Source organism: Staurois parvus, unplaced genomic scaffold, assembly GCF_062004578.1.
Source record: "Staurois parvus isolate SC_StPar_1 unplaced genomic scaffold, SC_StPar_1.0 ptg000175l, whole genome shotgun sequence".
Lineage (NCBI taxonomy): Eukaryota > Metazoa > Chordata > Amphibia > Anura > Ranidae > Staurois > Staurois parvus.
This window is the reverse complement of record NW_028317971.1, coordinates 12278990-12423168: the sequence shown is the minus strand read 5'-3', so window position 1 is coordinate 12423168 and position 144179 is coordinate 12278990.

Sequence of the window (144179 nt, the reverse complement as noted above, 5' to 3'; positions counted from 1 at the left end):
AACAATTCTGTCTGTCCCTGAGTAAAAATTCTGTGGCCCTAATAACGTTTCTGTGGCCCTAAGTAACAATTCTCTGGCACTGAGTGAAAATTCTGTCTGTCCCTGAGTATGAATTCTGTGGCCCTAACTAGCGTTTCTTTGTCCCTAAATAACGATTCTGTGGCCCTCATTAACAAGTCTGTGTCCCTGAGTAATGGTTCTCTGTCCCTAAGTAACTTCTCTCTGTCCCCAATTCTCGTTTCTGTGGCCCTAACTCTGTCCCTGTCCCTAGTACAGAGCGGTCTGCCTCTGTTCAATGACTGCAGGCAAATGAAGATTTCCAAAATGGCCGCTATATATACCTCGACCATTACACAGTGCTGGCTGGCTGGCTGCTGATTGGCTGATGCGATCACATGTCATTGAGGAATGCATTATGGGGCAGCGCGCCTTGTCTGCGCGCCTTCCCCGACATCCCCGCTCCGTCGCCGCACATGTCAGCCGCCATTTTCGGAAAAATTTCGATTTCCGCGTCCGAATTAGGCTGTTTTTCGGATTCGGCACGAATCGAAATTTTTCCGATATTCGACTCGAATTCCACTTCGGATACTTCGATTCGCTCATCTCTAGATATGATCAACATGTATAAATACAACAGTGGTTCATATAGTGAACTCGGTGTAGAGTTATTCACCCTGAGGTCATCACAGAGGACAAGGGGGCACACTTTACGTCTGAAGGAAAATAATTTTAATCTCCAAACACGGAAAGGTTTCTTCACAGTGAGAGCTGTGAAAACGTGGAATAGACTCCCTCAAGAGTTGGTTCTGGCCAGATCAGTGGATTGCTTCAAAAAAAGCCTGGATTGTTTCTTAGATACAGAGAATATAACTGGATGCTAACATTTATAGGTAAAGTTGATCCAGGGAATATCCGATTACGTCTCGGAGGATCAGGAAGGAAATGTTTTTTCAAGCAGGAGCAAATTGGATCATGCTTTGCTGGTTTTTTTTTGCCTTCCTCTGGATCAACTGTGGGTATAGGATTATAACTTTTTTTTATGCTATGGTTGAAATGGATGGACTTTTGTCTTTTTTCAGCCAGACTAACTATGTAACTATGTATGTAAACAATACAGATCTCTCCCCTGCCAGCTCCTGCACACTGCGTTGTATTGTTCTGCATAGCAGAGCAATACAAAGCAATGTGCTTACAGTGAACCACACACAGCAGACAATGAAACAGCACACAGTTAACCCTTTGATCGCCCCAGATGTTAACCCCTTCCTGTCCAGGGTCATTAGGACAGTGTCAGTACTTTTTATTAGCACTGATCACTGTATTAGTGTCACTGGGAATGTCAGTGACAGTTAGTCAGTTCCCACCCAGTGTCAGAATGCCTGCTGCAGTCCCGTAGTCCCACAATAAGTCACTGATCACCATCCAGTATATATATACCACCATTTGTAAACGCTATAACTTTCACGTAAACCAATTAATTTACACATATTGGGATTTTTTTTTTTAGCAAAGACATGTAGTAGAATACGTTTTGGCCTAAGTTTATGATAAAATTTGATTTTTAAAATTTTTTTACTGGACATATTTAACCACTTGCCTACCGGGCACTTTTACCCACTTCGTGCCCAGGCCAATTTTCAGCTTTCAGTGCTCTCACACTTTGAATGACAATTGCGCAGTCATGAAACATTGCACCCATATGAAATGTTTATCATTTTTTTCACATAAATAGAGCTTTCTTTTGGTGGTATTTAATCACCACTGGGTGTTTTATTTTTTGCGCTATAAACAAAAAAGAGCAAAAACTTTGAAAAAAAAGTTTTTCTTTGTTTCTATTATAAAATTTTTCTCCTTCATTGATGTGTGTTGATGAGGCTGCACTGGTACACAGCACTGATGGGCACTGATGAGGTGGCTCGGATAGGCAGCACTGATGGGAACTGATAGGCTGCACTGATTAGGTGGCATTGATGAGGTGGCACTGATGGGCGCAACTGTTGGGCAGCACTGCTGGTCATGGAGATCGCTGGGTGCGCACCGCTGGGGGGTGCGCAGGAGGGCACGTTCTGGGAGGACGTGATATGACGTCCTCCCAGAACTGGACATCTGCGCTGTAGCCATCATTCGTGGTTAATAGCAAAAAGTAAAAAATAAAGATTTTTTTTTATAGCACAAAAAATAAAAACGCAGAAGCAATCAAATACCAGCAAAACAAAGCTCCTTTTGTGGGAAAAAAGGGACATACATTTCATTTGGGTGCAGTGTTGTATGACAGCGCAATTGTCAGTTAAATAACACAGTGCCGTAACGCAAAAAATGGACTAGTTGGGGGGGGGGTAAATCCTCTAGAGGGCAAGTGGTTAAGGATGTTTATTTATGTTTAGCATATAATACATAAAAAGAAACAGAAGCACAAATCAGCTCAATTGAACCTGAAAAAGGATATAAGAGGGGACATTTAGTAACCAATATTGTATGACAGGTATCAGCACTACAAAGCTCCAAAAATAAACAAAACAAAGAAAACAGACACAAATATATCCAACCTCGTTTGCACATGTTCTCTCCCTCCCCCCATAACCGCATCATGAGATAATGAGCAATAAAGACAATGACCCTAATCACAAGGCCCAGTTGACCCTACAGTGGTTACAGCAGAAAAAGGTGAAGGTTCTGGAGCGGCCATCACAGTCTCCTGACCTTAATATCATCAAACCACTCTGGAGAGATCTCAAACATGCAGACGACCAAAGACTTTGCATGGCCTGGAGGCATTTTACCAAGATGAATGGGCAACTATACTACATGCAAAAATTTTGGGCCTCATAGACAACATTTTTACACTAGTACAAAAGACCGCATGCTGTCATTGATGTTAAAGGGGTCACTACACAGTATTAAGTACTAAGGGTATGCAGACTTTTGAAAATTTCCTTTGAACAAATTAAATTAATTTTGGTCATTTCATTTGTTTACTTGTTGCCATGTTTTGTTTTATGATTGTGCCATTCTGTTAAGACCAACAGTTGAATATGAATCCCATAAAAAATCAAAGAAATGTGTTTTGCCTGCTCACTTGTGTTTTTTTTTTAAATTAAGTACAAAATTTGCTAAGGGTATGCAAACGTTTGAGCATAATTGTATACTGTATGTTCATGAGAGGTATACAATCCTCTGGGCAAACCTTGTGGTAGATTTTTGGTGTACATGGGCCACCTACACCAAATGCATAACAGACTTTTAAGGCCAGGCTCCCCCTAAAGTTTGGAATATGTCAAAATTGCAATCACCCTTCCAGCAGGTTTGTTTAAAATAGGCCACAGATGGATCAAAATTTGGTTTAGCAGGGACTGACTGAATTTCAATCTATATGTGGCCATGACTTTTCACCATAAGTTGATCATTACATCGACTTCTGTCAAACAGGAATGTTGGAAAACTTTTGTTTATCAGCGACTGCAGCCAATGTGGAGCCTATAATAGGGCAATCGCTTCCCCAAGTAGCCCACTGCAGTGGACAAGTCAGTTCCCCTCAGGGTTTCCTTTAGTGCACAGAGTACAGCAATGACCATATCACTAGTCTCTTCTTTGTGTAACAATGGATCGCCAGGACACAGTCCTACCCAACATCACTTGGAAGTGCATCTTGGGGAGGCAGACGGCGGCAAAAGAGCCCCACCCTGCTACAGGTATAGTGGTTCAAAAGTAAGATCTATGTCAGTCATTTTAGTAAGTTTTTATATTTTAATTGCTCAGCGCTCAAGAAAGAGACGCTGGGTATACCCCCAAACAGCACAACTTCTTAACCGCAGCTTTTGTAGCTTTAACCCCTTCATTGTCAGAGCCATTTTTCCCCTTTTTCACACATATACTGTATATTGATTTAGGGATTCTAAAAGCAGGAGGGCCTATAGAATAAAATATTTTTGAAAGATCATGAGCACAGTCCCCACTGGATAGAAGTCCAGAAGAGAAAGAATTCCAGAACACATACCTCTGGGCAGAATCCCAATGGATAAAAAACACTCTAGAATATTTCCCCAAATATGAGTATTTATCCACTTCCCCAACTCGCATCACTAGGCCAACCCTCAATGACCTGCTGGGATGATAAATATTAATAATTCAGATCATCATTAAGCTCTCTCACTCAGACTACCGGAACCAATGCTACAGTAACTGCCTGAAACAATTAATAACCTGAACTTGGAAACCTTTAGAAAAAATGGAGACATTGGAAAGAAAACTTTGGCCTATTACAGCCCGACTATTCACTGCACACACAGAATGTGTGAACCCTGCTGCTTAAGGCAGGATCCTTCCATATTTATACATTATTTAAATTGTATTTGCTTTTTCTTTATCCTTGATAGTGCACCTTTCACTTTTGAAATCTTGAGGTCTTTTAACAGTACAATATTTACTGGTAAAGCCAAATTGTGTTAGTCAGCTTTAGGGCATGTTAGGATTCCATGCCCAAATCTTGGGTGAACGTTATCTGAATCTTGTGTAAAAATAGTTCTAAAAACACCCCTTAGGCTCTTTATTATTTGGGTCAGATCCTGTAAAACGTTTATTACTTCTCATGACACATCACTCCAAAATCTATATGCCAGTAGTAGGTCAAGTGAGGATTTGTAGCTTTGAAGGTTTTCTGCAACTGACCTATGCATTTATCTGTAATTGTGGTTTGGACTGTTTGTCTGGGCATGTGACATTTTGTTTGTTGTGCTGCTTTCCATATTGAACATTCTACTTGCCTACTGCTCTATAGTAGATATACTGCTGCAGGGTGGCCACTCTGTGCAAAATCACATATATATGCTTCCATTGGTTGCAGCGGATGCCAATCACCGGATCACGGGCAGCGATTCTCGGCCAGCACTCAGTGATCGCTGCTAAAGCTGAGAAGGGAGATATCTGTGTGTAAACAACATAGATCTCTCACCTGTCAGCATGGACATGCAGAGAGAGGGAAAGCAGCATGTCTCCCTAGTAAAACAGCACACAGCAGTGTCAGCACAACACAGTTAACCCTTTGATCACCCCAAATGTTAACCCCTTCCTGACCAGTGTAATTAGTACAGTGTCAGTGCTTTTTATTAGCAAAGATAATTGTATTAGTGTCACTGGAGATGTCAGTGGCCATTAGACAGTTCCCACCTAGTTTTAGAATGCCTGCCGCAGTCCCGCAGAGCCAATATAAGTCGCTGATCAAAACCATTACTAGTATAAGAAAAAAAATAAATACACAATTCCGGTATGTATACTGCCATTTGTAGATGCTATAACATTCACGCAAACCAATTAATTTACACATATAAGGTTTTTTTTTCAGCAAAGACAAAATTGACAGTCTCTTTTTGTTTATAGCACAAAAAAAAACGCAGAGATGATCAAATACCACCGAAAAAAAAAGCTCTATTTGTGGAGGAAAAAAATTACATAAATTTCATTTATGTACAGCATTGTATGACCACGCAATTGTCATTTAAAATAATGCAGCGCCGTATCTCAAAAAATGGCCTGGTCAGAAAGGGGGTTAATCCTCTTGAGGGCAAGTAGTCATGCGGTCCATGTGTTCTGTATTCCGTGTAATGATTGCATTTTGACCATACTACTATTGCTTTGCATTTTGCTGCGTGCAGGTTCCTTTCTGCATTGTTGTTCATCTATGTCCTTGTTTTTTAATAGATCTACTAACAGTTTGGCCTCAGGACTAATCTCCAGGGTGTTAATAAGAACACTGTATGAATCAGGTAAACTGTGCTACAGCAATGCCAGCATGTTGCTGTCTTTTATATTGTCTCTGATTTCCTGGCGTTGCACAACAATCTATAGCATTGAGTGTTTGACAAAATTCTACTTGTTTTTGATAAAATTCATCTTGTATGGTTTCCTTAACCAGTAGCTTTTTTAGCTAGATGTTGATGCAGTGTTTGCAATGAATCCACCATGGCCTTTCCTTATATGTTACATGAATAAGCCGGTAATCATCCTTGTCTAACAAATGTATAGTTGTCCATGCTTTTTTATTATCATGTCCAATTATTAAAGAAACCCTTTCCTCAATTTTACTCCAAAAAAAAGAAACGGAAAAAGAACATGTTTTATGCTCTTACGTCCCACATTTTTAGCAAAATCTTAACATGGAGTACACTACTGGGAGTGTAGGATTCTCCTCCCCTCATCCACCACCTTCATGTGCTGCAGTTTCCTCTGCCAGCCATTACAACACTACTATGTTTCGTAGTGATGTAGGGAGAAGCAGATGTAAGCACAGCACATAGCAGGAAACCAGGTTTCTGACAATTCTGTAAGTGTGTCAGATGTTAAAAATCTGCTGGAGGCTGTAGTTCTTGAACAGCGATGTGCTCCAGGTTTGGACTGAATTTGGAGGATTTGGAGAAACTGAATGGGTGTCCAGCTGTGTTGAACCTCTGGCTGCAGTGGGATATGATATGTTTAGCAGGAATATTACTAACACTGCTAAATGTGACAGCTTCCTGCCCAGGGCTCTGGGTTGTTAGGTAGCCAGTGGCAACTAACAATCAATTATATATCTACAGTATGCCCAGTCCATTCAGCTGTCCGCTGGATAAGAGGCAAGTGTGGGCCCCCCAAAAATTCAGACCAGACTCTTTAAGTGTATTTGAGGGGGAAACCCTTGCAAAAACAGCATGGTTGTGGAGGTCTGTGTGTTGGGTTGGTGCAGTGGCAGTAACCACACCAAGGCCCGGGAAGCAGTAAATTATGCATTGCAGAACTAGGAAACAGTACAACAGCAAGGCGAAGAAGGTCACCCTACAGGGAACTTACAACAATTGGAGCAGAGAGTCAGCGATGAGTAGACACGAACTGATGACAGTGCTTGTAAAGGGGGGCAGAATGCCGCTTGGCTGGTCCAACCCAAAGAGGAGCGTTCTGAAGATAAAGAAGCAGGCCCTAACCTTTCCTTACTCCTCTGGAACCTCTACCTGCCTCTAGTGCTTTCCCTGACAGATGTGTATGTTGTCCTTACACTAGCCACTGCTCAAATGCACATCAAAACCTGGGGCAGGTTTGGCCACCAGGGTCACAATGGGAACGCTGCCCCAGGGGACTGGGGGAATCATAGAGAAACCCAGTTTCTCTTCACTTCCTCCTCCAGCTGCATTGCCATTCTGGATGAGCACAACCTGCAGTGGAACTTGTTGTTAATAAAAAAATGTAACATGTCCCTAGACTCTTGTAGCATTTCTTGCACTATGTCTGCAGACTCTGACCATGTTCCATAGTATCTTTCTTCTGTGACTGTTGGCTGTAGTATTACATACACTGCTCATTATGTGCAACCCTTCGTGAATTTAGGGATAGCACTTAAAGTGTTTCTAAAGGCAGAACATTTTTTACCTTAATGCATTCTCTGCATTAAGATAAACAAATTCACAATATTTGTACTGCTTCCTCACCTCCGTAAATACTTACCTTTCTCAATCCAGTGGTATGCCCAGGTGCATCAGCACTGCTCTCTCTTCATAGGACTATAAAAGCACACAGCCCTGCAAGTGTGCCCCCATAAGAAGTGGCTTCCTATGGTGGCCCACCAAGAAGAAGAAGAGCCTAGAGCACCGGCAGCGGACCCTAGAAGAGGCAGTTCAGGCTTACTATTGCATAGAGCAACTATAACAGGTAACTATAACATCTGTCATTTTAGAAAAAAAAATTAAGCTTTACAACTACTTTAGGTCTCTCTATATAAAGTAAGTTGACCACCAGTTTTTCTAATGTGCAGCTATGTAGAAGTCTGTGAACCGGTCCTAAGTATATTGGCTATGGCAGGATTAGCTGAAGAGAAGATAAAGAGTGCATGAACAGCATTGGAAAGGTAAGTGGCTGCTTATGAGCAGCACTGTAAAGCAAAAGTAGCTGCTCTGCACACTTAAGGAGGAGGAAAGGGTGGTATTAGTCATGTTAAAAAATGCCTGCTATTAACTCTTGAGGAGGAGGAGGAAAATTGTGCATTAGTAGACTAAAACAAATGGCCGCTGTTTACTTTTTGAGGAGGAGGAAAAGGATGCATCAGCAGGCCCAAAAATGGCTGATATGTGCCCTTCAGGAGCAGGAAAAGGAAAATGGTGCATTAACAGGCCAAAACGAATGTGTGGGAGTAAGTACAGCAAAGAGAACTTGGCCAAATAAAAAATAGCTGTTACGTGTTCTTCAGGATATGGAGGAGGAGGAAGGGGTGCATAACCAGCACTTCTAGGCAAGTGGCTGCATTGTACTTGTGAGGAGCATGAAGAGCAGAACTTTGTCAGCCACCTCACTACCTCCTGGGGGGCAATACGAATGCTAGCACGTTTTACCTTAATGCAGGGAATGCATTAAGGTAAAAAATGTCATGCTTTTACAATCACTTTCACTTGATTCAATAAAATCATAGCACCTACTTTATCAAGTGCTACTAATGAGAAAGTAAGGAAATAGACTTCACAGGATGGTAAATAAATAACATAAAATATGGATAAAACAAATGCTAGCACAGACTTGCAAATATGCATGTATACACTATATTTAACTTGGATTTTCAAATTGCTTGCATTTAAAAAATATACTTAAAACAGAACTAAATGCTCTCAATCAACATTCAATATTTGTGTCTCTGGTAACATTAATAAATAAAGGAAGGTATATCATATTTACTTTTTTTATCCTTTAAATTCAGTTGCTTCCTGGTTTCTGTCCTAGGCCAAAATGATGTCATAAATCCCATGACTCTTCATGGGCATTTCTTTTTCATCTTGAGGAGGGGCTTTTTCAGCTAAGCCCACTTTCCTGCCTGTATGCCTAAGTGAAGGGCAGATGGATTCCAGAAAGTAAATGCTTCATGAATCATCGACACCTATTCAAGATGGCCGTGGCTAGAAATGCTAGGGGAGTGTTTTTCAAAGTTATATCTCAACAAAATAAAACAAGGAGACAAGGATAGATGGGTGAGTTTGTTTTGAATACTAAAAAATTAATAAAATAGAGTTTTCAATTTGTGGTGCTCAGATACAGTTTTCATCTGATTTAACTTCTGCTTTAAGTATAAAATAAAATAATGATATGTTTATGTGTAATGTTGTATACAATGAAGAATAGTTTTATAACTGTCTTTAATAGTTCAAAAAGATTGTGCAAATGCAACAGTAGCTACCTTGCTATTTTGCTTGAAGTAGTTGTATCCATAATACTGTTCTTGCAACAAAAACAATGGACACTGACCCTGATACTTTTCTTACCTTCACTAACAACTGAATTCTCAGGACAAGCTTTTGGGGTGTACCCCCTTCTTCAAGGTCTTGTTGAAACTTTTCTTTGCTCAATACAGCTGGAATAATGTTTATAGTGCATTCACGGTCATTCCCTCCTGTATTGTATCTTGTGAAAATATTAGAGTGTCCCTTAGCTTCAAAACTATTCCTGTAGAAAGACTGTCTATGCCACCTCTGGAGTCTGCTCACCAGCTGATAAAACCCATTCTCAGGTCACATCAGCTCATGTTGGTGTCCCTCTTCGAATCCACTTCTGCACACACAGGCACCAGGCAACTAAGTTCCATGACCACTAAACTGTTAATTCTTCTGTCAGTCAGACCAATATGAAAAATGCTGGAGACTTGCAATTGCAGACAGCATTAGATCTGAAGGCAGCTATCATACCCACAGTGGATATGGCTTCATATTTTCTCTCCTTTAAAGCATTTCCCTCTGTACTTTGATGTAATATTTAGAAAATTTGATTAACACAGAGAGCTTGCAGAAAAGATCCAAGTGCCTTTAAAATCACAGCAATAATAAATAATAATAATACAATTTATTTTATATAGCGCCTTTATATAGCTTCTCCAAGCGCTCTACAAAGAAAACACAAGAAATACACAGGAGAAAACAAAGGGAACAAAGGATAATTAAGTGAAAGCTTGTCTAAAGAAAAAAGGTTTTAGGTTTGATTTGAATGAGTTTAGAGAAGATGACTCTCTGATGTTTCTAGGATGTGAATTCCAGAGTTTTGGAGCATAGCAGGAGAAGGTTATGTCTCCCATCAAGTGTAGATGAGTAGGGGGATACACAGAAGACCAGAATTTGAGGAGTGGAGGTTACGGGGGGGAGAAAGCAGATAACAGTTCAGTCAGATAATGGGGTGCCAAGCCATGAAGAGCCTTATAAGTGAGCAAGAGGATCTTAAAGTCAACATGAAACCTGATGGGTAGCCAGTGCAAGGACTCCAGGACAGCGGTAATATGGTCACGACCTAGTGAGGATTCTGGCTGAAGAATTTGGTACATATTGTAGTAGATTAATAGTGGATTTAGGTACACCAGTGAGTAGAGCATTGTAGTAGTCAGGTCGGGAGAACACAAATGTATGGATCACCTTTTCAGCTCCAGAGTATGATAGCAAAGGACGCAGCCGAGCAATGTTTCTCAAGCAGGTAGCTTAAGGTAGCCTATTTACTTCCTGAACCATCTTTTTTTATATAAGATCACACTTTCATAGATCACACTTGATCCCAGGTAAGCATAATTTAATACTTGGATTCGGCCCAGAGTCAAGAGTTATTCCATAGCCAGTACAAGACTCATTCCCGAGAATCACAAGTCTTGTTCCACCTCTCAATTTATATTGTCAAGCAGAGTCTGATCTCAGAAAACATTGACAGACAGGTTTCTCTTCCCCTTGTACAGCCAACAGTACTTCAGATGTTCCCATGCACAGGCTAGTATACCAATTTGTGTAGCAAAACATCATTTTAGTAGGTGAGCAGCTCTTAGCATATGACAATAAAAACTTTAACTCTCTTTTTGGAAAAGATAGGTTGTAAATTTATGCACAATTGTTAGAGAGCTGTATTTGAACACTGCGGGGCAAAAAGAAATGTTAAAATATGGTGACTATAACAGGAACATATAGATTACAGTTATATAGTATATAAAATACTACAAAGTAATAGGTGATAATAATGATTATTATCACAGATAGCTGCATGACCCTCCCCCATCCCCAGGATAAATAAATATAGTAAAGGTTGTAGATAATGAAGAACTGTACAGCTAGAAACCAGACAACAGCTAAAGATGATCAAGTCAGGTAAATTATGTATCGTTTTTATTTTGCTTACAGAAATCAGGTAGTTTAGCAATGCCAAGCAACCTTGAGTGACAAATGATTATATTCAGACTTTAAAAATCTGCATGCATATGTTAAGAAAAAGAAAAAAAAATCAATGCACAGTTTTGGCAGTTTGCCTGGTTCTCTAACTGGTTTGCTCATCACTAGCAACATTTTGTACCCCTCAGACATCTCCTTGAAAATCATTATGAAACCATTCTATACTAGGATTACCCTAACATAATAGTGGGGTCCTACCCAGTACAAGAAGATAACAGACTCAGGACATAAGGCTTACAAATGCTAAATTATGCAAATTTTCTTATGTGAGCTGATTGACATGATTGATTGAGTTTACTAGATTATATTCACCCAATTTAATTCAATATCCCTTCCACATAGTTTGATTAGTCCTTACGTTGCTTTATTATATCTACTCAATTCCACTATCCCGATTTTGTGCTTAAAGCAAATAAATTGGCTGTTACAGAATATCAAAGAATAGTGTCCTATCTTTGACAGTTGAATAGTACAACAGAAAACTTAAAAGAACCCGGTGAACTAAAGATTATTCATATTACAATACCCAATATGGTTATCAGAATTTTACAGCAAGATTACATAACTGCAGTTAGCGGCATCCTGGGAAGGAACGGAAACAGACGGATTTTATACATAAATAATACATCTGCAAAAGACTGCTGTTTTTTATATTTTTAACATCACTCCATATGCCCGAGGAATAAAAAAAAGGAATATAATTAGAGATGATATTATCCTAATATGAAACTGCAATGGGCATGGTATATATAAAATGTGTAACATTAATACAAAAAAGTCTAATATAGAACATAAGATCTACTTTTGTGAACTAATCAAAAAATTTAAAGACTATAATTGAATTCATGTTTTTTAATATCAGGCCAGACAAAGGGTTCTTTTGTGTATAAACAAGTCCATATACACTTAATCTTTGAGATTAAACAGGACGAATAGATCTTACATTCTACACCACAATTTTTATTAATGCTATGCAACATTTGATATACGCCATGCCCCTTGCAGTTTCATATTAGGATAATATCATCTCTAATTAAATTCCTTTTTTTTATTCCTCAGACATATGGAGTGATGTTGAAAATATAAAAAACAGCAGTAGCAATAGCCCAGGGCTGCCTGTCTGTATCTAAGGGTGTCAAGTCCCAGACACCTCCAACTTTCCTTTGGAGCCTAGACCTCTATAAAAATAAAATCTGTCCTATTAAAAAGTCAACCTAAGTGGATAGGTGATTGGGCTATTGGAACAATGCAATTTCTTCTCTCTTTCATTGTTTTTGTGCAAAAGAGAGATTTCTCTAGCTGGGAGAACTGAACTTTGTGCTCCCTACTTTTGTCTGCAAAATAAAAAGAGGGATTAAGAGAGGATACAGAACACTAGCGGATGTACTAAAAGAATATAACTGCTTCATATAGTTAAAGTGGTCCATTTGTATTGATTTTAGCCATGTTCTTTTACATGGTTTTCCAGGTAATTAAAAAATGGCAATACCCCTTGGGTCACATAGTAATATACTTACATAATTTCAGATGTATATGATTTACAAAATGCAGGAGCCTGCTAAAGATATTCAATGAAAAAACAGATTTCTTTTTTATTGTTGTTCAGGATGACTTCTTATGTGGCCTAAACTTATCTCAATTGTTCCATCACTATGCTGTCTTTTATTATATCACATATTCACACCTGGTGCTAGTACATTAACACAGATACTAGCGCCACCCAGCCATACAGTAAGTACAATGCTACACTTCCAGCTGTTATGGTAGGCTACAAAACATAGCTCTGTGCCTGCTGTTACCAACCAGCGTTCACCTGGGATGTGATCGCATTCCGTTTTCTCCTCCATGAACTCTTCTCTTGCCCTAAAGAAAAGCCTGTGTCTAAAAATGTGGCCCAGTTCAGATTCTTTGGCTTACTGTAAAACTAAACGCAAAATTAATTATACACAGGAGTATATTGTAGATAGTGGCCCTTTCTGCTTGCCAGATATTAGGCAGAAAATGAGCTACAAGCACCACAGGACATCAAAGAACCAATGTGAGCTTTAATAGAACTAGCTAGCTCCATCATGAAAAAATGAGAATTTCCTTCCTCAATTGGCCACTAAAATATAAACATACATCATGTTTAAATAATTAGTACTTAACATAAATCAAATAGAGGCTTGATAGGTTAAGATCTTCTCTTCTTTTCATTACAAGTTCTCGTGCCATCTGATATTAGCATGCAGAGCGCATTCTGCTCAAAGTGATGGAATGAAATCACATCAAGTGACTGTGCCACAGAATTCTGATACAGCTCCTGTTTGCTCTGCATCCACTTTGTCTGCACATGTAATCAGGAATAAAGCTTTGAGATTGCAACCTAAGAAGTAAACATTCAGTGATGATATTAATGTAGGTCTCTATTATCTAAAATTATTTTGTGTGCTGATATGGGGGCTCAAGCTTGGCTTCCTACTGTGGATAATTAACTTTCTGTCTGACTGGTGTTCAATTAATTTTTCGTTGGGAGGTTTGTGTGAGCATATTGCATTATTTGGTAAATAAGAATAATAGAGCTTGTCACTGTATTTAGCATATTCCTTTAACGTGGCTGAAAGAAGAAACATACAAGCTTAGAAATATGGATGATAATATTAGAAACACAAAATGGTGCCATCCATGTTTGAACAATGACATCTTTGCTTTTTTTCCAAATAAGGAAAATGCATTGATCAGCAGTTTTAAACTAGCACATGAAGAGTATTAAGCTTTCAATACAAATATGAAATGCTATTCACCACACAAAATAATAACAATGGATTTGTGCGTTATTAAAGAACTAACAAATGTATGATTATTATTTGGTAAATCATAAGGCAATTCTGTTGGTAAATCACAAGCACAATATGTCAGTATGTGATCTATGATTATTGTAGTGTTTCATGAACTCAGCATTTCCCTGTTAGAGAGCCCAATATGATCAACATGTCCCTGGCAGAATATATAATTTGTTCAGCATTTCCTTGAGATAGTGTCCAATGTAGTCAGCCTGTGCCTTACAAAATGCTTTTTGCGCTCAGTGTGTCCCTAGGAAACGGTTCATTATGTTTATTACAGTGCCTATAAAACATTTTCACCCTCTTGAAAATTTTTATATTTTATTGTATTAATACAAGAGAACAGTCACCATGCTTTTCCTCACAGATACCCACTTGTCTAGCTGCCAAAGACTCTTTCCTGCTTTTTCTTCCTACTTATTTAAAGGAGAAGTAGGACCAAAGCTCTTTTAGCCCTATTTCTCCTATGGATCACAGGAGTACTCTTTGTTCTTTAGTGCTCACTGAAGACCAAGAACCAAGCGGTCTTTGATCGTTCAGTTCTCAATCTTTGAGATGGTGAGGGACACATGCAGCATCAGACCAATGCTGCATCCACTCAGGTGAGTATGACTGTTTTATCTCAAACTTATCTTTTAAGTGCACATTCAGCGTCACCTAAAACTCTACCTCCTCCTCTTTTCTTCTTTCTGTAGAGATCTCATAAGGCTTTGTCCTTGGACCTCTTATAATATCTATCTACCCCTCTCAAAGACGTGATCCAGGAGAAATGACAACCCAGAAAATTCTTAGAACTTTTTGGCTTCTCAATTACTACACCCCATGGGTTGGGATCTGGAAGATCCTTACCCCTCAGTAAATGCACTACGCATATATCTACTTGGAGGCCATAGTTTGTTGCAGTCACTAGAATCCTTCTTATACACCAAGACCTTTTTGCAATATGCTATCCTAATGGGAAATTCTAGGATACCTTCAAGCATATATCGTGCATTGCAGACCCTACAGGATTTGCCCCATTTGAGAAATTGACCTGTTACAAAAGCTAGCCAAACTTCAGGGTTTCACAACTCTACATAGCTTGACAATTCAAATAATTTCTGTTATTATAATCCAATTTCCATTTAGCCTCACTCCAAAAAAATAACAGTATCTACAACTTTGCCACATAATAAAGGTTTGATTGGGACCATCTGCTCCGCTTCTTGATAATATCTCATTTTGCCTCACTCTAAAGGTACTGAGGGGCTAATATTTTCCTTCTACACATACCTAATACATAAATAATTCAAGAATATTTAATTACACGGTACGTAAAACATGGAAACAGATTTGGGAAGCAATACTGCAAACTGTCTCACTCACTCTAACATTGGTTTTCATCTCCCACAGGCTCTATAGCATAGAAGTAAAACAATACCTCCTGTTACAACAAATGGGGTACAGATCAAGGAGATCATCTTCTGCAGAGATGTCCAAAACTTGTGTATACTGGGACTCTGATTTGCTAAAATTGTTAGTGTTTTTGGTATGCTCAATATCAACTCCTCTCTCACTTTTATTTTGGGTTGCTTGGAATAACCCAACTTAGATCCACACACTACGCTAAGAGCGAAAAGATCACTGTTAGTAGCTTGCAGAACAGTAGTATTAAGATGGGTTTACATGGGCGAGTGGGTTACGGAAAACACCAAGTTTTGTTCCCACCCCTCATTATTTTCAACCTGTATCTGAGAGGACACCATTTTCAAACAGGACAACTTTGTATCATTATATCATTATGTATCATTGTATCATTATTTTTGTCATAAAATGTGTTATATACAGTATATACAGGGTGGGAAGGACAACATACAAGGTATATTTTTCTCTCCATAGGCGGATAACTAAATGTTTTTATATACTGCACTGTTAAACTTTATATAATAATTTGTTTGGTTTTCATCTTGATTGTATTTGCACATGTTTTCTCCTGTATAGTGCATAGCACCCTTAACCACTTGCCCTCCTGAGGATTTACCCTCCTTTCTCACCAGGCCATTTTTTGCATCATGGTACTGCATTACTTTAACTGACAATTGAGTGGTTATGCAACGATGCACCCAAATGAAATTTACGTCCTTTTTTCCTGCAAGCAGAGCTTTCTTCTGGTGGTATTTGATCGTCTGTGTGTTTTTTATTTTTTGTGCTATAAAAAAAAGGGCAGACAACTTTTAGAAAAAAACAATATTTTTTACTTCTTGCTATTAAACATGTCCAGTAAAAAAATTTAAAAAATCAAAATTCATCATAAATTTTGGCAAAAATGTCCTTCTGCATGTCTTTGCAAAAAAAAAATCCCAATACATGTAAAGTAATACATGAAAGTGATAGGATTTACAAATGGTGGTAAAGATACTGGAATTTTTTTTTTTACTAGTAATGGCGGCGAGCAGTGACTTATAGCGGGTTTGCAGGACTGCAGCGGGCATTCTGACAGTGTGGGGGGGGGGGAATGACGTGTTGTCACTGACATCCCCAGTGACACCAATACAGTGATCAGTGCTAATAAAAAGCACTGACACTGTACTAATGGCACTGGGCAGGAAGGTGTTAACATGTGGGGTGATCAAAGGGTTAACTGTGTGCTGTTTCACAGTAAGCTGTGTCTGTGCTTTCAGCTGTAAGCATGCTGCTTTGTATGGCTCTGCTATGCAAGAGCTAAGTAGTGTGCTGGAGCCAACAGGGGAGAGAACTGTATTGTTTACATACAGTGCTCTTTTCCAGTGATCGTCGGTAATATTCGGCGATCACTGGGTGCTGGCGAGTAATCACCGGCCAGGACCTGGTGATTGACAGCCAAGGCCAGAACTGCAAAATCCTACCTGGAAATGCAAAATCATGTATATATACGTAATTTTGCACACCCCTGCCACCCTGTAGCAGTATTTCTGCTATAGGGCATCGTTAAAAGGCCCATACTCCACTTTAAAGTTTGTAGTTATTGGCGTACATAGTACCGCTACTCATTCACATTTCATAAAAAGTAAATAAAAACACACACAAGTACATTATTTAAAAAAAAAGTCCCAGAATGTAAATCCACCATCAATCACTTCACCCAGTGATGCAGGTTTATGTTATCACAATGAGCCAGCTTGGTGACCTTCAAAAAAAAACAAACAAAAAAAAACATTAAAGGACTTGTCGAAAACTGTGTTGGTATTTAGCTTTTCCTTTTTTTTGTGAATGAGTAGGGGTACTCATCCACATATGGGAGACAGTATCTAGGTGCCCCCTTACTTTTAAAAGGGCCCTCCCAGATCAGGGTTGTCCTCAGCAAGGATGTACACTCGACCCCCCCCCCCCCACACACACACACACACATTTTTTCTTGATTTTTGCATTTGGTTGCCTATTAAAATCAATATCAGACATGAAGGGGTCACCAATTAACATCTACTGTATATCAGAACCTTATTTAGAATAAGGATCTGGTATATATGATTTTTCGGTTTGGCACATGCCCAGCAACCCATGTAATTTGCTTAACAATACCTTGCCCATTAGCCTAGAAATTGGCAAGAATTTACTTTTTAGTACTCAGCTTCCACCGACTACAGTAGGGTTCAGTTTGGCACCTGAACTTCTGTAATGTTCACTGAACCTTCCTCAAATGACTGATACACTGATGATCGCCACAATAAAATATGAAACAATAGTGATAGTTAGTGAAGATTAATGAAACATCTTGTAGCTTGGAATAGAATATATGTATGCGCTGATGAGACATAGGGGGAGATGTACTGAAAATGAGAGTGCAAAACCTGGTGCAGCTCTGTATAGAAACCAGTCATCTTCCAGGTTTTATTGTCAAAACTAGAGATGAGCGAAGTATTCAAAAATTCGATTCGGCTGATTTGGCGAATTCGCGGAATAAATTCGATTCGAGTCGAATATATTCGCTGCGAATTTAACTTATAAAAAGGGTGTTTCTAGGCTTCAGAGAGCCTTTATATTAGTGCAGAACACTGTACCTTTAATTTAAATGCCCTTGGAGTCTGCTGGGGAAGAGAAATAATACTGTCAGTCAGTATGACATGCAGATGAGTGCCGTCGATCTTAGAATCACCGCACACTTCACTCATTTGGGCAGTCACGGGGCCAAAACCAGAGTGTGGAGCCAGAGTGTGGCGGTGGAGGCAGCAGCAATGGGAGGCCACACAGCACCCTATGACAAAATGGAACCCACCAGCAGTGTGAGGAGACCTGAAAGTGGCACATGGCAGAGTGTGGCGATGGAGACAGCAGCAATGGGAGGCCGTACAGGGACCCATGACACACTCTGGACCTGGCAGCAGCATGAGGAGGCGGTACAGGGGCCCATGACAGATTACGGGCCTGGCAGCAGCATGAGGAGTCGGTACGGGGGCCCATGGCAGATTACGGGCCTGGCAGCAGCAATGGGAGGCCAGTAATCTGCCAGCACCCTATGACAAAATGGAACCCACCAGCAGTGTGAGGAGACCTGAAAGTGGCACATGGCAGAGTGTGGCGATGGAGACAGCAGCAATGGGAGGCCATACAGGGACCCATGAGACACTCTGGACCTGGCAGCAGCATGAGGAGGCGGTACAGGGGCCCATGACAGATTACGGGCCTGGCAGCAGCATGAGGAGTCGGTACGGGGGCCCATGGCAGATTACGGGCCTGGCAGCAGCAATGGGAGGCCCGTAATCTGCCAGCACCCTATGACAAAATGGAACCCACCAGCAGTGTGAGGAGACCTGAAAGTGGCACATGGCAGAGTATGGTGATGGAGACAGCAGCAATGGGAGGCCGTACAGGGACCCATGAGACACTCTGGACCTGGCAGCAGCATGAGGAGGCGGTACAGGGGCCCATGACAGATTACGGGCCTGGCAGCAGCATGAGGAGTCGGTACGGGGGCCCATGGCAGATTACGGGCCTGGCAGCAGCAATGGGAGGCCCGTAATCTGCCAGCACCCTATGACAAAATGAAACCCACCAGCAGTGTGAGGAGACCTGAAAGTGGCACATGGCAGAGTGTGGCGATGGAGACAGCAGCAATGGGAGGCCGTACAGGGACCCATGACACACTCTGGACCTGGCAGCAGCATGAGGAGGCGGTACAGGGGCCCATGACAGATTACGGGCCTGGCAGCAGCAATGGGAGGCCCGTAATCTGCCAGCACCCTATGACAAAATGGAACCCACCAGCAGTGTGAGGAGACCTGAAAGTGGCACATGGCAGAGTGTGGCGATGGAGACAGCAGCAATGGGAGGCCGTACAGGGACCCATGACACACTCTGGACCTGGCAGCAGCATGAGGAGGCGGTACAGGGGCCCATGACAGATTACGGGCCTGGCAGCAGCAATGGGAGGCCCGTAATCTGCCAGCACCCTATGACAAAATGGAACCCACCAGCAGTGTGAGGAGACCTGAAAGTGGCACATGGCAGAGTGTGGCGATGGAGACAGCAGCAATGGGAGGCCGTACAGGGACCCATGACACACTCTGGACCTGGCAGCAGCATGAGGAGGCGGTACAGGGACCCATGACAGATTACGGGCCTGGCAGCAGCAATGGGAGGCCCGTAATCTGCCAGCACCCTATGACAAAATGGAACCCACCAGCAGTGTGAGGAGACCTGAAAGTGGCACATGGCAGAGTGTGGCGATGGAGACAGCAGCAATGGGAGGCCGTACAGGGACCCATGACACACTCTGGACCTGGCAGCAGCATGAGGAGGCGGTACAGGGGCCCATGACAGATTACGGGCCTGGCAGCAGCAATGGGAGGCCCGTAATCTGCCAGCACCCTATGACAAAATGGAACCCACCAGCAGTGTGAGGAGACCTGAAAGTGGCACATGGCAGAGTGTGGCGATGGAGACAGCAGCAATGGGAGGCCGTACAGGGACCCATGACACACTCTGGACCTGGCAGCAGCATGAGGAGGCGGTACAGGGGCCCATGACAGATTACGGGCCTGGCAGCAGCAATGGGAGGCCCGTAATCTGCCAGCACCCTATGACAAAATGGAACCCACCAGCAGTGTGAGGAGACCTGAAAGTGGCACATGGCAGAGTGTGGCGATGGAGACAGCAGCAATGGGAGGCCGTACAGGGACCCATGACACACTCTGGACCTGGCAGCAGCATGAGGAGGCGGTACAGGGGCCCATGACAGATTACGGGCCTGGCAGCAGCAATGGGAGGCCCGTAATCTGCCAGCACCCTATGACAAAATGGAACCCACCAGCAGTGTGAGGAGACCTGAAAGTGGCACATGGCAGAGTGTGGCGATGGAGACAGCAGCAATGGGAGGCCGTACAGGGACCCATGACACACTCTGGACCTGGCAGCAGCATGAGGAGGCGGTACAGGGGCCATGACAGATTACGGGCCTGGCAGCAGCAATGGGAGGCCCGTAATCTGCCAGCACCCTATGACAAAATGGAACCCACCAGCGGTGTGAGGAGACCTGAAAGTGGCACATGGCAGAGTGTGGCGATGGAGACAGCAGCAATGGGAGGCCGTACAGGGACCCATGACACACTCTGGACCTGGCAGCAGCATGAGGAGGCGGTACAGGGGCCCATGACAGATTACGGGCCTGGCAGCAGCAATGGGAGGCCCGTAATCTGCCAGCACCCTATGACAAAATGGAACCCACCAGCGGTGTGAGGAGACCTGAAAGTGGCACATGGCAGAGTGTGGCGATGGAGACAGCAGCAATGGGAGGCCGTACAGGGACCCATGACACACTCTGGACCTGGCAGCAGCATGAGGAGGCGGTACAGGGGCCCATGACAGATTATGGGCCTGGCAGCAGCAATGGGAGGCCCGTAATCTGCCAGCACCCTATGACAAAATGGAACCCACCAGCAGTGTGAGGAGACCTGAAAGTGGCACATGGCAGAGTGTGGCGATGGAGACAGCAGCAATGGGAGGCCGTACAGGGACCCATGACACACTCTGGACCTGGCAGCAGCATGAGGAGGCGGTACAGGGGCCCATGACAGATTACGGGCCTGGCAGCAGCATGAGGAGTCGGTACGGGGGCCCATGGCAGATTACGGGCCTGGCAGCAGCAATGGGAGGCCCGTAATCTGCCAGCACCCTATGACAAAATCAAACCCACCAGCAGTGTGAGGAGACCTGAAAGTGGCACATGGCAGAGTGTGGCGATGGAGACAGCAGCAATGGGAGGCCGTACAGGGACCCATGACACACTCTGGACCTGGCAGCAGCATGAGGAGGCGGTACAGGGGCCCATGACAGATTACGGGCCTGGCAGCAGCAATGGGAGGCCCGTAATCTGCCAGCACCCTATGACAAAATGGAACCCACCAGCAGTGTGAGGAGACCTGAAAGTGGCACATGGCAGAGTGTGGCGATGGAGACAGCAGCAATGGGAGGCCGTACAGGGACCCATGACACACTCTGGACCTGGCAGCAGCATGAGGAGGCGGTACAGGGGCCCATGACAGATTACGGGCCTGGCAGCAGCAATGGGAGGCCCGTAATCTGCCAGCACCCTATGACAAAATGGAACCCACCAGCAGTGTGAGGAGACCTGAAAGTGGCACATGGCAGAGTGTGGCGATGGAGACAGCAGCAATGGGAGGCCGTACAGGGACCCATGACACACTCTGGACCTGGCAGCAGCATGAGGAGGCGGTACAGGGGCCCATGACAGATTACGGGCCTGGCAGCAGCAATGGGAGGCCCGTAATCTGCCAGCACCCTATGACAAAATGGAACCCACCAGCAGTGTGAGGAGACCTGAAAGTGGCACATGGCAGAGTGTGGCGATGGAGACAGCAGCAATGGGAGGCCGTACAGGGACCCATGACACACTCTGGACCTGGCAGCAGCATGAGGAGGCGGTACAGGGGCCCATGACAGATTACGGGCCTGGCAGCAGCAATGGGAGGCCCGTAATCTGCCAGCACCCTATGACAAAATGGAACCCACCAGCGGTGTGAGGAGACCTGAAAGTGGCACATGGCAGAGTGTGGCGATGGAGACAGCAGCAATGGGAGGCTGTACAGGGACCCATGACACACTCTGGACCTGGCAGCAGCATGAGGAGGCGGTACAGGGGCCCATGACAGATTATGGGCCTGGCAGCAGCAATGGGAGGCCCGTAATCTGCCAGCACCCTATGACAAAATGGAACCCACCAGCAGTGTGAGGAGACCTGAAAGTGGCACATGGCAGAGTGTGGCGATGGAGACAGCAGCAATGGGAGGCCGTACAGGGACCCATGACACACTCTGGACCTGGCAGCAGCATGAGGAGGCGGTACAGGGGCCCATGACAGATTACGGGCCTGGCAGCAGCATGAGGAGTCGGTACGGGGGCCCATGGCAGATTACGGGCCTGGCAGATGACGACGAGGCTGCCAAGTGCGATCAGCCTCATCATCATCAATTAGGGTCTCCGCCTCACTACTAGCCCCCTTGGCTGCGTGTGGGTCAGGAGACAGACCTGTCTCTAGACCGGCTACCGAGCCACTATCCTCGCCAGTGCTTCTTCGCCTGGCTGCTGAAGAGGCGGATGTCTCCCCCCGTTCCTGACCGCCCTCTGTTAGCTCTTCCTCACTGTACAGTGGGGCTGAGCCCACAGCATGCGATACTTCGCTTGGTGAGGGAGCACCAAAGGACAGGGGCAGGTAGAGGACACGTGATTTCAGTGGGCTTGCTCTCGGGCCATGCCAACTAACGGTTGTGTCTGACGTACCCACCGACCGTTGGCTGTAGGTGTCAGAGGTGACCTGGGAAGAGGAAGACGACCGAGCCAACCAATCGATGACGGCAGGGTTGTTGGTGGAGACAACCGCTGGATGACACCGGGAGCACTGGCCTCTGGCTGCGACTAGTGCTGCCTCGACCCCTTCCTCTGCTGCCACGTCTGCTCGCTCCTGAAACATTGCCTCCTCTGCCACTCCTCTGCATGTTGTCTGACATACTCTTTAATTCAACGATTCTGTGTCCCTGCGTAACAATTCTGTGTCCCTGAGTAACAATTCTGTGTCCCTCAGTAACGATTCTGTGTCCCTCAGTAACAATTCTGTGTCCCTGAGTAACAATTCTGTGTCCCTGAGTAACAATTCTGTGTCCCTCAGTAACGATTCTGTGTCCCTCAGTAACAATTCTGTGTCCCTGAGTAACAATTCTGTGTCCCTGAGTAACAATTCAGTGTCTGTCCCTGAGTAACAATTCTGTTCCCTTAGTAACAATTCTGTGTCCCTGAGTAACAATTCTGTGTCTGTCCCTGAGTAACAATTCTGTGTCCCTGAGTAACAATTCTGTGTCCCTCAGTAACAATTCTGTGTCCCTGAGTAACAATTCTGTGTCTGTCCCTCAGTAACAATTCTGTGTCCCTGAGTAACAATTCTGTGTCTGTCCCTGAGTAACAATTCTGTGTCCCTCAGTAACAATTCTGTGTCCCTGAGTAACAATTCTGTGTCCCTGAGTAACAATTCTGTGTCCCTGAGTAACAATTCTGTGTCTGTCCCTGAGTAACAATTCTGTGTCCCTCAGTAACAATTCTGTGTCCCTGAGTAACAATTCTGTGTCCCTGAGTAACAATTCTGTGTCTGTCCCTGAGTAACAATTCTGTGTCTGTCCCTGAGTAACAATTCTGTGTCCCTGAGTAACAATTCTGTGTCCCTCAGTAACAATTCTGTGTCCCTGAGTAACAATTCTGTGTCTGTCCCTGAGTAACAATTCTGTGTCCCTGAGTAACAATTCTGTGTCCCTGAGTAACAATTCTGTGTCTGTCCCTGAGTAACAATTCTGTGTCCCTGAGTAACAATTCTGTGTCCCTCAGTAACAATTCTGTGTACCTGAGTAACAATTCTGTGTCTCTGAGTAACAATTCTGTGTCTGTCCCTGAGTAACAATTCTGTGTCCCTGAGTAACAATTCAGTGTCCCTCAGTTACAATTCTGTGTCCCTGAGTAACAATTCTGTGTCCCTGAGTAACAATTCTGTTTACCTGAGTAACAATTCTGTGTCCCTCAGTAACAATTCTGTGTCTGTCCCTGAGTAACAATTCTGTGTCCCTGAGTAACAATTCTGTGCCCCTGAGTAACAATTCTGTGTCCCTCAGTAACAATTCTGTGTCCCTCAGTAACAATTCTGTGTCTGTCCCTGAGTAACAATTCTGTGTCCCTGAGTAACAATTCTGTGTCCCTGAGTAACAATTCTGTGTCCCTCAGTAACAATTCTGTGTCCCTCAGTAACAATTCTGTGTCTGTCCCTGAGTAACAATTCTGTGTCCCTGAGTAACAATTCTGTGTCCCTGAGTAACAATTCTGTGTCCCTCAGTAACAATTCTGTGTCCCTCAGTAACAATTCTGTGTCTGTCCCTCAGTAACAATTCTGTGTCCCTCAGTAACAATTCTGTGTCTGTCCCTGAGTAACAATTCTGTGTCCCTGTGTAACAATTCTGTTTCCCTCAGTAACAATTCTGTGTCTGTCCCTGAGTAACAATTCTGTGTCCCTGAGTAACAATTCTGTGTCCCTGAGTAACAATTCTATGTCCCTGAGTAACAATTCTGTGTCCCTCAGTAACAATTCTGTGTCCCTCAGTAACAATTCTGTGTCTGTCCCTGAGTAACAATTCTTTGTCCCTGAGTAACAATTCTGTGTCCCTGAGTAACAATTCTGTGTCCCTCAGTAACAATTCTGTGTCCCTCAGTAACAATTCTGTGTCTGTCCCTGAGTAACAATTCTGTGTCCCTGAGTAACAATTCTGTGTCCCTGAGTAACAGTTCTGTGTCCCTGAGTAACAATTCTGTGTCCCTGAGTAACAATTCTGTGTCCCTGAGTAACAATTCTGTGTCCCTCAGTAACAATTCGGTGTCTGTCCCTGAGTAACAATTCTGTGTCCCTGAGTAACGATTCTGTGTCCCTAAGTAACGATTCTGTGTCCCTAAGTAACGATTCTGTGGCCCTAAAGTCTCTCTGGCCCTAACTCTGTCCCTAATACAGACAGGTCTGTCTCTCTTGAATGACCGGAGGCTAATGGAGAATTGAAAGATGGCCACAATTTATAGCTCCACCATTACACAGTGCTGGCTGGCTGGCTGCTGATTGGCTAATGCGATCACATGTCATGAATGAATGCATTATGGGTCAGCGCGCCTTCCCAGAGATCCCCGCTCCGTCGCCACACATGTCACCGCCATTTTTGGGAAAATTCGATTAGTGCATCCGAAGTTGGCTTATTTTCGGATTCGGCGCGAATCGAATATTTCCCAATATTCGAAACGAATTCCACTTCGCCATGTTCGATTCGCTCATCTCTAGTCAAAACTAAACTGAACAAGCTGAAGTTAGAAGCTGATTGGCCACCGTGAATAACTGCACCAGATTCTGAGTGCTCCAGTTTTGGTAAACCTCCCCCATACTGTCTTTTTAGAATGACTTGGAGAATAACCTGGAATGACTTGGAGAATAACCTGGAGACCTCTGAGGTTGTAGAACATTGCTGCACCCGTAAGCATAGGTTTAAAAAAGAGTCCTTGAAAGATTCAAGAAAGACAGATTTTTATAGATTCCTTTTCAGGAGTGCATGCCATAGTCCCAAGGAAAACATAAACATCATGAACTTTGTCATTTGCAGCACTTATGGCAGCGGATAATATCGTAATCATTTTGGAGAAATAATTCAAGACAAGTATATGCACATAATAAATTACAGACTTTGGCCCAATCCGTTTGTCAGAGAAGTAAATACAGAGAAATAGAGGAGATCACACTGGTTGCAAGTCACTGAACTTATTCTTTGTAGTGCTGCATTTATGTTATTGGAACGCCTTTGTTTAATCCAGAGGTGAAAGAGGTTACATTGTACCATAGTTTTCCTGTTGAATTTGGCCACATCCAAAAGTATTTAGTAATTGACACATATTTCTGATAATCTGCTACTGTCTAAGATCATAGAAGTATGTGTTCTCTGATTTACTGCAGAAGTGCAACATGTAGTTGCTAATCTCTATTCTTTGTAGAGGCAGTAGAACATTTGCAGGACAGAATTTATTGTAGGGTAATGTTTCTGATCAGCTCATAAAAGGAAGGTTGTTTCAACACACAGAACAGCATTTGAGTGGCTAAGTATAAAATATTTTTACTATATATTCTTTGAGGATATTAGTTGTAAATCCTGAGGTGCAACACTTATTATTTCAATTAGTCCTAAACTGGAACTCTGTGATAGCTGTGGGGTAAAGCCATTAGGTAAAGTTGTGCCCTTGCTTTTGTTTTCCAACCCACAGTCCACCCTCTCATAGGTGGCAATATGTGCTTTGTTTTCAACCTATTATACAGTGCTCTTCTGTCTCAACTGACACTTTATGTACTGACATACCTCTGTAGAGCTCCATCTGTTTGGTCAGTATGCTCACATGCTGATTCAGCAGCCCCCCCCCCCAAACAGCTTAACTATAAAATAAGACAAAGTTGAATTTTACATCTCAAGTGCAGTAAAGAGGATGTTTTGAAGTGTAAAAGTGTAAAAAAGCAAGGACTTTCCCAGCATAGTGTGTGCTATGATATACTAATATTGGAGACAAAGAAGGGATCTATCAAAAGTCTAGATTACTTAGCACTAACTGGGGGGGTCAAAGGGACATACCAAGTACACAAAATATTAAGTTTTTGTGTTGTTAACAAGCAATGGATGTCAGCAGGTATGCAATTCTAATATTACAATGTAATCCAATGCAAAAGCAAAAAATACACAATAGGTGAGACACAACAAGTGAAGTGTAACAGCAATAAGTAGAGTCCTCTACCCAAACAAAATAATTCACACTATGGTCTGAAAACTCTTGCAGCCAAAGCTAGTTTTAACTGAAGTATCATTCGATTTTTAGACTGATCATTTCTTTGTGAGTGAGCAAACATTCAAAATCAGCAGGGGATCAAATACTTATTTCCTTCACTGTTCATCCACCTTGTAACATTTTTAAAAACTGTATAATAATAATTACACACAGAGGATGAAATTGCTGCCTCACAGATTTATGATACAGATGCTTGATTATGACAACTCCAAGAAACACTATTTGCCCCAGTAGAATGGGCAGTGACCAAAAAGCAGGAATCCTTATCCTTAGCATCATAAAACTGAGTTATGTTCTTCTGAATCCAGCAAGATATAGTGAAAGAAGTGAAAGAAGAGGACACCATTCTTTTGTAGGCACTATCCGTGACAAAGAGCCCGCCTTCCTATAGGATCAGGTGATATTTAGGTACACATTAATAGTCCTAAGTACATCCAGCATGTGTAAAGCAATGTCCTTAGAATAGACCAGGGCTGCACAAAAGGAAGAAAGCACAATCCTGCATTGAGGTTGAAAGAGGAGACCACCTTAGGTAGGAAAGAAAACCTCACCTGCAGAACCACCTTATCCTTATGCAGGATTAGAAAATGAGGCTTGCACGATAAGTCCACCAACTCAGAGATACTTCTTGCTAAGGTAATTACCACAGAAAGCAACTTTCTTGACAATGTTCGCAAAGTAATCTCGATATTGCTTTTAAACAGCAGTTTCTGTATAACTGCAAGCACTGCATTGAGATTCTACAGAATGAGAGTGTACAGCGCTGAGCAAACCTTTTGGCGCTATATAAATAATGTATAATAATAATAATGAGAGGAGGCCTGAGAAAAGCTGCTGCATGAGTATTTCCTTGTATAAAGGTAGAAACTAAGCAGTTATTACCCAGTGGATGTTTCCTTTTTAAATTTTTTTCCTTTATTTTCACCAGGTGATTTTGTCAGTGACACACTTTTAGTCCTAGAATGACTACACTCACTTACCGTACTATATATATTATTATTATTTAGGATTTATATAGTGCCAACAGTTTGCTCTGCACTTTACAGTATAAAGGAAAACAATACAGCAATGATACTGTTTAATACAAGAGGGTAAGGAGGGCCCTGCTCCTGGGAGCTTGCAATCTAATAGGGAGGGGCTAGTGGTACAAGAGGTAATAACTGTGGGGGATGGACTGATGGGAGAAATAGAAGATTCGGTTATTAGATGAAGGCAGGATAGGCTTCCCTGAAGAGGTTTTTGGGGATCGCCTGAAAGTGGGCAGAGTAGGTGCTAGTCTGACAGATTGGGGTAGAGAGTTCCATAGGATGGGGAGGCTCTGAAGAAGTCCAGGAGACAAGTATGTGAGGTGGAGACAAGGGAGCTAAAGAGCAGGAGGTCTTGGGAGGAGCAGAGAGGAAGGTTTGGGATATATTTATATATATCACCCAAATAAATATGAATCCAAAAACTGGTTTAGAAGCACTCACAGGTCTTGCAGAGGAGGGAGATCAAAAACAGTTTTGTTTTTGATCTTCTTCCTCTGCAAGACTCATGAGTGCCTCTAAACCAGTTTAGGATTTAGAGATTTCTTTGTGGGTGAGCACATAAAGTTCCATGGCTACCTTTGAACTGTTTATATATATAAAGAGAGAGAGAGAGAGAGAGAGAGAGAGAGAGAGAGAGAGAGAGAGAGAGAGAGAGAGAAGCAGCATTGTGACCCTAGGCTTCTCTCTTTAATAGGACTACAACACCCCCCCACACACACACATAGGGAAGAAGGGTTGTTTAGTTTGTAGATCTTGCAAGACTGTTAACATTGTTTGAGATTTCAGTTCAATACACAGGACGTTACAAGGATACTGGACTTTTTTTTTTATCAGGATAAACAGGTATTTCTGTGCTTGCAAAAAATATACTGGAAAAACCTAATACAGCTACCACATTTAAGGACTGGTAAGCTAAAATACACTACATTTTTGTTCTAGGGTTTAAATACACCAGTGGCTGATAAACAGGGGGGAAAAAATGGACTTTGTTAAATAAGGTCTGTTTGAGGTCAGGTAGAAGCTAAAGAGGGTCTGTATGTGTACCAAACCCTTCAGGTCCATTTGTCAGTATGAGAGTTATTGGAATGCCTTCCAGCCTGGTCCTACATAGCGGTACGGGTAGAAGTCTCACCACTGTATAGGCATAGATCAGTTTGTACCAGTCCCATGGAGCTACCAGAGCATCCATTGCTTCCTTCTGTGGTTTCAGTGTTCTTAAAAGAAACCTGCCAAAATCGTCATTCTCCACCTGTGGCAGATCTGTTGGAACACTTCCTGGCATAGGAAACATTCCCCCAGTTGAGCTTCTGAAGGCTGAGATAGTCTTCCTGCCAACTGCCCACTCTTGGGATGTACACCACACACTGAGCTGAAACACTTCCTGTTTCACCATTCATGTCTGTCTTTAAAATTTCACTGAAAGGGGAAGAATGAACTTTCTGTATTTTAACATCTGAAACCTCAGCTTCCAGATCAGAGATAGCACTCACTTATCCACTAAGAATATCCCTGCCCAGAGATAACATGGATTTGTCCCATTTGCTGCAGAAATTCAGTGTGGACTTGGACATACAAGAACACTTTGAAGGTGGATCAGTTCCAGGACCCTGAACCACAAACCAAAGACATATGAGTAATCCACATATGTCAATCCTCATTGTACAGTAAACAGGAAACAGGTTGGATACTGGATATTCATAGACCCTGGGTTATAGGCTGCTACTTTTAGGTGCTGGAAAAGCTTTTGGACACATACCCCTATAACCATACTCCACTCCATGAGATCTCTTTTTTGCTGGTGTCCTTAGGTAATAGACCTTTTAGCACCTATGGAGACATTTTTCTATGCCTACCCAGTTTCCAGATTGGCTGGAAGATGTAGGTCTAGTCACAAGTCACAGAAGCTGACAACCACCCTGGGGCTCTGGGTGGCGAAAGTCAGTGCCAGACAAGTGCTTTAATTCACATGCACTAGACTGCAAGCTACACTATGCACATGAGCAGATCCTTAGGTATATCCATACACTTAATTTTCCTGAAACAGAATATAACACATAGCAAAGGGTACAAAGTATGCTGCTCAGAAGTATGTTATGTTACATATTACTTGTGTATAAAACGTGCAGCGCTATAAACGCATGAACATAAAAATATAATGCTATAATCATGCAAATAAATAAAGTCCAAACGTACGTGCAGTTGTGCAACTGAGTTAATCAATAAATGTCCATGATGACAATATAAATCAAACAGCGAGCAATAAACGATAATAGTCCTCAAATTAATTGCAATATATCCAAGTGAAGAAGTGCAAATGTGCAAATATCCATGAAGGGAATCCATCACCTTGGACGGATGTACACTCACCAAAAAACAAACATCAAGAATGGGCGTACCCCTGAAGATGTGCTGTTGCGTTGGGTGGAGCCTACATTGCTGACGTCACGCTGCCACTGCCGAGGAATGGAGCTGCGGCCATCTTGGTATTTGATTTTACACTCATTTTACTCCACGTGGGCATTTTTATTGTTCTGTGATTTCCATAATAAATACTACACTATGTAAGCACTTTCTGGCTCCTGTGGTCGAGCTGATTTTCCCCAGGATAAAGGAGACCTGCCCCACTTGTGTATGGATGGAGCTGTAAGATTAACCCCTGAGCTTCCTCTACACCGTTGCACCTCCAGATGAGAAAGAATTTAAACAGATGCGCATTAATGTTTGTTTTCTGGTGAGTGTACATCTGTCCAAGGTAGTGGATTCCCTTCGCGGATACTTGCACATTTGCACTTCTTCACTTGGATATATTGCAATTAATTTGAGGACTATTATCGTTTATTGCTCGCTGTTTGATTTATATTGTCATCATGGACATTTATTGATTCACTCAGTTGCCCAACTGCACGTACTTTTGCACTTTATTTATTTGCATGATTATTGCATTCATTTTTTATGTTCATGCGTTTATAGCGCTGCACGTTTTATACACACGTTTACATTGGGTCTGTTACCTATATCTTGAGTGCCAGCAGCTACTATAATAATCATTTACATGTATATAATTAATTATTCATGTCTGTTTTCAATTAGCGCTCGCTAACATATTCTTTTGTATAATGTTACATACTACTGACTGCTGAACTCTATTATGTGCTGTATGTTAAATACTCCTGAGCGCTGTATTCCCAGTGTACAGAGTGCAGTGAATGAAAACAAAAAGAAAGCGCACCAACCTTGCGCATTACCTCAATAAAAAGCTGTAATTTTGTTAAAATGAGATGTATGCTCACAAACAAGGCAGTATAAAAGGCATATAAAATCCTAGATGGAACATTGAAGTACAAGACCCGTGTGAATTCCACCGAGAGGGGAACCCTCAGAGCTCAGCTGATGTGCTTCAAAGGGAGATAATATTTTAATATTTTTACAATGTTGTTAAATTGTTCCAAATTATTTTACTTTGTTTAGCATGTTTTTCTGATACCTATGCCCCACTTTTCTTGTTGGGACTGCCCAGCCCATTTGGGAGGGCTTATTCTTAGTTCTATGATATATATATATATAGAAGAGGGCACTCATGGTTTTGTTAGTTCTGAAGAAGAAGGGATCTCTCTTCGAAACACATCAGCTGAACTCGGAGAAGTCTCCCCTCTTGGTGAGATTTGCATGGGTCTCGCACTTCAATGTTCCTTCTAGGATTTTATATGCCTTTTATACTGCCTGTGAGTATACATCTCATATTTATAAAATTACAGCTTTTTATTGAGGTAATGCGTTAGGTTGGTGCGCTTTCTTTTTTGTTTTCATTTGAAGTACTGTTTGGGCTTCCCCAGCCTTGTTAAGAGCTGCACAACCTTTGATCCATTGGAGAATGAACTTCCTTAGTGGTTGATCCATCCACCCACTTCTGATCTGGGTCCCTAAGTGCAGGAGGTGTTGTTTCTGTTTTTACAGAGTGCAGTGGTTAGGCGTATTTAACCCACAGCACAGAGGGTAGAATTTAGACATACTGTATGTATTGTATAACACTGTGCACAAAGTGCAGAAGTCAAGTACTCCCCTACCTCCATTTATCCAAACCTCCAAGCAAACCCTCAGAAACATAGTAGTACTCAATGAAGAGTGAGAGGATATCCTCCCATGCTTCCCTTCAGCTTTCATCATGTTACAAGTTAGGGCTGAGGAGGAGTCTTGGAGATTAATGAAAATAAATAATCAATAGTGGTTTTCTTACTTCACTGTTGTTTGCCAGACACACAGGTTCTTGAAAAAAAAATTAAAAGACTTTTGGGAGAATTTAGTTTTCATCATTATTATTATTATTATTATTATTATTATTAAATAACTGTGATATTTAAGTACTATGATATGTGTGACCCCAATTGACAATGAACCATCTTTTTACAGCAGAACTCTGGTATATGCCAAAATGCTAAATGTATAATGCCATTGATTGCTTATATACTGTATGTGTTGTGAAAGTGAACATTTAATTTTAATTGCTGTTTGTTTATAACCTTACCGACTCAAAGTATGCTAACCAAAATATTGTCTTAAGCATATGAATATATGATAACTACAATATATGCAAAATAACAATGCAAATCCCAAAGTAGAGTGTTGTAATGTTAACCAGCTTACATTTCAGTCCAGCCACCATTATTGTGGAAATAAAGAAAATGTTTAGTGAAAAAAACACACATTTCTATAATCTTCACAGCCATTGTGAGGGTCTTTTTAAAATGCTATATTTTACTGCACAATTTCACAGGTATAGTCAGTCTTTAACTTGAGTTAGGCTAGACCCACACTAAATATATCACATAATGGAAATCTAATTTGGGTTCAGCTCTAGAAGTCCATGGAAGATAATTCAGCTATGAGCACAATAGATGCTTTGCAGACTTCATACAATATATATTCTAGATTAAATACATAATCTAAAGGGGTGATCCTCACTTTTCTGCCACTTGATGTAAATTGTGAATTGCACTCTATTAAGTTCATCATTACCACTTCTGAGCTGCATTAGCAATAGCCAGTAACAGTAAAACGTATCAATGTATAAATTGTGCAAGAAATGCTGAGTCATTTTTAGCATAAGCTGTGGTAGTATTATCATATTGTATACCTGATAAGATGCTGAAGTGAAGAGAGGGCTTCCATTATGGCGCTAGTCCAAACATCTCTGTAATGGTAACAGAGAAAAAAGGGCACAACGTGGCAAAGGTGCCAAGAGACCTGTTCGCATGAGGTCAGTTCTGGTAGGACACTAGGTGTTGCCACTGGGTAACAAGGTGATGATCCTACAGAAGAACAGACTAGAACAACCGGTGACAGGAACAGCAGAACTCACAACATGCCTCGGCAGTATCTAATGCAGCCAGTGGCGTCTCCAAGGCAGGACAGAAGGCAGAGGCATGGTCAGGTGGTAAGCAATGGATAATCATCAGGATCACGATTAGCGATGACTCAATGGTTCGGTCTGCTCAGCCCCAAGTTCTTTGGGAGTCAAACAGAATATATAGGAGCAATAGTTCTACCTCTTTATATATGACCACTTTCTCGCTGTCAGTGGTTTTTAAGGAAGCAGCATGTGCTTTCAGCTGTTGCATCCCTAACATTTTAACATGTTCCCACCCGGCCTATAGCAGATTGATGGCTGGGCGGGACACTTGCCGTTGTGACTGGGAGTCATATGACGTCCTGTCAAAACGGCAGCGTGATCTGTCACCAGCTGTGTCCACAGGACACAGTTGATGACATATCACTACACTCGTTGCCAGTGTCATGTGACCGCTGTGACCAATCACAGCAGATCACATGTCAATTGTATACAATGGATGGCTTCCTGCCATGACATTCCTTGTATACAACTATGTTGTTAGCTGTGACTGGTCAAGGCAGTCACATGATACAGAAAGGGCCAATCACAGCCCATCTGTATCATGTGATCAGCTTTGCCAAATCACAGCTAATCACAACAAAAGACTGAATGAATCAGTTTAATTCAGTAGCAATGATTGCAAATATCAATGAAATACATTAGTATTAGTAATCATAATGTGTTAAAAAAAAAAACCTGATCACTTGCCCAGTGTTCCAGAGTAGTTCAGTGTTACTATGGTAACATTGTATTGCTTTGATCACAGTGTGCTGAAAAATAAAATAGTAAAAAAAAGAAAAAATGTAATAAACAATACAAAAAAAACAGAAACATTTGAAAAAAAATACAAATTCAATTATTATTATTTTCAGCAAACAAATGTAGAAGAATACATTTTGACCTAAATTTATGAAGAAATTTATTTATTTGCAAAATTTTATAACAGATACGAAGAAAAGTGAGTTTTTTTCAAAAGTTTCAGGTGTTTTTTGTTTTATTTAGCAAAAATAAAAAACTCAGTGGTGATTAAATACCACCAAAAGAAAGCTCTTGTTGTGTGGAAAAAAATGATAACAATTTCATATGTGTACAGTGTTGCATGACCGCGCAATTGTCATTCAAAATACGACAGCGCTAAAAGCTGACAATTGACCTGGGCAGGAAGGGGGTATAAGTGCCCTGTATTGAAGTGGTTAAATGCAACCCTGCACTATGGAGGCTGCTTCCTTTATGCTTTGTCATTTGGCTACATTACCTTACACTGAGAAGAGTGGAGGACATTTTTTGTATCATGATTTCTGATCTCTAGTACATACCATTCTCAGCTCTTTTGACCACTCATGTATTTGGGTCATCTACTTCTCATAAGCAGGTTTGCTGATTGTGTAGAGTGGGATTTTATCACTTCTAAATGTCCCTCTGGATACACTAGAAATTCTGAAGGGCTTTCTGCACACTGGTATATATCCTTTTCTAGCAGACTTTGAAATACAAAAATAGGGATATTTGGTTCACTCATATTGCAATACATGTTTAAGCTGGTCAACTGTGTCATAATAATCCCACTATGGCCAGTCCTACTCTGCTCTGCCTACACAACTGCTACTGTGGACACAATGCCAATATAGGGGAAAAGACAAAGTGGGGGAGAGCTACTAGGTTTAGGTCTGGCTACTGACCCACAATACAACAGCACAGTGGCTAAATGGTTAGCACTTCCACCTGGCAGTAGTAGGGCCGTTGGTTTTAATCCCAGCCATGGCACCTGTCTAGAGTTTGCGTGTTCTCCCTGTGCCTTTCGGGCAAAAATGTGAATGTCCTTGATCGTCTCAAATATATCTACATTCTCATCTGGCCAAAAACTCAAACCTTTTGAGAGGTCGTTACTTTAAAAGGTGGATAGTTGATATGAAGATAAATGTATTATATTCATTTCTCTTTTTCATCATGCATGTCTCTATTTTTTTGTGTCCTTTGTGTATTTGTGTGTTGTAATTGTGATGTAAAAAAGCTGAAGCGTTATTGTGATGTGGCTGTAGGGATGTATCCACATTTCTACTGTACATTTCACTGGGTTCATAAGAATATCCATCACCATGTATATTCTCCAAAGAGGAGGAAATAGCTAAAGGCCCACCACCATGTATGTTACCTGTCAAAGAAGCATTTGGGCACCCATGTGCATTATTACCCATCTCAAAGTGCATAGAGTCCTCCAACGTGGGTTTCTTAGAAAATTTGTCAAGTGACCCATCACCATTTCTTTGTTGTTTGAAACGCCAATTTCCTTTATGTTTGAGAGGCACCTGAGAAGAAACAGAAGCAGAAGACAAACTGGACGTAATTGTGAAACATTGGGATAATACGTATTGGTTCTAGACATATTATGATGTTGTGTCCCCAAGACTTGTTATGCCCCTTATTCCACTTGTATGCCTTTCCTTCTTGGAACAAAGTTTTATCCCTTAGGAACTTCCTTTCCTTGTTAATCAAAATATTTTTATTGAGTTTACTCAAATGTTCCTTTAGTTTTTTATCCTTTTCTGCATATGACGCATGTGTTTTAAGGGGCACTAGTTGTGCATTCAGTTGATCTAATTTCCTGTCCAAGTTGTAAAACTTTTGGTACATATTTGTATATGTATTGATTACAAAGCTACCTGTTGTCTCCCTGTGATAACATGGCTTACTAAAACACACTAAATAATGTACATGGACAAAACAATTTTACTTTTTATGTGAAATAATACACTCTTATTTTGGTTTCTTGAATGAAACCTACCTGGTGTCTTGCGATTTTTCTGTGGCCTACTAAAGATGCTTACATAGTGCTCATTGAGTTTGTCAAATATTTCTTGAATTTTTATTTGGAATAATGCACTCTGATTTCTGTATTTCTTAATTATAAACCTGTTTAGTTTCTCCCTCTTACATTGTAAAAGTGCTTGAACTCTGTGGAATGCATCTGCACAATTCTCCTTGCTGTTGTCTTTGAAATAATCAACTGTAACTTTTATTTACATGCTGTAATTAATTTTTTCTATGTCATTTTTTATTATTATTATTTAAAGTATAACCCTTAGCTTTGTGCTTAAGAAATCTCATCTGGAAATTGTTGCTGACAGTCTGTGCAAAAGTTACCTTTATTGTCTCTGCATCACACTGCACTCTTTGAGGCCAATAATAAAAACACTCTGCACTAAAAAAAACTGTGCACTCTCACCCCAGTCACAAAATCACCCTACTGCATTGAAGGTCTTCTCTGACATTACACTTGTAGCTGGGTAGGCTAGTATTTAAAACATATGTTGTGCCACTTCCAGCCAGCTGGCAAGCATGGACACTTATTAGTTCATGAATGTGTACTCTTATATGAGTTTTAATTATGGTCCTGCTGCCTTTGGCTAACATAAAACAAATTATAATAAAAATAAAATTATTTTCCCTGATACCTTGGACTGGGGCACGTTGTGGGGCATGATTTTTCCCTTTCATTAGGAGGAGGTGAAACGTCCTCTGTGAAGCCACCTCAAATTTCTTTTTACTCACCACCAGCACCACAATGTTCTTTCTCACCAAAGGTAAGTGGTTCAGGTTTGGGGATAGCATCCTGAAATTCTGCCAAATGCTCATAGCCAATTGGTGTAAAACTGGGAATATAGCAGAATTAGCTGAAGGAGAGAAGGAGAAGGAAAATACCAGATTAGCAGTACATACAAATGGTTTCAAGCTGAAACCTAAAAATTCTCCCTTGCCTTGGGGCTGTACCCACACTGCAAGGTATACCTGCTCATTTCTGTATAAGGGATTTGGAAACGCATATTTAAATATGCAATCCTCTGCTCTCTCAGGGCCATCAGCACTGCTAGACAAGTCCCTGCAGCTTTTTCTCCCCCATGTTTCAGTGGTCTAAGATGTTCTGACATTATCATGTCCTTTGCAGACACCATAGCCCTGCTCTGGATGTGAGGATGCCAAGAGAAAGACCACCCATAAAGCATGGGGAGTGCTGTCTGCTGGGGAGTAAAGGATCAGGTATGTAAAATTGCAACCTCACCGCAAGGAAGCTGGCTTTAGGTGGCTGCTATGAACTTTTGAGGATTAAGAAGCACGCAACCTCTTACAGCCAACTTGTCATATTGAGGTGCACCTGATTCATGTGTTTCCTCATGCACTTGTTACCCAAATGGCTGTTAGTTTTACCACAGCTCCTACTCTGCACACTGTGCTTCCATTTCATCCTCAAAGTTGCATAAAAGGAGAACCCTCTCCCCATTGAACAGTACTTTGCAAAATCATTTTTTTTGTATTTGCATATGTCTTGCAAGGTGGTGCCCAGCTCCCCAAACCTTTTGTTTGACAATTTCTTGGCTATTAGCCTAGAAAATGGACAGAATTGATTTTCCAGACTCTCTCCCCCCTCATGGAATTCAGTCAGGTTGGATGTAAGCTTGCAATGTTCGAGATTTATGATGGGTTCGATAAACAGCTTGCGAACTGAATCCAACTACATTCGCTCATCCTTAATGATCTTCTGGTATTTGACAGCACTGTTGAGGAGAACATAATAATAATATATAAAAGTCATGCTTGAAAGATTCAGAGAAAAAGAAGTTAAATATTATGAAGAAAAATGCTTACTGAGAATAGCTGAGTATTTTGACTTTTTTTTTAATTCTAAGTCTTAAATAAAATAAAATTTCAGAAACCTCTTTTGAGATTACCTAGCTCAATCCAGAAACCATTTCTGGAGCAGCCCATTATTTATCAAGTCTTTTAGGGGGTAACTCCACAAAAATATTTGATATAATAAATCAACCTTTTATTACATACCAGTATACTACAACATGTAAAATGTACCATTCAGGTACAAACCTCCAAACACTTTCAGTTGCATTACCGCAGTAATGGAAGCCAAGCGTATATTCTTCTACATCACTGAGGCAGACAGAGATTGCCTCTGCAATAGATAAATGCCAAAGTTTTTGCATGTGAATATTTTCACCTATATATATATAGGGCACAACTATCCATAGAATCAGATTCAAGCCTTGGAAATAATCATGAATTAGTGTCTCGCATCTTCTCCAGCTAGGTGACAAAGGGTAATTCTATGCTTGCAAAAATATGATCCTTATCAGGCTGTCACTCACATGGGCACTGCAGATAAAGCATTTAAGACTCAAGTCCATTCAATTACTTCCAGTTTTCCATTTCAGACAAGGAAATGAGACAAATAAAAGATCATACAGCAAATGACCTTCAAATGCTAGCATTGAAACATGCCATATTAAATTCCAGGTCAAGGGCAACAGCAGTGGCAGAGTTTTGGAACTTTTATAAAGAACTGGTTATTATGTATAATCTTATTTGCAAAAATAAAAGTCTTTCTGGTCCTAAATGGTTTAAAATGTAATCGATAAAAGAAATATGCAACAATTTTTAGGAATGTGTAACTCCATTTTTGTTTAGAAAAAAACAAAACAATTCCCACTGGGTGACCTATAAACATTACAAGGATTTTCTGTTCTGAAGAAATTGCTGTTTGTTTCACCGTGTCTTTTCTAGATTGCTTTCTGAATGGGAGGGTCTGGTTTGTTAAAATGACCTGGTACACTTTCAGTGTTCTGATGAGGGAAGCTACTGTGTCTGCATTCTTTTAGAAGTAGTTAGCCCATAGGGAATATTTCTCCAAAACTGTTAGGGGATACCTAAAATGTTACTCATATCTTAGGACAGACATGGTGGAGAGAACATGTCAGGGGGTGTGGTTTGTGGAGAAGCATAGACTGAGGCCGTTCTTTATCTTTATCTCCCATGGGCTACCTTTTGTATCACTCAGCCCTTCCTCTTTTGTAAGCTCTAACTAGCAGGCCCCTCTGTTTCCTCTTGTACCAAATTGTATTGTAACTGTAACATTTACCTTCATTTTGTAAAGCGCTGTGCAAACTGTTGGCGCTATATGGGAGAGTGGCGTCTTTTTCACTTCATGGTTGCCATTTTCTGTATGTGAATGGCAAGACCCTGGCACCTGGTCTCCTAAGATAAAGGGATGAATCTCCTCTATGACTTGGAGCAGCGCTCCATGTTTTTAACTGTGATCTAAGAAAATCAGTTAGCCAATCGCATAGGCAGGAAATTACATTTTTGAGGGGCTTCCATATACCAACAGTGTACAGGACATCTCCAGGTTGCCATATCACATTGACTTTTTTAAAAGTTACAGTATGTGCATATTGAAATGGGAAGGTCATTTTTAATTATATTAAATGACATAATGGCTTAAGTAGCAATTGTAAGAGCTATATTTGTTTAATCACAATTTATTTTATTGATATTATTATATTTCTTTTTAATTAAAGGTGGAATTCTCCTTTAAGCCTAGCCTGAACATGGAAACAGTTTTGTTTTTGCCTATTGATATTAACTGCACTATGCATCTTGGGCATTTTTTGCCATAGTCTGAAGTAAGAACTGTTTTCAATCCCCATCACACCCCATCAGACCCCCTCATTCACCCAGTGAATGGGAGAATAATGGAAACTGTTTTTTTTAGGAAACAGTGTCATTTGTTCATGCACTTTGATAAATAAGGCCTTCTGTTTTGTAATGGGTTAAAGAGGACCTTTTTAAAAATGTTTATACATTATATATTCATACAAAAATAAACCTAAGATTCTAGTACCACTGTTTCAGTTCAGGATTATATGACCTGCAATTTATTCTGGAATTGCAATATTGGAATAGCCAAAGATTCAAGATGGTTTCCTGCTTCATCCTTCTCCTTCTAGGCTGTGAAATCTCATTTGACTTTACACACATAGGACCTGATCCAATAAAGTGTGAAACTACATGACATGCAGTGAAGAAACATACACTGATGTTCAATTCACACTTCCTGTTGGTTTGTTTGCACACTATTAGATATTTGACATAAATTTAGAGATGACCCCAATGTCCCTGCGTTTGGTTTGAGGCAGGTTCGTTGAACATTACAGAAACATGGTTGCCAAGACCAAACTCCATTGAAGTCAATGGGAGCTGAGTGTTAAAAATCAGATCTGACTATTTTCTAGGCTAATAGGCAAGGGATTGTCAAACATATGACATGGGATGCTGTACAATGCCCCGGGGGACATGTGCCAAAGCAGAAGCAGTGGTTTTAATACTGCTTAAAGTGAAACATTTCTTTAAATAACATGCCTTGGGGATGTCCTTAACCTGCATGTGAAGTGGCTCATTTATACAATGAATACAACCTACTGTGACAAAGCTGATATTTACAAAGTTATAAAATGCTGTTTAAATTGCTGGCAATTTACGCCACATTAGGGATTTTCTTAATCTATAATAAACCTTTATCCTAGATAAGGTTCTTATATAGATGTTAATCAGGGACTCCACAAAAAAAGGCATGTGTTTCCCCCCATTTTTCACAACAGGCCCTTCTGGTTTGGTATAAATTTTAAGGGGCAACCCCATGCAAAAAGCAATAAAAAAACTTGGGGTCTCCTCCATAATCTACACCAGACCCTTATTGGAGAATGCAACCTAGCAGGCCAGGAAAGGAGGGAGATGAGAGTGTGCCCCCCCTTCTGAGCCATATCAGGTCACGTGCCCTTAACATCTCAACCCTGATATAGTGGTTGTGATGGTCTGCAGGGTAGGTGGCTTAGCAGAAATTGAAAGCCCCCTTTAACTATAAGGGGGTACTCAGATATCTTCTCAATGTGAATGAGTAAGGGGTACATAGTAACCCTACTCATTCACATACACAAAAAAAAGCAACGAATAAAAACACAATTTTGACAAGTCCTTTATATAAAAAATATCCCTTGTACATCCATCATTAATCACATCATCCAGTGATACAGATTCATGTCAATCATGATGAATGATGCATGCTTGCCAGCTTGCCAAAATAACCCTGATGACTGCTCTGACAATTTGGCCTGCCATAAATACCAGCTCCAATGCATGACAGCTATGTATAAACAAATGCATTCCCGAGATATCATTGTCCAAATACTGTCATGTCCATTTTTGGTCAATGAAGTCACCAGCGAGACCCTGTGCCTTTGTTTATACATAGGAGAGCAGACATCAGGATTAAATGTGTCAGCGGTTGACGATTTATTTTCTTTCAGAGGATCAGCAGGTAATGATCATTATGACTGATGTGATTCTTCAACTCTGGATAATGTGTTTGATTGTGGATTTACATTTGTTTATTTTTTTAATTAAAGGACTTGTCAAAAACTGTTTGTGTTTTATTGTTAAAGGGAGCTTTCAGATTTTGCCCACAGAGCCCAACAACCACTGGACCAGAGCTGTAGGGAAGAGGCCCTTGTCCTCATCAATATGGGGACAAGGTGGTTTGCTAAGGGGTTCCCCACTGGCAAGGTTGGCATGAGGGCATGTGGTCTGGCATGGTTTAGCAGGAGGGGCACATGCTCAATCCCCACCTTTCATAGCATGCCAGGCTGCATGCCCAGGTAAGCTTCCAGTGTGAATTCTTGGGGTGGACCCCACACGTTTTTTCATGATTTTTGTGTGCTGTTCTCCCCTAAAATCCATGCCAGGCCCAAAGCATCTAGTATGGAATTTCAAGGGGACTCCACGCTATTTTCTTTCATTCTTTTGCATAGGGTCCCCTTTAAAATTCACACTAGACCTGCCTTATAGAGCCTAATATGAATCATGGGGGAAACTCTATGATTTTTTTTTTATTATTCTGTCCACTTTGTTTTTATGGCCAGGGGTTGCCAGCCTGAAAGTTCATCATTTAGATGCATGCCCATACAAGTAAAGTTCAGTCAGAACCTGTGTGCAGACCAAAAGGGAACTCATCTCTATTGGAGAGGAGGGGTGTACATCCAATATCCCATGATGACCAGCAAAGCGTATACTCTGTAGATTTACTAAAATTCGGGAGTGCAAAATCTGGTGTAGCTCTGAATAGACACCGATCAGCTTACAGGTTTTTTCTTTTGTGCTCAAAGCTTAATTGAACAAGTTGAAGCTAGAAGCTGCTTGGCCAGAATGCACAGCTGCACCAGATTCTGGGTGCTTCAGTTTTAGTAAATCTCTCCCTACAAATTTAGTGAATGTGCAAAAAAGTAGTCACCAGAAGACCCTTGTTCTGATGACAACTGTCTAAGAGGGCATTTCTCTGACTTTGGGAAGCTATCTTTCCACTTCATGTTAATTCTACCAGACAGGAAATGAAGAGAAATATCTAAAATGAGATACTGATAGCAAATAAACCTGACAAGGGTTTTAACCATTTTCGACTCTATTCAAAAGAAAAAATGGCTTTATATAAACTGTGTAAAAGACAATTTGACTGCACTATGGCAATTATGTTCAATACTACAAAATATAAATGAATAAAAAATAATAAAGAAATCTGGAACCATAAACTCTCCAAGTGATTCAGATTAGCCTTGCTACTGATCTTTAAGTGCAGCTCATAAATATCCACCAATTACATGCAATCACATTAAAGTTACAATTATACACATCCTTCACCACACCTAAACACATTTCAGCTCGCCCAGAGCATCCTTCGGAAGTGAAATGCAGTCAGGAGTGGTGAGAGGTCATCTGTGTCACTTCCAGTGATGTCACTTCCCAAGTTTGGAGCACACACTGGTCCCGGTCATCGGAACAGTGACAATTCCTAGATTTGAAGCACTTTCCAAATGAAAACAACTCAGGTAATTGGCGCTGAGAGAAGACAATAAACACTGTAACATAAGATTGCAATATCAGAAAACATATATTAAAAAGTCCATAGAGTCCATGGCATAAGCACTATATAGTGGCAGCTCCCCATAGAGTGAAGCAAAACTCTGTGGAAATATGAAAGGAAACACAAGGGGGCACCAGCCTAAGTGCAGTATAAAATACAAGTTTATTAAAAATAGCCAAATAACTACTCACAACTGAGGTAAGTATATGGGCATTTATAGGGTCCCTAAGGAACATATGCAGGGGCCGGTGTGTGTCCACTGGAGCCTGGGCACTAAGGGTCTGGTGTAAACGTGGGCCATCAGTCGGGAACGCCGTAACCACTGTGGAATGCACGGAAGACCAAGCCGGAGGCAACATCCAATAGGAATGTAGGGATGAGTCAGGTAATGAGTCAGGTGATGAGTCAGGTGATGCGTTTCAAAGCTTCCGCTTTTTCTTCAGACCTCTGAAGACCTGACAGGTCTGAAGAAAAAATGGAAGCTTTCAAATGCATCACCTGACTCATCACCTGACTCATTCCTGCATTCCTATTGGATGTTGCCTCCGGCCCGGTCTTTCGTGCGTTTCACTGTGGTTATGTTTACACCAGACCCTCTGTGCCTGGGCTCCTGTGGACACACTGCGGCCCCTGCATATGGACCTTTGGGACCCGATAAATGCCCGTAGACTTACCTCAGTTGTGAGTAGTTATTTGGCTATTTTTAATAAAGTTGTATTTTATACTGTACTTAGGCTGGCGGCCCCTTGTGTTTTCTTTCACTTTCCAAATGAGTGGACAGTTTATGTGCATTTTAAATGGAGATGTGTTTTTATTTTTAATAAATGTTGGCATGCAATCATGCTTCTGTTGCAGCTTTTTTAAACATATCCTTGAGCTGGTGGATATGGAAGTAGTGGAGTGGAGAAGCGTAGGATCAGAGTAGTGATGGAGAATGGAATATGAAGATTTCTTACTACAAAAGCACATGTTGACCCTTCTTGCCCCTCAGGGTGAAATACAGCCAGTGAGTTTTTTGAGCTATAGGGGGTCATGTGGCACTTGGAGCACTGGAGTTTGGTTGTGGAGCATAGTATTGTGTATTTAGCACGTACACAGTGACAGGAGCACATAAACAACACTGGACTGTAATTTATCACTTTGATGTGATTTCATGTAATTATTGGACATTTATAAACTGCACTTAAGGATCTGCAACAAGACTGAGCTGAATCACTTGGAGTGTTTACTGTTGTAGATTTCTTTAATATTATTTATTCATTTATATTTTGTAGTATCACACATAATTGCCATAGCGCTGTCCATTTGTCTTTTACACATTGGTATTCAAGTTCACTATACAAGCACATTATAGGAAAGCTAGCTCAGGATACACAATTTACATGTTTATAAAATATTTTTATTATTATAAATACCTTAACATGGTTAAAATTTATTTTACCCACACTTTGTAGATCTGGTGGAGTAATGACGATTATACTGTTTTCAAATATAAAGGTAGTTTTGTTCTACTGTCACAACTGGACATATGTTGACTAATTTAGGATATATTTTGATATCATAATAAATATTACATATTTTTTCCTTTTTTTATTTTAATGATTCCTACAAATTTTTTCCTACCTAGCTGGAAATAAAATGGCTTATAAGCATAGAGATCAAAAGTAATGCTGAGTATGCATACAATTTTATCAGCAATGGTCTGCACAGTAAAAATGTCTAAATGTATCTTCATACACCTGAGAATGGAATCTTCTGGAGTGCTAACACACCAAATGCATTTTATCTATAATGAGAAGAAAGGGAAAAATATACGTATATTTCTGTCTCTGCTTTGGATAGAACGTTTTTGACAAAATACTGACAAAGTAGATTGCTTTGAGCATTTATTTGTTTGTCTGCATTTAAGCGTCAAAATATTTTTATTGTTCTTGGACTGAAATGTTCTAGAATCACTGATATATTAAAAGTAACATTCTTACATGCTATGTACTGCAGAGGCAAACAAAAGAGCGAATACATCAGGAAAAATACTCTGCTGAATTGTTCTGTAACCCCTACAGCAGAGAAAAGGGCCTAAAATTATTTTACACAATGTATGATACAAGCTAAATGTATTACATTATATAATTGCTGACTAGTTGTCTCTTGGGGTGAGGAGTATTCCAATGTTTAAGCTGCTTATCACAAATGGTATTCAGAAGGATAGCAAACTGAGGAAAGTTTTGAATGTTTAATCACTTTATGGAAACAGCAACTGTATTATGTTTTATCATTGTTAATGTTTTTTATGGAAAGAATAGTGGAATTAGTAGTGCATGTGATATTAATTCATAGTACTTCTAAAGGACTTTGTACTATTCCCATAGTACCCTGGGGTGTATGTAGAACTGGTAGACAAGCATTGCACTGACATACTGCATCTGAGTTGCTGAATAACTCTTCACGTTCATATAAGTAATAAAGTATTTCCAAAATGATGTACTGCAGGCCAGTTTAAAATAATATGCTATACGAAAAAATAATGCCCAGCACATTCACTGCCAAATGTTTTATCTAGAAGATTTGTCGTCCCAATATTCACTGGCATTTGTCTGACACATTACCTTATTATAAAGATAGATAAATATTAGGGCAACAGCAGCTCTAAACACCTAGTACCAGCTAGAGCTGTCCATAGTGCTGAAGCATTGGGGGTTGTTTACTAAAACTGCTTGGTGCAAAATCTGGTACAGTTCTGCATAGGAAGCAATCAGCTTCCAGGTTTTATTGTCAAAGGTTAATTGAACAAGCTGAAGTTAGAAGCTGATTGGCTACCATACACAGCTGCACCAGATTCTGAGTGCTCTAGTTTTAATAAATCTTTCCCAGTATTTATAAATGTAAAGTTTTTGAATGTCATTAAAAACTGTTGACACCTTAAAAGCCCCATAAACTACACCTAGCCTTTTCTATTGTTTATTATAACAATAATTACTATTGTATCATATAACAGCTATAAATAACAAAGACATGTCTTAACTACATATATATATATATATATATATATATATATATATTTTTTTTTTTAATATATATACAAATATATATATATTTAGTTATACCAACAACACTTTGTAATTGTAATTGTTTTTTGTGTGGGTAGCCCAATTATTGGGGACATTGTAATGAAGGATAGGGGTTTCTTTTCTTCTTTTCTGTTGGTTTTCTTTTTGTAAACCATGTCAAATTTACAATAAAAACTATATGATTCAAAATTCATCTGTTTTTATTTTGCTCAGAAGAGACCATATGCCATCTGCCATTATTTTGCACAGAAGGCAATCCCAGCCCTTCTCCTGTATGTGGAATGACATGAGGCATCAATAGGAAGAACAATAATAAAAGGAAGAGGAGGTTTGGGGTTCAAGGCTTAAAAAAACCTAAAAATTGTTTTTCTTAATTACACCTATTTCTATCAACCTAATAGATGAAAATCTACCAGTGCAGTTAGACAGATATATGATGGCTGTTTTCATATGGATATGTTATATTGAAAACTTTTCATGATAGATGAAAAATGCAGGATAATGCACAGCCCGAATTGTCCAAAAATATTCAAAGAGTACAGGCAGGTGTTTTACTACAAGAAATAGTAGGCAGCAAATGACACAACACTGTAAAACTGGACAGCAACAGAACAATCTTAGTTAGCAACTGGGCAGTAACAGAATAATCTTAGATAGCAAGGCTTGGCCCATGTTACTAGTGGGTGTATACAACTTTTTGCACCTTTTATTATCTACATATTTTCATTTTTTTTCATTCCATTTTATATTTTTTGTTTTCTCTTCTAAGGCAGCTTATGCCCTGGCAAAGCAAACAGGGGAAGAGATGGCAATGCAAACTTTGGTTACTAACTTTGGCTGCTACCTAACAAAACAGAAGTCCCAGGCCTTTACACCTCCTTATTCCTGTGCAAAAATAAAAAAACAGCTGCCCTGTCTTTCACAAGACAGGGGAAAGGCAGGTAGCAGAAGGTAGATGGAGGAAATTATATGGTAAGGGTAAAAAGCAGTCAGCAGCAAAAAGATAACCATAGAATCCTATTGTGAAAACAAGCCTGTCCTTCCTCAAATCTTCCCATGAGAGGATGAAACAAATTAAAGGTGGTCTGGATCCTGACATCAGCAGACATACTCTGTATGTGTTGTGTTCGTGTCAGGTTCCCGTATTTACAAAAAGTATTACACTTTTTATTTATATTTTACATTTTTCGTGCTCATTATAAGGTTGTCCCTGTTCCAGTGCATATGAGAAAATGGCACTACAATTCAAAGAACTCAAGGATAGATTAAAGTTGAGCTCTAGAAGGTTTTACCCCCTTCATTACCAGGGTATTTTTTTTTTCTGTTCAGTACTGTGCTACTTTAACTGGCACATCTATACCCAGATGAAATTTATATAAATTGATTTCACAAATAGAGCTTTCTTTTGGTGGTATATGATCACTACTTGGTTTTTTTTCCAGTAAAAAAATAAAAATAATCCAATTTCTTCCTAACTTTAGGCCAAAATGTATTCTGCTGCATGTCTTCTGGAAAACCAAAAAAATCCCAATAAGTTTATATTGATTGGTTTATGTGAATGTTATAATGTCTACAAACCATGATATACATATTTGAAAATTGATCAATCCTGATGTACTGACGGGGACAGGCTGTGAAAAAAATCAATTGCAGCTAACACAACATTGGAAATATGCCACATGGAAAAACACATGCAGCCTGCTATGACTGTAAATTTATGTGAAGAGGCTGTAAAGAGCTGCAGGGCACACATCAACAGCAATAAAATGTAAAAATTATCCACTCCTCACACCCCCAAAATCCCAAAGACACAGCATTTTGCTCCCTTAACCTCAATGACCTGGTGGTATCATTATTTCAGATTTTTGGTGCTGAAAGCGGTACCATTATTTTGCATGAAAATTTGGCGTTTTATATTGTAGGCCTGTAGATCTTAGGAATAACTCACTGAAATCTGTCCGAACAAGAGTCTAGTAAACATCCCGGGTAGGATAAAACTTGAAACTTGAAACACGAAATCATAAATTATAATTTAATAAATAATCATAAAAAATAATAATATAATAATACATTTAATAATATAATCAAACCAAAAACACTGAAATTTGAAGTATAGCGCCAAGTTTGCACATCACTAAACAAAGTCGCAAAATTGTTTTCAGTGTCTGATGATGAATTTCCCCACGAATCATTATCACTCAATTCTGCAAGTGGTTCTGATTTACTATCGCTGTTCTCTAGCTGGTCTAAAACCGCTTTTGACCTAAAGGGACGCTTTTTGGACGCCATGGACATTTCTCAGTTTTCAAGTAGAAAGAACAGTAAAAATGTAGGCAGGGCACAGGACAAAGCACTAGGGACAAAATGTATGTGAAATGGTTTGGTGCAGTAATGTTTTACTATGTGATTTTAGTAATTTTTGTCAATGTCACTTTTTGTCATTTTCAAATTTCCCGCTGTTCCGTCTCCCCGTATGTCCCAACGCTCGCAGAGGACGGAACCCAGATGACAGATGCCGGCATCCGACCGGATTACATTGCCAGGGAAACTGCAGGAGGGACATCGAGGGAGTGCAGGACAAGGTAAGTGACCGAGGGATCGCGGAGCAGCACCTCATGGTAAGCCCGAGTGTAGCTTAGGGTTACCGCTTGTGGTACTGAAACTTTACCCCGAGCTACACTCGGGAATACCGCCAGGGAGGCTATGTATGTTCAGTAAGGGTTTACATCCACTTTAGGTGCCTACAGGCCCTATGCTAATCTGTCTCTATACACCTTATCTACAGCACTTTGTATCCTTTTTGCTGCTGGGAACACAAATTTTTATGGTGAGGGGTTTAACTTATGTCATTATTCCCTCATTTGCCCTTCTAAGATATCTGACCAAAGTTCAAAGTCTAGGAAGTACATTATTGGTAGCTGGTTGGTATGGTGACCAATGGCTGCAGTAGTTTGCTGTTTTTTTGTGAATAGGTTGGGTTTGCCTTCAACCCACACTCAACATAAGCCTCATCCCTATAGCCCAACAGACTCTAAAAGCCAAATCAAAAACAATGGCTGGGATATATCAGAGCAGACAAGGCACATTAGGTTACTGTGCTGCTGACTTGCAGCTTGACTAGAAAAAACAGCTATCACATCCAGCAATATTTCTCCGGAGTAGTGTTTATGTTGTCACACATTTATGAAGTCTTTCTACCTAGTGCCGCAAGTAATGAATCATTGTTCATTAGACTGAAAGCTAGAACCTTTTCTATGAGGTGAGTCACCAATTTTGTGCATGACTAATAGCTTGTGCGAACCTCTTTAGAGCTCAAAGGGGCTTGCAAAGCAATTTGTGTATCCTGTATCAATTGTGAGAACAAATGTACGAAAAGGCTAGGGAAAAAAATACATTTATGTATTTCATAAAGCGGATTGAGTACTGAGAAAGGGTTAAGCTGTCTCTCGTCTGCCTTCGGTGTTCTTTTTTTTATTTCCCTTTTTATCAAGGAAAACTTTTCTTTGCCTTGATACATAGTCTATAAAGACACATCAGCTACATTTTATGAAACTAAAGCAAAATAATCTTGAGCTAACTGCAAAACCAAGTGATATTTCATACCTACAGGAGATGCTTCCTACAGCTGGTAAAAAAAAAAATCTAGAAAGCTGCAATATAAATAGTTCTCCTACACTAGAGGGTATCCAGTAATCTGAGATCCAGACAACGAGAGGAGCAGAGGTGGCAGAGGTACAATAGGCAATTTATCTACGTACAAGAGGCTGGAGAGAAAGTCTAAATGAATTAGTTATTGCATCTCCCTCCTTAATCGTTGTAATAGGTAGAGCGCTGTAGCTCAGAGATGGAGATCGGTCTTTTGTGCAACGTTCACAAGGAGCTTTGTGTTTCAAATATCCTTATTTAAGCCGTTGTAATGAACAGACAAAGACCTGCTCACATTTCTGACAACAGCAAAAGTAATCTGTTAAGGTGGAGAATGTAGATAAGGATCATCATTTTGTTTGACCAGCCTGTGTATACATAGCTTCCTGGGAAATTACATTGATTTTCCATGTTAAATGGAAAATCTTGTAGCATGGATTTAGACCACTCTGTGAAGTCATAAGTGGAGTCGATCATACCTTTAACCAAGCAACAATAAAACTCTTAACCGCTGTTATTTCCATTGCTAGGGGGATTAAAGTGCTAGGGGGATTAAAGTGTGACACCAAGCAAATAATCGTATACATAATCATATAATTACAAAATTGTAAATTCTTAAAAAGTACATGAAAAATCAGGGAAATGGAATACCTTACAGCTCTAGTGGGTGAACACTCTCACTTTCACTCTATTTGGGAGCTATGGGATCATTCTCCCTTTTGTAGACGTCCTTCCTCTCCCCCCCCCCCCCTTATATAGTCCAGACACTTTTCCAGGTAACATGCCTTTAACAAATAATGTAATCCAATGATGTGCAGGTTTATGTTGATTTATGTTTTTGAATTGTGTAGATTACCATGCATATTTCTCCTGATTTTGTTTTCTTTTATACTAATGATGGTTTTCTTTCATTGCAACATTTACACCTAAAGTGTTGTTGTAACTATGTTGTTTTAAAAAATGGGCACTGGCAGTTAATAAAAATTTACAATATTAAAAAAAAAAAGTACATGAAATACGTGTAAACTGCTTTGCCTGACAAAATATTGGTATTTCTGTTCTCTTGTTATTCACATATTACTACACCATAAAGTAGAAATGGGCGAAATTGAGAATTTTGATTTCCCAAAAATACTGGAGGAAATGAGTTCTGAAAAATGTTGCTATTTTGTCAAAATGCATTACCGTCAATAGACAAGGCAAAAGTAAGTTTTTTTAAATAATTTGTAAGGGAGCAAAGGACTTTAAAAAGCTCCTGAGGATTACAGAAGCTCCTTCAAACAAACCTGAATCTGTTCGTGTCAGTGGCAGTTAGTCAGTTCCCCCTCAGTGTCAGAATGCCTGCTGCAGTCCCGCAATAAGTCGCTGGTCACCGCCATTACTAGTATAAAACATTTTCTTTTAAATTCCAGTATATATACTGTCATTTGTAGACGCTATAACTTTCACGTAAACCAATCAATTTACATGTATTCGGTTTTATTTTAGCAAAGACATGTAGCAGAATACATTGTGGCCTAAATTTATGAAAAATTTGAGTTTTAAAATTTTTTTACTGGATACATTTTATAGTAAAAAGTCAATATTGTTTTTTGTTTTTTTTAAATTGTCCGTCTTTTTTTGTTTCTAGCGCAAAAAATAAAAACCGCAGAGGTGATCAAATACCACCGAAAGAAAGCTAAATTTGTGAGAAAAAAGGACATAAATTTCATAACAGCATTGTATGACCATGCATTTGTCAGTTAAAGTAATGCAGAGCCGTATCACAAAATATGGCCTGGTCAGCAAGGGGGGTAAATCCTCTGGAGTGCAAGTGTTTAAACTCCCATTTGAACAATGAACATGCATTCCCTGCAGTTGGCAAGGTTTTGAGGATGGTGTTCCCTGTGACATTAGTGCCCATTTTTGGACTTAGACTGTTTACACACATTTTCAGCACCATGGAGAGCTAGTGCTGGCCTATTAGAATGCAAACTATCCAAATCTTCACTGTTACTATGTATGTGAGTTTCAGTCTTCACGGGCAACTGTATTCACCTGTTATTGTTCACCATTCACCATTGATAAATACACCTCTAAATGGCATAAACTGTTTAATGTCAACAAACTGACAGGGACGAAAGACCATATTGTGAAAGATGATATCACCCATGATCGCCCGACCGCTTTGGTTATGATCAGAAGCAGGGGAAGAACTTAATTTAGTGTTGTTAGTTTTTTTTCGAATGTTACTGTTGCATAACATTATAACAACATTCAACATAAATGTTGAATAACATTTTTTTCAAATGTTAATTTTGCAGTTGTACATCCTACAAGTGTGTCACTACACATGTAGGTTAAAGGCATTTCTCAACAATGTTCTTTAAAGCTTTCACTGACACAGACATATAAACTATTTTGTCAATATCAGTGGGGGATGTTAAACAGTGTGGGTATATCTGACAAGCCAACTGCCCGCTGTCAGCTTGGCAGCTGCCCAATCACTTCCAAATCCCCCAGTAATGGCTGTCCCCCCCACGAGTGCACCCCGTCATGTATGCTGGTATCCGTTTGCCCATCGGTGCACCCAGGGCTGACATGGCAGGTGCCACTGGGTAGAGGTGAGGGAGAAGAGTGGATATCCCCTTTTTCTCACCAACCCAGAAGCAACATGCAAAGCGTCACTTCCGGTTCCCCCTTTTATTTTGCCCAGTCTGCATGACTGGGGCAGAAGCTGATGGAATGTGATTTGCATTCCATGAGCCTCATTGGAGTACAGGTGAAACACCAGGGGTCTTTTAGACACTTTGTCTCTCATTAAAGAGAATGTGTCACCATTTCTGTCTCCTATGTGATGAAAAAAAAGTTAAGTAAAAAAAAAAAAATACAATTGTAAAAATTAAAGTTTCACATAAGCATTTAACTTCCCCTCCCCCCAAAAATTTCACTTCCACATAAACACACGTGTGAACATAAATGCATGCAATTAATAAGTACAAAAATGTAGATTGCCCTACACGTTACAAAGTGCTGCCAGAGTAATAGCAATAATTCTTATATCAGAGCTCCTGGGTAACTCTAAACTGATGACCTGTAGGAACTTTTAAAGGGTCACCTATGGAAAATATAGGGTACCAAAGTTTGTTGCCATTTCACAGGCACATGCAATTTTAAGGTTTGACATACTTATTGTCTATTTACTCGTTTACTCAACACAACCTCATCTTTTATACTTTATCAAGAAATTGTGAAATACATTGTGAATTTATGCACTAATATGTCTCTAAAGTGTCTGCTTTCTGATAATATATAATTTCAGGGAATTTTATGTAATCTAGGCTAAAATGATTTTCTGAAAATGTAAATGTACAAAAACCACAAAAACAGCGCAGGCAGTGAAAGGGTTAAAGGATTTGTGTGTGTCTGTGTTTTAATGTTGCCCTTTAAGTTGCAATAAACAATCCACTCCCTACTTAACAGTATTTTAAAAAAATATTTTTTGCATTTGCCCTTGTCCCCTATGACAAGCTACCCATTAACATTTTTTTTTTTACACAAAACTTGAAAATTGGTCTTAAAGTGTTACTAAACCAAGAAGCCTGCATTCACTATATCCAGTCTCCCACAGTACACAGAACATGGAAGTGCAAGTATTTTAGTAAATATAAACTGCTAAATACCTTTTCTCAACAGCAGTTAGAGCAGTCTTGTGACTTCTGTCAGTGTCCAGCCGAGCACTGGTTAAAGCTTGTAGGAGGAGTTTTAATTGTGCTCTAGGAGGACCCCTGACCTCTGTCTTGACAGTGCTGCTGATTGGCCCTGTACTGATCACATACACTCTGCAAGGACACAAAAAAATAACCCTCTCTAGCAATACATACCAAACTGAGAATATGCAGAGTGACTCCATGCAATATGTCTTAGCAGGAGATAAGAAGGGGACACTGGAAGAAGGGGAGGGTCTGAGAAGTCAGGATCAAACAGAATTTTTACACAATGCAGAGGATTAACCCCTTAGGTTCCACAGTGAGTATAACAAGCATGCTTTACTCTATATACAACATATTTTTACTGTTGTGTGTTTAGTAACACTTTAAAAAGTACCAGAAAAATGTTTAGCTCTATTTGTCTTTAATGGAATTTGGGTACCATGTTCTGGGTTTTCAGGTTTTTTTGTTTGGTAACTGTCCAGCAAACTGAACTACTTCGCTCATCAGTAGCTAACATACAGCCAGACATACAGCCAGAGATTTCAGAATCATAGTCACTAGTCATTGTTCCACTTTGCAGACTGGGAAGTAGGAAGAATTTGTTTAGATTCATTAGTAGTATAGATTTATTGCTCTCAAAGCCTCTGGTCATTCTGGCCAGCACTGAAATAAACCCAGTCTCAGGGTGTAAAAATTCCAGAGCATGACCTCACCTAAAACTGATATTTTAAAAAGGTTTATACTGGGGTTATAGAGTAATTGTGTGTAGGAGTACTAACAATTATGACATAATATAAAATACTGTGATGGTCATTATTATTGCTATTACAACTCTTGTTTTGATTTCTTTTTACTGGCTACTATACACTATATACTACACTCTTTCACCTGCGGTTCACATCTATGCGGCCGTGCGAGCCACGTTTTGCACAGGCACGAGAGACCATTCATTTAAATGGACTCCCATGCCCGCGACACACAAGGAAGAAGTCCCTGCACTTCTTTGGAAAACGCAGCCCGCACAGGAACCTCGGTTCCCAGTACGGTTGCATTTTCCAGTGCGGGTGGCGTTCCATTAGAACTAATGGCATCCGCCCGCGGGTCCTCATTTCTCTGGGCGGGTGAGGCGGGTGTAGCGATACCCCCGAAGGGGCTGCTTAAATTTGTTCACTCTGCCACTCTGCCTCTCAACCCCAAGAACTGTCTCAGCCCCAACTGACACACCTGGCAATAATGTAAGTGCAAGGACCAATGAAAAGCACACACTTTATAATAAAACACAGAGATCAGCTTTACTGTAAGACCTCTATGGGAAGTAATAAACATTAACAACAGGTATTCGTTAGGTGAATCAAGAGAACAGCAAATACTGTGACCAAAAGCAATATAGCTCACTTTTACACTCAGGCTGCTTTCAGGGGATTCCAACCATGAATAACCCCAAGATCAGAGCCAAACACTTAAATGGCAACCTCAAAGTGGGTCTAAACCCCTTTAAATACATTTGGCTCTATGATGTCCAAGCAGGAGGAGAGCAGAAGAATAACTCTCTGTTGTGCCAGACTTCTCCCTTCTAACCCCAACACCACAAGCCCAATAGGCAAACACTGTACCCAACTGATGCTTAATAGCTACTTCCCAAGGTAAAGCTATTCCCTCACACACCATGCCATATAGAGGCCTGAATACGCATGCGCGTGCCTGTATGGCACCAGTAACTTCAGTCTCTTGGTAACAGGATGAATCTTGGGATCTTCAGCTAGCCACTTTCCTTGGTGCACTTAAACTCCTATAGTAAAGTATAATTGTAATCCCGTGGCAGTATTTGTATAGCAAAGCGAATACTGTGTCTGTTTAGCAGAGCCATCTACGCAACCCAGTGCCTGGTGAGTATGGGCAAAGTGTGATGTCTCTGTATGTGTGCAGCGTTCCTGTCATCTGCCAGTGGGCAAAATCCCTCTCACCAGATCCTGTGACTAAGGCCCAAACGATCGTCCTGGAAATGACAGGCTCCTCTGGTCACCTCACGATGAGCGCTTCTGTATTGTAGGTCCTCATCTCTCAGTTTGGATGTTCCCCCGACTGATGCAGATAACTCCGCATGCTGTGAACTGACCCTAAGCACTTCTCTGCTAGGTCCTGTTACCTTGCCACATGCAGACTGCCTTCCCCAGGAAACACAAGATGGAGTCCTTCATTCTGCTCTCAGTAAGTATGATGGCCTTTGAAGTTCTATTTCTTTATCAGCCTATCAGGCTGTTTCTGTTCAAGACTGCATATTCCACAATGCTTTGCAGCTGCACCTCCTGCTTGAGAAAGTCCCTGTCATTGGCTCCTTTAATGGCTCTTCTGATTGGCTCTCTCTCTATTACAGTCTGAGAGGAGAAGGGGGGCTGAAATCTCTCACTGCCTTGTCTGTGTCCAGTCCAAGTTTCAGGTTACAGTGGAGATGCCAGTCAGCAGATTACAGCAGTCAGAGATAGGATTCATTTCCCCTACTACACGGGTGATGCGGCTGCATGGATTTTCATGTGGATCCGCAGCGGCACCACCAGCACAGATGTGAACCTAGGGTCAGTGTTTGCTTGCTGTGGCAATGGAAGGGGTAGGAGGACACAGAATATATAATAAGGTTGAGATGCTGTAAAAGACTGTTGAGCTACTGAAACAGAGTGGTTAGCTGGAAAATTAATTTTAAAAGCTAATTCCCTGAATGATACCCCCTCTTTTCCTAACAACTACTGTCCATAGTACTGTTTCCTAGTAGTGTACTTATGAAGCTAACAGCTCTCCTATTAGCTGTCATTGATTTAGACATATTTTATGTTATAGTAAACCTCTGCAGACTTTCCACCTTGGAAAGCAACATGTTGGGTTTTGGACCCACCCACATTGCATGGCAAGGATCAGTGAGTCAGCATGTAGGGATCAGTGAGACCTTCTGGGAGTCTAGTCTACAGCAGCTTTTTTTATTTTTACTATACGTGCGTTATTTTAGATTTTGTTATGTGAGTATGTTTCTATGTATCTCTGTTTTAATAAAAATACAGCGGAGAGCATTAGATTTGTCTTTTTTGTGTTTAACCTCCTTAGCGGTATTCCCAAGTGTAGTTTGGGGTAAAATTTGAGTACCAAGAGCGGTAACCCCGAGCTACACTCGGGCTTACCATGCGGCGTTGCTCAGGGGGTCCCTGCAGCACTTACCTTGTCCTTTGCTCCCGCGATGTGTCCCCTGCAGCATCCCCGGCCATCTCCTCTGGCCGATGCCGGCATCCGGCTTCTGTGTTCCGGTCCCTGTGACATCGGGATGTACGTGAAATTTGAAATTTTTAAAAAATTTTATTTTTGCTGTCATTGCTGTTTCAATGCATTTCACATATATTTTGTCCCTACTGCTTTGTCCTGTGCCCTGCCTGCATTTTGACTGTTCTTTCTGCCTGGAAACTTAGAAAAGTCCATGGCGTCCAAAAAGCGTCCCTTTACGTCAAAAGTGGTTTTAGAACAGCGATAGTAAATCAGAACCACTTGCAGAATTGAGTGATAATGATTCGTGGAGAAATTCGTCATCAGACACTGAAAACGATTTTGCGACTTTGCTCAGCGATGTGTGAATTTGCCTCTGTATTTCAAATTTCAGTGTTTTTGGTTTGATTATATTATTGAATTAAATTTATTATTATTATATTATTATTTTTTATGATTATTTATTAAATTATAATTTATGATTTCGTGTTTCAAGTTTTATCATATCCGGAATGTTTACTAGACTCTTGTTCGGACAGATTTCAGTGAGTTATTCCTAAAAATTACAGCCTACAATAAAAAAACTACATATTTCCATGCAAAAAAATGGTACCGCTTTCAGCACAAAAAATCTGAAAGAATCATAACGCCGAGGAGGTTAACTGAAGGATAACCAATTCCCTCTGGGGAAATCCTTTTGACCTGGAATTTCATTTGGGAATGGTTGGGATCTAAATGTTGGAGGATTTTGAAGATTGTGTATGCCTAGTTATTTCATTCGAGAAACCATGTGAAGTTAGAGCTCTGATGACCTCCTATAGCAAAGATGTCAATGTTTCTTTAGGCAGATCCTAAGAGCACAGGGGTTTATTTACTAAAGCTGGAGAGTGCAAAATCAGCATCACTTCTGCATAGAGATCAATCAGCTTCCAGGTTTTATTGCCAAAGCTTAATTGAACAAGCTGAGGTTAGAAGCGTATTGGTTTTTATGAAGAAGTGAGCCTGATTCTGCACTCTCCATCTTTAGTAAATAAACCCCACAGTGTAGACGTGGATGGAGTGGGAGAATCAGCTTGTTGCTTCACAATTGTTTTCACTGGAGGAATGATTATGTTTTTTTTTTTGTTTGTCACATTGGAATTTATGGTGGATGGTCTAATTTTGTTACTTATCCATTATTGAACACTGTTTTTTTTTATTATATGAAGCTAATTAACAGTTAACTTTTATGTACTTTTGGGACGTATTTTGAGTTAATTTGATCAAAGAGACAATTCATGTGTTTCGAGCTCTGCGCTTTTCACATTTTAATTTTTTTATATATTTTATGTGAGTGAAACACATATACAGGGGAGATTTACTAACACTGGAGCACTCAGTATCTGATGCAGCTGTGTGTGGTATCCAATCAGCTTCTAACTTAAGCTTGTTCAATTAGGCTTTGACAATAAAACTTGGAAGCTGATTGGTTTTTATTTAGAGCTGCACCAGATTTTGCATCATGAATTTCTAATAAATAACCCCCACAGTGCTAGCTGGCTCTTTATTTTTGAAGGAGAATACTGCGCAGTGACTCTGATTTGCAAATCTAAATTGCAGCATTAATTCACCATGTCTGTGAACTGCAAACATCGATTTGCATCAAACCTAACCTTGACCAGAAACACAAAGCTCATCCCTAGATTGTACTTGGACCTGGCATTTTCTCACTCAGGCACCAAAAACTGCAAGTTACTGGAGGAGAGGAGAGGAGAGGAAAGGAAAGGAAAGGTAAGGAAAGTAGAGGAGAGGAAAGGAAAGGAAAAGGAAAGGAAAGGAAAGGAAAAGGAAAGGAGAGGATAGGAAAGGAAAGGAAAGGAAAGGAAAGGAAAGGAGAGGAAAGGAAAGGAGAGGAAAGGAAAGGAAAAGGAAAGGAAAGGAAAAGGAAAGGAGAGGAGAGGAGAGGAAAAGAAAAGAGAGGAAAGAAAAGGAGAGGAGAGGAAAGGAAAGGAAAGGAAAGGAAAAGAGAGGAAAGGAAAGGACAGGAAAGGACAGGAAAGGAAAGGAAAGGACAGGACAGGAAAGGAAAGGAAAGGAAAGGAGAGGAGAGAAGAGGAGAGGAAAGGAAAAGCAAAGAGAGGAAAGGAAAGGAGAGGAAAGGAAAGGAGAGGAAAGGAAAGGAAAAGGAAAGGAAAAGAAAAGAGAGGAAAGGAAAGGAGAGGAAAGGAGAGGAGAGGAGAGAAGAGGAGAGTAAAGGAAAAGCAAAGAGAGGAAAGGAAAGGAGAGGAAAGGAAAGGAAAGGAGAGGAGAGGAAAGGAAAGGAAAGGAGAGGAGAGAAGAGGAGAGGAAAGGAAAAGCAAAGAGAGGAAAGGAAAGGAGAGGAAAGGAAATGAAAGGAAAGGAAAGGAAAAGGAAAGGAAAAGAAAAGAGAGGAAAGGAAAGGAGAGGAAAGGAGAGGAGAGGAAAGGAAAGGAGAGGAGAGGAGAGGTTACCATGCATATTGTGGAGCGAACCTGTCACTTTGACCTGAATTGGCAGGGAGCAGATTTATATATACTATACCATACATAGAAAGCATAACAGACAAATGTATCATTAGTGATCAAGTCCGAGCTCACTTTTATAAAGTTTTTACTAGATATATTAAATTATTTTATATTATAGCCTCCATGCTCTCACATCCTTCACAGACATTGTCAGATTTGGTCTTACACAAGTTTATGAAAACTCTATAATCTTTTTTTGTCCCTTCTGACATATGCTGCAGCATTCCAACATACCCACTCACATTTTGCTTTAAAGTGGGTTTCCTGTTACACCCACTATAACATAATCCTTGTCAGTCATCATCAGTTCCAGTTTATTGATTTTTTTGGGAAGATTGTATGCATTTGCCAACCTATACAGTACATCAGTCCTTACTGTCCTATTATTTTTGCAGCAGTTGAAGTTTTATGAGCCTCATTTTACTTTTGGTAACTCTACCCTGCTATATTCTTATTAAAGTGGTATTAGACCCAAAACCAAAAATGTAATATAATGCAACTTAACAATAATTAGAAGTGGTGTCTTCATCAATTTTATTTTCTTTGGCTTTTTTCCCTCTGCTTTCACTTGACGATCTGGCCAGTAACACGCCTTCTATATTAAAGTACCACCACTCTGGATGAAGGGGCACAGAAGGCACAGTAGACAGCAGCATTGTCAGTCTGGAGGGAATAGGAGTGGTAAATGTATTAGATTTTAATTCAATAACAAATTCAAGCCAAACTTCGGCTCAAATTTTATTATCAGTTAAAGCAACATTTTTTTTCTTTTAGGATAAAGCTTTTACATGAATAAATAAAAGCTGATTTTTATTTTAATTTCAATCACCCCTGCCACCTGCCAGTGGTAAATGGATGGTCTCATCCATGTAAACTGACACGTTCTACTCAAATGTAAGTGTAGCGCTAAAGCATAAATGACAAATGCAATCATAGAGTACTTATGTAAATAGAAGTGTTCATACAATAAAAATGTCTCAGATCATATAAAATCATAGAATCATAAAAAACTCTACAAATCTGAACATAAACAGTGAATATATATAGTCTCTGGCACTACAGGTCACAGAAGTGCCAAGTGATACGTGTGTGCTTTTTAGCAATATTAGTGATTATACATAGTCCATGGCACTACAGGTCACAGCAATGCCCGGTGATCGTGGAACTACAAGGTGCAGCAATACCATCTGGGATGCTTGAGAATGCTCATGATCCAACATGGGAATCCACCACCTTATATGGATGTGCACTCATCAGAAAGCTACTTGAATAATGGTGTTAATGCTGATCCTTATGGGGGGTCTCAGGAAGCCATAAATAGGGACCAGACTTCTCCAGGGTCAGGGCTATGCAAAACCAACAAAGGATCCTCCTAGGGGGAGAAGCTCACCACAGGAGCCGAAGGTATGGCAATATAGTGTAGTATTTATTGTAAATATATAAAAAATAATCCACGTAGATACAGCAAAGAGTTAAATGCATAAAAGCATACTAAGATGGCCCCTGGACTGAACTCAGGCTGTGGCGGCGAGTGACCTTTGGTCACCCTTTGATGTGTTGAACTTTGCATGCATCTGTTTGGGACACTATTAATTCTGAGGGATATTCCTTAAAGGAGATCTCCTCATCCCTTCATTATTAATTGCTTTGGGGATCTTTTACAGATACCTTCACTTGAAGGATGAGTTAAATTTAAAAGGCCCTACTGCCGGCAGATTTATTGCAGATCTACCCACAGGCCAGTGGTTAGCAAAGGTCTAGTTGATTGTAGTTAGGGCCCAATAGTTATCTGCATTCTTCTTACTTCATATCAATAAGTTTCATTGTTTGTTTATTATTATTACTTGCAGAGGTGTTCTTCATGAGCCCAGTGCATTGAGTCAAAGCCCCTCATGGGTGGTAAAGAAGATGAACACCAGTTCTTTTCACATCATTGTACCATCAAATTATTCTGTTGTTATTGATTTGCTGCTTTTACTATTTTTGAATTTGTTTAACCAAAACGTTTCCTCAGGGCTTATTTTTGTTCTAATAAAGCCCATAATATATCCATCAGTTTTTTGGAGTATTGTTGTGCCCAGTTCAGGGCTGGTCCCACAAGGGAACAGTAAGAAAACCTATCATATGCTATAGCGGCTACTTGTCTTTTTTAAATCTGCAGCTTTTATTAAAATAATACCTAGTGATCCTGCCATGTAGCTTCTTTTTCAGATACTTTTTATTACAGGGTGACGACTGTCTTGCAGTTGTTTTCCTGCTTTGTCACCCTGTCACAAATACCCTTGAGGGAGGCTATAAAAAAATTTACTGACATACATTGAGCAGATAGGGTTGCCACTATCCAGAGCAAAATGTGCAACTGGAACACATGCATTGTAACAGGGAGTGGCTGAAAGAGTCTGGAGATCAGCAGCTCTGAGATGGGAAGAAGGCAAAAACAGGATTTAACCCTTTCGCTGCCAGGTCCGTACACCGTACAGAACTGACAGCAGGTGGGTTTATACACAATTCGGTGGCTGCAGCCACCAAGATTGTGCATAAAACTGATAGGCAGACTCCTGCCTGTTAGGAGGAAGCAGTTACAGTAGGTGGCTCCACTACTGCCCGCAGATGCGCTCCCGCCATGTATCTGGGCTCCGTTTGTCCATCTGTGGGCCCGGGGAGAGCCATGGTGGGTGCCGGCAGGTGAAGTGGAGAGAGGAGAGTGGTTGAGCTCCCGTTCCCCTTCCCTTCTTTGTGTGACCTGAAAGGCGACATCCATGACGTTACTTCCAAGTCACGGCTGTCACTTTCCCGGCTAAAATACCCAGGGAAAGATGTATGCAATGCGGTTTGCATTGCAATTCATCTAATGGAGCCCAGAGAAGACATGCAGTACCCTGCATGTCTCAATAAAGAGAGCCTGTCACCAAAAATCATCACATAGGGGACTTTGTATCCCCTATGTGATAAAAAAAAAAGTTCTGTAAAAAAAAAAAAAATTTTTTTTGCAAAAAAAATAAAGCTACACCCAAGCACATAACTTCTCCCACCCCCCCCCCCCAAGAAAATTGAGCCCCCCCACATATACACACATATGAGCATAAAAATGTACACGTCGGGGCACCTATGCATGAAACAGTTGATTGCGATACACATGATACATATCACTGCGCATGTTGGAGTGAGAACAATAATTCTAGCACCAGACCTACTCCCTAACACTAAACTGATTACCTATATGGGGCTTTTGAAGCATCATCTATAGAAAATATAGGGTACTGAAGTTTGACACAATTTCATAGGTGCATGCAAATTTAATGTTTGGCATGTTGGGTATACATTTACTCAGCACAACCTCATCTTTTATATTTTATCAAAAATGTGGTTAATTTATTGGGTTTGTTTGCCAAAAAGTTCACTTTTGAGTGATTTTTACTGAAATTTTGCATTTCATACACCTTTGCAATAATATTGTGTGACATAAAAAATTGGAACTACCAATATTTTTTCTCTAGGGTATCTGCTTTCAGAAAATAAATAATGTTTGGGGAGTTTGTGTAATTCTCAGGCCTAAAATGATTTTTTAAAACATGTGAGCAAAAAAATGCAAAAACTGCTTGGCAGCGAAAGGGTTAAAAAAAAGTGTTTATCATATATAGCGGGGAAATAAAAATAGATGACACCCAGGTATGGTTTAAATCTACTTTAATTCGGTAGCTTTGGTGCAATGTCCAAACTGCTAGATATTTTACTACTTGGTCATCATCACACTAAGCAATTAATGATGCACATGATGCACAAATGCGGTACACTCAAGGATTTAATAAGGCAAGCAATGCACATATGGTAACTAAGCACTGCTCTGAAGGGAAATCTTTTTTTCAAGTTTGCTTACTGTGCCTGGAAGGGTCTCAAGCAGGGTTTTATTTTCTCATTCAGAGTGAAAAACTCTTTTAATGTGCGACTACTAATTCTTAAGGGAAGCTTGTTGTGGGGGAAACACATGGACTACCATTGATAAACTCTTTCTAATGCACTAGTTGCCTTACTGTTATGATAATGCCCTAGCTTTGGCAATTTTAGAGTCACTAACCCACAGTAAGGGGGCTGCAGATTGGGAGTTGTGATTTTACTCTGGCTGATGTTGCTGCACATTTTTTCCAGGTCAGTAACTCAGAAATCGGTGAACACCAATGAACAACTAAACCAGAGCTCACAGAAGGTGCTCAGTCATGGCAGGCTAAATAATTTTCTTTTGTAACTTTTTTATAAAATGCAAATCATTACAACCAAGTGAAGGCACATTAGCACCAACTGCCATAGACCCTCAACTGTCCCTCATTTAGAAGGGATTTTACTCTTTCGGAAAACCAATCCCTCTGTCCCTCTTTCCTTCTCAGTTTTCTATTTTTTTGGTCTGATGTATAGACATATTTAATAAAATTTACTTTTTATATACCAGAAGTATTATATTGCACTACATCTTCAATTTAGTTTTGGACACCAGTTCATAAAAAAGATATTGGAGAAAGTGCAGAGAAGGGCAACCAAACTGATAAGGGGCATGGAGGAGCACAGCTATGAGGAAAGATTGTCTGCACTGAATATTTTCTCTCTCGAGAAGAGGCGATAAAGGGGCATATTATTACCATGCATAAATACACAGGTGGTCCATATAGTAAACTTGGAGCAGAGCTTTTCACTTTAAGGTCATTGCAGAGGACAAAGGGGCATGCTTTACATTTGGAGCAAAAGAGATTTAACCTCCAAATATGAAATGGCTTCTTCACAGTATGAGTTGTGAAAATGTGAAAAAGACTACCTCCAGAAGTAGTTCTAGCCAGCTCAGTAGATTGCTTTTTTTAAAGAAAAGTGCTGGATGCATTTATAAATGCACAAAATATAACTAGATATTAATAATACAGGTTATTGTTTCAGGGAATAACCAATTACTTTTTGGGAGATCAGGAAGGAATTTATTTTTTCCCCACTGGAGCAAATTAAATCATGCTTTAAAAAGTTATTTTGTCTTCCTCTGTCAACTGTGGGTATAGGATTCTGTATATGGAGATTTTACATTTATTTCTTCTATTTATTTAATTTTCCTATTAGTTGAACAAGATGACTTTTCTCAATATCACTAACCATTTAACTAGGTAACCCAAAAAAGTATTACATTTGCTATTTTGAAAGTCCATATAAACAAAACATAGTGGTGAAAAAAGCTTGTTGGAGATTGTGGGGATTTTTTTGCTATTTTTAAAATTTTCAACCCTGACCCCCACCCCTCCATTCCACTCAAGGCCAGAATAATGTGTAGCTGATCCTGCAGCTCCCTGGGATACTTACATTGCATCTCCCAAAAATCAGCACATGGAGTGGCCAGGGGCGGTCTGGAGGGCAGTCTGGGGGAGAGTCTAGCACATCATCAGAGCTGGCTGCCTGCACTCAGAAGAAACAGCGGGCTAAAGAAGCCGAATTAGTGGTGCAGTGCCCACTGTGTGGCACCCAAATAGCAGTTTGCAGAGGGACAACACTGGATCTGCTCTGCAGGTGAGTATGAGTTTTGTAGAGCACTTCAGCACTGCAGGTAATGATAGAGAGCGAGGAAGGGGGCAGTAAATATGTCAATTACTGGCCCCCTTACTTGTCTAACTGGACAGCTAGTGATCAGTGATGTACAGAGCTATTCCTGTCCATTCACTCTGTGCATCTGAGACTGCAGAGACGGAGATTGAGGGCTATATCCTCCATCTCCTTTCTTTATCTCAAAGGTGAGATGTCTGTTTAGACCCCTGATATCTCATCAAAGCCCATCATGGGGGCTCCTAAAAAAGTTTAAGAAAATAAAAAATAAAATTGTAAAAACTAAAATAAAGTAAAACGGTAAAAAATAATAAAAAAAAGTGAAAAAACTATTGACACCAGTGGAAGAAATACCAGGGTCACAAAGGTCACACTTGCGACCGAGCCCTGTTGTTCCACCACCGGGCTCCAAGGGAAGGGCCCTTGGGCTTGGGATTGCTCAGTCTAAAATGCCCATGCCTATTTTTTGTACCATTCTGGGCCTGGCCTCTAGCACATCCCTATGCTGATCTTTGATAATACAACTGTAGGTGGATACTTTGTTTTTACTGATTAAAGAGAGCTAGATATTAAGGCATCCATATGCCCAAGCTGTTTTCTTTTATGTGCCTGATGCTGGTGGATTTTCCCTGATCCCAAGTGTGAGTTGCAGCAGAAAGCCTTAACCCTTTGAGTTTCAGATGTCCATCACCTCTTGACTTCCTTTGGAGTCAACTTCATTAAGTGATATTTGTTTTTTGGGGGGCTTTGTAATATAATTGGAACATCTACAATATATTTTCCTCTCCTGTTGTGAACATTTTGGAGCCCCACATCTTTTGTCATTTCAGTGCAACATATCTGGCTGTATAGACTATTCATATATGCTGGATAAAAAAAGAAATCGTTGAAGGGCCTAATCATCTCCAAACAATACAGAAATTCTGAAATGTGATTAACATGATTTATGTTGCTGTTAGAAGCTGTATATATGAAGAAAGAAGTAAATGGGTTAATGATATACAAGACCAGAAGTTATTTTCTATCACTCCCCTCTGCAAGTGTTCCATGCACCCCTAGCCGCAGTCCTCCCTCCAAGTACTTTCACTCCAGCTGCCTCGCCGAAATGATGATTTAGCTTCATGCTGACGTCCCTGCAAACAATAGTCGCAGATGGGAGGCGGGAACCGGACACACCAACCAAAATGCCTATTATGTCAGGAAGCCGTTTCTTGCTCTTCCTTTTTCATCGGCTCTTTATGGCTATTAATATTTTCTGCTCTGTACTGAATTATCCTGAAGGTGCCTTTGTTAACCATATTGTAGCCACAAGCTCCATTTTATTTTTTTGCCCTGTTAATTGTGTTGTGAAAATACAGAGGTCAGTCATAACATTGCACAGCAGCTCAGGAAATGCATTAATTATCACCGCAATTGCAGTCGTTCTAAAAGCGTGTAAAGCGTCACATAGAGCAAGCGTAATCGTCTACGGTTTGCTGTGTTACAATTATGCTGTGAAAGGTCAGTGGCATTCATTTACAGGCATGTTTACACATACAGATTTTCCTTTAGATGCTGTGTGTGAATTTGCCGTACGATGAAGTAATATCAGCTGGTAATAAAAGAGATTTTAACAACCACACAGCACGAATGGAGAATTAAAGCAGGACTGGGACAAATCCCGGCTGACTCCAGTCAGTTTAGCTTCTAGAAACTGTAAGTAACAACCCACAGTGAAGTAAAAAATTAACCCATTATTTCACTTACACTGTAATAATGCTGAAAACTAGGTAAAAAAAATTAGCAAAGCAGACGGATGAATGACAGGATCCCCTCCCTAATTCCGAGAACACGTTGCCTTCTTGGAACAAAATACAAGGAGTCTCGTGAATGGAGGAGTAGACAGGAAGGGAAGGGCTACTGTCAGGACCCCCTCAATGTTAGACGTGAGGCAGTTAACCCATTGAGCACTGGAAGTTCAGCACTGTGAAAAAGACCTGGCTCTATTGAAGTGAAGAATTCTATAGTAAGAAGTTAGCAGGATGTGGGATACATGTCATTACAGGCAAGTTATGACACTTAATCTGTACCCCAAAACATTTTTAAACTAAACTTCAGCTTTAAAATTGAATAGAGAGAGGAAGGGATATAATACGCAAAGTGCCAACATCCCTAACGAATACAATGGGGGGAAAAGTCCTCTTTTTTGGTGGGACGGCACAATTTACTTGTATGATAAATTTCAACAATTCAAAAGAGATTTTTTATAAAAACAGTATGAAATTTTATTTTTACAATCTTAAAAAATAAATATAAAGGTGCAAAACATATTGCGGCGGTGTCATCAGAGATGGTATTTCAAATCTAATCATGGATCATGCCGGGTTCGCACTTGACGCGTGCAGCCATCAAGTATGCTTCTTGGGATAGACCTGGTATATTGCCCCATATTGGGCTGTCTTTCACATCTCAATCCTGATTTTTATCAGGTCATCAACACTTTCTCACGCAATATCCTTGTGGTCATCGCTTCACACTCATAGTAGCACAGCCCTATCAGTACCAACCAGCAGGTAATCTTGTTGACGGTGCATTTGGATGGGGCCCCTTCAGAAGGTGTTTGGGTGGCATTTTTCATGCACTGGTCTCAGTTTTTTCTTTATTTAATTTTTTTTTCATCATTTTTGCCTAATATATATGAGAAATCCGTAGCTGTGTTCACAAAACAATTTGTTTTTAATATCTCCTGGTGGTTTTTACCTCATATGGAATCATATGTCATGCCTTCTTGAGCACTTCTGTAGAAGAGATTTTTGTTGATCTCGAAACGTGTCAAGTGCGAACCATGCTTGATCCAAGATTAGATTTGCAATACCATCTCTGATGACACCACCGCAATATGCACTATTGTAGCTTTATATTTATTTTTGAAGATTGTAAAAATAAAATTTCATACTGTTTTTATAAAAAAATCTCTTTTGAATTGTTGAAATTTATCATACAAGTAAATTGTGCCGTTAAAGTCCCACCAAAAAATAGGATTTTTCCCCCCCACTTTAAAATTGAAGGTCATCATATTCCTGGTTTAAAAAACATAATTACCTGTTTATATTGGTTCTGTATTTACTGGTTTTAGATGATGTACACCCAAAACAGTAAGACTGGATTCACACTGTTTTGTTGCAGCTGGTACCCAAAACACCTTGCCAAAGCACCTGCTTTGCAGCATGCCACAGCACACAATAAGGCCTCATTCACACAGGCATACCAGTCCCATACCTACTAGTGTGACGGATCATCTTCACCTGCGTAGGATGCATAGGTGTTCCCTGCAGCTACACGCAGTCTGCCCAAATCAATGACAGACAGGCAGCTGCAGGGACCAGTTAGGAACCTGTACAGTCAGGAATGAGCCTGGACCTCTGTGCAGGCTGTGTACACGTGGCTGCATGGAATTCCTGAGAACCCCATGCAGCTGAGGATGGCCCTTTGCACAGGTGGATCAGTACGTCCATGTGAATGAGGCCTCATGGCATACCATGGGTTATGTTGTACTGTGTTGCTAAAAATTAAACACACCAATCAAATGTAAATGGTCACTTTCGAGTGAGGTCCTACAACGTTCAGACATACTTATAAGTAAGTTGCACTTAAGACCCCTATCCATGCGTGGAGCTATATTTCTATTATGTACAGTATTTCCATGAAGCAAGTGTCTTGGGTAGGAGGGTATGAGGAACTTAGAAGCAAAGTACACCTTAGTTCATGTTTTTTTTATATTAGATATTGTAAACCTTAGCTCATTTTTTTTTATATTAGGTATTGTGTAAATAATTCTCCATATTTGTGGGTATATTCTCCCATGGTACCAAATAAAGGTGGAGAGGATGCTTAGAAGTCACAAAGCTTGCTGCAGCTCATCTATAAACCATCCATAATTTGTGCTTGTTACAAATGCCAGCATTACACATAATGCATGAAAAATTCTGTTTCAGTTGTCAAGGTAAAAATTAATGCTGTATATAATTGGTTTAGTGACAAAAGAGATAGAATATGTTTAAAAGGTCATCATTATTTGCATGGTGAGGAAAAACATATGCACTTTAAGGCCGACCACATTAAGCTGAAGGTCAAATATTCATATTTCAATCTTCATATATATACTTACTGATGAAAGAAACCATTGTTACTTGATAAATGGCCTTGTAAGCTTTTGAGAGCCATCGTTACTATTATCAAGCCCTGGAGTCACATTCGTTGATTGCATGTATAACATCTATCTATAATACAAACGTTGACAACATTGCATATGCACGTTTTCCACTCAGCACATAAACACAGGTAGTGTGTGAACCAACACATACTTGCAGACTATTCACATAAATATTAAAAGTGGCATGTTCCATATAGTGAAGGTCATTCGAAGATGCTGAAGAATTCTATTTAAAGCAGATCTTTACTCACAATAGTTTCAGAACAATCATTGTTCCATAGCAACACAACATACATTCTGAATTAATAATTATGATCATTAAGCTACTAAAATTATTGTGGGCTTTAAATTGCTTATAGTATTGCTCCTGTTTCTTCTTGCTGGTGGCCACCATTTTGAAGAAGCCCAGAACAGTTACTTCTTTATTGGAAACTCTCCCCCTCTCCTTGGTCTCAACACCTTTATGTAGCTTTTTCAATTAAAATATGTACATTTCCAGCCTTGATTGTATGTCTTGGCTCAGACAGCTAAGAAGGCTGACAGAAGCTTTACAGTGCAGAGGCTAATAGGCTGCTGATGAGGAAGAAAGAAGAGGACTTATCAGGGCAATAGATAAAACATTATCCTTGTAAGTTTAACTCTTTTGTGTCTTCCTAGCTTCAGAGTTTGTACTGTCACCTCACCTTTTCTTGTCTCCCTCCCTAATCTGTGTTCCCTCAGCACAGTCTATGTCATTCCTGTTGCTTTCTTCTCCATTCGGTAAAGGTAAATCTTCAAGCTGTCAGCTGATTGGTCTCCAGTGACTCTGATTTTAGGCACAATACCGAGAATAGAGAGCAACTCACCTGTACACAGCAGGGTAAGGCAGTGTATTACTGGATTTTAATCAGTATAGGCACTTATTTTTAATGTTTTACATAGCTGTCCCTGCACAAGTGGCCACTCTGAAGTAATCTAAAGGACTCACCTTGTTTTTCTCCAAAATCCAGCTCCTGCACAGGTGCACATATGCACGTAGCATTAAACCCAGAGCCAGATTCAAGGGATGAGATGTAAAGACTTCCAACCCATGATAATCAAAGTGAGTCATATGCTTTGACAAAACCACTTACAAGAGATTTATAGAACTGAGAACCTAAATGTGACTAATAAAGGTTGTTGAGTGGGGGTGTTGGAATACATTGTTCATGTATTTTGTGCAACAACTACCTATTCAGTAGAGATATATTCTTCAACCAGTAGATGACAGTGTTTACAAGTTTGTAACAGCATCTATGATAAAACTCTATGTATTTTCTCTATAATAAAGTTTATGTTAGCAGAGAAGCAGTAGATAAACATATGTGGACTGTGCACTGACTGTTCTATAGGGCTATATACAGAATTTTAGCATTTAAAAATACATAGAAAAGCAGTTAGCAATCCAAAGCAAGATTTTAAACTTTTAAAGTCTATTTAATTTTAAGTACATACACTTCTGTTTTTGTATTTAATTAAATGTTTTTATTATTAGAATTGTCTTCTGTTGGGGTTGTATGATATGTCGGGCTATGTACCTTCAGGTTACATCAGTGGCAGGAGGCATTGGGAGGAAACTAACCTATTTTCTGCATTTGAGTCTAAATTGTTACTTATTTTTCAGAAATTAGTAAATGAAGGTTTTTTTAGCAGTGGAGGTCAGAAGAAGTGAAGTGTTTCTGGCTTCACATGATATGCTTCACTGGGCCTCTCTTAGTTCACCACTCCATTTTCACAGACGGGTTAATCCCAGTTGCTGCCGCCTCTCACAAGTTAGGAAAGCTACTGACTAGCTGATAAGCGAGTGAGAAATAATATAAGAGGACCTTTAGTAGCATGATAGGTCTGAATTAATTAATTGCTGATATGTCACTATATAGAGCAACAGTTTAAAGGAATATAAAGCCCAAAGACCAAATGTGTTATATTGCAGCTTACAAATCCTTAAATGTGGTGGCTGCTAATGTTTTCTTTTTTCATTTTTTCCCTTGTTTTCACCTGGTGATCTGGGCAGTAACACACTCCCAGGTGTCTCTGCTTTAGATGCAGGAGCATTGGAGAGACAACATTGTCAATCTGGAAAGAGGGTAGTGTTAGGTGCACTAGGAAGGTTTATATGCACTTGATTAACAAATTACAGTTGAACTCCAGCTAACATTTTTAACCAGTTAGACCAACAGTTTTTGATTCCTTTTGGGATATACTATACATAAATGAATAAAAGCTGACCACTGAAAGCGCCCCTATCAGTGTGAAATGGTTTCTCTCAACCTTCTAACTGCTACTTTTGTTGGACAGCTTTGACTGTTAGAGTAAGCTGAAGAATAACAGACTTACCAGATCATCAGATGAAAATTTAAAAAAAAGGAAGAAAACTAATGCATTCACTGCATCCAGGGCCATCGCCAGCATATAGGTGACTCAGGCAGCTGCCTTAGGGTGCTAAGATTAAAGGGGTTGGTAAAATCCAAAACCCCAGTCCTGGGAAAGGGTAGAGGGGTGGTGCCGAAGGTGGATAATCCCACATCTCGGCAGAAAGGAAGGGGCTGTCCGATGTGCTAGGCAAGCATGCCATATTGTTTACCAGTGCAGCATGGGAGTTGTATGAGTGGTCCCCCTCCTTCCCTCGGTCCCTCTGGGATCTCCGCTGTATTTTCTTCCTGGTGAGGCTGCTACCAGCTCCTGTAGTGGAGGACAGACAGCATGACCTGCTCGGTGCTGCAGCCCAGTCTGAAAAAGCTAGCAGACAAACTCGTCATCCTCAATGACTGGGGGTTCAGCAGAAGGTAAACCATGCGTGCAGGGACCGTGACAGGTACGGGGGTTTGGTGGCTGTGATCTGCACACACAGGGGGCTGCTGACAGAGAGGAGGACATTCAGATCGGGGGGAACAGGATGCACAGGGGTGCAGGATGAGAAGCTCAGCTGCAGGGAGGAGGAAATCCTCCAATATTGTACTAATCACTCACCACTGATCTACCATCCCCAATCACTGGCGAGGCATGGAGTACACTGAGAGGAGGGGTCCAAGGGTCTGTCCTGTCCATCCTACTCACTGATTGCTGTCATAGACAGCCCCAGGCCTCACACACTGGACTCAGCCCCAGTTCACACTAGAACACGGTGTGTGAAACCTGCCATTTGTGTGCATTTCCCACACTGCATTTAAATTGCAGTGCACTTGCGATCTGCAGCGGGTGTCAGTGCAATGTAAATGACACCCCAAAAGCCGGTCAAAAACACACTTTTTGCCTACAATGGAACACTAGGTACAAAACAACCCTGCAATCCAGTTGCAGTGCAGCTCCAAAACTGATGCATGCACAACTTTGGTACGATGTGATGCAATTTGAACCCATTCACAATGAATCGCACCTCACTGGATCACATGTAAACTGTACAAGAATGTGGTACGGGTCCTGTGCAATTCATATATGCTTCAGAGTGTGAACTGAGACTGAGCCCAGGATCACACGTGTCCGGGAAACACTGTGATCCCTATGTGTTTCCTGCACTGCACTGCCAACGCACTGTTTTGCAATCTGCTGCGGGTGTTCAATTCAAAGTTAACGACACCCCAAAAGCGGGTTGTAAATGTAGTGCAGTGTTTACCTGAACCAGATTCCATGGTATAAAGTGAGCAGACGATCTGGTCCCAGTGCGGCTCAAAAAAAATTCTGCTTGCACTTTTTTGCTGCAGTGTAATTTAAGCCCATTCAAATGTACTCAAATAGCACTGCACAGAATCACATGTGAATTGCACAGGAATGTGGTGCGCAGGGGTGGTGGGGAAAGCACCTTCGCCTGAGTAGACAAAAATCCTTGCACTGGCCCTGACTACATCTAAGGATTGGCAAGCTACACTATACCAATTTGAGTTTTTGGGTTTAATATTGCTTTGATTTATCAAATAAGAGCTATCTTTTATCATTAAAAAGCAATCCTTGAGGTACAGAAAAGTACCTTTGTAGGCTGATCTGTGTACTACATTTATAAACTCAGCCAAGAACTGTACAGGCACCATGATTTTCATGACGGCTCCATCCTTCTGGAGGGAAAAACACATGAAGGCCAGTAATGTGAAAGACTGAGCAGTGATTTATAAAATTATTCCTAGCACTGAAATAGTACAAATAGGTTATTTTACACTTAGCTTTATCTTACAGGCATAAAAGTAACAAGATTAATTTTCATATGACCTTTTCTAAATGAGTCCTTTCATCAGTGAGAAGCCCTGCAAATACTCCTTAATGTATAATTTAGGAATAAACTATTATAGCAACAGATTGTTTCTAGCACTTTTGTCAAAAAAGAAAACCCACACATGTATACCAGAGAAAAATCTATCTCTGCATGAAACAGGTGGGTGCCATGGGAACAGGGTGTCAGGTATAATTTTTATCTTAATAGTCAATTGAAATATCCTAGTCTGCAATGCTGAAAGCACTCTATGTCTATAGCTGAAATGAACTAGTGAGGTGTGTAAGGTTGTATGACATATACTTTTGCTTCTCAATCCCAATATGCAATCTCCACCTTGCATACTTTCAGCAGTTTTGGTTTTCACATCATAGCATATAGCTTTCGATCTCCTCCTTTTAATTTGTACTAACTTACCAAAGTCATTTTTTAATGATAGAGTGACTATAATAAGGTGCGAGACACATACAGGCAAGAAGGAATAGGTATAAAAGTTGGGTAAGCTGTTTTTCTAAATAGTTGTTGGCAAAGCTTAGCTACCATGAATCACATGACCAACATATAATAGAGATTACCCATATATCTACAACCTTCCCATCCTCCTCCAACTCCACTCCCCTATATTCCTAAAAGAAAGGCATTATTCTAAAGTGGAGCTAAAATGGACATAATGCCCCATTATTATCAAATATCATACAAATTTAAATAAAAAACATAAAATTATAAATCAAATGAGCTTGCAGGTCCTTGAAGGTACTATATAACTATTCCCAGCTGACTTCAGACACATACTGGTCTGTGACTGAGTTGACCAGACCAACTAGAGGACACTATATTGAAGATCGGTCCCTACTACATGCAATATCCAAAACCACAAACTTCTACTATGACCCAAATTCAAATCATCATAAACCAACAATTAGGACAAGATGGAAGAAAGTTCATTTGTCGACTTCTGATCTTCCTTACTCCTCCAACAGACTATCCTCCCATGCAGTCATATACCTGGTTGTAGAACCTGATATGATGAGGGAGGCCTCTCTTACAGCTCCTGCTCTGGGACTACTGGTAGTGAGACAGTAGCTGCAAGAGCAGAGTGAGGTATGAGTGCCTGTAAGGTGTCCAACAGACTGTGCAGGTAGGTGGCAGCAGGTGTAGTCAACCCTGAACTTGGCAGACGACAGGCTGGCAGATGACTGTCCTTGGGTGCTGGACAGACTGGCGGGCACTAGCTGGCAGATGACCAGCAGGGACCAGGTAAGTAGTGTACTGATCAGGAGATGCTGAGCAGACGAATAAGACAGAATGCGTGGTCATGTGAGCCGGGTCAATAACAGACGATCAGATCAGGCATAGACAGCAGACAAGAGAGTGGTCAAGATACAAGCCAAGGTCAGTATCAGCAGCAGAGACAGATGAGCAGGAGAGAAAAAATGGATCCAGAGACAAGCTGAGGCCAGGGCAGGAGGCATTCAAGCATGGTCAAGAAAAACCAGGACAATCGCAGAAGTCAAGTACAGGAACTGGCTCAGGAACACAAAGAATGCTCTAGATCAGGTAACAACTGACTAGTACTGGCTGCTACACTTAAATCATTTATTTGGCACCAGTATTAGTGGCAGTGCTGTTGCTCTCCTATCTTACACAGATTGGAGAGCAGGAGGCACAGCGGGAGTGGGAGCTTCAAGTCCCTTCCTTGAAGGTTGATTTACAATCTTCATCTGCCTAAGGCTAAGTTCGCATCTATGCAGGTTTGCGTTCGATGTGTTTTTTACGTGTTTGAACATGCATTTCTTATGCTTTTTTATGTGTTTTGAATTTTTTTTGGCTAATAAGAAAGTATGAGAGTTTTGTTCATTTAGTGGGACTTTGAAGCGACTTTGATGCAACTTTACATTCTCTGACACTCAAGTAGCATCAAAGTTGCATCAAAGTAGTGCAGGAACCTTTATGTGTCCAAAGTCACGTGTTAGGGTTAGGATTAGGGCTAGAGATAGGGTTAAGGGTTAGGATTATGGTTAAATGTTAGGGTTAGAGTTAAGAGCTAGGATTAGGGTTAAATGTTAGGATTAGGGTTAAGGGCTACCATTTAACCCTAACCCTAGCTCTTAACCCTAACCCTAGCTCTTAACTCTAATCCTAACATTTAACCCTAACCCTAGCCATTAACCCTAACCATAGCCCTTAGCCCTAACACTACCACCTACCTCTAACCCTAGTCCTTAACACTAACATTTAACCCTAGCTCTTAACCCTAATATGCGACTTTGCGACAAGGTTCCTGCACTACTGTGATATGACTTTGATGCTACTTTGATGCTACTTGAGTTGCACAGAGTGTAAAGTTGCATCAAAGTCACATCAAACTTGCACTACATGAACAGAACTGTCGTACTTCCCTATTAGCAAAAACCCCCCATAAAATTAAAAAAACCCGCAACACTTGTATTTTTGGTGCAGGTCAATTGAAGTCTATTACACACAAAGCACAATCTGCTGTGGGAACAAAGTCCCTGGCCCGTTCCAAAAAAACACACCAGCTCAAAGCACACAGATATAAACTAGATCCATAGGAAACCACGTTAAGGCCTCTTACTCACAGTACTGATTTTTGAGCATCTGATTTTTTTAACGTACTTTCTGGTGCTTGTTTTGCGTGTATTCGTGCGTATTTAAAAACGCACATTTTGCACACACAATATATTCTCAGGGAAAAAGGGCCCTACTCCTTGGAGTTTACAATCTAGGAGGGAGGGGCTAGTGGTACAAAAGGTAGTAACTGTGGGGGATGGACTGGTTGGAAGAGTAGAAGATTCCATTATTAGCTGAGGGCAGGATAGGCTTCCCTGAAGAGATAGGTTTTCAGAGATCGCCTAAAAGTGAGCAGAGTAGGCAATAGTCTGATAAATAGGGGTAGAGGGTTCCATAGGATGGGGGAAGCTCTGTAAACGTCCTAGAGATGAGCATGGGAGGAGGAGACAAGGGAGCTAGAGAGCAGAAGGTCTTGCGAGGAGCGGAGTGTACGGTTTGGGTGATGTTTGAAGACAAGATTGGTGATGTAATTTGGGGCAGAGTTATAAATGGCTTTATATGTTATTGTTAATGTTTTGAATTTTATCTGTTGGGCAATGGGAAGCCAGTAGAGGGATTGGCAGAGAGTGGTGGCAGATAAAGAACGGTTAGTAAGTGGATACGTCTGGCAGCAGCATTCATGATAGACTGAAGAGGGGATAGCCTGCGATTTGGTAGGCCAATGAGGAGGGAGTTACAATAGTGAAGGCGAGATATAACAAGGGAGTGAATAAGTTGCTTAGTGGTTTCCGAGGTTAAGAACAGGCGTATCTTGGAGATGTTGCGGAGGTGAAGTCTACAAGATTTGGACAGTGATTGGATTTGGGGGTGAAAGGACAGATGGGAGTCTAGGATTACACCTAGCACCCTGGCATGAGGGGAGGAACTGATGGTTGTGTTATTGATCTTGATGGAGAAGTCATGGGAGGGGGCACAGGCTGGAGAGAATACTAAGAGTTCAGTTTTGGAAAGATTGAATTTGAGGAAGTGGAGTGACATCCATGCCGATATGTCACTTAGTAGGTTAGTAATGTGAGAGGAGACTGAAGGGGTGAGGAGAAGGGTAGAAAGATAGATTTGTGTGTCATCAGCATAGATATGGTAGTTAAAGCCATGGGAGTTTATCAAGTGACCAAGGGAGGAGGTGTAGATGGAGAAGAGAAGGGGTCCAAGGACAGAACCTTGAGGGACCCCTACAGAAGAGGGAGCAAAGAGGAGGAGGCAGCGTTATAGGTAACGCTGACGGAGCACTGCGATAGGTAGGAGGAGAACCAGTAGAGACAAGAGTCTCTGAGACCAAGAGAGTGGAGTTTTTTGAGGAGGAGGGGATGGTCAACAGTATCAAAAGCTGCAGAGAGGTCAAGTAGTAAGTGTACGGAGTAGTGGCCATTGGTTTTAGCTGTTAGTATATCATTAGTGAGTTTTAGTAGGACAGTTTCAGTGGAGTGTAGAGAGCGACAACCAGACTGTAAAGGGTCAAGAAGGTTGTTGTCAGTGAGGTGGGAGCTCAGGCGATTGCAGACTAAGCATTCTAGGAGTTTAGAGGTAAATGGCAGCAGGGAGATGGGTCATAAGTTGTTCAGGTTGGTGGGGTCCAGGGAGGGCTTTTTAAGTATGGGAGTGATGTGCGCATGCTTTAGAGGGGAGGGGAAGGCACCAGTAGAGAGGGAAAGATTGAAGATGTGAGTGAGGGATCATAGGATGGAAGAAGAGGGTGACCGTAGTAGTTGTGAGGGGACAGGATCCAGGGGGCAGGTAGTGAGACGGGCTTCTGAGAAAACCTTAGTGACCTCTTCGGTAGTAGCAAGGTCAAAAGAGGAAAGTGTTGAGGGAAGTGTAGTATAAGGTATGCTAAGTGGGATGGATGTCTGTACAGTGGTGATGCCCCTATGAATTGCATCAGTCTTGTTTTTGAAATGATTTGCAATCTCGTGAGCAGTGAGTGAGGTACTCGGTGGAGGTGGTGGTGGAGAAAGTAGAGAGTTAAAAGTAGAGAAGAGACGACGAGGACTGGATGACAAGCTATTGATGAGAGAGACAAAGTAGGCTTGTTTGGCAGCATGAAGGGAGGAATTGTAAATGTTAAGAAAGCAGATTTATATCGCATGAATGCTTGCTGGGATTTGGTTTTACGGCACAATCGTTCCAGCGCACGACTATGTCGTTTAAGATTTCTGGTGTTGTCAGTCTGCCAAGGTTGTAATGGTCGGGGCCTGATGCTTCGTGTTGTTAGAGGAGCAAGTGAGTCTAATGCGGATGAAAGAGAACTGTTGTAGACAGCAGTGGCCAGGTCAGGACAGGGGAGAGATTCTGTCATAGAATTGGTCAGTTGCAGAGTGGAAAGGAGAAGGGTTCAAGTTGTGAAGGTTTCTGCGGGTAATTGTTTGCTGCTTGGAGGGATAGGTGTTTGAAGATGAGGAGACTGTGGAGGTGATGAGATTGTGATCAGAGAGAGGAAAGGGGGTGTTTGTGAGGTTGTAGGGAGTGCAAAGATGGGAGAAAACAAGGTCTAATGTATTCCCATCAGAGTGAGTGGAGGACTGTATACACTGTGCTAATGCAAAAGATGAGGTTAGGTTGAAGAGTTAGGATGTAGCCGGGTTGTTGACATTAATAAGGATATTAAAATCTCTGAGAATGATAGTGGGTAGTTCAGAGGAGAGAAAGTAGAGATCCAGGCGGAGAAATCATCAAGAAAGCGGGACACCAGTCCAGGAGGCCGATAGATCACTGCAGTCCTCCGGATGCAGTGAGTCTCGAAAGAAGAGAAGGATAGAGAGGGAGGGTTAAGGAGGACTTGAAAGGTGCTCAGTGGGGATAGAAGCAAACCAACCCCACCACCTTTCCGACCACTGGGTCTGGGTGAGTGGGTTAAGATGAGGCCTCCATAGGAAAGTGCTGCGGGAGAAGCAGAATCTGCTGCTTGGAGCAAAGTTTCTGTAATTGCTAGTAGGTTAAGGGAGCGGGACACAAAAAGGTCATGGACAGAGGTGAGCCTATTACAGACAGAGCGGGCATTCCAGAGCGCACATGAAAAAGGGAGGGTGGTTTTTGGGAGCACGGGGATTGATGTTAAATTGAGGGGATTGCGGCTATTCCCAGAAGAAAGAGGATGCCTGGTGTGGGGGTGAAATACTGGAGGACCAGGGTTTGGGGAGATATCCCCAGAGGTTAGGAGAAGAAGAAGGGTGAGGAAAGTGAGGGATGTCAATCACTGGGTCCCGGCACCCGGCACCCGGCAATCACCGTGTAAAGCTGACAGGGGAGACACCTGTGTGTAAACAACACATGTCTCTCTCCTGCCAGCAAGGACATTCTGCTTTGTATTTCTCTGCACAGCAGAGAAATACAAAGCAGTATGTCTCTTTAGTACAGGGGTGTCCAAACTTTTTTCAAAGAGGGCCAGATTGGATGAAGTGAACATGGTGGAGGGCCGAACATTTTTCCGAACATTCTTTGAACCATTACAATTAAATGCAAATAAATTATTTTATGCCAAGTTAATTGCAATCGACATACTTTTCATTTCATAACATTAAGATCAACTGACAGCTGAGTTTTCACAATCTACTGAAAATAAATAAAAAAAAACTTACCTGCACTAATGTGAAGGGTGAAAAAGGTAGCTGGAGCTGAAGTCTCTGCTCGGCAGCCGGGAGGGGAAGAGAAACACACTTCACGCTGGAAGCCCGGCCCTGACGTCACCGCCCTCTGTCGCTCCCAGCGCGGCGCAGTCACGCATGCGCACTGCTCTCAAGCAGAAGACTGTCTGCCACAGAAGGGAGGGCCGTGCGACAGCCGCATTTACACAGACCAGGGAGAACGCGTCGCAGTCAGGCATGCGCACTGCCCTCTGCTCTCAAGCAGAAGACTGTCTGCCATAGAAGGGAGGGCCGTGGGAGGGCCACATTACACAGAGCAGGGAGGGCTGTTGGAGGGCCGTATTAAACCGACCCCCGGGCCGTAAATGGCCCGTGGGCCGGACTTTGGACATGCCTGCTTTAGTAAAACAGCACACAGCACACATAGTAAAACACACACAGCACACAGTTAACCCTTTGACACCCTGGGGATGTTAGTGGCAGTTAGTCAGTTCTCACCCAGTGTCAGAATGATTGCCACATTACTGGTATAAAAAAAAAAAAATTTCAGTGTATATATATCACCATTTGTAAATGCTATAACCGTCACATAAACCAATTAATTTACACATATTGGGATTTTTTTTGCAAAGACATGTAGCGGAATACATTTTGGCCTGAATTTTTTACACTTTTTTTTGTCGGATATGTTTTATAGCAAAAAGACAAAAATATTGTTTTTTTTTAAAAAATAAAAAATGCAGAGGTAATCAAATACCACCAAAAAAAGCTCCATTTGTGGGGGGAAAAAAGAACACAAATACAGCGTTGCATGACCGCACAATTGTCAGTTAAAGTAACATAGCGCCATATCGTAACAAACGGCCTGGTTAGGAAGGGGGGTAAATCCTCTGGAGGGCAAGTGGTTAATGGACTGTGGAACATTTCTGCAAACTGGAAAATGCACTGAAATCTGCATAAGTGTGAATCAAAGGTCATACAAGTCGATCTGAAATTTTCGGTTCCAGGAGGTATATTTTAGTTCATATCAAGTTCCATGAATTTCAGTTTGTTTTTCAACTGTAACTGTATTTTCCTTGCTTTCCTTTGACATATATCATGCCTGGATTTAAATTTGTCCAGAACCAAATGAGTCACTCAGTACAGGTTTTGCGGCAACTTCTGCAGTAAGAATTAGTAGCTTCCGCTTGTCACCTAAAATTGCTCTTTAAAAAAGAATGATTTCTGGAATGATTTCTATGATACAACCATCACACTTTAGCTTCAATGACGTCATCATGGTATCAAGGCTAATAAGAATAGTGTTACATTTCTGAAGATAACACCTAGCCTGTTGCTAGATCACCATGTGCGTGAACATAAACCACAAAATTGTATCCAGCATATGCATTCCCATTAGGAAAACACAATTACGCAAAAAGAAAAAAACTGAGATTACTTTTCTTCTAATAAAGGGGATGTCTTCAGGTCTTGCTCCCTAAATCCTATGATAAACCATATTTAAGACTTCAATAACCATCAGAGCTGAACAGCATGTGGAAATAAATGGCAAACTGCATCTGTGCACATGGAAACACAAATTGTTTCTTGTTCCCATGACAACTGCCTCTGATGCTTCTAAATGAACAATCTTTTGTATCTTATCACAGAAATCATATTTCTACCATGACGCCACCCTTTCACAGTATTTTAGTAAACACTGATTCCTTATTACTTTTTTTTTTCTTATTGACATAACAATTTAATGGCATCTGTATGACATGTTTAGACTGTAGCAGACAGAACAAACTATAAGGATTGTAAAGTAGTGGCTCTATCAGCAGGTCCTCTAAGTATGCTTTGTGTTCATTTACATACTATTAGTGCTCAGTGGAGTTGAGACACAATGTAAAAAGTTCTCATTAAAGGACAGCTGTACTTTTACCCAAGTGAGAAGTTCCAAAATAGTGATTAGAGATGAGCGAATCGAACCAGGCGAACCGGAATTCGAGTCGTATTTCAGGAAATATTCGATTCGCGTCGAATCCGAAATTTTGCCTACTTCGGGTGCGCGAATCGAATATTTCCCGATCAGCCGGCAAAAGTGTCCCTGCAGTGAGCTCCGCTATTTCTGACAGTTCTCTGACAGAAGGAACACATGTTTAGCGGTTGAAACATTGTATCTATTAGTTTACATTTAGGATACAGATGTTTCAACCGCTGTACATGTGAAGAAGCTGTCAGAGAACTGTCAGAAATAGAGGAACTCTGCACATACACTTTTTGCCGGCTTGGAATTATTGTTATTTTCATCCTACTTCTTCTTCTTCTTCTTCATCCTCATCCTCAGAAGAAGAAGAAGAGGATGAGGATGAAGAAGAAGAAGAAGTAGGATGAAAATAAGAATAATTCCAAGCCGGCAAAAAGTGTATGTGCAGAGTTCCTCTATTCTGCAGATACACTTAGAGGAGCTCTGCACATACACTTAGAGGAGCTCTGCACATACACTTTTTGCAGGCTTGGAATTAATCTTATTTTCATCCTACTTCTTCTTCATCCTCATCCTCATCCTCAGAAGAAGAAGAAGAGGATGAGGATGAAGAAGAAGAAGTAGGATGAAAATAAGAATAATTCCAAGCCGGCAAAAAGTGTATGTGCAGAGTTCCTCTATTCTGCAGATACACTTAGAGGAGCTCTGCACATACACTTTTTGCCGGCTTGGAATTAATCTTATTTTCATCCTACTTCTTCTTCTTCTTCTTCATCCTCATCCTCAGAAGAAGAAGAAGAAGAGGATGAGGATGAAGAAGAAGAAGAAGAAGAAGAAGTAGGATGAAAATAAGAATAATTCCAAGCCGGCAAAAAGTGTATGTGCAGAGTTCCTCTATTCTGCAGATACACTTAGAGGAGCTCTGCACATACACTTAGAGGAGCTCTGCACATACACTTTTTGCCGGCTTGGAATTAATCTTATTTTCATCCTACTTCTTCTTCTTCTTCTTCTTCATCCTCATCCTCAGAAGAAGAAGAAGAGGATGAGGATGAAGAAGAAGAAGAAGAAGAAGAAGTAGGATGAAAATAAGAATAATTCCAAGCCGGCAAAAAGTGTATGTGCAGAGCTCCTCTAAGTGTATCTGCAGAGCTCCTCTAAGTGTATCTGCAGAATAGAGGAACTCTGCACATACACTTTTTGCTGGAAACCGCTGTATGGAGGGAATGTCCCAGAACTGTCAGAAATAGACTATTTCTGACAGTTCTGGGACATTCCCTCCATACAGCGGTTGAAACATTGTATCTATTTGTTTCCATAAATGGATCATTTATGGAAACAAATAGATACAATGTTTCAACCGCTGTATGGAAGGAATGTCCCAGAACTGTCATAAATAGTCTATTTCTGACAGTTCTATGACATTCCCTCCATACAGCGGTTGAAACCGCTGTATGGAGTGAATGTCCCAGAACTGTCATAAATAGTCTATTTCTGACAGTTCTGGGACATTCACTCCATACAGCGGTTTCAACCGCTGTATGGAGGGAATGTCATAGAACTGTCAGAAATAGACTATTTATGACAGTTCTGGGACATTCCTTCCATACAGCGGTTGAAACATTGTATCTATTTGTTTCCATAAATGACATTCTGCAAATACACTTAGAGGAGCGCTGCAGATACACTTTTTGCCAGCTTGGAATTAATCTTATTTTCATGCTACTTCTTCTTCATCTTCTTCTTCTTCATTCTCATCCTCATAAGAAGAAGAAGAGGATGAGGATGAAGAAGAAGAAGAAGAAGAAGAAGTAGGATGAAAATAAGAATAATTCCAAGCCGGCAAAAAGTGTATCTGCAGCGCTCCTCTAAGTGTATCTGCAGAATGTCATTTATGGAAAAAAATAGATACAATGTTTCAACCGCTGTATGGAGTGAATGTTCCATAACTGTCAGAAATAGACTATTTATGACAGTTCTGGGACATTCACTCCATACAGCGGTTGAAACCGCTGTATGGAGGGAATGTCATAGAACTGTCAGAAATAGACTATTTATGACAGTTCTGGGACACTCACTCCATACAGCGGTTGAAACATTGTATCTATTTGTTTCCATAAATGGATCCATTTATGGAAACAAATAGATACAATGTTTCAACCGCTGTATGGAGTGAGTGTCCCAGAACTGTTAGAAATAGTCTATTTCTGACAGTTCTATGACATTCCCTCCATACAGCGGTTGAAACCGCTGTATGGAGTGAATGTCCCAGAACTGTCAGAAATAGACTATTTATGACAGTTCTGGGACATTCACTCCATACAGCGGTTGAAACATTGTATCTATTTTTTTCCATAAATGACATTCTGCAAATACACTTAGAGGAGCGCTGCAGATACACTTTTTGCCAGCTTGGAATTAATCTTATTTTCATCCTACTTCTTCTTCTTCTTCTTCATCCTCATCCTCATAAGAAGAAGAAGAGGATGAGGATGAAGAAGAAGAAGAAGAAGTAGGATGAAAATAAGAATAATTCCAAGCCGGCAAAAAGTGTATCTGCAGCGCTCCTCTAAGTGTATTTGCAGAATGTCATTTATGGAAAAAAATAGATACAATGTTTCAACCGCTGTATGGAGTGAATGTCCCATAACTGTCAGAAATAGACTATTTATGACAGTTCTGGGACATTCACTCCATACAGCGGTTGAAACCGCTGTATGGAGGGAATGTCATAGAACTGTCAGAAATAGACTATTTATGACAGTTCTGGGACACTCACTCCATACAGCGGTTGAAACATTGTATCTATTTGTTTCCATAAATGGATCCATTTATGGAAACAAATAGATACAATGTTTCAACCGCTGTATGGAGTGAGTGTCCCAGAACTGTTAGAAATAGTCTATTTCTGACAGTTCTATGACATTCCCTCCATACAGCGGTTGAAACCGCTGTATGGAGTGAATGTCCCATAACTGTCAGAAATAGACTATTTATGACAGTTCTGGGACATTCACTCCATACAGCGGTTGAAACATTGTATCTATTTGTTTCCATAAATGGATCCATTTATGGAAACAAATAGATACAATGTTTCAACCGCTGTATGGAGTGAATGTCCCAGAACTGTCTGAAATAGTCTATTTCTGACAGTTCTATGACATTCCCTCCATACAGCGGTTGAAACCGCTGTATGGAGTGAATGTCCCAGAACTGTCAGAAATAGACAGAAACTGTCACAGAACTGTCCTTCTTCTCATCCTTCTTTTCATCCTTCTTCTCATCCTTCTCCTTCTTCTCATCCTTCTCCTTCTTCTCATCCTTCTCCTTCTCCATCTTCTCATCCTTCTCCTTCTCCTTCTTCTCATCCTTCTCCTTCTCCTTCTCTTTCTTCTCATCCTTCTCCTTCTTCTCATCCTTCTCCTTCTTCTCATCCTTCTCCTTCTCCTTCTTCTCATCCTTCTCCTTCTCCTTCTTCTCATCCTTCTCCTTCTCCTTCTTCTCATCCTTCTCCTTCTTCTCATCCTTCTCCTTCTCCTTCTTCTCATCCTTCTCCTTCTTCTCATCCTTCTTCTCATCCTTCTCCTTCTTCTCATCCTTCTTCTCATCCTTCTCCTTCTTCTCATCCTTCTCCTTCTTCTCATCCTTCTCCTTCTCCTTCTTCTCATCCTTCTCCTTCTTCTCATCCTTCTCCTTCTCCTTCTTCTCATCCTTCTTCTCATCCTTCTCCTTCTCCATCTTCTCATCCTTCTCCTTCTCCTTCTTCTCATCCTTCTCCTTCTCCTTCTCCTTCTTCTCATCCTTCTCCTTCTTCTCATCCTTCTCCTTCTCCTTCTTCTCATCCTTCTCCTTCTCCTTCTTCTCATCCTTCTCCTTCTCCTTCTTCTCATCCTTCTCCTTCTCCTTCTCCTTCCTCATCTCCAAGGGCATTTAAATTAAAAATACAGTGTTCTGCACTAATTTAAAGGTTCTCTGAAGCCTAGAAACCCTTTTAATAAGTTAACTTCGTAGCGAATTAATTCGCATCGAATCGAATTTCATACTGGAATTCGCCGAATCAGCCGAATCGAATTTTTGAGAAATTCGCTCATCTCTAATAGTGATCAAAACAAATCCCTAATAACACTGTGTATGCAGTTTTACAGCTAGCAATTCTATTTAGGTTTTGGACCTTTATTATGGCTCCTGAAGCCTTTGCTTATGTCTGTCTTTGATTTCAAGTTGGGAGATGCGGAGGGGGACTCTGTACTACTCCTCTTCGCAGTGGCTTCCCTTCATTCCCAGCAGTATTTTATACTTTTTTTTGTACCTTTTCTGATGTGTTCTACATGGTCAGGTGACATGCTGGGTCCTTTTTGTTTTTGGTATTTTCCTGGTGGTATGCAGTTTTAAATGATGCAGTGAGCCCTTTGCATCAACACACTATGAGTACAGGTTGCTGCAAAACAGATGAGGCCATGACACCCTACACTCAATTCTCTCCTTAAAGGTTGTAAACTCTTACATATACCCAGTGAAGTGGCTACACAAAGATTATTATTTTCATTATTATACAGTATTTATATAGCGCCAAAAGTTTGCTCAGCGCTGTACATTATAATGGGAGACAGTACACGAGAGAGTACAGTAACAATACAATGCGATACACGAGGGGTTCGAGGGCCCTGCTCCTTGGAGCTTACAATCTAGGAGGGAGGGGAGAGTGATACAGGAGGAAAAAGCTGTGGGGGATGGAGTGGTTGGTGGAGGAGGTCAGCAATTAGGTGAGGGCTGGGTAGGCTTCTCTGAAGAGATGGGTTTTCAGGGTGCGCCTAACAGTGAGGAGGGAAGGTGACAGTCTGATGGATTGGGGTAGTGAGTTCCAGAGGATGGGGGAGGCCCTGGAGAAGTCCTGGAGACGGGCATGGGAAAAGGAGACCAGGGAACTGGAGAGTAGGAGGTCTTGTGAGGAGCGGAGAGTGAGTTTTGGGTGGTAGATGGATATCAGGTCGGTGATGTAGTTTGGGGCAGTGTTATGGATAGCTTTGTATGTCAATGTTAATATTTTGAGTTTTATGCGTTGGGCAATCGGAAGCCAGTGGAGGGATTGGCAGAGGGGGGAGGCGGATACGGAGCGGTTGGTGAGGTGGATGAGTCTGGCCGCAGAATTCAGGATAGACTGAAGCGGGGATAGCCTGTGTTGGGGTAGGCCGGCAAGGAGGGAGTTACAGTAGTCAAGTCGTGATATGATAAGGGAGTGAATGATTCGCCTTGTAGTTTCAGGAGTTAGGAACGTACATATTTTGGAGATGTTGCGGAGGTGGAGTCTGCATGAATTTGTCAACGATTGGATCTGGGGCTGGAAAGACAGATTGGAGTCTAGAATGACACCTAGTACTTTGGCTTGTGGGGTGGGGCTGATGGTGGCGTTGTTGGTCGTGATGGAGAGGTCAGGGGGGGGGTGCAGGCTTGGGGGAAAACTAGGAGTTTTAGCAAGGTTTAGTTTGAGGAAGAGATGAAACAGTTCTTCTTATATAAGTTGAAGATTTCTTTATCTGTAGCCCTCCCTCTCTCAATTTTACACAGCTTGTCTGAACTTTCAGAAAGCAGGGGGTGCAATGTTGAAGTTACACTCTTCAGATCTCAGTGAAGGACGCTCTAAGCCCCGATTGGAGGGAGAGGACAAATCCCCCTTTATGAAGGAAATGAGCTGAGGCTGTCAATCACAAGCTGTGTGTTGGAGCTCCCTCTCCATTACCTTCTTACCTCTTGTGTCAGGGAAACTTATAAGAAGTGACTCATGCAGATATAAGAATAACCAGGCAGCAGATAGCAATGACACTTAGTGCTCTGGACTGGGACAAATGCACACTATAGAGCAGTGGTCTCCAAACTGGGGCCCCGGGGCTGGATGGGGCCTTTTGCTTGTCTTTATCTGACCCTAGGGACACTATTGAATCCACACAACTGACAATAATTATGGTGCAAACTGACACCGGTGGTTAGGTACTATTTCCTCCCACAGACACCAATGACGGGATGCTGTTCCTCCCACTGATATCAGCAATGGGATAGTATTATTCCCACTGATACCAACAATTAGGCACTATTACTCCCACTGTTACCAATGATGGCACATTTTCTACTCCCACTGGCCACAGTCCAGACCCCCTGAAATCAATAGGACAGTAAACTGGCCCTTTGTTTAGAAAGTTTGATGACCCCTGCTATAGAGGGCTATGCTTTGTTCATATTTCATGTCTGGTTTACAACCACTTTAACGCTGCTATAGATGGCTAACATTTTTGCCAATTCCTGCTGAATTGGCTGAAATACAAGACTTGGATGGCCTTGTCAGCACTACCTGTCTCTACAAAAGTAAAATTTTCAATCCAGGAAAATTGTGAGCCAAACTGTGACTGCATCCAGTGAGATGCAGTCACTGGTCAGGTATTCTGACAGCAAGGGAAGGAATATATTCAATTTATTTTGTTCAGTCCAAGGGCTAAACAAAAGAAACCTATATAAGTATTTTTAGTAATTTTAGTCTTCTGGTTTGATTGATGCTGAACATTCACCCTACAATAATGAGGACATCTTGATCAAATTCCAGACCTTTTGTAAGGAATCACAGGGTTTGCTAACTCATGTTTATATATTTAAAAGAAGCAATAAAGTACAACCATTGTGTAGCACTGCAAAAGAGCGTGCCATGTGAGCCTGTATATGTAACAAGCAAATATGGCTATCCCATGTACTTGTAAAACTAGCAATTACACATAGGACAAGCTGCACCGCAAGGTATTTGGTTCTGCTACAAGCACACACCTCTCCTATCTCCAACCAGGGTGCAGGCTCTCAGCAGTCATTGGGATAGATTTACTAAAACTGGAGAGTTCAAAATCTGGTTTTGAACTCTCCAGTTTTAGTAAATCAATGTGCATGGTAGCCAATCAGCTTCTAACGTCAGCTTGTTCAACTAAGGTATGACCAAAAAAAATACAGGAAACGGATTACTCACCCGTAATCACCAGATTTTACACTCTCCAGTTTTAATAAATCAAGTTCCACTTTTAAAAGAAGGAAAGAAAGGGAAGATGTTCTTCATTAAAAGCCTCTTGTGTATTTATTCAAATATCTGATGCACAATCTCTTCCACCTTATTCTGCAAGCGCTAACGCATTTCACTCCAACAGATGTTTAGTTGTAGAGAAATGAAACGCGTTATGGCTCACAGGATCAGATGATAGAGTCTGTACATCAGACATCTGAATAAATGCACAAGAGGATTTTAATGGAGAGCAGATTCCTTTTCTTTTCTTTTGTTTAAAAGTGGAACGTATGAAGAATGAGGTTTATATAACAGAACTTCCATGAAAAGACCTGTTTATCTTTAATCAGAGGTATGCATATACGCGGCCTCTCAGGGGGTGGGCTTTAATGCTGAGAGGATGCATATATGCGTTCCTATGAAAACATTTTCCTGTACTGAGAGCACTTCCAGCGTGCACCCAGCACAATTACTGGAGGGTACTGAAAAGCTCCCGATACATTCTTGTGATCATGTGATCACTGTGACTGCCAATCACAAATTATTGGAATGCCTGTCTCTGCCTCCCTGCGTTTAGAACCTCTTAAAGGTCCAGGAGCTGGTGGTGGTGATTAAGCCCCCATCCCACTAAATAAAAGCTGAAAGAAAATGAAACAAGAATGAAAAAATTAAAAATACTTGCCTCCTTCCTCAACATGCAGGTGACCTCACTGTTCCTCACTGTTGCCACCAGGAAAAGCTAGGTACTCAAAATGTTCTAAGAACAGTGCATATACACTCACTGACCACTTTATTAGGTACACCTGTTCAATTATTATTATTATTATACAGGATTTATATAGAGCCAACAGTTTGCGCAGCGCTTTACAATATAAGGGAGACAATACATTTCAGTACAGAAGGAATAGGAGGGCCTTGCTCGTGGAGCTTACAATCTAAAGGAAGGGGGAGGTGATACAAAAGGTGATAGCTGTGGAGGATGATCTGGTGGAGGTGATTCAAGTACAGTTCTTAGGTGGAGGTGGGGTAGGCTTCCCTGATGAAGTGAGTTTTCAAAGATAGTCTAAAGGCAGACAGAGTGGGGGCTGACCGGACATGCTGTGGTAGGGAGTTCAAGAGGATAGGAGAGGCTCTGGAGAAGTCCTGGAGGCGAGCGTGGGAGGAGGTGATGAGGGAGCTAGAGAGGAGGATATCATGGGAGGAGCAGAGTGGGCGATTTGGGCGGTATCTGTGGATGAGGTTGGTGATGTAGCTAGGGGCAGTGTTGTGGATGGCTTTGTAAGCTGTGGTTAGTATTTTGAATTTTATACGTTGTGTAGTGGAAGCCAGTGGAGGGATTGGCAGAGAGGGGCAGCAGTCGCTGATCGGTTGGTAAGGTGTATGAGTCTAGCAGTAGCATTCATAATAAACTGAAGGGGGGATAGCCTGTGTAACGGTAGACCAGTGAGGAGGGAGTTGCAGTAATCGAGGCGGGATATAACCAAGGCGTGGATAAGTTGTTTTGTGGTGTAATTGGTCAAGAAGGGGCGGATGAAGAAATATTCCGGAGGCTGAGGCGGCAGGATTTAGCCAGTGAGTAGATGTGGGGCTGAAAAGAGAGATCAGAGTCTAGAATTACGCCTAGTACCCTGGCATCAAGGGAAGGACCAATGGTTGTGCTGTTGATCTTAATGGTAAAGTCGTAATACTAATTGCTAATCAGCCAATCATGTGGCAGCAACTCAATGCAATTAGGCAAGTAGACATGGTGAAGACGACTTGCTGAAGTTCAGAATGGGGAAGAAAGGGGATTTAAGTGATTTTGAACGTGGCATGGATGTTGGTGCCTGACAGGCTAGTCTGAGTATTTTAAAAACTGCTGATCTACTGGGATTTTAACACACAACTATCTCTAGGGTTTACAGAGAATGGTCCATAAAAGAGAGAATATCCAGTGAGCGGCAGTTTTGTGGACAAAAATGCCTTGTTGATGTCAGAGGTCACAGGAGATAGGGCAGACTGGTTGCTGCAACATTAAGATGGTAGTATCAGAATTTGGTGTAAACAACATGAAAGCATGGATCCATCCAGCCATTGTATCAATGGTTCAGACTGGTGGTGGTGGTGTAATGGTGTGATGAGCTATGTTCTTGGCACTAGCAAGGTGTACCTAATAAAGTGGTCGGTGAATGTACATACTGCATATGATTTGTATAAAACTTGTCAAAGGAAACCTGTAGTCAGACAGACATGGGATGACATTGCTGCTTGCTTCTTTGAATACAAGTTTCTTGATAGCCTGTGGCTCCAATACCTTCTGAGTCACTGACCTGGAACTAGAACACCAATTAGAGTGTCAGAGTAAATTCAGAACTTCTGATCTGCATACTTGTTTCAGGTGAGCGCCTATAGTATTACAACCACAAGATCCACATAATAACCAGGCAACTGGCATTTTCAGAAGAAAAGGTCAGCATAGGCAGATTCTATACAATGCATGTTTCTTTTACCTTATTACCTGAGGTTGTTGGAGGTTTTTTAATGGTAGTTTGGTCTGCTGCTATAAGATGCCAAGGAGTGAAAAGAACAAATGATCTGTATATAATATAGACAGCGAGCATCACAGAACACTTTTCATTTATAGAACAGAGAAATTTATAGAACCCTGAATTATGCTTGCAGTCAAGCAGGATATTACGCTTATATTGAGAGTATATGTTGCCCATAACCTTCATCTATATGAATAATTCTGCCAATTAAATGAAACCTAGATTGCTTCCAAGAATAACTCCGGCACATCTGAATTTCTAATTGGAAAAGTGTAATTTGTACTTTATACTATATTCCGCCGTAGTGGTGACATGGAGGTGTATTCTCTTATGGCTTTTTCTTTCTGCTGACTGCCTTGAATAGGTTCTTTACACACCACAGAGGAGATCACACAAACTTTTTGTCTTCCAGTTACAATGTTGAGGGCGCTACAAAAATCAATAGGATGAAACTTGCTTTTGTACATTGCCAAGCTTGTGATGAATACTCTGATAACCCATTTCACCACCTCTTAGATTACACAGAAATCCCACAAAAGTAAAATACAGTGCACACTTTAAGCAAGGTGTAATTGAGACAACAATGTAAACACCAGTGTAGAGTAGGTCACCATGCACAATGCACTTCCCCCATAATATGGGAAAAACCTGTTTTTCTGTAATGAAGCATGTTGTAGTACTGATCATCCAGTGAATTTCACAGAAGTATATAAAGAGTGTTAAGAAATTACAGCAATGGAACAGAGAATATTGAAAAAAAAAGCACAAAGAAAAGGCTAATGATGTATTTCTCCACGGCGGCATCCCCAGGGTACTCTAAAATTGGGACAAAGCATATACAATGTCAGATTTCCAAGAAGAAACACAATTGTGTAAAATGAGCATGTATGGCAGAAAAAAAAAATCTATATCTTGCCCATAGGTTTTTTTGGTAATAATATTTTACAATTGTACATTCTCTACTTTTCAATAGTTCCACTTGCCTGTGAGTGTTTTGCAGTTTATATTAAGACATCCAGTCTCGCATTTATTTCAAATATCTTTAAACAATGTCATTTCCACTCATACAAACACATAAAACCTGCTATAAATAAAATTACATAGTTTCTTTTCCATAAGACTGCTTTCTGAGAAATTATTTCTCCTCCTACCTGTGTACAAAACTAAAGACTGCAAAGTACAATTAGTATGTTCTGTGCCAGAAATGGAATTGCTCACACGTTCATGAATCCTCATGCATATTTATATCTGCATAGATAACATAAATAAAAATTGGCTGCAGTGGTGCACCATGATGATTGGTACTTGCCTCACCGAGCTTATTAATGAGTAATACTGCCATTTTTGCTGATTAAAGAATATGTAAACCCAACATTTCATATTCCTGATATGTGCCATGTACTTATATGAAAAAGTATCCTATTCTCTTTGTATTGCTTCCCTTGTGTGAATTTCCTGGTGTTCCTGCCAGCCCCTCTGCTTTCCTAATAAAAACTGACCACACTAGGCATGAGAGCACAACATGGTCAGTTCTCTAGCTGTTCTGGAACTAAGCCTTCTTTCCTCCATGATCGGACTTGTCCTGCCCCCACCCAAGCCATTCACTGTGAAGGTCAGCGTGTTGCTTTTTCCCTTCCCTGAGCTCCTTATGCAGCTGAGAACAGAGAGTATCTGATCACTTATTAAAAGGCAGGAAAAAAGGTATTTATAATGTCTTTATATGTAGACACAACTGTTTTGCCTCTCTAATCAAACTTAATGGGTTGTTTTACAAGGTGAAAGTTTACATTATTCTAAATTATGTTGAATATTTTTTTTGTTCATTCTTTTATTTAAAGCTTACACAATTTTACAATGCAGAAGACATATATGAGCATATTCAATAAGAACAATAGCATATGAATAATGAGTAAGAAAAAAAAATGTCACTGTATCAATAATAAAATGATATTAATAAAAAATGTCACTGTATCAGTAATGCAATGAAAGTACATAGTGATATGATAAACATAGCATATCATAAGACAACACAATGAATGCTGAATTAAGATACTACGCAAATGGGGAGTGGGGGAAAAATAAAAATAAATAAAGGAAGGAAGGGGGGCGGTGAGATGGGGAGAGGAAGGGGTAGGGAAAAGGAGGAGGGGGTTGGAGGGAAGTGAAAACCCCTTATCCAACCGTAGGGATATAAAAGTCAATATATACAGTATATAAGATATGTGAATAAAGTTAATATTCATCAAGGGATCCACAAAGAGGAGGGGGAAGATGCTGTTAGGATATTATTAGTCCTTCCAGTGGGACCATATACGGTGATATTTTTTGGTTGTATTTCTGAGAAAGCTAGTTTGATTTTATATGTATTTAATTATGTAGAATTATTAATACTTCACAAGATGGTGACATGTTGCCGATGAATTTTGATAAAGTGGCAACACGGACAGTAAAATGACAAAACAAACCTAACTGTTCCTTTGGTAAAAGTTGTCTTGTAGGTCAAGGCCTCACCCACTGAGTGCAGCCCACCTGCTCTAATACATATCTCTGCCTCCATCTAGCAATCTTTATTTGCATCTTTGTTGATGAAGATGAATAAAAAAACTATGGCAAAATTAAAGTGTTTGTAAAGGATAATTATTTTTTTATTTAAAACAACAAACATTTCATACTCAACTACTCTGTGTGATGGTTTTGCACAGAGCAGCCCTGAGCCTTCTCTTCTTGGGTCCACCGCTGGCACTGCCGGCTTCTCCTCCATGTCAAGTGCCCCCATAGCAAGCTTGTGCGTGTCTATGTGTATAGACACACAGAGCACAGCTCAGCTCCGCTCCCCGCTCCCTCCTAGCTGGCTGTGATTGACAGCAGTGGGAGCCATGGCCAATGGAGGAGAGAGAGTCCAAGGAGAGCCACTGCTCTCATGCATATGGGGCTCAGGTAAGTATTAGGAAGGGCTGGGGGGGAGCTGCACACTGAAGGTTTTTTTACTTTCATGCATAGAATGCGACCACTTTAAGACATTATGCCCAAATCTCTGAAGATATGGGAACCTGGGGTAAAATATTATCTACAGCCTAACATCAACACCTGTCTTCTTCATTCTTTAATGGGATGGAAATAAAGACAGCAATATGCTTTGCATGCAACCTATGCTGAAAATCTTCAATAAACAATGTTGAACAAGAAAATACAGAAAGAATTCAATTACAACAAAATGTATTATTATTTTTATTTAATTGATCTTTATGATATCTCACATAAGCTGCAGTCCCGATAAAGGATAAGTTTGGGAAATGAAAAAATGAAAAAAACATACATACTCACCTCTAAGGCTACAGCTTGAAGCCAGAGAGTAATCACAAGACCACTGATCACTCAGTTCTCAAGTCCGTTCTGAGCAGGGAGTGTTCACCCCACTATGCTCTGCGCCTCCAGGAGCATAGGGCAAGAGAGGGGTCAGGAGCTGCTGACTCAGGCTCTTGGTGGTGCACTGAGAACCTGAACTAGCTATTGGTCAGGCATCTGAGTGGTTCCCGATATTGTTAGGATACATCCAGAAACTGGAGTAGCTCTGTGAAGTTAGCCAACAGCAGGCTTTAGCTGTTTAGACGTCGGCTGATTTTGAGACAGGAGTGCAAAAGTAAATGTACCCACATGGGAAGAATAGCCAAACAAGCTTTGGCCATACTTCTCTTTTAACAGCTTCCCAACCGCCCTATAGCAGAATTACTGCTACATGGCATCAGGGCTGTGCAAAATCGTATATATACAGTATATATATATATATATGATTTAGCATTTCCGGGTAGGGAGTGCGCGCGTCGCCATTAGCGGGTTTTAGCCAGAGATTCCCCGCCGGCACTTGGCGATCGCCGTGTATCGCTGACAGGGGAGAGACCTGTGTGTAAACAACACAGGTCTCTCTCCTGCCAGCAGTAACATGCTGCTGTGTATTTCTCTGCACAGAAGAGAAATACACAGCAGTATGTGTCCCTAGTAAAACACACACAGCACACACAGTAAAACAGCACACAGCACACAGTTAATCCTTTGATCGCTCCAGATGTTAACCCCTTCCTGCCCAGTGTCATTAGTACAGTGTCAGTGCTTTTTATTACCACTGATCACTGTATTAGTGTAATTGGGATGTCAGTGGCAATTAGTCAGTTCCCACCCAGTGTCAAAATGCCCACCGCAGTCCCACAGTCCCACTATAAGTTGTTGATCGCCACCATTACTAGTATAAAAAATGTTTTTAAAAACTTCCAGTATATATATACCGCCATATGTAGACGCTATAACTTTCAGTATACCGATTAATTTACATGTATTGGGATTTTTTTTAGCAAAGACAAGTAGAATACATTTATAGCAAAAAGTCAAAAATATAGTTTTTTTCTCAAAATTGTCTTTTTCTTTTTTTTTACAGCGCAAAAAATAAAAAACGTACAGGTGATCAAATACCACCGAAAGAAAGCTATATTTGTGGAAAAAAAGGATATAAATTTCATTTATGTACAGCGTTATCATCGCGCAATTGTCAGTTAAAGTAACGCAGCACCGTATCGAAACAAATGGCCTGGCCAGGAAGGGGGTTAAATCCTCTGGAGGGCAAGTGGTTAAGGATAATAAAAAATATTCAACCTGCCCAATCACTTTCTTTTGTTCACCTTCAAAAATGGTGCTGTATCAAGGGACTGAAATGGATATGAATGATAAAAATTATATTGTTCAGCTTCCAGTCTATCCAACTTTTACCTGATTTACCTGTGTTTCACATTGGCTGAAGTCATGTTGCTTAATTTAGTTGGACAGTAGCTCCATATATTGAAGAACATAGGAAATTCAGGCCTGTTTTTAACGGACAAGGCTAATACAGTATCTTGCTGGAAAATAAAGATAAAATTATTTAAATTTGAAAGTGGTTCTAAAATCTAATTGTTTTTTTACCTTAATGCATTCCCTGCATTAAGGTGAAAAGCACTCCACTAACTATTCTTCTCCCCTCTCTAAACACTGATCCAGAGATGTGCCAGGCTGCATCTCTTCTCTATCCTTTTCCTGCTCTCTCACAGGCCATAGGCTCCTGCTGCTGCCAGTCAAATCCTGTGAGGAGGAAACATAGCTGGGTTGTGTTTTGTGTGTCTATGGATGTACATCGCTCAACTCAAGAGCACACCGACATGGCACTCATAAGAAGAAGGAGGGCAGAGCACCAGCTGGGGACCACCAAAGAAGAAATAAGGAACTGGCTCTGTGTAATGTCATCACACAGAGCAGATAAATATAATTTCCTGTTTTATTTAAATTTTTTTAAAAATGCCTTTAGAATCACTTTAACCTCATAGAAAATACAAAGTAAATGACTGAGCTTACAGTGCTTCCTATAAAAATACACATAGCTATTAAACTAATAGTATGGTAGTAAGAAAAATAATCACAGAATGTCATATAAATATAAATGTTATAAAAAAGTTTAAATAATATGGCATGCTGTAAATGTCCCTTCAAATTACTGCTGGAGTAAACATCATTATTAATTTATTGTGTTGAGTTATATTTCTTTACTGTAGCAAAGGAATAGAGATACTCAATGCCCTGACCAAAAGAAAATGACATCTATTTACTGTAAGAAAAAAATCAGCTGGTCTTCTCCACCATGTGTCTTGACAGATGTATAAACCAGTTTTATAGACAAAAAAGATAAGTACTAACCATGTAAAAAAATCACTAACATAGAGGGGCATTTAAAAATAATGTCAAATGCCTGTAAAAGCAGCATTTTTGTTTTGCCTTTGGGCATGAGACCTAATTTTTGTTTAATACTGTATATATAGTTTTATGTTGAAAACATGTCTTATGTGCCAAGTTTATAACCAGATCACAAGAATGAGAATTCATGAAAATATTACAACCATAGCCTTTCATTAAAACACTGTAAAGGCTTGTAAGATTAAAATATGTTACCATGTTTTGGTTTATTGTTATTGCTTTTTTGTGTTAGAGATGTAGAATCCACATTTTCATAACTTTTATCTCATATTTGTTGTTCAGTCTGTAGTATTGTTTGCCATAAGTTTTTATATGGGGGATATATCCCTTGCACAATCCATAAGCCAGTCAGTCTAACATAGGATCTAAGGATATATTTATGAGCATTATAAACCTTCTTACCTGCACCTTTCGTATTTAGAGTGCATACGATGTTTCATGGCATTATTCGTTGGACTGTATGGACAGTTTATAGTAGATAAAATCTTCACATTCCTTTTTCAGCAATGTCTATTCATGTTCAAACATTAAGCATGTGGCATGGCACTGCACAGGTTAATTAATTAATGCATGACCTCTGTCTGTAGACTAAACACTGATACTACATATCCCATAATCTTTAGGATATTGATCGGACACTGCATGACCCTGAACAAGAGGCTCCCTGTCCCTTTGATCAGTCGGTGCAAGCTAGATGAATGAAAACTTGGACATAGTAGACAGATCAGTTAGGAAATTGGAAACTGAATCCACATCATGTAAGCCCATAATTACCAGGTAAGGCAAACAATCAACACAGTGAAGATTCAGTAAACAAAATTAATACCTAGGTAAAAAAACAAAAACATTTGAATATGTACAATGACTTTAAAGCAGCAGTCCTCAAACTATAACTCACTATGTGCTCAGAAAACAAATGCAAGCTCTTCTCTTTGACCCACTGTATACTGAGTGGCAGATGGTAGTGGGCACAGACAGCTTCTGCATAGTTCAAGTTATGAAATCATCCAGCCAGTAAAAAACAACACAGGGCATGATGCCTATGACGAAGGACATGAAACCTATGCAAAGGCATTTGCCACTGAACCCCAATTCTGAGAGAGCTTTCTGTATCCCAACTACACTAATAACAGTGCAATATTTCACTCTCTAACACCAATGATAATGAACTATTGTTCTCACTGACACCAACAATGGGAAATTATTGCTGCATTGCTACCAGCAATCGAGCACTATATCATGATGCAACCAACAATGGTATTAACTTGTACAAAAATTCTTGAACGCCAAAGGCACACATTTTTTCTTGTGTATGATTTCTTCCATGCCATTCTTTGCTTCTGATCTTGCATGTTTTTCTCTGTTCAGTTATTTCCATACAAATACTGTACACATTGAGCAACAATCATACTTTAGGTACATGTATGAGAAAAATTTGGGAATTTGTTCCTTTGGACATTTTCATTTGAAAAGTCTGAGTCGCATGTCCAAAATCGTGTACACACTATATGAAGAATGAACGAGTGCTCCTCATACTGAATTTTTCTTCCGATTTTCTTATAGTTTGTACTCAGCTTATCTCCCAGTTACCACTGACACCCAAGCATTTTTATTCTCACTTCTTGAGTATGTAAAATTCATAACTTCTTCCAATTTCACCACTCCATTACAGAAAGGTCAAGACAATCTGCAGATTCATTTCCTCCCCACAGTAATCTGGATCTCTTCTCACAGTTTGGTAAGAGATGCAAGATTAGAAAGCTTATGAATAGTGTAAATTTGTAAAAGCACTATAAAACAATTACACTCATCTGTACAAAGTGCTCATAACACCATAACATTCACTCTGCTCATGGATACTGACTTTTTGAAGTGTGGTTTATTCAGGTTGACCATTCTTATCTTTAGAAATGAAGGCTGTGCCCAGCCAAATCGTAGACTTGAATAAACTACACTTTTATATTTTATCTCTGTTGGCAAGTCCAGTGTAGTGCATCTATTAGTGTGCAATCACCTTTGCTAGAGTGTGGCCATCTCTCTACTCTGTCTGTCTCCCCTATATGTATGTATTATATCACGTGTCCCAAAAAATCTGCATACCACTGTTACATATGTTATATCACAATTTTCAACTCATAAAATTCATTACTTAATTACTCCAACCTATATTCCATGAATGGAGTTTATAGTACTGTCACAAGGCCACAAGTATGATACGCTTATGAACGCACTTCCCATGACTGCAAGTCCGAAAAATGTATCAGTGACATAACACCTACCTCACATGACTTCAAGTGGAACTCTTGTAAGACTATGTATTTACGAGCCCCCCCCCCGCATGATTTTGATATGACACTCTTTTGTAGTGATCACATAACAACTCTATCATTTGAATATGAGTTTAAACTCAGGAGATATGGCCAAAAGTACCTACGTAACAGCAAGAGTTACATCATAAGTCTGTCACTAGATCATAGGATCACAAATACTAATCATTCAGGGCTCTTAGCACTTGAACCCCTCCGCATAACCAAAGCACTGCTGCCCACCTGTTACTAGGTTACCAAACATTACATTACTAATATGATGGCTTGTTTTAAGCATTTTCCTCAGGACCAAATTCTTTTCTTCAGTAAGAAAATACAGTACAGTAAGTTCTCTAGCCATTTTATGTCTTGCATCCATTAAAACATATTAACAATTAGCAAAGCCCTAAAAGAAAAATATAACATTCTAAATATACAGTATATTGTACAAATCACTAATAAAACAGTTCCAGTCAAGTTCCACATTCAAACCATTCCGTTTTATTGTATTCAATTCATATATCTAGAGGGTTTCTTTTCCTAACACATCTCTTCTCAGATTACTTCCCCTCTGGTGCTTCTCTGTCCTATAGATCCCCAAGAATTGTAAAACCAATGGATCTCTATTGTGGTATTTTCTAAAATGCAATGATAAGCTCTGACTTTTAAAACCCCTACTGATATTGTATACATGCTCTGATAATCTTTTCCTTAATGCCTTTGGGGTTCTATCTACATATTGTAGGCAACAAGGGCAGTGCAGTACATTAACTATATGAGTTGAATTACATGAAATGAGTTATAATATAATATTTCAATCCAGTTTTATAAGAACAATTTTATTTCCTTTTTCTAATATTGTACCCAGTAGTCTTACATGATTGACACCTCCCACAAGTGTAAAAACCTTTTTCATTAAAAATCCAAATTTTTTTACTAATTTATCCCTCAAAATAGGTGCTTTCCTATATACTCTCTTAGACTTTTGTGGTAAGACTAGGGTAAAGCATTATCTTTCCTAATATTGGCTGATATCCTTCAAAAACTTTTTAGATTTCTATATTGAGTATTAAACTCTGTAATCAAGGCTGCATCCGCTAGATGCCTTTTCATTTTATCACCTTCATTCAAAAACTCCTCCTTTTTATTTGCTATTTTTCCAATTCCTTAGTTTACATCGTCACAATTAAAAGTTTAATTTCTTTTTTCTATAAATTTATTTCAATCACTACAGATTGTTTATTAAAATCTTCCATCCAAGTGCAATTTCTCCCTGTTCTTGTTTATTTTTCCCTTGGGAAATTCCTCAACCACAGATGGTAAAATAACATCTTGGAGATATATTTATTTCTATCAGTTTCCTTACAATGTTTTTGTATAACTATCACCCCCTTCTCCAAAATTATTTACATCCAAAAACTCAAGCTCCTGCTTGTGGTATTTATATGTAAACCCAATATGTATTATCATTCCTAAATTGGTATCAATCTAAAAAATACTGAAAATTGTTCTGATCCCTCCATATTACAAAAACATAATCTGTAAAATGCTTATAAAAATAATGAAATATTAAAAATATTAATCTCCAACCACTGAGCAATGTGAGACTAAGGGCACATGTTGCATCCCTCTTTTTTGGCTGAAAAAACAAAATCACAATTATACTAGAAATAGTCCTCAGACTCAGAACTAGATTCTTAAAGACCTCTAAATAATCATTGTTATTATTCTGGGGATTAAAAAGCTATTTGTTTTTCAATCCACTAAGTATATTGGAGTATTATCATTGGATAATACTTTCAACCATTACATTTGTTAAAAAGTACTTTTTATATTCAGCTTCTGTACATCTATAAAAACATTAAATTTGTCAATACCAATTCTTGGAGCATATTTCAAACCAAGTTTTATTACATTTTTCTCATTGTTGTTTAATGTTACCAAACGTGGGATAAGCAACCATGATTTAATGACGTTTCCTTCCCAACTTCTTTCCAGACTCCATCCCCCTTCTTTTCCCCATGCCTTACTGTTTGGGTTAAAGTTATGTCAGGTGGAGGTATATACTTTATTTGTGATAGCAGAGCAATTTCATAATGCTGGCAGCACTTTTTACATGTGAGTGTAATTGTTTTTATTGTGATTTTACACATTTTAAAAAAGGAAGTTACACTGTAATTTTTTTGCCTTGCATCGCTTACTATACTATATGTGAGAGGAGATCCAGTTGACTGATAAATGAAGTGATGGATTCTCATGACCTTTCTATAATGGGGGGGGGGGGGATTATGAATCTTGCATACTGAAACTTGATTGGTGGCGTCATATAAAGTCGAATTACCTTTCTAGAGTAAGGATATAAAAAAAATAATTGAATCTTGTCCTATTTGATACACAAGTTCACCAAATGTGTGGAGAGTGAAGAAAATAGCATGCCATTATATGCATTTTTTGAGAGCATCTACGAGAGATAGATTATACACTTATCTACACTTATCTATTATATAGTAATGAAGAAAAGGACATGGGATGTTTATGGGCTTTATCTGATTGAAATCACTGTTTTATCTTGATTTAGTATTGTTTGGATGAACATGCTGTTACATAGGATTAAAAGGTATCTAAGCTCTGCAGATATTTGCTGAGATTTGTTCTGGTGACAACTGTAATATTTTGGATCACTTTTTTTTCCTGATTGACAGTAGTCAGCAGACCTAATAGAGTGAATCTATCTAGCAGAGACATAAACAGCAATAAACACTTGAAAATTCCTCTCTTCTTTTTTATCTTTTAGTTTTGGCTATGCCTACACATCCCCGTGCTCCAATGAAAATATATAGAAAATAGAAAATATAGAAAATAGAAAAGACTTAAGTGGATATAAACCTCCACATATACCCAGTGAATTGACTGGCCTCAGGTGATACACAGAGATGAAACAAATCCTCCTACATAGGTTGTGCCTGTCTATCTGCAATCTTCTCTTCTCTACATCCGTTTAAAGACCAGAGTTAATAAAACTTGTTAGAAAGTTCAGAATAAAGGGGGGCGGAGAGCTGAAGTTATAATCTGCAGAGCTCAGTGAAAAGAGCTCTGAGAGCTGATTGGAGGGAAGGGACACACCCCCTCCACATATCACACAGGAACAGAGCTCAGGCTGTCAATCTGCTGAGGATCCCTCCCCGTCACCATTTTTCTCTTAGTGTCAGGAAAACGTGTCGAAAGCAATCCTTTCAGATAGCAGAAGAAAAAAGCAGCAGACAGAAATTACATTTAGTGCTTTGGATAGAGACAAGTACACACAATAGAGGGATATGCTTTGTTCATATTTCATGTCTGAGGTTTACAACCACTTTAAGATTTGACACCAGCTGTAACTTTTTTTAGTGTGTGTGTGTGTGTGTGTGTGTGTGTGTGTGTGTGTGTCCAAGCACTCACTTGTCTTCCTAAATAACTAATATACTTGCTCTGAGTGCTATTGAAATTAACTGAATTAATTACTAAATCCATAAAGTGGAATATTATTCTCTGAATCAACATAACCTATTGTAATCCTTATGCTACTAGCATTAGTAAATAGATAGAAATGTATATTTTGTTTAATTGTATTAAACTTATTTTTTTAAATTTCCTCAGTTGTTTCCTGGTTTTTGGCCCAGGCCAAAATGATGTCATATATCTCAGGAGGGAAGAGAAGCTTTTTCAGCTAAGTAATCATGTGAGTTTTGTTCTGTTCCAAATTGAAATCCGGACAAATTTTTCAATATTTGGAAATTCGGATGTATTCCAATTTCTGAATTACAATAGTAACGAATTCGAAATACCAAAATGAAATTCAGACAAAATCCGAATTTGAATCAAATTCAACTCAAATTTAAATAAAAACAAACAAAAAATAGAATAGAACATCTATCTATCTATCAATCTATCAATCTATCTATCTATCTATCTATCTATCTATCCGTTCAGTCGTATCCGACCCTTGGTGATTGCATGGACTGTCACTCTTAAGCAACTTTTTCCATGAATTCTCTTAGCAATTATTTTACAGGGTAGGTTGCCAGGTCTTTCCCCAACCCCTACCATGCAGGAGATCCCTCATGGCCAGGGATGAGAAAAGAACATAAAAGAATGGAATAGATTAGAATAGAATATAAAAGAATAAAATAAAATACAATATAAAATAATAGAAAATATTAGATTAGAATAGAAAAGAATAAAATAGAAAAAAAAAAAATAATAGAATAGAAAAAAACAATATAATAGAATAAAATGGAAATAATATAACTGTCTTCCAAAATTTTAATTTCGAATAGAATAAAGTCAAAGTGAAATAGAATAGATTAGAAAAGAAAAGAAAAAGAAAATAACAGAATAGAAAAGAATAAAATATAGTAGAATAGAAAAAAACAATACAAAAAAATATCAAGACTATAACTGTCTTCCAAATTAAACTGAATAGAAAAAATGTGAATTGGAATAGAATAAATTAGAATAGAAAATAATAGAATAGAAAAGAATAAAGTAATATAGAAAAAACAATAGAATAAAATTAAATAGAATAGAATAAGATAGAAAAAATAAAACCGTCTTCCAAAATTAGAATTTCAATTAGAATAAATTCAAATTCAACTAGATTAGATTAGAGTAGAAATGAAATGAATAGAAATAAGAGAACAGAATAAACAATAGAATAGAATAAAGTAGAAAGAATATAACTGTCTTTCGAAATTCGAATTTTGAATAGGATAAATTTGAATACTAATTAGAATTTTCCAAATTCAGTTGAATGGAATTTGAATCAATTTAAAGGAATTTAACAAATTTAACAAATTTAGTAAAACAAAATGATTTAAATAATGAATGAAATTGAAATGAATGTTTTTGTTCTGAACATGTCTATGGCTAAGCACACCCTCCTGTCGGCATGTCTGAGCTAAAGGCAGATGGGTTCTAGGACGTAATTTCTACATAAATCATCTGCCCTTACTCAAAATGGTTGTGGTTAGAAATACTGGGCTGATTTTTCAGCAAAATAAAGAATGAAGACATGGATGGATGGGTGAATTTGCTTTGAATATTAGCCAGTTCCTGACTGTGCTATAGCCAAAAGTTGTCTACAGCATGGTAGGCTAGTTCTCAGAGGGTGTCCATGGACGTCCTCCCAGAACCGTACCCCTAGGGACACGTCCTGTGATCACCATGTTCTTCGGACACAGCTGATAATGTATCCAGGTAAAAGGCCAATCAGAGAGGCCTTTTACCATGTAATCAGCTGTGCCCAATGACAGTTGATCACAGTTTAAATAGGAAATTCTGGTTATCGGCAGTTCTCTCCTCACACTGACACTGCGTGAGGAGAGGAGAGCCAGTAAGCGGCATTTCTTAGAGGGGACATCTACACTGATCATCAGTGCCCTGATGATCGGTGTAGCCCCATCAGTGCCCATCACTGCAACTAATAGTGCTCATCAGTGCTTTGTATCAGAGCCCATCAGTTCTGGCTGTCAGTACCCATCAGTGCTGGCTATTAGTGCCCATCAGTGGTGGCTAACAATGCCCATCAGTTCTGGATGTCAGTGCCCATCACTGATGCCTGTCAGTCCCCATCAGTGCTGGATGTCAGTGCCCATCAGTGATGCCTGTCAGTCCCCATCAGTGCCCATCAGTGCCTTCTTCTCAGTGCCCATCAGAGCAGCTTCATCAATGTCCATCAGGGCAGCCTGTTAGTGCCCATCAGTGCAGCCTATTAGTGCACATCAGTGCAGCCTCATCAGCGCACATCAGTGAAGGAGAAAAATCACTAATTTGCAACACTTTATAACAGAAACTAAGAAAAACTTTTTTTTCACATTTTTTAAAATTTGTTTAGCAAAAACAGAAAAACCCCAGTGGTGAATAAATACCACCAAAAGAAAGCTCTATTTGTCTCAAATTGCTAAAAAAATTCATATGGGTACAGTGTTGCATGACCATGCAATTGTCATTTAAAGTGTGACAGCACTGAAAGCTGAAAATTGGCCTGGGCAGGAAGGGGTTAAAAGTGCTCGGTAGGCGAGTGGTTAAACATGAATTAAATAGCATTTTCAGCTCGTGGTGCTCAGATACAATTACGTTCCACGTTAGGCTAATATTTTCATTCTAGTTTTCAGCAAGCAGATGTACTTTTGTATCTTATCAGAAGCATCTCCTTGGGTACACACACTTCTGATTGTGAAGCTATCTATATTTAAAATCAGAGATTTGCATTACTCAGTATTCATGTATATATATATATATATATATATATATAAATACCCATAGCCATTGAATCTTTATTTCCAATAAGTAAAGATGAGGGTATTTAAACTCTATTAAATTAGCAGCTGATATTAAAACCATGAATTTTAGGCAGATATAAACAACAAACTGCAACATTGTATTCGATAATAAACCCAATGTATTCAATGCAAATAGGGTAAGTACTGACTGTAACTTGGTATCAGTCATTTGCAGTCCCTGTACAGCAGAACTAAGACTGGGAAAGGTCAAAGAAACACAAGGAACAGATCTGTGCTGTAGTGCAAAGAACATGCTGATAGCTGGAGAGAGCAGAGTGACCTAGAGATGAGTTCATCTGTGTGCTGATTCTCCTTTTACTGTTCTGCCCTGCAAGACATGACTGTGCTGTGTTGCAGAAATGTGTAAATCTCAGGACAGGAGAGACAGAAACACAAACCTTTTGGAAGGTAAAGCAGCTCCTATATATATTTTATCTGAGTATTTAGCTGTTTGTCTGGAGCTCAGTTTAAAGGTGCCTGCAGTTTCTGTTACAAAACTTACAGTTATATGAAAACAATTTACAACATATTTCCAGCACATCTTTCCTAGCAATGTCAGGTTCAGTTTACAAGTATGTTATATTATGAACACATCAAAACATATTGTTGTTTTGAACCAGCGTATATACAGTCAAATGAAAAAGTGAGTACACCCTGTGGAAATTATTGACTTTTTCAACTTGTTTGAAGCAGCAAACATTAGATCTTCATTCAAATAATGCCCACATAAATGTTATACTTGAACAAATCATACATAAGATTGACAAGGTGTGTTCATTCTCACAATATAAATTATTGAAAATGAAGATCTGTCATATGGAAAAAGGAAGCACACCTTTACATATACCACCATTTCAAATACATGGAAAGTAGAATGAGGTGCCCTCTTTAGGTAGTATGGAGGTGTCTTTTTAATCTTCAGATATCTAGGGTTTCTTTCTTTGCTATTGACCAGCATGGTGTTATCATGCCAAAAAGCAAAAGAACTCTCTAAAGCCCTCAGAAAGAAGGTTGTGGGTGCCTATGATTCTGGAAAGGGATTTTAAAAAGTTGCAAAAATAATCTAGAAGTACCATACATTTCAAACAACTGATAATTGTCCAGGACTGGCTGACCTAGCAAATTCAGCCCAAGACAGACCCACTGATGCTTATAAAAGTCTCTAAGAATCCTGTAATTTCACTGTGGGATCTCCAGGTTACTCTTAGAACAGTTAGTGCCCAAGTAAACTCCTCTAGAACCTGAAATACACTATATTGCCAAAAGTATTGGGACGCTTACACACACATGAATTTTAATGGCATCCCAGTATTAGTCCGTAGTGTTCAGTATTGAGTTGGCGCAGCCTTTGCAGCTATAACAGCTTCAACTCTTGTGGGAAGGCTGTCCACAAGGTTTAGGAGTGTGTCTATGAGAATGTTTGACCATTCTTCTAGAAGTGCATTTGTGAGGTCAGGCACTGATGTCAGGCAAGAAGGCTTGGCTCGCAGTCTCCGCTCTAATTCATCCCAAAGGTGTTCTATCTGGTTGAGGTCAGAACCATGGTGCAGTCCAATCAAGTTCCTCCACCCCAAACTCGCTCATCCATGTCTTTATGGACCTTGGTTTGTGCATTGGACATGTTGAAACAGAAAAGGGGCCATCCCCAAACATTTTCCACAAAGTTGAGAGTATGCAATTGTCCAAAATGTCTTGGTATGCTGATGCCTTAAGAGTTCCCTTCACTGGAACTAAGGGGCCAAGCCCACCCCCTGAGAAACAACCCAACACTATAATCCCCCCTTTACACTTGGCACAATACAGTCAGGCAAGTACCGTTCTCCTGACAGCCATCAAACTCAGACATGTCCATCAGATTGCCAGACAGAGAAACGTGATTCGTCACTCCAGAAAACACATCTCCACTGCTCTAGAGTCCAGTGATGGCTTTACACTACTACATCTGACACTTTGCATTGCACTTGGTGATGTAAGGCTTGGATGCAGCTGCTTGGCCATGGAAACCCATTCCATGAAGCTCTCTAAACACTGTTGTTGTGCTAATCTGAAGGCCACATGAAGTTTGGAGGTCTTTAGCTATTGACTCTGCAGACAGCTGGCGACTTGTGTGTACTGTGAGCTTCAGCATGAGTTGACCCGGCTCTGTCATTATATGTGGCCTACCACTTTGTGGCTGGGCTGCTGTTGTTCCCAGTTGCTTTCAGTTTGTTATAATACCACTAACAGTTGACCGTGGAATATTTAGTAGCAAGGAAATTTCATGGATGGACTGATTACACAGGTGGAAAACTATCAATGTACCCCGCTTGAATTCATTGAGCTCCTAAGAGCGACCCATTCTTTCACAAATGTTTGTAGAAGCAGTCTGCATGCCTAGGTGCTTGATTTTATACACCTGCGGCCATGGAGGTGATTGGAACAGCTGAATCCAATGATTTGGAGGGCTGGCCCAATACTTTTGGTAATGTAGTGTAGATTGCACCAATTTAATCCACATGAGTAGTGTCTCTCTGAAAGTTGAAGGTAACCCTGAAATGAATCTTTATCAAGATATTAATCTGAAGCACTCTATAAAATCCAAAAAGGACAGTCTCAAACAGAAGAAATAGAGGATTTCATCATAGCCCTGAATTGGACAGTTATTCAAGGAAACCCACAAACATTGTGCAATTGAAGGAAATTTTCCATTAAGAATCTGTCAAAAAATTCAATATAAAAAATTAGTGGGAAAAATCTTGAAATAAGGTTATACTTACTTTTTCCACAGTAAACCACTGCATCTATTGATATTTTTAGTTATTTAAAAAAAATAAACAGGCAAAATATACTTGTGGTTTTATTTAAAGGCTCAGTTCACCTTTTCAGAAAAAATAGTACTATTGTAATTGACAGTCACAGCAGTCACATTATCAGAATGCTACTGATTGCATGGGAAGTAAACTTTCTGGTCCCCGTCGGGTGACTCATGTGTGGTGGGAACACACATGCGTGGTCTCAGCACAGAAAACTGTTTACAGAGGGCTGCATATATGAGTACCTCCAGTGGGAAGTACAGCTGGGGGTAGTACAGTGGGGACTGGGTGGGGGAAGGTGTAGGGCGTTCATCAGTTCATTTTTTCTGAAAAGGTGAAATCACATTTTAAATGTATCTTTTTTATCTGCGGGCACTCTTTAAATGAAGATTTAATGTTTACCTGTTCAAATGTGTTAAAAAAGTCAACAATTTCCATGGGTTGTACTTTTTTTTCACATGACTGTATTGCAGGGCTGGTGCTACCACTAGGTGAACTAGGTAGCCACCTAGGTCGAACCGCTGCCTAGGGTGCAGCCATGGCCACTGGTTTCCCTGCTCTCCACCATGGCTGGGTCTACGGGGGTGCTGGGGTGGAGCCTACAGGCCAGGAGAACTGTACACTGAGATGAGTAATTTGTGCAGGAGTGGGATGGGGGCTATTTGTGCTAGGACATGGAGATGATGGGGGGGGGATAGGACAAGGAATAGGGGGATATGTGCTAAGAGTAGGAAGGAGGTTTGGGGGGAATTTGTGCAAAATGGTGTGGGGGGGGGGATTTGGGTAAGGTGGGAGGATTTTATGCTGGGAAGGGTAATTTGGAGGGGTTTTAGCTAGAGGAGGGATTTTGCGGAATTTTTCCTAGGTGGGGGGATTGACAGAAGAGGATTGGTGTTGGGAGGGGGGTTGGGTGGATTTATGCACGGAGGGGGAATTGAGGGGGAACTTATACTAGAAAGGGGTATTGGGGGCAATTTTTACTAGGAGAGGTGATTGTGGGGGGAGGTGTGCTAGAAGGGAGGAATGGGGGGGCTTGTACTAGGAGGGGAAATTGGGGTGGATTGTGCTAGGAGAGGGGATTTGAGGGGGTAGTTTGTGCTAGGAGTGGAGATGGGGGAATTTGTGCTAGGAGATTGAGATTAGGGGGAAATTGTGTTGGGGGGGATTGTGCTAAGAGGTGGGATTGGGAGGTCTTGTGCTAGGAGGGGGGATTTGGGTGGGGAGGAAGGATTTGTGCTGAGAAGGGTAATATGGAGAGGGTTGTGCTAGGAGGAGGGATTTAGGGGGATTTGTGCTGGGAGGCTAGATTGGGGAGATTTATGCTTTGAGGGGGGATTTGGGGGAGAGGATTTGTGCTAGGGTGGAACATTCGGGGGGAAAGAGAATGTATGCTAAGAGGGGTGAAGTAAAACTACAGGTGAAGTTTTATTTTATTTTTTTTTTGGGGGGGAGGGGTTCAAGTAGCTGGTCTTGCTTAGGGTGCAAAATAGTCTAGCATCGGACTGCACGTATTGGAGGACACAGATATTCTTATGAACCATGATATTCCGAATAAAACAGGCAGTTGCTGCATATCCACTCTGGCATCAATGCAATAATTATTTAGCATTCAAGATCTTTGTATTATGGTCAGATAAAGAGAGCACATTCAGTTCAAATATCTGTCTCATGAGATCATGAACAACAAGAAAAGAACATTGTGGATAGACACTTACAGGTTGAAAGTTATGTATAGTTCAAATTGATGAAACTTTGTTTAGTATCACATGTCTTATTTTAATGTTCCTTTACTGGGTGATTACAGGAATGTTATGGAGAACATCTGCTAATGAATTTTTATAAGATAATCTGAGCTAGTGGGAATGCTATTAGCTACATTTACAGAATACATTTAGATAATGTGTAAGTGTGGGGTGTATGTAAATTAAATATATTAAATATAGGTTTAGAAAATCAAAGAAGATAACATTTCTGCAGTTCAGGAGATAAAATAGGATAAATAGGACATTTGTTATTTTGCTTACGTTAGGAGATTCTTTAAAGGTGGATTAAATAACATAAGGACCAATTACGAGCACCATGCTTGAGAAAGAAAAAAATACATCAACAATATTCATAGACTTCATCAATGACTTCAGAAGTAGTAGCCTGGAACCTAAGGCAGTAACGAATCCCCGATCTATCCCATTAAACTCAGCACTATGTAGAAGGGTTTGACATGAGGAAAGATGACCTTGGGTTCCAAGGACAGCTAATTTTCCCAGTGATCTATATTAAATGTTCCTTCTGAAGATCACTGCATATACTTACATAGCTTATCATCGTGATTAAAGAAGATCTTTAAAAACAGGCTTTGGTAATTTCTTCTTTTGACCCTTAAAACAAAAGCAGCCAGAGGCTGAGAGTTGGAGTGTCTAAGTGTTTTGACTTGATTACATTTGCAACATAGGGCTGATTAAGCAAGGAAAAAAAGGAGGGGGAGGACCAAGCAAGCAAAAGAGAATATCAAGCCTGCCAGGCGTGCAAACAATACAGTGTTTCTGTTAATGCCTCCTATTATGGCAGCTGGTCTCAACAAGGTGCTGCTATGTTCAAGGTAATTGACCAATTAGCACAGGGACCGTGGGAAGTCAGCTGTTGATGTCATTATATCGGGGGACCAATCACTTCATAGGTGTCATGGCAACTGTCATTGCATGTGGTTGAGCTTACTCTGACTGCTTGTGTACCAATTGATGTATGTTCAAAGGAATGTTAGAAAGAAGCTTATATTGTGATTTCATTATCAATGCATATGTCAAGGGCAGTGCGAGACTGTTCTAGTTCCTGCAGGTTTCACAGAAAGGCAAATCTTTCAGAGACTCAGTCTTTCATTTGAAATAAAATAGAATTGGGTAGCTGTCTTCCATTATTTTATATTCCTTTTGTACGTAAATCTTTGTTAATTTCATGAATTGCTAGCCAGTACAAGAAACCTTACCTGACTATTTGGATCTTTCTGATGCGGAGATTCAAGTAGAAACAAAAAGATGAAAAACTGCATTATGAATGTAATAAATATAGCAGTAGATGCATATTTCTTTTTTTACTAAGGGAGTCCATGGTCAGACATATCTCTCAAAGAGAAGGCTGGTGGTGAAAGATCTGTTCATCCTTTCACAATTTTCTTGCTGTCAGGACCTGCTGCAATCTTTCTTTAGAACCCTATCTATCAATATATTCAGCTCACATATGGTGAAAGCATTGTTCAGTTGTATGCGGTGAAAGGGAAACAATCAATAATTTGTTGCAGAAACTTTAAAAAAACATCTCTGTTTACAGTGGTGAGGATTTCAAATTCCTGGATGCCCTCATTAGCAATATATGATCAACCCTACAGGGCCTGATTGTTAATCTGTTACATGAGTTACCATTACTGGTCTGGATATGGCCACTGTAATCCTGTCATTGTGGAAATACAGGGCTGCCATCGGACCCCCTTCTGTAAATGCTAGTTCACTGGCTGTTGTACTGTTGAGTTGTATTAAATACCCGGACCCTTTCCATATGAAAGTCAGACAACTAGCACTATAAAAAGAAGAGGAAAGCAATGGCAACATTAAAGTGTCACTAAACCCAGGACCCTGCATTCACTATATCTGGTGACCCACAGTACACAGAATATGGCAGTGCAATTATTTGATATAAACGGCTAAATACCTTTTCTCATCAGCAGTATATAGCAGTCTTGTGACTTCTATCAGTGTCCAGCTGACCACATGTTAAAGCTTATAGGAAGAATTTTTATTCTGCTCCAGGAGGATGCAGGACCCCTTACCTCTGTCTGGGCAGTGCTGATTGGCCCTGTGCTGATCACATGCACTCTCCCAAGGAAAAAAAACAAACTCTCTAGCAATACACACCAAACTGAGCATGTGCAGAGTGACTCCGCATTATATGTCTTATCAGCAGATAAGAGGGGGACACTGGAAGAAGGGGAGGATCAGAGAAGACAGGATCAAACATCGTTTTTACACAATGTAGAGAATTAATCTCTTAGGTTCCACTGTGAGTATAACAAGCATGCTTTACTGCATATACAGACTGATTTTACTGTTGTGGGTATAGTAACACTTTAAAGCAGTATCAAACCCAAAACCAAACATTTATTATATTGCAGCTTGCCAATTGATGTGATGCTTGCATTAGTTTTCTTTTTTAGGCTTTCATTTCTTTATTTTCATCTGGTGATCTGGCCAGTAAGTCTGATATTTTTCAACAGAACAAGCTCTACTGCAAATCCATCGGTTAAGGGTGTTGAGACAAACCATTTACCACTGTCAGGGGTGCTAACGATGAACATTTCCTTCACCAAGGATTAATAATGCTGCTGTCAGCGATGCACTGTACTCCATCATCCAGAGTACCTACCTTTAATGCAATATGAGCCCAGGGTGAATAAACAGAATGCAGACTGCTGTAAGTACCACTAGGTACACAATCCGACCCTATCCAGCAGCAGAAGCTGTCAGCCATTCACAGAATTGACAGGCTGTTGACAGGGGGGCTTTATGATATACCTGTACCCACTGTCTACACCTAAAATGTCGGCACCAGGAACCAAAGGCCGGTATAGAAATCGGCTCAAGTGAGGACAGATCTGGATTCCTGGTCAGGTAAGGGTCTGTTTATTAAAAATCTGTAGCTACAGTTTTTTTAGCTGCTGACTTTTAATTTTTTTCAGATCTGACTGAACAACTGCTTCTGTCAGGAAATGTCAAAACCCAAACATAACAGCAAATCCCCTTGAAGTCTATAGGAGGTGAATCTTGAAACTAAATGTTAGCCATTTTCAAAGCTAATAGTCAAGTTATTGTCAAAAACAGCATGGGGAGCAGGGAACTGTCATGGGGAACATTAGCAAAGCAAAACATGTTTTTGAAAAACACCTTACTGCGAGAAATGGGTTCTTTTAATGTAACTTCAAATAAGATATGCAAAAGTGCCAATTCTTTAAAAGCCTGCTTTCTATCAAGCAATAATAGGCCTAACTTGACCTATATAAATAGCTGCTACAACAGATTTCAATGCTATAGGAAAGTTACTTTAAAAAAAAAAAAAGTAAGCTAAAGCCCTCAACATTGCACAAAATGGCCAGGGGCACAACAGTTTAATACTATAGTTAGTGAACTTTGTCAAACTTTTTTTTACCAAACTGCATTGCATACAAAGTTTAATAAAATGTTCACATAAACTCTTCAGAACCACAACCCCACACTATGTTTATCTTACAATGAAAATTAGAGCATAATATCTAATAGCTGATAACCACATATATTGTTGGAATGTAAGCAGCTTGGTTGGGCTGAAATAGAAGAGGCACAAACAAGGCAGGTTTTGTCTTGAAATATAAATTAGAATGTATTATTTGGGACACAATAGCCACAAGTAATGTTCAGTGGCTGGACAGTATGTAAGCAGCTTGGTAAACCACAAACATTTTTGAGTGCTGGAGCACTGAAGGGAGGGTGCAAACTTTGAGTTGCAAAGCAGAATATTCTCTGCAGCAAACATTTAAAATTTGTTGAGGCACCTTGCAGTGTCAGGGCACCAGAAAAGGCTAGAATCCAATCCATGCCTGATTTATTTTAAATAAAATGAACTGTCTACATTATCATGGGACAGGTAAACTTGCCTCTCCATAACAAAAACCTCCTGCTGTGCTAAATTCTAAGACCTAAGAGAATACACCAACTTCAGGACAAGCCAGAAACTCCAGTGCATATTCTGCAAGCTCCACCCAGTGGTCCAGGCTGGACACCCAGTAGACCATGGTACCTTCACTTTGGGAGCATCTGCATCAGCCCTGGACGCAATAATGTTAGCAATTATGTGGTTTAGTAACTGCCTGTGAGTGCTGCCTGCATCCAGGCCTGGCTTCCATGCTTCAAAACAACTTTAACAAAAAGCTCTTAGGCAGCTGCCACAAAGGCTGTGGATTGGAGGCACATTGACCAACAAAGGGGATCCTGCCACCATCAGAAATGAATCAAAGATGTATACATCAACTCAAAATGAAGCATTTTGGGCAAACTTTGGGATGATGGCAGTAAATTGGCCATTTTACCTTTGAATCAGATTTTTAATTGAATTGAATGGCCACTGTTAGGAAAGGTCTGCCCATAGCGCAGGTGAAGATACGCGGCACACAAATATGCGCACAAATATGCCCATGTGCAGAGTTCTTACGAGTCGAACAGATGTATGGTTGCTTGGACATAGGCTCACACATGTGCGCACGCACATGCGCACTCGTGCATACAGGTGCATGCCAGTCACTAATGCTGGCGCCAAAAGTGCTATTTAAACTGGCTGCAGTAGATGTCCTATTGCCATATGGTCTTATCCCTGCTTGTGTTCCCTGATTCCTGTGATTGTCTTCTGATACCATACCAGCTTGTTCCTGACCTCCGCTTGACCACTACCTGCCCTGACCTCTGGCTTGCCTTGGATTTACCCTTCTGTCTCTGTTCCTGTCTGACTGATCTTCCGCTTCTGACCTGGCCTGTGACTTGACTGCGCTGCTTACCAGCTATTACTGGACAGATCACAGGCACTCATACCCCACCGTGCCCTTGCGGTCAATTTCTCACCATCAGCGGTTTTTGAGCCGGAGTTGTACGGGAGGCCTACCTCTTCACGTCAGGCTTATTATCCAGGTACGTATAGCCACCCAGTAGGAGCCACTCTCCTTGATGACCCAAATTTGTGTATCTTTGTGCAGGCATTTGTGTATAAAAGATCCCATTCATTATAAAATTACTTGCAGCAAAGATACTGACTCTTTGGTGCCTCACAGGAATGGTGTCCTGAATGAGGCTGTTGAGAGGCAACCCATTTTAGTGCCTCATTTCTTCTATCCAAGGCAAGGCAAGGTATGACACCTAAAATGGCCACAGTTCCTTCTGGTCTGATGTAGGGCCCCTTGTAAGTCAGGGTACTTCATGATGAGTTGCTGCAGAACCAGGTTGAGGATATGCCAGGCAAGGTACATGCATGATTTTTCTCAAGCAAATGGACAGCCAGCAGGTTATTGATGTTGTCACACTTGATCTTGCCTGGCTAAATATGATGTTAGTTCAGCCACCTCTCAAGCCCATGCCTGGAGAGCTGTAGCAGCACTGGCCCAGTGCGGGTCTTATCTCCCTAGCATACTAGCTGTAATACAGCATAGGAACAATTAACCTGGGACATTGCATTTGCTCTGGGCTCTTGGAGGGGATTGTTGGTTGCAAGGAGTTGGCAGTGACAGTGCAGTCCAAGGACACAAACGTATTACATTTCATATGCGAGTGAAGGGCAGGGATAGTCTTCTGAGCAGCTGCAAAGCTAAACATTTTGCCAAACTGGCATTAAGATGGCTGTCATGGGAGTGATTTAGGTTTTTTTCTCTTCCACTTCAGCAACGGTGGAATAGGCGCCTTACTTGAGAAGGATGCTGCTGGAGATGGTGGGGGAGGTTTAACCACTTCCTGTCTGGACACTTTTACCCCTTCCTGTCCAGGGCAATTTTTAGCTTTCAGCGCTATCACACTTTGAATGACAATTGCGCGGTCATGCAATACTGTACCCATATGAATTTTTTACCATTTTTTGAGACAGATAAAGCTTTATTTTGGTGGTATTTATTCACCGCTGGGATTTTTATTTTTTTTTACTATGTAAATGAAAATGTTCAAAAATTTTGAAAAAAGTGTTTTTTTAAATAAAATTTTGCAAATAAATAATATTTCATCATAAATCTTAGCCAAAATTTATTCCATTATTTTTTTAGTAAAAAAAAAAAATCCAAATTAGTTTATAACCAAAAATTATAATTTTTAAACATTTTATTTTACATTTTATTTTATTTTTTTATATTATTATTTTTTATTTTTATTTTTATTTTTTACATACTGTCACCCTAGCAGTACACTGTCACCATGGTGACACTGTACTACTTGTGGAGGGTGATGAAGATTTTTTTTTTTTTTTTTTACACTGATTGCTTTTACACCCAAGGATGTAAAAGCAATCATTTCTCTTTCTCTCTGTCTGCATTCCTGCAGTCATTGAGAATTACTGAGTGAGCTGTGAGTGGTCACAGCTTGTCACATGGTACAAGGCTGTTGTGAATAGCCTTGTACCATGTGACCTTTGTGATCATTCACAGATTTCACACATAGTAAGCAATGATGTCACAAGTGACATCTTGCTTACTACTTTGCATGTGATCACTGATTCGCCAATCAGTGATCACATGATCGGGACCTCGTACAGTGGTCCCGTCCGACGATCGGTGTTTCACTGTGTCCGGAGGACACAGCGGGCACTGGATCGCGATGGTGCGCACTCCCAGGGAGCGCGCACAGCTAGAAAAGGCGGGTGCCGTTTATGGACGGCAACCCGACCCTGGACTGCCACCGCCCTGCCGTTTATAAACAGCAGGCGGACGGCAAGAGGTTAAAGGAATTCTGCAAAGGATATCCTTTGCTAGACTCTCCTCAGTGGGGCCCCATGATCCTCTTCTCTGCTTGATCCTCCTCCCCTCCCTACACATGGCCAATATTGACTACCAATATTTGTTTTATGTAGACTCTCCCGATGTTCAGATTTGCTAATGATTTTGCAGGATTCACCAAATTCCACATATAATCCAGGGTTTGCGCAACTGAATTAATTCTCTCTTGAGAAGAGGATATTAAGGGGGGATATGATCAACATGTATAATTACATCAGTGGTTCATATAGTGAACTCGGTGTAGAGCTATTCACCCTGAGGTCATCACAGAGGACAAGGGGGCACTCTTTACATCTGGAGGAAAGAAATTTAATCTCCAAACACGGAAAGGTTTCTTCACAGCAAGAGCTGTGAAAATGTGGAATAGACTCCCTCAAGAGTTGGTTCTGGCCAGCTCAGTGGATTGCTTTAAAAAAGGCCTGGATTCTTTCTTAGATACACAGAATATAACTGGATACTAACATTTATAGGTAAAGTTGATCCAGGGAATATCTGATTGCCTCTCAGGGGATCAGCCAGGAATTTGTTTCCCTGCAGGAGCAAATTGGATCGTGCTTTGCTGGGTTTTTTTTGCCTTCCTCTGGATCAACTGTGGGTGTAGGATTATAACTTTTTTTTTTTAATGGTTGAACTGGATTGACTTTTGTCTTTTTTCAGCCAGACTAACTATGAAACTCTATTTTGAACCTTCAAAAACAGCTTTTCAACATTAATGTCAATGAGAAAGTACTCTAACAATTTCATCTTATTCACAAACATGTAAGCATTTGCCCTGATACCTGTTAAGGCTAGGTTCACACTTGTGAGGGTGGATGTCACAAAGATCCGTACAGAAAAACATGCTACCACTCAGGAGATGAGTGGGGGTACCATTAATTCTAATGGCACACTCACACACTAGAAACCACAGTGCAGTCTCCCCGCACTGTACATGCAGTTTTCCTGCAACTGCGTTTTCTGGAAGAGGAACTGCACAATTGTGAACCTAGCCTTAAATAAAAGCGTGTAATAAAATAACAGCATATATTGCAAGAGAAGCATTGTTAAATAAGGCTAATGTTAATATTGTTGTTTATTTTCTTTCAAATAGCATGTATAGACATCACGTGCTATCACGTGGGAGCGCCGCACAAGTGCTGTGTATCCTACTGAGCACTCTGGGTTTAGACTTCCCTCTGTCTTCCGCCTAAGTTTGCCCACACTTCGCCGCTACAGTGGTCCACTATCCAGAGTGATCTTTGTATGTAACTCAAGCTGCCTGTCATTTACTAACATTGGCCAGCACTACTGGCAGCCCCATGGATGCTACACAAACAGAACGACCCTGCACTGAGGGTCTGTTGAGCTAAGTGGAAAGCAGAGCAAGGAGGGAGTGGGGTGCAGAGGTCAGCACAGAGAGTGGGTGCAAACATGAGTAGAGAGGGGTCTGAGGTGCAGAGAGGAGTTTGGGGTACAGAGGTGAGTAGAGAGAGGAGGGTGCAGAAGTTAGCAGAAAGAGTGGGTGGAAAAGTGAGCAGAGAAGGGAACAGGGGTTAGGAGAGGGAGAGTTGATGTGCAAAGATTAGAAGAGAGGGGAGTTGGGGTGTACAGCAAAGAGCAGTTGGGCTGCAAAGAGGGGATAGAATGTAGACATGAGCAGAAAGGGGATTGGGGTACAAAGGTCAGTGTAGAGGTAAGCAGAGGGGGGGGTGTAGAAATGATCAGAGAAAGGGGTTTGGGGAACAGAAGTTATCAGAGAGGGAGAGGTTTGGGGTGCAGAGTTTACCATAGAAGGGGTTTGGGTGTAAAGGCAAGCAGACAGAGGTACAGAGGTAAGCAGAGAGGGCATGTGGGGTGTAGAGGTCAGTGGGGGGGTTTGGGGAACAGAGATTAGCAGAAGGAGAGGGGTTGTGGTGCACAGGTCATTAGGGGGAGAGGGGTGAGACTGCAGCAGTAAGCAGAAAGGGGGTTTGGATGCAACTTCTCCCCCAGAAATCCCCACCCCCAAAGAAAGTAGAGGGAGGAGGGCAGTGTGTACAGAAAGGGGGAGTAGTGTAACAAGGGAGTAGGAGCAGTTATTAGGCCAAACCCACTATTTAGCATAATTTAACCACACCCACTTCTGTCGCACTGCATGTGCATGTCACAGGTTGCTGTCTCCCTAATGTGTCCCTCATTCTCAAGTCCAAAAGTTGGGTGGTATGCTGTATATACCATAAAGAAATGCACACAGAATAACTAGACGACAGCAGGCCTAAGCTGGCCATAGATATTAAAAGGCAGTTAATATCTAAAAGCTTGGTTATATGTCTGCAATTATGTAAACGCATTAATCAGAGTCTCACTGCTAAGCAAAACCACCAACCTTCCATTTGCAGAAGCATAAAAAAAAAACAGAAGCTGCAGGAATGAATTGCACATTTTATTGCTGCTTGTTATTACTACGACTGACTACAGCACAATATTTTGAGCTTATATTTTGCTTCTTTGTCATTTGCATGAAGATTTGTGATTCCGAAAATGTCTGTGCACATATGTAACAATAATCCCTATTCAGGAATTCAGTTTGGGAAATGTGTGAGCAGATTTCCAACTACTCTGTGAAATAAGTGCCAGCAAGTTCACTGTGAAACATTGCAAATACAGCAAGCGATAAACAATACAGCAACAACAGAGAAGCCAAGGTTACTACAGAAATCAAACTGAACTATACCTAATGAAAATACAAATATGTACTGTAAATTAAAGAGTTACTAAACCCACAACATGAAAATATGTCTGTATATGCAGTAAAGCATGCTTGTTATACTCACTGTGAAACCTAAGGGGGTAATCCTCTACATTGTGTAAAAAGGCTGTTTGATCCTGTCTTCTCTCCCCCTCCTCTTATTCAAATGTCCACGCTGATAAGACAGACTGAACCCGTAGCCTTTCTGCACATGATTGCTATAGAGTTTTTTTTTTCTTGGGAGAGTGCATGTGATCAGCACAGGGCCAATCAGCACTCTCCAGACAGAGGTCAGGGGTCCTGCATCCTCCTGGAGCAGAATAAAAACTCTTCCTATAAGCTTTAACATGCGCTTGGCTGGACACTGATAGAAGTCACAAGACTACTATATACTGCTGATGAGAAAAGGTATTTAGCAGTTTATATAAAATAATTGCACTTCCATATTCTGTGTACTGTGGGAGACCAGATATAGTGAATGCAGGGTCCTGGGTTTAGTAACACTTTAATGTTGCCATTGCTTTCCTCTTCTTCTTATAGTGCTAGTTGTCATATGTAAAGAGTCAGAGTATGTAATACAACTCAACAGTACAACAGCCAGTCAACTAGCATTTACAGAAGGGGGGTCCGATGGCAACCCTGTATTTTTCCAATGACAGGTTTACAGTTCCCCTATCCAGACCACTAATGGTAACTCATGTAACAGATTAACAATCAGGCCCTGTAGGGTTGATCATATATTGCTAATGCGGACATCCAGCCATTCTGCACATGCTCAGTTTAGTGTGTATTGCTAGAGAGGTATTTTTTTTCTTGGGAGAGTACGTGATCTGCACAGAGCCAATCATCACTGTCCAGACAGAGGTCAGGGGTTTTGCATCCTCCTAGAGCAGAAAGAAAACTCCTCCTACAAGCTTTAACCAGTGCTCAGCTGAAGTCACAAGACTGCTCTAATTGCTGATGAGAAAAGGTATTTATCAGTTCGTATTTACTAAAATAATTGCATTTCCATGTTGTGTGTACTGTGAGAAACCAGATATAGTGAATGCAGGGTCTTGGGTTTAGTATAACTTTAATACCAATCCAACCAGATAACAGGTATGCAACCCATGCAGTTTACAGCAACACCCAGGCTACAGACAAAATGATATAAATGTATCAACATAGGTCAAGGCTAAAGAATGGTGCAAGGGAGGGCACAGTTGGTACTTGTGATCATAGGAAAACTAGAAGACGTCCAAGAAGAAGAAAGAATGCTGAAACAAATGCAGGGAAAGCCTTCCACTAGCTAGTGGAACCAAGCACTAGAAAACCAGACCAGAATGTGAGCAGGACACAGTGTGGGGTGCTGGCAGCAGAGAACACACAGAGGCCGAGTGAAATAAACTATATATTGTAGAACGTTCCAACGGGTTACAACTAACAATGAGTGAGCACAACCAACTGGAGCCACATTCAGAGTCAGTAGCAGCAGTTCTGTATCTTGAAATGAGGCTGAAAGCTTCTGCAATGAGTGGCAGGAATGCGGCCTGGCTGGTCTGACCCAACTGGGAGGCTTCCAAGGTGGAGATGTGTAGGCAAGTGCAGTCTTTTTTCTCCACTGTAGGTGCTGTACAAGCAGCAGCGGCATTGTAGATGGATAGGAAGTTGAGAAGAACTTTGTTCCTCTATGGTTTCCTGGGTCACTGGGAAGCATTCCAGTTGGATGTCTCTGTCCCATGTGACTCTGGTGGCCATCTTGGATCAGGTAGAGTCTACATAAGACCCTGACTCCCAGGCATTTTGAAAGTGAGCAGCCTAGGGACAGGTCACCCGCCTGTCAGGGAAAGTGAATAGCCGTATGGAAAGGTTCCAGATGAGTAAGAACAGGATAGGGGCATTCTATCATTCTTAGGAATCCTCCACATTGGGCTCAAGCTGGCTAGGCCGCATTCCGCACTAGGAGACAGACACTGTCAGTGCACCAGGACCTGCTCCACTCTACGCCATTGCATAGAACTGTGAATGGACCTGGCAGGGTGTCTTCCCACTTGACTGTTTGTGTCTTTAAGCCATTTCTTCAAAACAAGTTTTGTCAACTTCAACCAGACTCACTGCTGCTGCACCACACTGCACCCACAAATGTCATAGTCCCTGCACTTTCCCTACTCCTCTGGAACCTCTACCTGTCTCTAAATGCTTACCATGACAGACAGGCAATCTGTCCCTATGCTAACAACTCACAGAATGCACACCAAATCAGGGAGCCAGGGGCTTAAATAAGCTCTGCCCTTGCCCAAGATGGATGTAGCGGTCACAGGGGGCACCAGTGTTTAATTGGACAGCTGTTCTCCTGGTGAACACAGGAAGTCATGGAGGAACTCGCTTCCCCTCTTGCATTACCACTTTAGTAAAGCGCCACAAACAGTGGGGAGTACAAACTGCACCTGCCAACAAGAAGACTGCAAGGAGATACCTGCTGGTGGCCTCTGAAAGCACTTGCTGCAAATACTGAAACACAGTGTGGCTAAAAAGTGAAGCTGGGCAGAGGATGATAGGCTATCATATAAAATCAACACTGTGGTTGATTTAGTAAAGCCAAATCGAATGTTCACTCTGCAAGGGAAGTTGCATTTGCCAGTAAATTTTCCACAGAGCTTTAGTGAATGAGGTGAAGATCTGCTATCTTCAATCATTCAATCACTTGCGAGGAAAAATGCTCTTTTTATTTTATTTTCCTTGCACGTGATTGGGTAATCTTTGCAATGTGAAACTTCACCACATTTAGTAAGCTCTTGGGACTTGCATAATGCCTCCTCCCTTGCAAAGTAAACATCAATTTATATTTGGCATCAATTTATATTTAGCTGCACCAACCAACCCAAATAAAATGTTTGGAATTCATTTATGGAAGCCTGCTTGAACCATTGGTTTAATCTTTTACTGTATTTTCTATTGGCCGAGAAGTGAACATGCCAAAAGCCATTGTTTTTCCACTGTAACTAATAAAAATCCAGATTTTACCACCAGACTACAATCTGTAGAAGAACATTCTTGGACACATTGCAGTTGATTTAGTAAAACTGGAGAGTGCAACATCTGCAGAGTAACCAATCAGCTTCCAGGATTTTTATTTTTTTTCCTTAGACTAACAATCAGATATGTGGTATCTGATAATGTGATCACCAACTCAACACATTACTAACAAATTTTCCCAGCCTGCAGATAGCACTGTGTTGAGATAGGTACAGGGTCATCAGAGAGCATAAATATAGTGATAGAATTGTTGCAGCGAGTAAAAAAATATGTTTTAAAAAGTTTAATCTAAACTGTTGTGTGTAAAATTAACTTTTTTTTTTTACATTCTGGGCTGTTTGTCATTTTTTAAGCAGCATTAACCCCAACACAAAAATGTAGCAATATACAGCTTACAAATCCTTGGACGTGGTGGCTACATCAGTTTTATTTTCTTTGGCTTTTCCCTTTGTATTCACCTGGCGATCTGGCCAGTAACATACTTCCTGTATTAGTTTGCCCCCACTCTGGATGAAGGAGCACAGGGGGCACAACAGTAACAGTGTTGTTAATCTGGGGGGAGAGTAGTGTTAGATGTACTAGCAGATTTAGATACACTAAACAAATTTAAGCAAATTACCAGCTAATACTTTTTAAGTAGTTACAGCAACAGTTTTGTTCCTTTTGGGATAAAGGTTTTACATAAATAAAAGCTGGTCATTCTAAGCACCCTTGTTAGTGGTACATGGTTTATTTCAACCCTCTAACAACTTGTTCTGATGAAAAATAAGGTGAAAATAATGGAAAGAAAGCCTAAAAAAGAAAACTAATGCACAGGGGCGGACTGACCATTTGGAAACTCAGGCACTGCCCGAGGGCCGGGGTCAGTAGGGGACCCCATGAGATGCCCTGGTACCTTTTTCATAGGCTTTTTTGAGTTTGGGCAAGGACACAGGGGCCCCATGATCCCCTATTGCCCAGGGGCTCCATGAGTTGTCCGCCCCTGCTAATGCAGCAATCACATCTAAGAATTGGAACAGTAAGCTGCAATATTATTATAGAGAAAAAAAAGTGTAGTGCTTTTAACAAACATTATAACACAATACAGAAATGAACAGTCCAAAGAACTGTCTAAATAATTATTATTGTTGTAATTTCTATTGTATTATAATTTGTATTGAAAGTGCTACACTTTTTATTGTCTATATGTATTTAAGATTTGTTGCCTACAAATTGTGTTAGCAGCTGATGTGGAGTTGTATACCTTAGCGCAAGTAATTTTATCTAATTTTTGGGGTTTATTTCCTCTTAAATGAACTGTGAGTGGGGCAAATGGTGTAGCGATTAAAAGCTTTATATTTCCTTAAAAAATGTAAAAAATGGTTTAGGTTGGAAAATAAATCATGGTTACCTTCATGCGTTATTGGTACAGTGATAGATTCATAGGGGAAGTTTCTAAAATTCTAGGCTTCAATGACTTCAAGTCATGCAGTGGTTAAACTGGACTGCAGAGCATAGAGCAGAATATTATACTGAGAATAACACTGCAGTACATTTATACTATTTGTTTCCTCTAAATGTAACTTCCACTATAATATCTCGTGAATGGGTGTACACACACATAATGGCCTTATTGTACTATATACAAGGACTACACATTGCATATCAATAAAAGCATTGATGGAAGCCATAACGCTATCTTAGTGGCAACATAAAAAAATAATAATAATGTAATAACATAAAAACAAATAGAGCCTCTGGGAAAATTGCAAAGCCTACCCCTGTTCATGAACTGCAGGCTCTGTTAAAAATTAGCTAATTTAATTACAGTACATTGTATTTTCCACAATCTCTGCTAATTGATTGAATCACTGCAAGAGAATAGATTGTATCCACCAAATTTTTCTTTGTATTTTTTTTACCTAAAATACATTCAATTTCAGTATGTTTTAATTCACAGTGGGAAAAGCCAGTTCTTGAGGAAGGTAGAACACAGGTGTGACATAAAAGAGCAGGAAACAGAAGCTGCTGAGATGTAGAGAAATTAAATTGGTTGTAAAATCTTACAAATACCCAGTGAACTGACTGGCTTCAGGTGATACACAGAGATGAAACAAATCATCCTATATAAGCTGTACCTGTTTATCTATAGCTGTCTATCCCTGACATCCATTTAAAATTCAGGATTTGCTTAGGATCTCTCAGCTCTGAAAAGCAGGGGACGGGGAGCTGAAGTTACATCGGTGAGGAGAGCTCTGAGAACTGATTGGAGGGAAAGGAACACATCGCTCTTCACACAGCACACAGGAACAGAGCTGAGTCTGTCAATCACAGGCTGTGCCTTCCCTATCACCATTCTTCTCTTGGTGTCAGGAAAACTCATTAGAGGTGATTCATGCTTTTAGCAGGGGAACAAGGCAGCGGACAGAAATGACACTTAGTACTCTGGATTGAGACAAGTACACACTATAGAGGGATTTGCTTTGTTCTTATTTAACTTCTGAGGGTTACAACCACTTTAAACATTTCCTCAAATTATACTGTTACCACTTAGGATAGGTCGAGTATGTCATGCTTGGTAAAATAAAATGAAAATCTTATAACTAGCATTAAAGTGTAAATTCACTGAAAATGTATGTAGGCATAGAACAGAAATCTGCAAATGGTCTTTGACAGGTAGGACAAGCTCATGTTTAGTAAAAAATACATTGGTCAAATCTTTCCATAATATAAATTAATTGAGTAAAGCTCCAACCCAGATGCATGCTTATCTCAACATGACTTAGTGGCCATCTCCAATGGTTTGCTCTGGACTTGTTTCTTCAAAATTTAATTTGTCCTTTAAATCAACTCTTACAGCAGGTTAAGGTTAAACAGCTTTTATGCGGTGATGTGTAAGTTAGCTTGCCAAAGTGTGACCTGGCACCAGGACCAGGATGGATGAGGGCCAGTCTCCCAAGTGGCAGCAGTGATAAATTGAATAGGTTTATGTAGATACTGGCTAGTTAATCACCTGTCAACATTTTATAACATTTATTTTTAGAATTTGGAGAGGAAATCTCTTCTCAAGATCCAAGGTCATGGCCTTATGTCTACTATAAACCTAGCAATGTATTTTTTACTTCTCAGCCTAAATTCTCAACTTATTCTTGTGTATGTGTATGGTCGAATAGCTCATTTTTGTCATGGAATTATACTTTTATTAATGATGAAACAAATGGCACACCACATTAACCTTCACCACAGAAGAAAAGCAAGTTTTCCATTTTCAGTGATTTGTCTCATTGCTCATGCACCAAAGTTGCACTAAGAAGGTGATAAAGTATTTATAGGGGAAAAAAAGCTACTGAACTGTTAGAGTTCTTGTTTCTGTGTATGAATAAATATTTTCATACATGAGGAAAAAGATATCACCTAATATTTTTAGGTTGCCAGTAAGACAATGGCTTTAATCCTAAACCCATCTATGAATGTGAAGCCCACCCACTAACATCCTATCCAATAGTAATGACCTTATTGGCCAGCAAGGTGTACCTACAGAAGAGAGCTAGTGGGTGGAATTTTGTGCCAAGGGTGGGCCCAAACTGAAGAAGTTGAGGTCTCAGTGGGAAACTGCAGTTTACAATGGGGCACTGAAGGCTTTTCTGGGCAAGAAAAGTAAAACAGGGTCTTGTGGTGCTGCTTTTAGCCAGCACTTTTAGTTTTGTTAGTATTCAGAACTAATGACAGGTTAATTTTAAGTGCTTATTTAATTTCTACACTTGTAAGAATTTAAAATACAACTATATGGATTAGGATTCACTTTGGTTTATTGTTATATTTTCAGTGCTTTGCTTCACATTTTGGTAAAGGTAGCATGTTCTACACTGCTTTCAGAAAGACAATATAAATGCAAAAAGAAAATATAAAAATAAATTTTTGAGCTAGACAAAAAAGTCTTAAAATAACATTCTTAAATATAGTAGAAAATACCTATTGTAATTCCTCAAGGTGGTGAGTGGTCGGTGCACTGGCTTGTAGTGTCCACCTAGCACCTGAACAAACATGTAGATAAAGGAAAGCTGGCAGGTAGATCTTCTGCAATGAATACGTTTATTTATCCAGGTGTAATCTAGGGCTTACACATTTCAGCGTTTAGCCTTAGTCATAGCCAGGCTATGACTAAGACTACAGGCCAAAATGTGTAAGCCCTGGATTATTTGTACTGCGCCTGGATTAATAAACTCCTTCATTGTAGAAGATCGAGCTGTTGGCTATCTTTCATCTACGTACCTTAGACAGGCTCCTGGTCTAATGCTTGTATACCCTAAGGTGGGAGCATATGGGTGATTTTTGCTATGGTGATCATTGCCTGTGATTGCCATACATTTAATTACTAGAGATTACTGCATATGCAGTTGTGCAGCAATCAGCAGCAAATGTGAAGCTTTATTTTACTGTGTGCAATGAATCATGCTTATATTCTACATTCCATTGTTCCCATCGATTGCTAGCAGTTAATAGTGGAACAGTCATGGACGATGATTGCATAAATCACCTGTTACACTACACTACTCCAGCTTTCCCAGGTCAGTGGTGACATAAGCCATTATTGTATAGGGTTGGCACTCGTGCATGCAAAGTGATGCACATTTATAGCAAAGGGGAAGAAAGTAACCAATCCTGAACAGGCCTAAGCAATGTAAATCAATGGTAGTCTGCATCTGTAGTCTGCATTTTCATTTGTGTATTTCCTGAAAAGGGAGAGATTGCATGTATAGAACTTTGTTCGGTGAAACTTCACTTATCTTTTAATTATAGATTATAGTGCTGCCCTAGGGTAGGAAGTCACTTTGAGTCTACATGTAGACATCTTGTCACACATCTCTCTTCTTTACTAGGTTTGGTTCATAAAAGGGGGGAGTGGGAATGTAGCATAGACAATGTGAAGCATGGCTTGCATAGTAAACACTTGCTTTCTATGCAAGAATGAATTTCCTGTCCCACAACTGCAATGCTGCTATAAAACAGGGACGAAACAGAGAAAGATATTGTGTGCAGAACTTTCCTCTATCCTCTCCTTAAAGGGCCATGTTGAATAAAGACTGAATTAAACATTGCTGTGCACTAGCATTCCCTCTTTGCACATACTGAGAATTATCAAGCCTAATATACTGCATAATTTGTACTTGATGGGTCTACAATGTAGTGAGCACAGCACATCTGTAGCACGTCAATGCAAGCATGTTTTATTCAATATATATCGAGGACCTGCTACACAATGTATACCCACTAGTTTTCGTAGACTACCATCAATTTATGCAAACATGGGTCATTGTTTAATTGCGCATAATACTTCTTTGCAGAGACTTTTAGGAAAGTCTATTTACACGTATTTATTAAAATGGTCCCAACTCAACAAGTAAAAATATGCTGTGTTACAAATGCTAATAGCACCTACGCAGTTCCCTGGAAAATGTACCTATTGTCTTGAATTCCTCCTGCAAAATAACAGTGCTTTTCCTCGTACTTGAGGGTGCCTAGGCACTCCTATATCTACAGCCTCATGGCTGTATATCTGCAATCTGAGATCTGAATTACTGCTGGCTCTGACTGAGGAGATTTGGAGTGAGATTTACTGATATCACCACTGTGTTACTGCTTTTCTTGCTGGAGGCTCTGACAGGAAGAAAAACCCTGCCTCTATCAAGATTTCCACCTCCACACAGAGACACAGTACAGAACAAATCATCGTAAGTCATCAATGGGGAAACCACAGGTAGCATTGGTGTCTAGTCATTTGTCTACTACCTGCCATTTTTTGGCACACCTTCCAAAGTTTAGTTTCTCTTTAAATCTCTATTGTAGAGAATGTTGATATGCTAAGAAAATTCTCTTTTCAAATACATTTCTGTAGTATCTGTATTAACTTACTACTCTTCTAAATTGATAGTGATGGGGATGTGTCATTTTCATTTACTATTTAACCCTGACCAGGCCAGTTTTTGCATTACTTTGACAATTGTGCGGTCATGCAACCCTGCACCCAAATGAAACTTACATCCTTTTTTCAAACGAATAGAGCTTTCTTTTGGTGGTATTTGATCACCTGTGCATTTTTATTTTTTGCGCTATAAAAAAAAAGACCAACAATTTTGAGGAAAAAAAAAATATTTTTGACTTTTTTGCTATTAAACATATCCAGTAAAAATATAAAAAATTCTAATTTCATAATAAATTTAGGCCAAAATGTATTCTGCTACATGTCTTTGCTAAAATAAAAATCCCAATACGTGTAAATTAATCAAATCCGTGCAGAGCCATACAAAGCAGAGTACAGGAGCTGACAGGGGAGAGAACTGTATTGTTTACATACAGTTCTCTCCTTCCATCAGTAATGCTCGGCGATCACTGGGTGCCGGCGAGTAATCACTGTCCGGTTGATTAACAGCCGAGGCCGCGAATATCAGCACGGGTAGGGCGCTCACGCAGCTAGCATGTGCCCCCTACCTGGAGATGCAAAATCACACACACATATACTGTATATATATATATATATATATATATATATATATATATGATTTTGCGCACCCCTGCCTCCTTGTAGCAGTATATCTGCTATAGGGCAGTGGGAAAGTATCACTAAACCCTCACTCAGTTGCTATGTGATTTGTTTTCTCTATTCTGAAAGAAACCTGCTTGATCCTGCTGTTCTCTGTCTCCCCCTCCTCTCCATGTCCCCAATGCAGTTGGAGATTTTGTACAGAAATGTTGGCAGCTACTGCACTTACTCAGCTTTGAGTGAGTTTTTATGCTGAGCATTTCCTCCACATCTGAGCAGCCCATGTGACTATAGAGTCACACGTGGGTGTATACAGGTTGGTAAATGACAGTCCACTCCCTCCCTCCTCCTCAATGCACACTAACCAGCTAAACACAATGGAGGGTGGGATATTACATCTTGTTTGGAGGTTTCACCACTCAATAATTCTAAGACACTGGCTGGAGGGGTGTGACACAACCTGTGACTGGCAGAAATCCACCCACACCATAGTATTGCCAAAAAAATTAAGATTTGATTTCAAATATATATTTGTATTCCAATTTAAAACAGTTTATCGATATTAATTATTTATTTTGGCTCTATATCCCAAAGGCTGTTTTTTTACGTGTGACCAGTAGCAGAGGAGTAGAAACTCTTCCTGCTTATGTTTCCCAGCAGACAGGCTGCAAAAGAGCTAGGTCATGTGACAGCTAAATATTAGCCACTTGCCCTCCAGAGGATTTACCCCCCTTCCTGACCAGTCCATTTTTTGCAATACGGCACTGCATTTGTTTAACTGACAATTGTGCAGTCATGCAATGCTGCACCCAAATTAAATGTATGTCCTTTTTTCCCACAAATAGAGCTTTCTTTCAGTGGTATTTGATCGTCTGTGCAGTTTTTATTTTTTGCAATATAAAAAAAAGACCGACAATTTTGAGAAAAAAACATGTTTGACTTTTTGCTTTTAAACATGTCCAGTAAAAAAATTTTAGTCTTTGCTAAAAGAAAATCCCAATATGTGTAAATTAATTGGTTTATGTGAAAGTTATAGCATTTACAAGTGGCAGTATATATACTGGGATTTTTTTTTTAATTTGTATAAGTAATGGCAGCGATCAGCGACTTATACCAGGACTGCAGAACTGCGGCGGGCATTCTGATACTGGAGGGAACTGACTCAATGTCACTGAAATCCCCAGTGACACCAATAAAGTGATCAATGCTAATAAAAACACTGGCACTGTACTAATGGCATTGAAAAGGAAGGGGTTAACATCTGGAGTGATCAAAGGGTTAGCTGTGTGCTGTTTTACATAGTGTGCTGTGTTAGTGCTTCACTGTAAGCACACTGCTTTGGATGGCTGTGCTATGCAGAGCCATACAAAGCAGTGTACAGGAGCTGATGGGAGAGAACTGTATTGTTTACAAAAAGTTGTCTTCCTTGTCGGAGATGCTCGGCAATCACCTGGTGAATAATCACGAACCGGGACCCGGTGACTGACAGTTGAGGCCATGAATGGCGGCTCGGGTAGGGCGCACGCCCCCTACCCTGTACTGCAAGATCACGGATATATACACGCGATTTTGCGCACCCATGATGCCCTGTAGCAGTACTTCTGCTATAGGGCAGATGGGAAGCGGTTAATTAGGAAAAGAGTACTTTTTGAAAGTGCCATCATCCATATACAGAAAAAGATGGGATAATGCAAATTAAACCATGTGTGTTTAGTATCACTTTAAGAGAGGACCAAGCCATAGCAGACATTTTGTGCCATCCTTGTTTGGGTTCTTCTGGGTATCTAGCTGTCAGAAAGTCCCCTGCTGTCCCCGTATTTCAGTTATAGGCAAGCAGTAGGCAGCTTACTGAACCTGTTAGTGTAACTACAAATGTTTGTGTCACTCTAAGCATCAACAATTACCTCCACTTACTGGTGCTTTTAGCACTTTGAGTAGCATGAGTTTGAGTGCCTGCCTCTCACTTGTCCACTAAGCAAAGTGCAAGGACCATCATAAATCAAGATACCGGGGACAACCCAATTAAAGATGACAGAAACAGACTGCTGTGGGAAGCACAAAGAACTTCAGCAGAACATGTTTTTCAGACGTATTTTCTAAATTAAGAAAGAAAAAGAAACTGAAAGGTCTAAATTGTTGAAAGAGTTTTTGGCTCAGTCAGATGGAGCAGATGGATCTTAATCACCATCACTTCAGAGGAGCAGCAAGTTTATGTATGTTATGTAAGCATTACAAATGACAGATATTCATTTAAAGAGACTTTGTCACAGGAAGAGGGAGGGGAATGGGTCAGACTTCTGTAGGTAGGCAGTACAGGAAGCTGGAGGTACCTGTGCATACCTGTAGCTGCCTACCAAACCTTTCTGTCATGTCTCAAACCCTTTGCATAGGCAAAACTTTGGTAACACTTTATAGCACTAAGGGGGGAAAAATCCTCTTTTTTGGTGGGACTTTTATGGCACAATTTACTTGTATGACAAATTTCAACAATTCAAAAGAGATTTTTTAGAAAAACAGTATGAAATTTTATTTTTACAATCTTCAAAAATAAATATAAAACTATAATACATATTGCAGCAGTGTCATCAGAGATGGTATTGCAAATATAATCATGGATCATGCATGGTTTGCACTTTTGAGATCAACAAAAATCTCTTCTTCAGAAGTGCTCAAGAAGGCATGATGTATGATCCCATATGAGGTAAAAACCGCCAGAAAATTTTAAAAACAAATTGTTATGTGAACACAGCCAAGGATTTCTCATATATCTCAAGCAAAAGTGATGAAACAGACATAATAAAGGAAAAACTGAGACCAGTGGATGAAAAATGCCGCCCAAACGCTTTCTGAAGGGGCCCCGCCCAAATGCACTGTCAACAAAATTACCTGCTGGTTGGTACTCATAGGGCAGTGCTACTATCAGTGTGAAGCGATGACCACAAGGAATTTGCATGAGAAAGTGTTTGATGACCTGATAAAAATCAGGATAGAGATGTGAAAGACAGCTCACAGCCATCAAGCATGCTTCTTTGGATAGGCCTGGTATATTGCCCCATATTGGGCTGTCTCCGAGTATATATATATATATATATATATATATATATATATATGCCATTTGTAGATGCTATAGCTTTTACGTAAACCAATTAATTTACATATATTGGAATTTTTTTTTTCGTAAAAGAAATTTGATTTTTAAAATTTTTTTACTGGATATGTTATAGCACAATCAAAAATGTTTTTTTTTCCAAATTGTTGGCTTTTTTTGTTTATAGCAAAAAAAAAAAAAACGCAGAGGAAATTAAATACCACCAAAAGAAAGTTTTATTCTATTTGTGGGAAAAAAGGACATAAATTTCATTTAGGTAAAGTGTTGCATGACCGCGCAATTGTCAGTTAAGGTAAAGCAGTGCCGTATCGCAAAAAATGGCCTGGTCAAGAAGGGGGGTAAATCCTCTGAAGGGCAAGTGGTAAATAACAGCTAAACATACTTTATTTAACTCTAACAAGGGATGCCAGGGCCCGCAATCTCATGAGGCCACTTCATTATATTTGTGGCCCTGTCATTACTTACAGTTATACCCCTTGTGCTTGTGTCATAGTGGAAATCCAAACTCCTCTTCACTTCTCCTGTACCCCATTTTCTCATAAGCAGTTAGAGCAGTCTTGTGGCTTCTATCAGTGTTCAGCCAAGCATTAGCTAAAGCTTGTAGGAGGAGTTTTCTTTCTGCTCTAAGAGGATGGAAATCCCCTGACCTTTGTCTGGATAGTGCTGATTGGCCCTGTGCTGATCACATGCACTCTCCCAAGGAGAAAAAAAAAAAAACCTCTCTAGCTATATACACCTACGGTTCAGTCGGGAGATAAGCAGTGGTCGCTTGAAAAAGGGGAGGAACAGAGAAGAAAGAATCAAACAGCCTTTTTACACAATGCAGAGGATTAACCCCTTAGGTTCCACAGTAAGTATAACAAGCATGCTTTACTGCATATGCAGACTGATTTTACTGTTGTGGGTTTAATAATACTTTAATGTCCCTTGTGCTATTTTTTTGTTTTTATTTTACCTATGCTTATGCTTTAATGCTTCTCTGCCCCCAAACATAAAATTGGCTGGAGTTAGGTTGATCTGACACTATCTACTTTAAAAAGTTAACAGCAGCACATAGTAAGAAAAGTTTCCTATTGTGGACCTTAATGTCAAAACCAGTCTAAATGATAAAGTCTGAAATATGAGTTATGTTACTGATAGCAACCAATTATATTCTTTTTTCAAGCCTGCGCTGGAAAATGAGGTTTGTAAGCTGTCTGGTTTGCAGCGGGGCAGCGCAGTGAGATGTTGTAATAAATGAGGCCAATACGTACAATACTGTGCAAAGTGTTTTCCACAGAGAATAATACATCTAGCAGAATATGTTTTACTGATCTATGGAATGTCATGATACTACTATGATTACTTCTATTTTCCATTACAAATAAATATAATGGATGCACATGGCTTGTGTTCACAGGGGTCTGACTGGCCAGTGAATTCTGTCACTCACACTCTATAAGGGACTGCAGGTTCTTTATTAGGCATGTTATTCTTCACAATATTTTCATAGATCTGTGCTCTATTACACTCTGTTACACATCAGTACACAGTAATCTAGAACAGCATGTGCCAAACATATTCAAGTAAATATTTCAGTATTCAGTTAGCGTTTTCAATACTGTGGAAGAAGAGGAAGCTGTTGCTGCACTTTACTGTCAGGGAATACATTAAGTACACCAAAAATTCAAATGGGGCAGAAGGGATTCTCTTCTTTGCATATACAGTATATATAAAACAATCTGTGCCTCCACATATATACAGTGAACAAAAAAAATCAAAAGAAATGTATGTTGCTAGCTATAACATACAAAAATAAACAAAACATAATGGTGCAGCAACAAATAATACATCAAAAAGTGTCTATCAATGTGTCCATTCATGAGTGCTTCAAAATAATATATTAAGGATCAAATCCTCTTTCTGAGTATTACCCTGCATTCATACAGCCTTTGTGCAAATGGACACTTATCCCTATGTGCAAATGGACACTCATCTCCTTAAATGACCTTTCTGTACAAATGAGGTTAAAAAAATGCTCAAAGATGTCTCCTTCTGGGGCTCACACCCTTAATGACCTGTAGTGGGATGAAATATGTTGGGGACATGGCCTGGAAGAATTGAGCTGGTGCTGCTTTTACCTGCTGACCACTCGGACTCAATGAGGTGTGCGGTGGTTGGGCTATCTCATTTTATTTCTGCAGCATACTTTGGGTCTGGATGGACCTCCCCCAAGTCTGCACCCTCACTAGTCCAACTTATCGGACCTTGATAGCCTGAGTGGGGACCCTTACGCCAGGGGCAGACTGACAACTCATGGGGCCCCCGGGCAATAGGGGATCATGGGGCTCCTGTGTCCTCACCCACACTCAAACCATACCCAAAAAAGCCTATGAAAGGTACCAGGGGCATCTCATGGGGCCCCTTACAGACCCCCGGCCCTCGGGCAGTGCCCGAGTTTCCAAATGGTCAGTCTGCCCCTGCCTTAAGCATTTAACATGGTGCAACTTTTGCAGTTACATGACCCCTTAACTTTGTCTCTTTAGGAGCTTTGGATAAGGAAGAGTGTACACCCAAAACTTACATAGCACTTACTAGACTATTGTAAACTAACAGCAAGACAGTGACTCTCGTCCCCCCCTCCCCCCATGACTCCTGCAGGTTGAACAGGTCAATTCTGTACTAATGTACTAATAGGAGAAATGTTAACCTATCAACACAGGAACTTTTCTAAAAACTTTATGAAGATTTGGCAATGTTGATTGGATACACTGGGCCTGTCTCCACCACAACTAATCCTTCATAGACTGCTACAGATTTAACAGTCTATTCTACTGGTTGGAACATATACAGAGTCATACCACTCATACTTCCTGGGAGAAGGTAATTAACAAAAATTGATAGTGGTATTTTGAATATGCTATTTCTTTAGCCTGCCATTTGAAGTAGTTTTATTTAGTTCTACTGTAATACCAGGTATATTATTGTAGCACTACTCCCCAAAGGAGCAGCTAGTTAAGAAGGATCCTCTGTTCTTGGCCTAGACCTTCTAAAAGACCTCAGCCCCTCTGATAAACCAAGCTGAGTGCACAAACACACATTATCACAGAAAATCACTGACAGCGACACTGGTTACCCAGCAATAAAGCTATTCCAAGAAATAGGCAGCAAACTATTCGTAAAGGCAAACTTAATTTATTGTCCCAAACAAGTAAGTAATGAGGCAAGCAAAGAAAAATTTTTTACAACAATGGCAATGTTACACTTTAGTACACAGAGTAATTAGCAATGAAGACAGGGCATAAAAATGACACTTGCTGTCCAGAACAGCATAAAAAGTAACAACGTCATCTGAAGTGCAGCAGTTAGCAGTAATAAGACTTGATCTATAAACCACCAGAGCTAAACTGCCAAAGTGTACGAATGACAGCTATGCTGGGCCTAAGACCTTCTGGTAAGCACTGTAGGTATTTGGAATGACAAGAGTGAGCAAAGGGAGACGGGGATTTGCAGACAGGTAACCTGCCGGGGCAGTCCTGCGATGTTATTTCTGCTGGATATCATTGGGGCACTTTAGGAGCGTTGGTGCACTTACCAGCAGTCTTGATGTATCTGCATGAAATTAGAGAGCACTATAAGAGTGATAAGGTCTTTGCTTGGATGCTGAGTGGATATGGTTTAGAAACAGTGACAGTTTAGTATAACAACGGTATGGGTGCAGTATAGTCTGAGTAGATATGGAGTATATGGAAATTACAGACACGGTCAAACTGTGGTTAAGGTCCTGTACTTAACAACTCAGTCTCTGACAACAGTGTGAACGATAGGCTGGAAGCCCTCTCACCAGCCCCAAGGGTGCAGCTGTGGGTGTCTGCGATGGAAGAGGTTACCTCAATATCTCCCCGAAACCTCCAAGGATCAGTGGTGGAGATAAATGGATGGATGAATGAGTGATCCTGTTTCCTCCATCACAAAAGTGCAGGTGTTGCCAGTGTGGCCACTACCACACTACACAAAGTGTCCTCACTTCAAGCCCCTGGATTAGGTCCCCTCCAGTCTGGCTTCCAGTGAGCAGCGAACACTCTGCAAGAGATCCTCCCACCTCCTGGGTATAAAAAAAACAAAATTTCCTGGGGAGTATACTAAAAAATCCTCCTCCAACTCCACCAAGTTTTGTGGGATTTGTAGTTTTTCCAGCTGCCCCTGTGCAAGGCAGTAGTCCTCCTCTGATACACTCCACAGGGTGACCTGCAGCAGTCTGTGCCCTCCTCTGCCACCTGTTCACTCAAGTAGCAGCTGATGGGTGGGAGAGGGGGGCATCAAGAGCAAGAAAGAGTGGGTTCACATACAGTCACACACAGTCCACAGCCCCCAGTCCTCAGCCCTCAAGCAGCTCAGAACCGTGAGCAGGGGGGCGAGGGAGGGGGGGGGGAAGCTACATCATATTTGTTGCACACATGCTTACTCATGCTATATATACTTTTCTAATGAACATGTAATAATTTATACATTATTAAATTATTTTTTTAAATGCAAGCAGTGTAAGTACATGTATTCAACCTGGTATCAGCCTCTTGCAGTTCCTGTATAGCAGAGCTGGAGTATAAGCGGAAGAAGCAGCAAAAAAGACAATCAATTCATGTGCTGACAACAATCGTGCTGATAGGAGGAGAGAACAGAGTTACAGAGATATGAGCACATTACTGTGCTGCTTTCCCTTTTACTGTCCAGTCAAATGCTGGAGTAGGTCAAGGATAACCTGGGCTCATTGTAAGTGGATTGAAAGATGCTGGTCATCAGAACAAGGATATCTAATGGCTGAAAAAGGTACTGCAGGGGAAATCGCTGCCTTAAAGGTGAATATTGCAGCAAAAGCTAATCCTGTAAATGTATCTTTTCATAGGCTATTTATTTGTGTCCTCTTATTTTTGGCTGGAGTTCTGTTTTAAATACACAACTTTAAAGCAGTTTTTAACCCAAAAGTAAACAGGTATTGTATTGCAGCTTACCAATTCTTAGATGTGATGGCTCTGTTAGTTTTCTTTTCTTGTCTTTCTTTCCTCTATTTTCATCTGGTGATTCAACCAGCAGGTCAGCTGTTTTTCAAAAATTAAAGCTCTTCAGCAGAATGTATCAACTTACATAGATGGGATCATCCATTTACCACTGGCAGGGGGTGATCAAAGTGATCAGTTTTTATTTATTCCAGTATTATTTTATCTCAAAAGGAAAAACATGTTTACTGTAACTGATTATAAAGTGTTAGCTGGAGTTTGGCTTCAATTTGTTATTTGTATTCAAATCTGCTAATACATTTACCACTCCCCCCCCCAACCCAAGACTGACAATGCTGTTGTGTGCTGTGTCCGATGCTCCTTCACCCACAGTGGTGTCTCAATAATACTGGAGGTGTGTAACTGACCAGATCACCAAGTGAAAACAGAATAAAAAAGCCAAAGAAAAGAAAACTGATGCAGCCACCACATCTGATGATTGGTAAGCTGCAATATAATACATTTTGGGTTTAATACCACTTTAAACTGGATGTTTTGAAATGTATGTCTAGTAGCATTTCTATTTTTTCTGTAATTGCTTTGCACATTTCTTTCACATTTTCTCCTTTTATTTGCAATTACTAGCAGTGATCTAAAGTCATTCATTATTAAAGCATTTTGAAAATCTAATATTGGGAATGACACGTATTTCTCTGTAACAATAACTTAATAGTGACTGAGCACACACTGGCTTAACAGTGTGCTGCCCCTCTAGATGATCTGGATTTCAAATGTCAAACTAACCTGGAAAGCAAAAAAGAATAAATGATCTGCAAGATAAATGCATTACTAGTTCTCTGAGACAATGCAGCCCAAAATCTCAGTGGAACATTGATATTGCTTGCAGCACTTTTTAAAGCCAAGCTCTGAGATAAGCAAATATCCAAATTCAAAAGGCATGTGTATTTTATTACTTTAATCTTAATGTGCTTTGTTCATTTCTTCCAGATTCATGTAGTAATCCATTGGAAAACATTGCTTCTGTGCAAGAGTGTAATAAATTAAAGGCAAAGTTCACCTTTTGTAAAAATAATAATAAATGAACATATTTTCTGGTTAAAAAATGTGCTGGAGCGCTGGCCGTGGGAGGTGGGTACATAGAAGCAAGTTACATGTTATACCCTAAATAATTTTTGTGCCCAGAAATTTCCTTTAAATAATTGTCATCTTAGAATATACTCGGCATTGCCGTAGACATGCTATCTTTATTGAAGTGAGGTCAGAACTTTTTGTCTTGGGTAAAGCTGAGCTGCAGTGCGTTTTAGCTGGAAGACAGAGGAGATGAGTGGGGTCAAAATGCATAGGTTTTCATCAACATCATGCATTGAAGTGATTTAGGGAAACTAGAGCAAAGAAAACTGGAGCAAAGGGGGAGCTGTTGCCCATTGAAATCAATCAGATTCTCTGTTTTATGCAATTGTATTTGATTTGATGGATCTTTTGTTCTAGTTTTACCTGCTTCAGTTTTCAGAATTCAGACCTTGAGTTTCATTCTTCTGTCATTCATCAATTTAGCTATAAAGGGAATTTGTCATTTTGCCTAATCAGGCAAAGTGACCAAATCAATTATACTTATCTTTGCTACACATACATAAAGTCAGAATGCCAGCACACTATGCACATCCAATGCAAATGCTTCCTTGGTCACTCAACAGGATTAAAGTTTAATGCTTACAAGTTTTGGAAAACTGGGGCAAGAAATTTGCTGCACGCTCCTGCTACTTTGTCCTCTAGAGAAGCCATTGCAAATACTTGGCACATTTGGGTATAGGGGATCATGGGACCTCCACCTATGATGTGGTGCTTGGGCCTGGGCAACCAGTTGCCAAGCCTGATCACTAACTTGTAAGCAGGAAAACAAGGTAATCACCACTATTCTGACTCCAGTGGCTGTTAGTGATTTATCCCTTCCTAAAACATTTATGCCTGGCCTGAATGTAGCAGAGACAATCACTGCAGACAACCTTCATCAGATATCTGAACTCTCCAAACCCCTGGCACCCACAACTATCTTTATTGCATGCAGGAGAGTTGATAAACGACATTGATAAATGTCGCAGATGTCGATGTGGCACCCTCCTAGTCAGGTGCCAGGATAAGAGAATTCAGTTTGGGCTCATTGTAGTCAATGGGATTAAACTGTTCTGCAAGGTAAATTTAGTTTGGCTGGAATTTGTTTGAGTTACAGTTTAAGTGTCAGTGTAGGTAAATTTAGCTCTGGCCCACTGTAACCAGCGGAGCTGGGTTTAATTGTTTTAGTTTGTTCTGTTTCCCATGGGCTGCATGATTGTTTCTGGGAGAAAGCATAAATATCCTGAGTTAAGAATAGACATTATTTTCTTCCAAAGGGAAAGATCCATGCCTAGGAGGCTCATTTTCCTTCCCTGAGCACTGCTGCCGTGTGCTTGTCACACTTGTGGAGGCCCAAACTGGGAGGCTGGTGGGCCTGGAGTCACTGTATGCTGCTAAAGGTTAACTGAGGAGCTGTTTTCTGATTATATAGTCTGGGACTACTGGGAGAAACTATCTGCAGGATACTGGTAGGAGGCAACAATTTGTCCAGTGGTGTCAGTGAGTACAGACAAGGAGAGATCATAAAGACTTTCACCCCTCTTGTGTTCTAGAAGGTTGACCATGTGTTTACTAAGAAGCTTTGTCCTGAAGAATATAGTCATTTAATTCCTTGTGAAGGGGCTGTTAATTGGCCTGTTCACTGAGGAAGGCTTAACTTCCTCAATACCGTACTGCAGAACCTGTCCACTATCTGCTACACAGGGACAGTGTTCATAGTTTCAGGAAGTCAGCTTAGTGTCCTCAAGTTTGTTATAGCAAGTTATTGGAGTATCTTACCTTCCCCAATCCCCATCCAAGTTCACCCCTTATTAAAACACTAAAACCAACACCCCTAGACTGATTCTTGAGCTAAGAGAGTGAATGTGCATATGTGACTGGCTGCAGAGCATTTCCAGTAAAAGACCTAGGTGTAGCAATTGTAAGTACAAATATGGACACGAACATCCATTTTGGTACAGACCCTCCATCTTGTATCATTTCTCACTCCAAATCAGCCCCCCCCCCTCTCTGTTGAGTGACACGTGGTCCTTGTGTGCTGGGTTCAGAAGTGCAAGGGACACAGTTGGATATCCTTCATGGTTGTAGACCCAATTAGCTGATGCCAGGTAACAATCGTTCTCAGGCTGCGGTACATACTGTAGATTGTGGTCCATCAGCTGGAAAATCTTTGTGCAGGGTGCAGCTGAGCATGGTATTGTTATGCACGTGACAGCGCAGTTTTAGATTGGCTAGTCCTTTGGTCACGAGTTGGTGAGACGGGCTGGCGGTCTGACGCCGCGTCCGTCACACTAGGGACCTACAAGAACTGCTGACTCCTCCTGAGAGACCTTCTACATTGGCATCTGCAGTGCAGGGGCGGACTGACCAATTCAAACACTCGGGCACTGCCCGAGGGCCCGGGGTCAGTAGGGGGCCCCATGAGATGCCCCTGGTACGTTTCATTGGCTTTTTCATAGGATTTTTTGGATGTGGGCGAGGACACGAGGGCCCTATGATTCCCTATTGCCCAGGGGCCCCATGAGTTGTCAGTCCGCCCTTGCTGCTGTGTTTGAAGGTCAAAATTAATATTTCTTTCCAAGCCTCAAAGTGTGTCTTGCAACAATACAGGAGCTCACAATGAGCAAAGAAAGAAAACATGTGCATAATATAAGAGTGAGGATACACAGAAAATGTAACATAATTAAATGAACGATCATAGGGAGGCAGTAAACCATAAACTTAAATTAATTAAACAGCATAAGAAATGAACATAGATGTAAGTTGCATTGCCCTTACAACTGCCGGAGGTAGCACACTCTCTACCTGTATTGTCAGATATCAGTATATTAATTATAATATAACAAATTTTGTGAAAACAAATACAAAAAAAGAAATTTGCTGTAGCAGTCTTGAAATTCTGAAAAAATAAAAAAGAGAAATCAGGAATATAATGTAACAAACAGTAGCCTTAAGGCAGTATTGTATAGTGCAACATGCATTATCAGCACAATGGCGTGGCTAGGGGAAGCAAAGTTCAGTCCCAAAATCATCACTAGGAATGCTTTTTATAAGCCCCCTGAACCAGTCTATTCTTTTAGCTTGCTGGTCTTTGAAAGTATCCAATTTGTAGATTTTGGTTGACTTCAAGACAATATCTGGATCATTGTCAGGGTCTAGGAAATTGAAGTCATCAGCAGAACTTATCTTTTCTCTAGCAGAAATTCAGGATCTGCTATCCAGAAAGAATTTGCAAAAAAAAAGAAAAAAACGTGGCCTGGTGGCATGATTCTGCAGGACTCATTTCAGATAGAATATAAGGCCACAGTCAGGCTTGGAAGATTTCCTAATCCTTTCTACTCAATTGCTGACATGGACATGGAAGCACTGGAGTCAAACACTACCTTTATTTGTTTCATTTTACCTGGGTAATACACTCTGAAGAAAGGAAGACACAACACTCATCATGCTCTTGTAAAGCTGGAGCCAGCTCAGCGTGATCATTGTTAAATATCTTTTTCATAAAGGCAACAAAAAGCTATTTCATTACAGGCTTGTTCTTAAGTGTTTGCTGCAGTGAGACAAATCTGGACAAGGCCTGTTCATGATTGTTTTGAAGCTTGACTCTTGCAGCACGAAGAGGTAAGTGTGGAACCCAGCTGTTAGAGTCATCCTTGAAGAATTTATTGTATATTATTCTCATTAATTTTTGGTCCTCAACTGACAGGGCTATTTTATTGTCATCAACTGTAGTACAACACACTGTGCTCACTAAGTCGTCATCACAGAAGATTGAAGTGACAGCAGGTACTTGGATGATGTCCAAAGGCTTCCCCTTCACTTCATAATGAAGAGAGCATGGTTTAAAATGAGGGGTACGTCCATTTCTTAAATCATGAACTTTAAAGGAGTTGACATCAGATGGTTTGCACTTTTTGCCCAAACATACATCACTCACTATTACCCAGCTTAGATGAAGTCTTTGTGTATATGGGGCATTGTCAGGACTGTTGCAGTGATGGCGTAGTTTATGTACTTGGAGAATGTCTCTTTCCAACAAGACTAAGATTTGAGTATTCATGTCCATGAAATTGATCAGCCAGGTGCCTTATGTGGAGGTGGTAATATGCAACTTCTGGAGTAAGAACCTTTTCCCTGTTGTCAGGTAACTGATCACATTCTAGTGTTAGCAAGGGTATGTGCATATTTCCTTTAATCGAGGAGACAATGAACCTTCAAGCCTTTCTGCCGTAGGTATCTACACAACCATAATGTTGCATGTCCTTTTATGCTGAAAATATCAAAGAATTTTGGTTTAACCAGAAAACCGTTGCTTTGTTAAAATATTATGAAGTACATCCTAGTAGCTCTCTCTGGTTGTCCCACTGGATTTACTGTATCTTGAGAATTAGAGTCTTCCCCCACAGACTACAGTATATGAAGAGGAAACTATTATTTGAGGCAGGGCTAAATGTTTCTGGACTGCTGTGGACTATCAGTATGTGGTGTAGGATGCATAACAGTAATGCTTGCAATATGTGCACTTGATAACAACTTTACAGTCTTTAGCAAAATGGTCTGAGGAGGCACAGCCCCTATAGCAAATTGCAAATTTCTGGAGAAGCTCCTTGCACTCTTGCAAATACCAGAAGCCTTCATATCACTAGAAGCAGATGTGGCAGATGGAATGTCTTGTCTTTTTAAAAGATACCCCTTAAAGCAGTATTAAACTCAAAAGAAAACATATATAATATTGCAGCTTACTAATTTTTAGATGTGATGGCTGTCTTAGTTTTCTTTTTAGGCTTTCTTTCTTCTATTTTCATCTTATAATTCAGCAGGGTAATTCCAGAATTCAGGCTCTCCAGCACAATGTATCAGCTTACATGGATGAGACCATCCATTTAACACTGGCAAGGGTGATTAAAATGATCAGCTTTTATTTATTCATAGAAAACCTTTATCCCAAAAGGAATCAAAATGTTTGCTATAACTGATTATAAAGTGTTAGCTGGAGGTTGCCATCAATTTGTTATTTGCATTCAAATCTGATAGTATTTAACAATCCCATTTCCTCCAGACTGACAATGTTGCTGTGTCCTGGCTTATTCCACCAAAGTGGTGTCTCATTGATACAGGAGTTGCGTTACTGCCCAGACCACCAGGTGAAAACAGAAGAAAACAAATGCAGCCACCACATCTAATGATTGCCAAGCTGCAATATAATACATTTTTGGTTTTGGGTTTAATACCACTTTAAGTCTCTATGTTTAGAAGCACAATTGCAATACCTTGATGATGAGGTATACAAGCTGGGTTCACTAAAGCTGAATCTGGGATCATTCTTTGTCCAGATTTGATAATCAATGCAAAATATGGACATACGGGGAAGGTTACATTATTATCTCTTTTGTATTTTGAGCCCATGTTGCCAGTTTTTCTTGCAGACTATATAGTTTTGACATCACTGGATTTACACCATAAACCATATCCAAATAGCTTAGTTCTCGCAGATGAAAGTCTGCCTTTGCCAACTCCAACTTTGCCAGCAGGTCACTCAGTTCACTTCAGCTTATTTTTTGAAAGATTTGTAGTCTCTTGAATAAAACACTTTTTATTGCTCCAGAGCTACCATAAGTTTGATTGAGTCTTGCCCATGCAGCCGCAAGGCCTATGTCTGGATATTCCACATGTAAAATGTATAAAATATATAAGGTGAAAGTCCCCATCAAAGTTCCTTTGTGAGTCTTGGCCTCCCAAACAACTTTATCCACATTAAATGTTCCTGTACATATGGGACTTTCCATTCCAACATTCACAAATCACATTTCACAAGCACACATAAGGTATAAAAAAATACAACCTTTTTATTTATACATAAATGTACTTTAAATCACACAGTGCTCTCTCAGAGCCATTAAAACAAATGGACACATATATCATATGGTGTAATTTACGTGGTGCTTTTACACTGCCATGTACAACACAGGCCAATCATATAAAAATATGGGTCTATGTGTTTTGCAGAAAGACAATTGATTTTTCAGCACCCCCACAGACATTTGTTATGCTGGTGGCAAATTATCTTTTTGTATGAATTGCATAACATTACAAA